Source organism: Lotus japonicus, chromosome 2 (genome assembly GCF_012489685.1).
Source record: "Lotus japonicus ecotype B-129 chromosome 2, LjGifu_v1.2".
Lineage (NCBI taxonomy): Eukaryota > Viridiplantae > Streptophyta > Magnoliopsida > Fabales > Fabaceae > Lotus > Lotus japonicus.
Window position 1 is genome coordinate 22,138,460 of NC_080042.1, and position 136,863 is coordinate 22,275,322.

A 136,863-nucleotide genomic window follows, 5' to 3' on the forward strand; every position below is an offset into this window, starting at 1 on the left:
CTTGATGAAGAAGAGTAACACCTTCTAGGTAAAGTTGATGTAATCTGGAGAGCTTCCCTTTGGCCTTTGATTTATGCAGTTTAGCAGAATCTTGTGCCAGATTCTCAATTCAGGATGAAGATTCTTGGTCTTGCAGTCATTTTTCCCTGGCTTCCATGTAGAGTAGAGAGCCATGTTGACTGCCTCTTTGGTCTTTAGTTTGACTTTTGATTCCTGCAACTGGAATTTGTAGCCTTTGCTTGTTTCTGATCCATCTTCATACTGGACAAAAGTCCATATTCATATTTTTCAGTATAAAATTAAATCTATCTTCTGCTAAGGGCTTTGTGAAGATATCTGCCCATTGATGGTCAGTATCAATAAACTTCAGAAGAAGTACGCCCTTCTGAACATAGTCTTTAATAAAATGATACTTTACCTCAATGTGTTTAGCCCTTGAGTCAGTTGAGTGTAAGATTTGATTCTTACTGAGTGAAATTGCAGCAGTGTTATCACAATAAATTGGAATGTTGCTCTCAAGGATTTGATAATCCTCTAGCTGATGTTTCATCCAGAGCATCTGAGTGCTACAAATAGCTGCTGAGATATATTCTGCCTCTGCAGTGGATAATGCAATAGTAGACTTCCTCTTGCTTGCCTATGAGACTAGGTTTCTTCCCAGAAATTGACAATTTTTAGAAGTACTCTTTCTTTCAGTTCTATCTCCTGCATAATCAGCATCACAATAACCTGAAAGCTTATACTCTAATGTTTTCTTATACATCAAGCCGAGGTTAGTGGTACCTTTCAGATATCCGAGAATTCTCTTAACAGCAGTTAAGTGAGTTTCTCTAGGATCTGATTGGAAACGAGCACATAAATGTACACTAAACAGATTATCTGGCCTAGATGCAGTTAAGTATAGAAGTGAACCTATCATTCAACGATATAGCTTCTGACATACTTTCCCACTGGCATCTTCTTTCTCCAGAATGCAAGTAGGATGCATAGGAGTCTTAGCAATTATTGATTCTTTCATATTGAACTTCTTCAGAAGTTCCTTTGTATACTTGCTCTGATGGATGTAAGTAGCTTCTGGTTTTTGATCAACTTGTATTCCCAGAAAGTACTTGAGTTCTCCCATCATACTCATTTCAAATTCAGCCTGCATCATCTCAGAAAATTCTTTGCAAAGAGATGGATTAGCTGATCCAAATATAATATCATCAACATAAATTTGCACAATTAAGATATCATCTTTGTAAGTTTTGCAAAAGAGAGTTGTATCTACTTTACCCCTTACAAACTCATTTTTCAGAAGGAATGAGCTGAGTCTCTCATACCATGCTCTGGGAGCTTGCTTCAGACCATAGAGTCATTTCATCAATTTGAAAACATGGTTAAGGTTCTTCTCATCTTCAAAACCAGGAGGTTGGTGCACATATACTTCCTCTGAGATCTATCCATTCAGGAAGGCACTCTTAACATCCATCTGATGAAGGATTATGTTGTGATTCATTGAGAAGGAGACCAGCAGTCTGATTTCTTCCAATCTTGCTATTGGACAAAATGTTTCAGTATAATCTATTCCTTCTTGCTGACTGTAGGCTTGAGCAACTAGTCTTGCTTTGTTTCTGACTACATCTCCTTTTTCATTCAGCTTGTTTCTGAATACCCATTTGGTTCCAATGATGTGAGCGCCTTGAGGTTTCTTGACAAGGTTCCAAACATCATTCTTGGAGAATTGATTAAGTTCTTCTTCCATTGCCAAAATCCAGTCTTTGTCTTGAAGAGCTTTATTAATTGATTTTGGTTCAATTAAGGAAACCAATCCCTTCAGACTAAGTAGAGTCTCTTCAGAGGGTCTGAATGCTGATCTGGTTCTGACTGGTTCATCTTTGTTTCCTAGAATCAACTCCTTAGGGTGAGAGGCAACAATTCTGCTCTTCTTCTGAGGGTGTGGATCAGAGGGACCAACTTCCTCTGGAGAGTCTTCCTCTGGTTCAGCTTCCTCTGGAGCTTTGCCTTTGTCAGAAACATTAATGCTCATATCTGCAAACTTTTCAACTAGCTTTGACTGATTAGAGTCAAGCTTATCATCAAATCTAACATGAATAGATTCTTCAATAGTTTTAGCATCAATATTATAAATTCTAAAACCTTTAGATCGTTTAGAGTAACCAAGTAATAGACATTTAGAAGATTTATAATCAAACTTATGTAATCTATCCTTAGTATTCAGAGCATAGCAAACACAACCAAAATGATGAAAGTAAGAAATGAGGGGTTTTACTTTCTTCCACAATTCATAAGGAGTCTTATTCAGAATTGGTCTGATAGAGATCCTATTCTGAATGTAACATGATGTGTTTACTGCCTCAGCCCAGAAGTGTTTTGCCATGTCAGTTTCTTGAAGCATGGTTCTTGCCATCTCTTGAAGAGTTCTATTCTTCCTCTCAACAACCCCATTTTTGTTGAGGAGTTCTATGACAAGAGAAATCATGTGCAATTCCGTAGGAATCAAACAGACTCTCAAACTTGTCATTCTCAAACTCTCCACCATGATCACTTCTGACACGCATAATCCTGCAAGCCTTCTCGTTTTGCACTTGGGCAATAAAGGTAGAGAAAACAGCATGAGACTCATCCTTGCGGGATAGAAATTTTACCCATGTCCAGCGGCTATAGTAGTCAACAATGACCATGATCACTTCTGACACGCATAATCCTGCAAGCCTTCTCGTTTTGCACTTGGGCAATAAAGGTAGAGAAAACAGCATGAGACTCATCCTTGCGGGATAGAAATTTTACCCATGTCCAGCGGCTATAGTAGTCAACAATGACCATCCCATATCTCTTGCCATCCATAGACTCAGTTTTCACTGGTCCAAAAAGGTCGATATGCAGAAGTTCCAACGGTCTTGAGGTGGAAACAACATTCTTTGCCTTGAAAGGGACTTTTGTAATTTTGTATGTATATAATTGGATCCCACGGAACTTGATTTTCAAGATTTTCAATCAATATAAGGCTAATTTTATCGTTAACACTCCTTTATTCAGGTCTCTAACCCATAATGTCTTGGTATGGAATGATAATATTGACGGGGAATACTCAGTTTGCACAGGTTATAAGTAGCCGCGCATGCAGGAGGAATACAACTTTGCATCTTCGTCAAGTGCTGGTGTAATTAATCTCTTGTAGCAGAAAATTTAGAGATCAAAAGTTGCGCCTGCTGGAACCTAGCATGGAGGTCGTACAAAGAAATCCTCCCAGACCGCCAAAAATTATTGAGAAGAGGGGTGTTACTTGACTTTACTTGTATAATGTGTGGGTAGAACAAGGAATCAATTTTGCATTCCCTAGTGGAGTGTCAAGAAACTTTTGAAGTGTGGTTTTCCTCTACACTTGTTGTTAGACCATCTCTGAGAAGATTTTGTTCTTTTAATTCCTGGTTCTCTAGCCTCATCTTTGCAGTAGATAATGCAGAACAAGGGCTCGTGATGAATGTAATGTGGGCAATATGAAAACGTAGAAATCTCTTGGTGTTTCACGAGCAGTGGCAGTGTTGAAAATCTAACAAGCGACTAATGGGGTTAGAATTTCAAAATTGTAGCAAGTGATAAGAGGTGAGGAGATCCCAGGAATTGGCGTCATTGCTGGTTGGAAGCCACCATGACAGGGTGTATAAGATGAATGTGGATGCCACTTTAAGTGTCGATCAGAGGGTGGGCATGTGGATAGTTACACGTAACAATAATGGAGCTTGTACGGGTGTGCAATGTCAAAGATCCCTAGTGAAATTTTGATTGTTTTTGTAGAAGCTTCAACACTGAGGTGGGAAATTACTATGGCTACGAGATGAGCTTTTTTTAAATTTCACATTGGACGTGGACTCTCCTATAGAAAGCAAATTAACAAGGGTTCCTACCATTTTCTCTTGAGTAATACTCAGAATTGGCCTCTTTGAAGGTTAAAATTTTGAGCTTAGTGTGCCATGTTACGATTGCTTAATCCAAGGTGTTAACCCTTCAATATTATTGCATGCATACTATCATGCTTCCAAAGTATGTATGCACTAAATTAGGGTGGTTACAACGGTGTTAGAAAGTTTAGCGAAGTTTCATGGGAGGTACTTTGTTCAAGTAAGGAGTCTGGTGGACTTGGTCTCAAGAAGCTTAATGAATTCAAGCAGGCATTGAAACTGAATTGGGGTTTTGTACATGATCCAAAAGCGCTTTGGGTGAAGATTTTGCGGAGTTAGTATGAATGTGGTAGTAGTACTATTCAAAAGGTTCAGCGAAAGAGTTCGGAATCGTGTATTTGGAAGGGGGTTCACCAATCTTGGAGTGTATTTATAAAGAGTATTCGTTGAAGGTAGGAGATGGGAAATATATTCAATTTCGGAAAGATTGTTGGCTTTGTTAAGGTAGTTTTTTGGAAGAGGTTGTTGTCCGACAGGTCCCTTTGATATGGCTGAGCATTTTGTAGCTGAGTACTTGGATTCTGTTGGGAGTTGGAGGATTCAGATTTTATGCGGTTTCTTCCACATTCTATCCATCAAGAGATTCTGAATACCATGCTTTATTTGCAACATTATACATATGTGTCAGTGTGGGCTCTCTCTCCTCAATGAACCTGTATACTAAATAAGCGTGTGAGATAATTTGGTCATTTGATGATGCTAGACCCTCTGACCGTCTTTGAAAGATCATTTAGAAGTGGTAGGGCCCACAACGTGTATGTGTGTTCCTTTGGAAGTTTTTTAATAATTGACTAATGACGAACGTGACGAGATATGCATGCAATTTCGTGGACTCTATGATATGTTCGCTTGGGATTTATTAGGAAAGTTTTCTTCATCTCTTGCGAGACTATAGCCCAACGAGGACAGTGTAGGATGATATCGTTGATGATAGGACGCAGGGGGTTCCTTCTCTACAGATTTGTGTGAATGGCTGATATAGAACCTCACATGGTTACTGGAACTGCATGGATACTCAAACTGATTGTGTCTTTTTGCTGATAATCTTTGGAGCAATTTGACGTCTAAGTAACGAAGTGGAACTTCGTGAGGAACCTTGGGACAATAGGAAGGTCCTGATCAACGCAAGTTCTTTAATGTTTGATCATGGTATTACAATAGTTGCAGAAGTGCGTGATCTCTCTCTAGTTGCGGCGCCGAGAGCTTGTGCTTGTCCTTCGCGAGATTACATTAATTTTAACATTGTCATTTGGTCCTCTAGAGAAGCTAGTTGTGGAGGTGTCCTGCGTGGGAGTGATATGAGTGGACTCCCAGCTTCTGTCATTCTTTAGGAACCTCTAATATTCTTTTAGCGGAGCTCTATGGTATTCCTATTGCTATTGAATTGACATCTAGATCTCTGAAGGTTACTTCAGAGAGTGACTCAAATTCTGCCATAAATATTCTCTACTTTGAGTTAGTGTTAATGGAGCCTCATAAGAGGTTATTGGAAATTATTAATATATATTTCTATATTAAATTATTGTTATATATTTTCATATTAAACATAGAATCGCCATTTTTATGGACCTCTCATGAATTTACAATAATGGATGAAAGAGTGTTGAGAAAAATATTGAATAATGTTTCTAGCATTATTCTTTAGGGAATTGGTTTTACTGCGAAGACTAAAAATTAAAAATGCAGAAAGATGACATGAATATATAAAGTGTCCCATTTATAGGGGGAAAACGCAACACTAACCCGTTGAATATGAGAGAGTATTGTATCCTTTAGTTCATTTTTCACCATACAAAAAACTAAATTTTAAATTTTAAAAAGTTTTTTTTCTGAAATGAAATTTAAAAAAAAAATTGAACGAAAAATTTAAAAAGTTTATCATGAAGAAAATATGATAAAAGATATAAAACATATAATTTCCTTCTTTATATTTACCCGCCAAAAGAATTACAAGCGGCAGCACCCAAATTCAAAAATTGCGGAATGATTGCTGATCCGCACACGCCCTGCAAAACGACATCTGGCCGTCCAAACTCTTCTAATCGACGTCCCATATCTTTCCATGTTACCATCCTCGGATCACGAATATAAACCATCGATTACTCTGAATCCAACGGTCCAGATCAAAATTCAAAACTCAGAAGCTATCAAAATTCAATTTCCTCACTCTCCAACAAATAAATACCCACGATCACCTCTTCCATTTCTCAAACCATCTCTAATCAAAACCCTAAATTTGCAAATTTTCTCGGGAAAATGTCAGGTCGTGGAAAGGGTGGAAAGGGGCTTGGCAAGGGCGGAGCAAAGAGGCACAGGAAGGTTCTGCGCGACAACATCCAAGGCATCACGAAGCCCGCGATTCGGAGGCTGGCGAGGAGAGGCGGCGTGAAGAGGATCAGCGGTCTCATCTACGAGGAAACCAGGGGAGTGCTCAAGTTCTTCTTGGAGAACGTGATCCGTGATGCGGTGACGTACACGGAGCACGCCAGGAGGAAGACGGTCACCGCCATGGATGTCGTTTATGCTCTCAAGAGGCAGGGCAGGACTCTCTATGGCTTCGGAGGTTAAAGAATATCACGTTTGCTTTTGGAAGTAGAACGTTTGTCCTTTTGCGTTGTGATCTTGGATTTTGTTCTTTTGTGTAATGTAAATCTTAAATGAAATGAAAGCATAACCAATTCTGTGTAGGCGGAATTGGAATCTAGAGTTTAATTTTGAGGTGAATGTGGTTACTGTGTTAAAAGTTTGACTTGGTGAACACCAGTGCATTCTCAGTTTCTACTCATTTTCTACCCATGATAACTTACAGTGAAGTAAGATAAACCAGTAGGTGCCAATTGCTGACTCTAGTATGTTTTTCATAATCTTGTTGAAGTCATAGTTCGATATAACTAAACCAATATTAATTGATTAAACGTTTAGATTGAACTACAGGAAAGCAGTGAATGAACTATTTTAATGACCACATACATCATTTATTGAATGAATCTACAAAACTAACTTTTGCTTATAATAGTGACCTGAGGGTGTATAGAGTTTATACAAGGTTAATCTCAAGCAGTATTTCCTGTGTTTACTGAAAGTAATCTGATTTTCTGCTCTTTGTGCGAATAGGATTTTCTCCAAGAGTAGTGGCTTTTGTTGGATCAAATGAGTTAAGATTCATAAGTTGTGATTGTCTAGAAGTTTGAAACAATGATTTTAGGTAGACAAAGGAAAATAGGGTACATGTCTGGCAGTCTGGGTGCTGCACGTATGGAAATCATTTGGTGACCTTTATTATAAGTTTTAGAATAATATTTTATGGAAATGATGTTTTTGTTAGGAAATAATACAGCTGAAGAAATAAACATGAGCATGAGCACAATCAATAATTGAAAAAATTTATGTGGAAAACTCGGAAAACTGGAGAAACATTAGTGCATCCTCAATTTCTTCACATGATAACTTACCAACATGTATGTGAACTAAGACCAGCCAGTAGGTGCCAGCTTAAGAGTAATTATAGGTCCAATTGCTGACTGCCTGACTCTAGCATGTTTTTGCATGTTTTTTAAAACCATGTTGAAGTCATGGTTCAATGTAATTATGTAACTAAACCTATATAAATTGAACGTTTAGATTCAACTACAGGGAAAGTAGGGAAATGTATACAGTTTATACAAATCTCATTTTATGCTCTGTGCCAATTACATGTTTGGAAGAAATGCCCAAATGAGGAGAAGCATGGGTTGATCCACCACAACCACTAGGGAGAAAGTTGATTAGCATAATGAGAAGCCACAAACAACATTGAAGCTTAATAATTGTCAAGGTTGAGAAGCCACAAGATGAGGATCCTCTTGATAAGTTTTTTAGAGAGAAAACTATAGTTGAAGTTTCTAACTCACAAACTCAATTCAAATTATGACTAAAAGTAAGTGGGTAAATACAAAATTGGGGTCATACACATAACTCTCTTCTAAGCTATGAATGCCCAGCAAATGTAATAGGCCAAGCCCATCATGGGGTGTTGGCTTCGGTAAAACTGTACCACCGTGGTTCAGTTTATTCACAACCATTGGATATATCAATTTTAAATTGACAGGTTGAGATTAAAGTTAGAAATTTGAATTTACTAAAATATCCTTGTCATCAACAAACCCTCCTCTCTCTTCTGGGCTCTCTCTCCTTGCGCGTATCTTTCTCTCTCTTCTGTGTTGATCTTCTCACTCAGCCTTAGTAAAACTCGATCTGAAAATTTGCCTAAAAAGCACTCAAACTGAATGCCAAACTAAAACAAAAATTGAAACTTTTGCTCAATTCAGCGCTTTTTTTGGATCTGATTCTTGGGACTCATGGAAGAGGATCTGGGCAGGGAGGTTTGCGGTGCTTGAAGATGTGGAGAATCAATATATTCAAAGGGTATGCAACCATTTTCTTATCTTTCTTGAAATATGGAGTCAAATTGACACCCATTTTTTCAAATCCCCTTCTTTTGCTTTATTCATGTTAAAAATCCAATCTTTTTCACTGTCGGATACTAAAAAAGTGTTCCTTTTTCTCTCATGAAACAGGGTGACCAAGCTTCAATCATTGGGGTGCAATAGATTTTATGAAGGAGTTGGAGCAGTTGGTTCAATCCCTTGAATCACAGAAAAGGATGAGAAAAAATAAAGAGGGTTGTTCTTCTTCATCTAAGTTTTCTAAGCCACCATCAGATTCATCTCCATCACCTGGTTTTGGAGAAGTCATCATCATCCACATAAGTCAGAAGGATAAGCTGTTGAGAAAAAGAAGCAGATTTTCTCAGACTTGCTAGCACAGTGCAGAAAACCAGTGAAGAAGATGAGGATAATATTGTCTAAGGAATAAATAAATTGAGGGTATTATTGTCACTACAATCTAAAATTTTATGTGTAGCACAGTGAGTCAGTTTTTAACTGACCCACCAAAGACGTCGTCCCATCATGGCCCAAATCCTACACTCTCATATGTTAATCTAGTGGGTCAAAAATGTAAATTAAGCTCAATTCCAAATCCTATATTTGCCAAAATTCAAGCCGTAAAGCCTAGATCCAAAGCTCAAATATAAATCCCAAAAAGATCTATATAAAATTAAAAAAAAAAATATAAAAAAAACTATTGAAAATAAGGAAAATTCTAGCAATAGAAAACTATATTGGAAATCAAGTTTTGAACATTGATACCAACAAGTCTTCAAACGTTATTTCCTCCGCTTTTCAGGTATGTGTCATTTTCTCATTTTCATGAGAATTCTGTTAAATTCACATCTTCATTCCTTACAATCCCTTTGTATATTTTTGATGATACAAAAACGAAATTATAAAAGTTAAGGGTTTGATGCATTAACCAAACAGTCAAACACTTTCATGAACAAACAACGATATGCATGAATCAAATTCAAAGTCATGGACAAACAAGTATGCTTCTACTAAAGATCACAAACTCTTATTCTATAAAGTTAAAAGGCTCTCAAGCTTTCAACGTTCATCATACTATATAGCCTAACAGTTCAAACAAAAAATTTACCCTCAACAAAGAAGCACAAGAGCTCATTGACTCAACCAACTGAAGAAGATATACCAAAACCACAGGAATTATTCATCAAGATTGAAATATAAAGCTATTTCAATATGATAAATCATAACGAGGAAATCATCTAAAGTAGAAGATTACAATATCGGCATATCGTCTGATGTTATTTGTAAGGCCCAAGTTTTTAAGTTTATGCTAAGTGAATAAATTTCTTATTCACGATTAGGGTTGATGTAATGTGAAGGGAAACCTGAACAAGAGTTTACCAAATGAAATAAATTTATGAAGGAGAAAGTTCAGGAAAAGTCAAAGGATTGTATCGAAGTCGATAAAAGTTATAGCACGATTGTTATACGCTTAAACCTAGGTCAGAAACCCTAGTATATAGCTAGTTTTCACTTTTAGGCACGATGGAAGTTAATTCCAAAATTTTTCAGAGAAATGTTAGAACTTCTCTTTTTCCATATATCACAATCGTTTCGAGGCGAAACTCTAGGATCTACGAACGTCCGATTCCAATCATCGGAAGTTTGCCGAAACCGAATCCCTGGTATTTCAAAACCCTAGAATTTCTCGACAATGAAGACTTTATCTATTCAGAGCTTCAAATGAATATTCTACACGCGTACACCCATTTCTCTTGATGATTTCAATCTTTCTTCAGAAGGAAGTTTTCCATTCCGACATCCGAAGCAAAAAGCAACTTATCGGGTAAAATAGTTTTGTACCGACTATGCATTAGTTGCCAAAAATACAAGGAGACATCTTTTTAGTTTTGGAATTCTTTCGCCAAAACATATCTTAGAATTCACGGAGAATGACGCCGGAAAAATCAGATTCGCGAAACTTTCATTTTACCGCGTTTTGCCAACTTTTATATATAGCAAAGAAAGGAAGAAAAACACAAATTCTCCTCCATTTTCTCTCCCAAAACCGCGGCCAAGAACAAGGAAGAAGGAAGAAGAGTTTTTCTTCATCGTTTGCTTGATCGTCGATCAATCAGTTGCTACTTCAAGGCTTCGAGGTATAGTCGCTAATCCTTACCTCTGATCGCTTTTTCCATAGCTTTTCTGTAGCCTTTTCTGAGCTGATAGTTTATGGGTTTTTGCAAAACTATCCCGAATCTTTCATTTCTGATTCTAAACCTCTTCTTTATGTGCCCAAGATCACTTCTGCCGGATTAGATTTTCCGTTATGTCGCCGGAATTCCGCCGGAATCAATTTTAGCCTAAAATACCCATTTTTGGAGTTTTTGGAGTAAAGTTTCAACCTTTAGGCTGAAAACTATCGCCTTAGCTTAGTGCTAGTAGGATTAGTTGTCATAAACGTCGTTGGTGACGTCCCTGCAAAATTTGGTTTTTGGGATTTCAGTTTTGAAATTTCTAAGTTAAAAATCATGACCAAAATACCCCAGCGACAGTTTTTGATCCGATAATTTTTCCGAGTTCAGAATACCCTTAGTTACGGCTAATGATAGCATAGGAACCAAGTTTGATCGAAGAAAAATCGAGCCCCACAATTGTGAAAAGTGGCCGAACCTATTAGGGGGGAGGAGGAAAATTTCCTTTTCCGAAAACTTGTCCTTTCGCGCTAGATTATCGTACCTTAGAGTATAGATTACTTCGTGTAACCTTAGTAAGTATTGATAGCTTAGTTTTCGATAGATTCTGATAGTATTTCTGTGGTTTTGCTTTAAAGGAACTTTTGAGGAATTTCCTGAGGAGCAACGCTTTGCTTGTGAGGAAGAGTTTGAAGTTCACCCTGGAGAATCTACAGGTGAGGGCTTCTCACTGAATCTCTAGTTAATACTTAGGGTCGATGCTTTCGACATTGTTTACTGTTTATGCACTGGATTGTGTGTGATTGAAAAATGTTTTCTGAGGCTTCGGCTGACAATGTAGATGATGAATCTACTGAATGCTTTTGAGATTGAATCTTCATGCTAAGTGCTAATTGGGTAATTTAGGATGTGTGGTGCATGCCTTATATGCTAAGTGCTATGTGGTTATTGCTTAATATATTGATATATGACATGTTGATTGGTTGTGCTGAGTTATTTATACTTATGCAATGAAATCTGAGTTTCTGAACGGTGAGAATAGCGGGCAGGTCATGCCGATTTTATTTTGAGAGTTTTGAGAAAGCTTGATAGGACGAATGAGATTCGGGCCTTGTTAGGATGTTTATGGATCGAGACATTCTCTGGAGTCATTTGGGGATTAGGAGATCCCGAGAACTTATAGGATTTGCGATAAGACTAAAAAGGTTATTATTTTGAAAAGAAAACTCATAAGCCATTAAACAACCTCTAAATCTTTAAATAAAGATAATAAACTCGAAAGGAAGCTTTGGATGCAAATCTTAGTTTTTGGAAAACGAGAAGTGTCGTCGGATCCAATCGTTGAGGAAGTTGAGAAGTGTTGAGTAGGTCGATGTTCTTGTGCTGTTGGAGCAGCTGTGTTGAGTATGTTGATGCTCTTGTGCTGTTGGAGCAGCTATATGTTGTTGGGCTATCCTGGGGATAAGTCCGGGGAACCGTTAGTTTCTGAGAGTGTGATACTCTGTGCTCGTTGAGCAGTTGTGCCATCGGATTGAGATGAGTCGGATGATTTGGAGATCATCGTGGATTATGTGTTGTTGTGAAGAAGTGTCTTTTGTCGCAGAATCGACTTTACCTTAGGGTAAGCTTTTAGAGACTTTAATTTACCTAGAACACGTGGCGACGTGTCGAGTGAGATTCGGAGACGTTGTTTGTCTAATCATCCTGCATTCATGCAACATTAATGAGGTATTAACACAGGACGTACTCTGGACCTCGTCGGATTCCAAAATGGTCATAAGACCCGGATTTCCGTGAAAGAGCGTCTGTAGACGTCTCTTGTAGCAGACCGAAATGGCAGACCTACGGGTTACGGCTGATCTGACTACCGCTGTCGTTGGAGTAAGAGGCACGCGGGCCGAAATGGTCCCACCGTGGCTGGTGCTAGGGCTGATCCGTTGATGTCCATCCGTTCCGGATTGCATATTGGTTGACTGGGTTAACCTGCATACATATCATGCAACATGCATACTAATTTAGTTGTTGAGTGTGATTGGTAATTGTTAAACCTATTTGGAACATGCTATCTGCTATTATTGCGTTTATGTTATTATGGAACATGCAACCCTAGGAATAACATCTCTAGCTATAAGCCTAAGTGGCTATCTATTACTTGTACCTATTGGGTTTATTATCTACATAGTTCTTTAGAGTTGACCCTCGCGTCTTCTCTGTGTGTTTTGGCGGACAACGCCTTTTGTCAGATGTCCATTGCGGACTGGTTCACAATGGTCCACCCTTCGGGGGGGATTAGGTACGAGATGATCGATCAGGACGACCCCGGGTCGTGGGTGGTTGACCCCGCGAGCCATCGAGCGACGTATTCGGGGCGTATCATGGAGGACCACGTGGATAGTGGAGGACTCTTGAGGTCAGGAGTGTTGAGGAGATGCTCTATCAGCTTCAACTTGCCACCGGGCGTTCACTGTGGACCAGGACTCGGAGGAGCACCGCCGCCACCGTCATCTTCAGAGGACGAGGATCCCTCAGAGGAGATTCCAGTGGGAGTGCCTTCGGCAGGGTCTAGTGCACCCACCGTTGCGATCATCGATGATCAGGGTTCGGGCCCTAAGCCCGTGAGTCCAGCATCGGAGCGCACTGCGGTTGCGAGGGGAGGACGGATAGGGTTGGTAGACTTGGTCGTTCTGGATTCTGATTCAGACGACGATCATGCTAGCACATAGTTTTGAGTGTTGGTATGAGCTCCTCGAGTTAGGATTAGTGTAGGAGTAGAGTTTAGCTCTGACAGTCTTTGCTTCATTTGTTTCTTTAGGGGACAGGGTAGTTCCGCCTATAGCTTTTTGTGTGGTTTCCTTACGGGAATCACAGAGAGTTGGTTGGACTTAGGAGGTCTTATTTTCAGGCCATTGAGTCAGCTTATTCTCAGTTTTGAGGGATAGTGTTGCGGACACTTACCTTTATATTCGGTTTGTACCTATTGCCTACGGGCGCTACTCTTCTATTACCGTCACTGGAGGTTTACTCGTGACGAGGCTGCTACTTACAACGGGGGCTGTTATATATATATTGTACATTAGTTCTGATTATTGTTATCGTTGGGTTTATTTATTTCAGTCTCGTCTAAGTTATTATTGAAAAAAAAAATATTCACGTTTTTCCGCATTAAGTTTACTTTTGGTTACTAAAGTGACGCCACCGAAATCGGGGTGTTACATTATTCGTCCGATCAGAAAGACATTTGACAACTAAGGAGTTAAAGCCATAGTTACTATTATCTTAGACCCAGATAAAATAACTTCATGTTTCAGCAGGCGATTCAATTCAAAGCATGGTTATCAAATTGAGATATGTATCATGTATCGAAAGATCATAATTTCTTAATCATGAATCATATTGTATAATGTACCGTAAGACACATACAAAATAATTTAGTCATAAATTGATATATTATTTAAATATACTTCAGAATGATTAAAGATCAAAGCCTTAAGAAGAAAATAGTTTCTAGTTACGCAAAGTTCAAGTGTCCAACCTCCTGAAGAAACAACAATAAAATGACAAAATGCAAATTACTTGGTGATCAGAATGAGGGACCGACAACCCGCACTCTGCCACTCCAATCCATAAGAGAAAAAGTTTATAAAAAACAAAGACGGGATTATGAAGTCATGAACGTGAAAAGTCGGTGTTGCCTCTTTCGAAACCAGGTTTTACATACTACACTTATACTATCTATTGAAGCGTAAAGCCTATAACTTCAGAGCAGATCGAAATAATAAATATATGTGTTAAAGAAAGTGAGTGTATTTTACTCTTTCTTAAAATGGAAAGTGTTCTAGGAAACCCTGAGTATGGACGACCAGGGCAGAAACCGAGACGAACACCGCCTGGGCGACCACCCAGGACTACGGTTAGGTCCGGGATGAGCGCCGAGAAGAGACGAGCACCCATCTAAGGCACCCCGCTACAGGACGACGATTACCTCCAGGACGATGACCCCGGGTGGGATGGTTACACACCGGGACGATCGCACCCGTTTCCGTGCTCCCAGTAGAGTCGGCGACCGAGCCCACCTCATAGTACAGAACAACTGTCGGCCCCACTATGTAGGAGTTGACCTAGGCCAACCACCCTACAGAACTAGGGTGGTTGGGTACATATCCCGAGGTATCCTGGACCGTTAGATTGCTGCTTTGCGGCAGGAGTAGCAGGGGATCCAACGACCCAGGACGAACCAAGTATGAGCCATGCATGACGTTGCATGGCTCCAACCCTAATTCCACTACGTGTATATAAGGCGGGCTTCCTCTCCATGCTAAGGTAACTTATTCTCTTCACTTCACCTCTCTGATTCTTATAACCTTTACTTACTTTAGCATCGGAGTCCCTTGCAGGAGCCCGTCCAGGGAACGTCCAGCTCGAAGCCTCACCGCATCCCTGCTTCTCTCCGTTACTCCCTCCCACCGGGTAGCTTGGTCACTCCGATCAATTGGCGCCGTCTGTGGGGATCTGGTGAAACTCTTCCCGTCACCACGTGCCATCAGGAACAAGTGCAGCTCAGTGACTCAATGGTGGAAATGCGCCAAACTTCCCGCCGCCTCAACCCAACTCCCGAGGGCCATGTGGAAACTATCATCAAATCCGCCGACCGCCGAGCCTCTCCTCAACCTCAGAGGACCACACCTCCAACTCCGTCCCGCCACAGATCCCCGGAACCCGGAATCCTCACTCCGCGAGCTGCGCACGAGGCCCTCTACAGGCTTGAGGCCCGTGTGAAGGCCATGGAGGAAGACAATCCTCAAATGCAAGGACAGGACCACCGCGACCAAGCCCGCAACATTCAGGACGAAATCCGCATGCTTTGAGCGCGCCTGCGCCAACTGGAGGAACAAGAGGAGCACTCGAGAACTAACCCGACGTTTTCCCAAGAGGGGGACACGGGCAGGAGGCCTTTCCCCTCCTCCCACTACCAAGATGACTATCACCGCGAACCGATCATGGAAAGGGCGGTTAATCAGCCCTCTCATCACCGGAGACATTACTCCCCTCAGAGGAGCTTCTCCGGAAGCAGGAGCCCCATTTCTACCAGGGAACAAGCCCGGGACCACGCGAGGACACCCAACGCTATCGTTGCCCTACCTCAAACGATCAGCGGACCTCTCTCTCTCCAGACATCATGGCATTTCCGTTCCCGCCAGGTTGGTCGAGACCCAAGATGAAACTCTACGAGGGTGACTCTGATCCAACCGAGCACATCAACTTCTTCGTGGGAGCCATGCAGTACGCAAGGGCCAGCAAACCGATCTACAGTCGTTGCTTCCCGATGAGCTTGGGGACGGGCCCAATGAACTGGTTCTAGAACCTCCCCAACAACTCCCTACACAGCTGGGAGGGGGTCATGACATGTTTCCTCTCTCAGTACTCTTCGGTGAGGAACATTCCAAAATCGGAAGAGACCCTTGCCTTAGTTAAACAGGGTGAGAAAGAGTCCCTGAAGGCTTTCCTCAATCACTTCAACAAGGAAGCAGGCGATATCCCGGACCTCCTCCCCCAGGTCCGCCCTGGTCCTTTCCTAACTTTTCTGGATGGGAAAAAAGCGAAGACCCTGGAAGAATTCCAAATCCGGTCAGAAAAATACATCAATGTGGAGGAGGCGGCGACCCTAAGGTCTTCCAACCAAACTCCGGCCCACAGGGCCCCCGAGAAAGTCAAAGACCCGGGCGAAGCAAAACGTGATCGAGAAACCCGCCGCAAGAAACCGAAGCGAAGGAAGTATGATAACTACACTCCGCTGAACTCTTCCCTATCCGTATTCTGAGGGAAAGGGCCTCCACCGATCTCAGGGACAAACCCCGTCCGTTGCTCACGCGGGGGGACAAACTGGACTCCAAGAGGCTCTGTGAGTTCCACGACAGCCCCGGCCACAACACGGACGAGTGCCTGAACCTGCAGGACAAAGTCGAAGAATTGGTCAGGACTGGAAGACTATCAAAGTATGTCGCACTTTCCTCAAGAGACCTCCCTCGCCCGCGCTCTCCTCGGAGGTCCCCGACTCCTCCAAGACACCGGGCTCGGACCCCTCCGAGGCACCGAGCACGAACTCCTCCCCGCCGTGGGAGCCCAGAGAGGCGCAGGAGCCCCGACCGTCGCAAGAGTCCCAACCGACGCAGAAGCACCGACCGGCACGATCAGGACAAAGTACGGAGGCATCACGGGGCTAATCTGGTCAGTGTTAACTCCATCGCAGGAGGTTGGGAAGCCGGAGGACCCACAAAGAACAGTCGGAAAAGGAGCACAAGAGTCATTATGTCTGCTATAGGACGACCCCGCCCAGGTTCCACCCGACCACCTCGGCAGAAGGTAGCCATCAGCTTTACCAAAGACGACTATGGTGCGGACACTGGCGAGGAAGATGACCCGATCGTGGTTGAAGCCCTCATCGGGAACGGTAAGATCAGAAGAATCCTCATCGACACAGGTAATTCCGCTGATATTATGTTTTATGATGCTTATAAGAGCTTATGCCTGTCTGTGAGGGATCTGATCCCCTACGACCACGACCTGATCGGGTTCACCGGGGACAGAGTCCTTCCTTTAGGATGTTTTGATACATGCCTCTCCCTCGGAGACCCTGACGCCCACCACCTAATGCTCAAGTACCCTCTGGGCCGGCATGGCGGTCGTCTTACGTGGAAACCTAGCCATGGCCAGGGGATGCTACAACTCCAGCTGCAGATTAGCTAGAGAAGACCGGAAGAGAAAGAAACCCGGCCATGAAAAGTGAGACGAGAACTTCCAAATCCGAGGGGGTACTCTCATGACCGATCTCGACCAACGGGTGGACCAGTCTCAGGATGATCAGCGCCTCAAGGCCAACGGGGAGTCCCGTCCCCTCCCAGAGAACGTCACGAAAGTAGATCGTGACCTCCCGAAGGACCAATTTACTCGATTGGAGAAACTACTGAAGGATAACGGAAAGTTATTTGCATGGTCGTCCGCTGATATGCCGAGCGTAGACCCAGCATTTTGTAGCCACAAGCTAGGAGTAAACAGAAAGTTCAACACGGTTGCCCAGAAGAAGAGACAGATGAGCGTTGAGAAACAAGAAGTGATCAAGCAATAGACCAGCGGGCTCCTCCAGGCCGGGATCATTCGAGAAGCCAAGTATACCACTTGGCTATCGAACGTGGTCCTGGTGAAGAAGTCGAACGGGAAGTGGCGCATGTGCGTCGACTACACTGACTTGAATAAAGCGTGCCCAAAGGACCATTCCCAGCATCGACGCCTTGGTAGACAACTCCTCGGGGTACGAGTACCTGTCCCTCAAGGACACTTACTCCGGGTACAACCAGATTCCTATGTACCGTGAAGACGAGGAGAAAACTGCTTTCATAACTGACCGGGCGACATACTGCTACACTATGCTCCCATTTGGCCTACAGAACGCAGTGGCCACTTACCAGAGGATGATGACCAAGATTTTTGGGAACCTAATAGGCAAGTCCGTTGAAGTCTACATAGACGACATCATTGTGAAAACACCTAAGGGCGGCGATCACGCCGCCGACCTTGCGATTGTCTTCGAACAGCTGAGGAAACACATCATGCGCCTTAACTCGGACAAGTGCACCTTCAGCGTCAAGAGCGGAAAATTCCTCGGATATATGCTAACGAACCGAGGAATCGAACTGAATCCGGATAAATGTAAGCCATTATGAATATGAAGAGCCCCCGAACGGTCAAAGAAGTACAACAGCTTGCGGGCCGCATGGCCGCAATCGGTAGGTTCCTCCCCAAAGCCGCCCTGCGCGCCCTGCCTCTCTACAATCTGCTAAAGATGGGAGCGAACTTCGATTGGACCGAGGAGGCCGAAAAAGCCTTCTCATGGCTGAAAGAAATCCTCACTTCCCCTCCGATCTTGTCAAGTCCAAAGCACGGGGAACCCCTATACCTGTACCTGGCGGTGAGAGGCAAAGCTGTGAGTTCTGTGTTGGTAAGAGAAAAATCCGGAGTCCAGCTACCAGTCTACTTCGTCAGCCGATTGCTGAAGGGAGCGGAGCTCCGATACCAAATGCTCGAAAAAGTGGCTTTCTCCCTTTTGACCACGGCTAGGCGACTCAGAAGGTACTTCTAGTCCCACCACATCATCGTTCGCACAGACTAGCCGGTTAGACAAGTACAACACAAACCAGACCTGGCAGGGCGCATGGTGAGCTTGTCCATCGAGCTATCCGAACACGATATCTGTTACGAACCCAGGCGCGCTATCAAGGCACAAGTCTTAGAAGATTTCCAGGTGGAACTTACGGACGAAGAGGAACCCCCTTCTGAGATCTCCTGGGTAATCCACGTGGACGTCTCGAGAAACAAGGAGGGGGGGAGCTGGAATTTTCCTTCAAAGGAATACGGGGATGGTGGTGGAATAGTCGCTTTGTTTCAATTTCCCGACCACCAACAATCAAGGCGAATACGAAGCCTGCATCACCGGCCTAGTAACTGCTCGGGACCTGGGAGCGGAAAATATACTCGTCTGCTGCGATTCCCTCTTGGTCGTCTCTTAGGCCAATGGCGAGGCCCAAGCCAAAGATCCCATTCTGGAGCAATACCTCTCACACCTTAAACGGCTCGCTACAGCCTTCAACAAGGTGGAATTCCGCCACGTCTCAAGAGCTCAGAACGACCGAGCGGACGCCTTGGCCAAGCTTGCTAGCACCGGGAAGCCAAGACGAAGATTGGAGGACTCCTATCGACAAGTACCTCACCACCGGTTGGTTGCCAGCCAGCGGACCCTAGGCCAAGAAATTAACCAGATGCGCGTCTTGGTACATCATCATCAACGGTATCCTCTTCAAAAGGGGATTCTCCACCCCACTCCTCAAATGTTTGTCCAAGGAGAGCGCGGACTATGTCCTCGCGGAAATCCGTGAAGGTAGCTGTGGGCATCACCCTGGAGGACGCTCACTGGCGAGAAAGGTGCTCCGAGCTGGATATTACTGGCCCACGATGGAGAAAGAGGCGGCCGAGCAAGTCAGACTGTGCGACCCGTGCCAAAAACACGCCGACCTCCGCCTAGCCCCCCCTTGAACGCCTCTCATCTCTAGTGTCCCCTTGGCCTTTCCATCAATGGGGGATGGATCTCCTAGGACCATTCGACACTGCCCCGGGGCAATTGAAGCACTTGGTGGTCGCGGTGGAGTACTTCACCAAGTGGATTGAGGCAGAGCCCCTTGCCACAATCACCTCTGCCCGCATTCAACGCTTCTTTTACAAGAACGCCATCAGTAGATTTGGAGTGCCTAGGGTCCTGATTACCGACAACGACACTCAGTTTACCTCCAAGGGATTCAGGTAGTTGGTGAGTGGGATGTGCATCATGCAACACTTCACTTCCGTCAAGCACCCCTAAACGAACGGACAGGCAGAATTCGCAAACCGGGTAATACTCAGGGGACTCAGGAAGAGACTGGACAGCGCTAAAGGAAACTGGGCATAGCAGCTCAATCACGTCCTATGGGCGTACCGCACCACCCCGCACTCGACTACTAGGGAGAGCCCCTTCCGCCTGACATTCGGAACGAAGGCGGTCATACCAGCGCAAATAGGGGAGCCAAGCGCCCGCACCTCGGTTTTGACCCAGAAGTGAACGATCAACTCGTAGAGGAGGACCTCGACCTCCTCGAGGAAAGGAGAGCAATTGCTAATTTCAGGGAGCTGATTGCAAAGCAGCACGCCACCATCCGCTACAACAAGAAGGTCGTCTCCTGTGCGTTCTCACCCGGGGACTTAGTCCTGCGCAAGGCTAGCATCGGAGCTCGCGCGACTGAGAGAGGCAAGCTAGCAGCCAACTGGGAAGGCCCTTACCGAGTCACTAAAGCAACGGGCACTGGAGCCTACAAGCTGGAGACACTCTCCGGGAAGGAAAACTCGTGCACTTGGAACGTCGCCAACTTGAGTCGCTACTATAGCTAGCCCCGTCCGACCGACAGAGCCCACTCAATCGAGTAGTACTTCTGAGTACCTTTTGTTGATTTTTAGTTTTTCCTTTAACTTTCCTTTAATTTCGAGTCAAGGGTTTATACCTGCTCTTCCTCTTGTACGAAAAAGAAGACCTTATGCGTTTAAATGAAGAAGCAAGAAGGAACGTTCTGTTTCAACCAAAGTTTCACTAAGTTTGAACCGTTATTGCAAGATCACGAATCGACACGAGCGACGAAAAATTAAAGACCCATCGGGCACGATAATTAAAAGACCACCGGGCGTGAAAAATTAAAGACCCATTGGGCACATTAAATTAATAGACCCACCGGGCACTGAAAATTAAATACCCATTGGGCACATTAAGTTAAAAGACCCACCAGGCACGATAATTAAAAAGACTCGACCGGGCATGGGGAATAACGAAATGAATAACGCCAATTAAAAGACCCAACCGGGCACTCGAAACAAAACCTAACTATAAAATAAACCCAACAAAAAGTTCGTGAAATAACTTGCCAGACGAAAATAGTTACACGAGTAAAGTACAATTGCTCAAAAGCTAAGCTATTACAATCGTCCAAAAAGAAACAAAACACTTAAACAAATATTACTAGAATTGGCCTCAAGGAGCTTGTTCAGGTGGGTAGGTTGGGGTAAAGGTCCCTTTGGCATAAACGGTCCCTATCTTTCCTGCTGAAACAACCTTCTTGTAACCGACGGGGCCCACATTCAAGCCCGGATTGACGACCGTGAGCTGGGTCACCGCGTTGTTGAAGGAGGCTTTGTTGATCTTCGACATGGTCACCCCTAGCTTCTTCTTGTCAGCTTCCAACGAGGCGACCTTCGCTTTAAGCTCGCTCTTCTCTTTCTTCAGAGCGGCAATCTCCTCGAGCTCCAGCAGGCGGGCAACTTTCTCTTCCGCCAGGTCTTGCTCCGTCTTCTTCAAGCGCTCGCTCCATTTCTCCACTTCCTGCTCAGCAAGTTTCAGCTTCTTCCCCAAGTCCTTGACAGTGGCCTCCTCAGTCAGCACCTTCTTCTTCAACTGCTCCTTGTCGGCTTTCGCGGCGTCCAACGCCTTGCTCAACTCCTCAATCGCCGAGACCCCGCCCTCCAGCTGATCATTCATTTTCTTGATCAGCCTGTCCGCCTCCACCTCCTTCGCCCTCAAGTCTTCAACTTCGGGCAACACCAACTGCTGAACATAGCGAACGGCAGAGGCGATCTTGAGCGAGCCCCGCAGGGCGTAGTTCAAAATGTCATAAGGGTCTTGGCCACCAAAGTACTTAAAGTCACTCTCGTTGAGCACCAAGTCATCAATCCGTTCCAGGTGCTCCTCATTGTTCGCCGCCTTTGTCCCCCACATCGAGATGACCCTCCAGGGAGCCACCACGCTCACCGGTTCCGCCCTCTCAGCATGGGGGCTCCGACCATTATCCTGAGGAGCTGGTTGGTCGGGATCAACGCGGTGCCTTTTCGCAGCAGGATCGCCGAGCTCCTTCTCCTCATGGGTCGGCCCCCCAGAAGCGAAACCCTTCGAATGGGAGGCATCACCTCGAACGAACCCCATCTGATTCTTTAGGGGCTCGCCCTCGGATCGGGGAGCCGACCCAAGCCCTTCCTTTCCGACCCCATCCTCTTGCTCAGTGTCGGGGCTTGGCTGACCCCGACCATCTTCTCCCAGCCCCTCGTCCCTAGGGGTCTCATTCCCTTGGTGGTCGTCTGTTGAGTTCTCGTCGACAATTTTCAACGCTTCTAGCAAGTCCCGATCGATATCTGCCATAGCACCTACATGAAGACAGAGAAAAAATCATAAACAAAAGAAGGGGGATAATTAACAAGTCGGGAGGCAACAGAGTAACTACTTACGCAACATTTTAGCGTTCCTCCGAACGCTAAAGGAACATAAATCAAAACAACGGAGGGGCCGAATAGGGATTTGCTTCTCGCCCTCATTGACATATCGAATCCCACCCATTAAGAGACATTAGAAGGCCACATCAGCCTCCGACAGCGCACCTTCGTTTGTAAAACTGAACGAAGTCACCTTCTCGTCATAGTGAGCAACATTCCAGGATAACGGGAAGCGGGAACGGGTTCCCAAGCTCGGTCCCATCTCAAATCACTAGTACGGGGGGAGCGTAGTCGGCGCCACCCGAAAGAACTTATCTTTGAAGTCCTTACAGGAATCCGCGAACGCCTTGAAGACCGGGAATGCCGTCCTCAAGGTGACCATCTTGTATCCCCCATGCCCCTGCGTATGGGCAACCGCAAAAAGGTGGAAGAATAAAGGGATGGAGGGAGTTCGCCGAAAGAGGGCATACGCGACCTCGTTACCGCGCACGAAGCCCCATCTGCCCGGGTGAAGCTGCGAGGGGGCCACCATCATATGGCGAAGCACGTCGACCTGAAATTCGGTTAAGGGCATCCGCACCTTCACCTTCTTCATGGTATAGATGTGCATATAGATGCCGAAGGGGGGAGTATGTGGGAGCCTCTCGGAGAGCACCGAGGCATACACGTCGTGGTCGGGCCCAATTTGTTTCTGTGAAAGGTAGTACTTGAAATTCTAGATCCCTTAGAACAAATGTCCTGCACGATGCTGGGACAATCGATTAGAACATCATATGACTGAAAGGCATGAACACAAAAAACAACTAAAAGAAACAAGACACAGGAAGTTGTTAACCCAGTTCGGTGAAACTACACCTACGTCTGGTTAGCTTTTGCCCAATGAAAAGGAATTCCACTATCTCAAGATCTAGGTATTACAGACACACATGAACACATCAAGTTCATTGTTCTTAACCTAATCTACCCAGTGGTCTTCTACTTAGAACCACAGCCTAAGTATGAGAGCCCCTCTCACTTTTCCTCAATCACTGCCACAATGATTGGTAACAACAATAACACAAGGTTTGTTTGACACTCAAACACAACACAACTCAGTCTCACTTTATAGAATCAGTGAGCAAGACTGGTTCACAACTGACAAAGACAAAGAACATCTTACACTCGTAAGAACACTTGATCTTCAAGGTAATTCTCTCGATCACATCAAGCTTCAGGTCTTTGTCTATATATATACTTCAGCAGAGACGGCTAGGGTTTGTTTGGGCTGAAGAACACTTTGATCCAACTCATATCAGTAAAGAATCTTCCAAAATCTGATATGAGTGATCAACAAATAAAATAGAAAACAAATCTTTTAATCACAGATTTTTTCCAACAATAAACAACCCGCAATCGGCTCCCAACAATCAGTTACTTGACCTTCAAGTAAGCACAAAACATACCATAAAACATAACCATAAGGGACCCACTTGCATGCCAGCAGGGGCGGATGTCCTGGCCTTCACCAAGGCAGATGTCACAACATCGGCTAGGACATCAGGTTGTTTTTAACAAAATTGATGACAACAAAGGAACAACAATCTCCCCCTTTGTCAAATTTTGTCTAAAAACAACTTCACTACCAGAGAGGGAGAAAAAATCAAAATCATCAGAGTCAGCAGCAGAAATACTCCCCCTCAAACCAATGCATCCACAACAGCCAAAACATGGAGGAACTCCCCCTCAAAAGATGCATCCAAATAAACACTGCCTGAAGTATATAGAAACCATATGCATAGCAGTACAAACTAAAACAACCACACTTGGTAACACTTGAACAGAAGCTAGCTTGAAGCACTTGAACATAGAAGATCTCCTGAACTTGTCTTCACAAAGTTTCATACTTATTACAGAACATAACCAGAATATTAAGTCTTCAAAAACACTACAACGCAGAATGAAACAAACAACACCAGAATGAAACAAACAACACACTACTACTCCCCCTTTTTAGCACAAATTTGGCAAAGGTGGAAAGAATTTAAGCACAGCCAAATAAGAGTCAACTAGTACACAGACTAGGACATGCACTAAACACCAGAAGAAGAGGAGTTTGCCTCATCATTTTCTGCAGATCCTTCCTTCTCAGCATCAGCTGCATGCTCACCTTCTTGACCAGCTTCCCCCTTGAGAGTTTGGATGAGAGCATCCACCTTAATCTTCCTAGCAGCAGCAATCCTGATGGTCTCTTGAAGTTCCTTAGAAATGGCCTCAAGTTCAGCAATGACACTGTGAGTTCTTGAGGCAGACATAGAGGCAGGAACAGATGTCCTACTGGATGGCAGATCAATGTCCAAGACATGAGGTTCCAGGAACAACCGTTGGTCCAAGGTGATGGGAGTGCCTTTGGGCACAGGAACATCATCAACAGTGAGGATATTAGGATGCTGTTTCAGAATGATAGCAGTCAGTAAAGAAGGAAAAGAGATGGAGAGTTTCACAGCACATGTCTCTGCATGCTTCAAGGTTTGGGAAAACACAAAGTTGCCAAAGTCATAAGCAATTTCAGTCCCAATGCGATAGATAAGCTTGGCAAGCATAGCAGAAACAACAGAAGTATGGTTAGAGGGAACCCAATTCACCACTCCAATCCTATTCAAAATAGCATACTTCACACTCAGAACCCCAGTTGACAGAAGCTTCTTAGCAGGCCACTTCTTTACTCTTCCAGCAGTCAATTCCTCAGCAACTGTATCCAGAGAAAGTTCTTCTTCAACAAATTCAACCACACTTCTTTCAAGAGTTTGGTTGATGATAGCAGGAGAGAAATTCACACACTTACCCCTGACAAACACTTTCCTGAATTCAGGACTGGCATAATTATTAACATCATCAGAGAGATTGACAATAAACTCCTTCACAAGCTTGTCATAGCATTTTCCTATGTTCATCACAGTCTTCCTCAACCCTGCTTTTGCAATCAAGGCAATGATCTCTTTGCAGGCTAACACATCAGAATCAATCTCCCTCTCTTTGGCAACACGCCTTTGATAGACATATTTCCATTTGAAGGCATTTTCTGGAGCATGAATAGACACATTATCTAGAGGAACATTAGGAACATCTGAGGGAATACGCTTACCAGAGAACATTTTCTTCTCGGAGGCAGTGATGTCCAGGACATCGCCTTCAACATCTGATTCATTCTCCAAATCAATTCTGGAAACTTTCTGGTTTTTCCCAGTAGTCTTCTTGGCTTTCTTCCCAGACGATTCCACAGCTTTCTGCTTGCCTTTCCTTAACACATCGGTTGCCCTTGATTTTGAAGACCCAGTAGTGATCTTGGCTTTCTTCTTCTGGACTACTGGGGTTTCTTCAACAGATGCTCTTCTTCGTTTAAGCATTCTGGCAGCAACACTCGCCAGAGGCACATCCTCTGAATCTTTATCATCAGAGACATCATGAATAATGGGAGGGGTCTTCATCGACTCCTCTGACAAAACATCCGTTGAGTTTGCAGCCTTGGAATCAGAACTCTTGGATGAAGAGGAAGAATCCTTTGAGTGTGAAACTTCCTTGGCAGGTTTATCAGACAATGTCTCATCGGAGCCATGGGAAGATGTCGCGACATCGTCTTCATCATTTGCAGAGACAGAAGTGTTTGAAACATCCTCAGGCATAGGGGCTTCAGGGTTTTGCATTGGGGTTGCACGAGACTTGTAGTGCTTCTTGGAAGGAGTTCTTGAGTTCTTCTTGGATTGAGTGGAAGAACTTGTGTGCAAACCCATAACCCTAGCACCACCAACAGTTCTCTCTATCTTTCCCTTCACAGACTCTTTCTTGCTTGAAGACATGATGAAATGGTAAAGCAAAAAGAAAAATACAAGAAATTGAGAAAAATGTAAGTGATGAGAAACAGAGATTGTTAGAGCAAGATTGGCAACTTGTTGTGAGATTGTGATGAAGCCATTGGTGATGATTATATAGCAGTTGAGTGAGAAGGAAGCAATGATGTCACAACGGCAGTTAATGGTAGTTACGAGGAAACTAGCCATTAGACAGAAAATGGGCTTTAATTGCTATGCTCCTTCGAAGAGGCAAATCCCAAGATTTCCTCTTAATTTGTCAAATGTAGCAGCATCTAAGGGCTTGGTAAAAATGTCAGCCAATTGTCTCTCTGTGGGGACATGTTCCAAAGTAACAATTTTATCCTCCAGTAATTCCCTGATGAAGTGATGTCTGATATCTATGTGTTTGGTTCTGCTATGTTGAATGGGGTTCTTGGCAATATTGATAGCACTCAAATTGTCACAGTACAATGTCATGACATCTTGCTCAACTTCATATTCCTTGAGCATCTGCTTCATCCAAATAAGTTGAGTACAACTGCTTCCAGCAGCTATATATTCAGCTTCAGCTGTGGATAAAGACACGCAGTTTTGCTTATTGCTAAACCAAGAGATTAAGTTGTTTCCAAGGAAGAAACACCCTCCAGATGTACTCTTTCTATCATCAGCACTTCCTGCCCAATCTGCATCACAATACCCTACAAGAGAAGAGTTAGTATTATTTGTATAAAGAATCCCATAGTCACAAGTACCATTTATGTACTTAATGATTCTTTTCACTTGTAAGAGATGACTGGTCTTTGGAGCAGCTTGATATCTTGCACAAGCACCAACAGCAAAGGTAATGTCAGGTCTGCTAGCAGTGAGGTACAACAGACTTCCAATCATGCTTCTATATAAGCTTTGATCAACATCCTCTCCCTGATTGTCTTTAGACAACTTGATATGTGTAGTAGCAGGAGTCCTTTTATGTCCAGATTTTTCAAGTCCAAACTTCTTGACAATGACCCTAGCATACTTACTCTGGGAAATAAACATGGAATCTTCCATTTGCTTGATCTGAAGTCCCAGAAAGTAGTTCAATTCACCAACCAAGCTCATCTCAAACTCTGACTTCATTTGTTGGACAAAATGTTCCACCATCGCGTTCGACATCCCACCAAACACAATATCATCAACATATATCTGTGCAATCATGAGTTTTCCTCTTTCATTTTTCACAAATAATGTCTTGTCTATTTCTCCCTTGCAATAGCCATTGCTCACCAGAAACTCTGTAAGACGTTCATACCAAGCTCTAGGAGCCTGTTTTAATCCATACAAGGCTTTCTTGAGTTTGTAGACATGATTAGGATGATGTGGATCTGTGAATCCCTTTGGCTGTTCAACATAAACTTCCTCATTCAGATAGCCATTTAGAAAGGCACTTTTGACATCCATTTGGAATAATCTGAACTTCAAAAGACAGGCAACACCAAGCAAAAGTCTTATGGATTCCAACCTAGCCACTGGAGCAAAGGTTTCATCAAAGTCTACTCCTTCAATCTGAGTGTATCCTTGAGCCATCAGTCTTGCTTTGTTTCTAGTTACTACACCATTCTCATCTGACTTGTTCTTGAAAATCCACTTGGTTCCTATGATGTTTACTCCCTCAGGCCTAGGAATGAGATCCCATACTTCATTTCTTCTGAATTTATCAAGTTCTTCTTGCATAGCATTTATCTAGTATTCATCTGTCAAAGCCTCCTTGACATTCTTGGGTTCTAACTTGGATAAAAAACATTCATGAGCAATATAGCTTCTAGCCCTGGTAGTAACTCCTTCTTTGAGGTCACCAATAATATTCTCTTGGGGATGATTCTTTTGAATTCTGATCGATGGAGCTTTATTTGCAGAGGTCATCTTGTGATCTTGCTCATCAGAATTGGTTTCTGATTCAATGTCGAGGTCAATAGTTGGGACATCGGCTGTTACATGTGGACCATCATCATCTTCAGTTGCACCAGTGTCTTCTCTTTCATTTTGTTGATCATCAATAGAGACATTTACAGATTCCATCATTACCTTTGTTCGAGAATTGTACACTCTGTAAGCTTTGCTGTTTGTAGAGTATCCCATGAAAATTCCTTCATCACTCTTAGGATCTAGCTTTCTTCTTTGTTCACGATCAGCCAGAATATAACATTTGCTCCCAAAGATATGAAAGTGTTTCACAGTTGGCTTCCTTCCTTTCCAGAGTTCATATAGAGTGACTGTGGTTCCAGCTCTAATGGTTACTCTATTGTGAATGTAACAGGCTGTGTTCATGGCTTCTGCCCAGAACTTGTTGGAAATCTTCCTTGCATGAAGCATAACCCTGGTGGATTCTTGGAGAGTCCTATTTTTCCTTTCAACAATTCCATTCTGCTGAGGTGTAATTGAAGCTGAGAATTCATGGCTTATTCCTTCTGAATCACAGAAGTCAGAGAATTTGGAGTTCTCAAACTCTCTTCCATGATCACTTCTGATTCTTACTATAGAGCAATTCTTCTCAGTTTGAAGTTTCAGGCATAGCTTTTTGAATATGTCAAAGGTTTCTGATTTTTCCTTCATGAAGTCAATCCAAGTGAACCTGGAATAATCATCAACACAAACATAAACATATTTCTTACCTCCTAGACTTTCTACCTGCATAGGTCCCATCAAGTCCATGTGAAGAAGTTCAAGGACTTTTGTTGTAGTTGGATGCTGAAGCCTAGCATGAGATGTTTTGGTCAGCTTTCCAATCTTGCATTCTCCACATATCTTTTCTTCATCTATTTTCAGTTTTGGTAGCCCTCGAACAACATCTTTAGAGATAACTTTCTGCATACTCTTGAGATTGATGTGACCTAGACGTTGGTGCCATAGATTCAACTCATCCACCTTTGATATCAAACACCTAGACACTTGGGCTTTCTCTTGTGGAATCCACATGTAGCAATTGTCTTTGGACCTGACACCTCTCATCACAATCTCTTGATCACTAGTGGTAACCATGCATTCAGTCTTGCTAAACATCACATTCAGCTCTTGATCACACAACTGACTTATACTGATTAGATTTGCTGCCAATCCCTTGACAAGAAGAACGTTGTTCAGATTAGGAGATCCAGAGTTTACCAATTTTCCAATGCCTTTGATATTTTTCCTTTAGCACCATCTCCAAACCCTCTCACCGGGTAGCTTGGTCACTCCGATCAGAAAGACACTTATACAACTTTAAAGCAACTGCAACGATAAACTAAAATCAAAACTCGTATATTTTCCTGAGCACAAGTATAATTAACCCTTATTCCTTAATAGGTAATTTCCACTAAAGAATAAGTGACGGGAGGCGGTTTGCAAAACCAGTGTTGAAACATCCACAAAGGTACATTTCTTCTGTTGTAGTCTTGGTTGATATTTATCGTCATCAATCTCCCTGCACCTATTATTATCCATTATTATTTTCACTCAACTCAGATTCAGAGTGAGACTAATATAATAACACCACGTCACCACCGAAAACAGGCATCACCATGACACGTGACACACTCCTACAGCATCTGTGCAATCCGGTGTCCGTCATCCTCTTCTGCTTCATAATGCATGTTATGCCAAATCCTTTCCTACAATAATGAAATAGTATTGTCTTTTTCCTGAAAAAAAGGTTAATTAGCTGACTAGTATTACTGTATTACATATTTTTCATAATTAAAATTAAATATTAAATAATGTTTAACTTTTTTTTTGAAAAAATAGTGTTTATCTTGAATATAGACAGGTAATATTTATTTTTTAACCCATATATAGATAAAGCTATTAAAAATTGTTGTAAAAAATATTAAAATTTAAGATTACTGTAAAACAATCGCCATATCCAAGAAAGCTACCCAGCAGAATGAGATCACTATTATAGCTTCCTGCTTCCCTTCTGAGAAGTTTTTTTTTTCAGTTCATGTAATTAAAAGTTTGTTTGGCTTTTAGTTTTGTTTTAATTTTTCCTACTCACTAAAAAATCTGATTTCCAATATTAAATTCAAAATATTTGTAAAATATCATTTTTTTTAAATTATAGATTCAATTTTTGGTTTAGCTGTTATAGATTTTTTGTAAAATAATTTATTCAAACAATTCCTTTCTGTGAAAAAGTATTTGTAAATTGAAAAAATTAGAAGAAAATATCAATATCTAAACACTTTGCTATCCTCTTCTAACAAATTTTTTTTCTAAACACATTTGCATATAAAATATTTATTTACTGGATTGCCCTCTATATCTGCGTATGTTTGGCAAGCATAAGTGTGATACTTCAAATTATCATAAGATGGAGACGGAATGGAACTCTTTTGCCCTTGAAGTGACATACACCGTGTTAGGATGGGTTGCTTTCGTTGTTTGGTCCTGCAGTTTCTACCCTCAGTTTATCTTGAATTTCTTAAGAAAAAGGTACGAAATAATCACTTTTTTCTTTTCTGTTGCATGTTTTCTTTAGTTGTTTTGGCTAACCCAGACTTTGATTCAAAAATTGCAGTGTGGTTGGTTTGAACTTCAATTATCTGCTATTGAACAACACTAAACACACCTTGTACTTAATCTACAACGTCTCCTTGTACTTCAGCCCTGCTATCAGGTTTCAGTATCATAAAAAATATGGCTTCGACCAGGTTTGTTTATGTTCATTTTACTTCTTTCCTCTGGCACATGTTTTATGTTTTAGTTACAGTTGCGACTTTGTTGCCGAAATTGCCAATAAATACGAGTTTATGCGGTTGCCATTACGATTATAACCATATATGAGTACCCAAAACTCGTTCTGCGGCAATTGTGGTTGTGAACAATAATTTAAAGGAATTGATTTAAATCAATCTTGGGCAAAATCGTTTTTTTTTATGCATCGGAAAATGGGCAAAATCGTTTTAACCGTGGTTGAGAAATATGTTTTTTAACATCGAAATATGTTTTTTAACATTTTTTTTTTGCTTCATCGAAAAACAAACTCAAAACATCTTATGTCAACCTATTTACACATTCTTTTATAAATAAATGCATAAATGTTTATGCTATACAATAAGCATAAATAAGCAACTTAGTAATATTTTGGCCTTTTACTACGACAGATGATACCTGTAGCTGCAAATGATGTTGCCTTCTCAACGCATGCTGTTCTCTTGACTGCAGTGTTGTTGTTTCAAGTTGCAATATATGAGGTATATATTTCATTCCCTTTATTAGCCATATTATATTAGAAGTTTAATAACTATAGTGTAAAAAGATTTGTGAGAAACGTTCTTTCAAGAAATTCACTACTCTACCATTAAATAAGAAATTTCCGAAAATAAAACCCCATATGGATTTCTATGTAAAACTCTTTATATTGTGTCAACGTATACACATGTATGTAGAGCTAATTAATGATTTTGCATTTTCCATTGCTCTTTGTGCAGCGTGGAAATCAATCTATCTCGAAAATCACCATGGGAATTGTCATTACAGTATGGACTACTGTTGCAGTTTGTTCCTTCATAGCATTTCAATCCAATTCTTGGCTTTGGTTAATCTCCATCTTTAAGTGAGATGTTCTTTCTTCCATTATCTTTCAATGAGATTAATATTCAAGTAGTCAATACTCAATTGATAAAACTAAAATTAGAGCTTCAAATTGCAAAAACATGATGAAGACAACAATAATATTTGTGTATGTAAGATTGGATACTCTCACCACAAATTGTGTGTGAAGTAGACAAATATTATTTATAATAATAAAAGGACAGAATATGCTAAGAATATTCTGAGGCATATTACAAAATAAATCAATGATTAAAGAAAGGAATATCCCGTAGGATATTACTCCGATTTATCTCAAACACCCCCGTCAAGCTTAGCGTTGGATTAAGACCAACTCGAAGCTTGGATCTAAAAAGGTCAAACAATGGACGAGGCAACGCCTTAGTGAAAATATCAGCAAGCTGGAGAGAGGTGGGCACATGACGAACGGCTAATCGACCAGAGGAAACCAGCTCACGAATGAAGTGACAATCCAAGTCAATGTGTTTGGCATGCTTATAACCAACGAGATTCTGAGCTATAAACAAAGCACTCTGGTTGTCACTAAGAAGAAGAGGAGTCGCTGATAACCGAACACGAAGCTCATGAAGATGATTAAGCAACCAAACCAGCTCAGAAGCAGTATTAGCCATAGCTCGGTACTCCGATTCACAACTAGAGCGAGCAACAGAAGGCTGTTTCTTGGCACTCCAAGACAAGAGATTATCACCAAGAAAAATAGCATAGTCGTAAGTAGAGCGACGAGTGTCCGTGCAGCAAGCCCAATGAGCATCACTATAACCAAGGACAGCGGGGGAAGAGGTACAATGAAACGTAAGACCAAAATGTTGCGTGCCATAGACATAACGAAGAATTCGTTTGACAGCATGAAAATGATCCACAGTCGGAGCCTGAAGGAACTGACTAACGGTGTTAACAGCATAGGACAAGTCAGGGCGAGTAATAGTCAAGTACTGCAAGGCCCCAACTAGAGAGCGATAATGCGTAGGATCTGAGTAGGCCTCACCAGAACTGACAAGATGAGAACCAGGAGCCAAGGGCGTAGAAACATGACTGGCCTCAAGCATCATAGCACGAGAAAGTAAATCATGTGCATATTTGGCCTGTCCCAAGAACAAACCATCAGCAATGTAAGTGATCTCAAGACCAAGGAAGTAGCCAAGCTTACCCAGATATTTAATAGCGAACTCAACATTAAGGCGAGCAATAAACTGAGTCAGAAGGGAGGGATCACTACCAGTAAGGATGATGTCATCCACATACACAAGAAGATAAAGAGTAATATTGCCTTTGTAGAAAAAGAACAAGGATGGATCAGCCCGACTACACGAAAAACCATAACGCAGGAGAAAAGAGCTCAAGCGATGAAACCAAGCACGAGGCGCTTGTTTGAGGCCGTAGAGGGCCTTGTTCAACCGACACACATGAGTCGGGAAACGAGGATCAACAAATCCAGGAGGCTGCTCCATATAAACAGTTTCAGTGAGATGACCATAAAGGAAAGCATTTTTGACATCCAACTGATGAAGCTGCCAATCATTAAGCACAGCAAGAGATGACAACAGGACTGAAAGTAAGAGAGTAATCGAACCCTGGAATCTGCGTGAAACCCTGAGCCACCAAACGCGCTTTTAAGCGCTCAACAGTGCTGTCACTATGAAATTTAGTGCGAAAAAACCCATTTACTTCCAACAACATTGGTAGTGGAAGGGCGAGGAACAAAATTCCAAGTACAATTCTTCTGAAGGGCAGAAAGTTCATCCTCCATGGTTGCCAACCACTGAGGATGCTTCATAGCAGATTTGAATCCCTTAGGCTCAGTAACAACATGTAAAGCAGTGAGAAGACCAGTAGGCTGAGCATGAACCCAGGCATATCGCAAATTTGGCTTAAAAATATCATTCTGAGAGCGAGTCCGCGGACGAGCAGCAATAGGAGCAAGGGGAACCTGAGCCACAACAGGGGAAGTAGCCGGCGGTGAAGCAGGCGGAGCCGGAGGCCCAACAGGAGGGGTGGCCGGCTGTGCTGGGGAAGTAGGAGCCGGCGAAGGTGGTGCATCGGCAGGAGGAACCGGCAAAGCAGGTAGGGCATCTGAGTCATCACAGGATGGACAAGATAGAGAACTAGTAGGCGGTGAACGCTCCGGAACGACAGGAAGAACAGGTGGTGGAGATGGAGGAGAACCTGCAGCCGGTTCATAAAACGTAGAGATCACCAACAAAATTCATCAAATTGAGCATGACGGGACACATAGGCCCGAGAAATAGCCGGATCGAAGCATTTAAATCCCTTATGGTGACTGCTATATCCCAAAAATATGCAAGGAGTACTCCGAGGGCTAAATTAATTTTTCATGTATGGACGCAAGCACGGGAACACCCGACATCCAAAAGGATGAAAATTAGCATACGTAGGCGCAACATGAAACATAAGCTGAAATGGAATCTGATTAGAGAGCACCTTAGAAGGGACACGATTAATAATATATACCGCAGTACTGAAAGCACCAATCCAATAGCTAGTAGGGACATGTGTGTGATACAACATAGCAAGACCAAGCTCAAGAATATGTATGTGTTTCCGTTCAACCCGTCCATTTTGTGCCTGAGTATGAGGGCATGAAAACCGATGAAACACACCTGAGGAAGTAAATAAAGTCTGAACTTTGTTATTAGTAAACTCGGTGCCATTATCACTTTGAAAAACTTTGATCGACCAGGAGAATTGATTTTCCACAAACGCTTTGAAGCGAACAAGAACGTCATAAAAGTCAGACTTGCGCTTCAATGGATAAAACCAAGTAAACCGGGAAAAATCATCCACAAAATAACAAAGTACAAAAATCATCAGCAGAAGCAACAGGAGATGATCCTCACAAATCACAATGGATAAGGTCTAAAACTGCAGAAGCTCTTCTATTATTATCATAAAAGACTAGACGTTTTCTTTTAGCCATCTGACAAGAAGTACAACAGATAGGCTTAGGTAAAATAGAGGAAACATTGAAACAACCAAGTTTATGCAATTGTTGAATAATGTCAAAATTAACATGTCCTAATCGTGAGTGCCACAATTCAAAGGAGGCACGAGGTAATGGAGAACTGGTAGTAAGCAGCGCCTGCGATCCTTGGTCAAGCACATAAAGTCCGTTATCACATCGGCCCCTTCCTAGAACGACACATGTCTGTCGGTTCTGAAGAACAAAAGAATCATCCAGAAAAATAGCTTTAGCATTATGGTTACGAGTCAATTTGCTAACAGAGACAAGGTTTTTAGTTAACTAAGGCAGAACCAAAACATTAGATAAAGGAACAGAGTGTGAAACAGAACGAGAACCAATATGAGTAATATGTAAACCAGCCCCATTACCAACAAGAACACGATCATTACCAACAAGAACAGACTCAGAAGAACGATCCCAGCGAACTGAACACTTATCAGCATAGTGACCCTGCTCACGACAAATTTGACAGCGAGGAGTGTAAGAGCCACGACGACCAGAGCCACCATTATTGCGACGCTGGCGAGATCCACCATTAGAGTTTCCACGATTTCCACCACGAGAACCGCCACCGGAATTTCAACGGTTGCCACTAGTGGAAGACGGAGTACCAGAAGAGCGGGGCTGATTACTCGCATGGAAGGCAGCAGGCGGAGGGGTCACTGATTCGTCAAGAGAAGCATGAAAAATAGCATGGCTCTCGACCTTACAAAGAATGTCAGTAAAGAAAGGTAGGGGTACCTGATCAAGCTGACCTGTGGAAAAATTTGCATATGACGGGCCAAGACCACGAAGGAACCAGTGAACTTTATCATCATTAGGCACAAGTGCGCCAATAGCAGCCAACTGATCACATATAGTGCGGAATTTCCGCCCGTACTCAGAAACTGATTGAGAACCACGACGCATGAGTTGAAGTTCATCACAGAGACGAAGTTCACGTGCCTTGCTGCGTGAGGCATAAGCATGGTGTAAAGCAACACAAACATCACGAGCAGTGGTTGCGCTTAGAGTCTCAGATAAGGCCTCCTCAGTGAGGGAGGAAAGAAGCAGACTGTTGACATTACGATCACGAGCCTGCCACTTCGCATAAAGAGAGTTTGGAGAAGGAGCACCATTACGTAGTGGTTGAGTAACAGTTTGTGCAAATGTCTGTTGAGTAAATTCTGGCGGAGGATCGACAGTAGGGTCAACAATATCATACAAGTTCTGATTCTGAAGAAGAGCAGTAACTTGTTTACGCCAGAGAAGAAAATTATCTGGTTTAAGTTTCACCGTAAGCATATGCACCAAAGTGTTCATGGAAAAAGTCGGAGAAATAGCATCGGAAGCCATGTGAGAAATATCAATCTGTCAAAAAAAATCAACCACTTCCAAAAGAGTCAAGTTGAACAGAACCAAAAAGAAATGAGACCGAAAAAATAATAAAATAAGGTATGGTCAAGTGCTGAATAAAGCAATGGCGCGGAATGTGAGGATGCAAAAAAAAAAAAAAAAAACGGCGGCTGCTGTTGAGGAATTTCTGTCGGCTGGAGTGATGTGAAAACAAACCAGCGTGGATCCCGATGACTGACGGCTGGCGGCTGTCTTTGGGAAACAAGCCGCACAAAGCACGAGGCTGAGCAACGTGCAGAGGGACAGAAAGACTGTCTGGCGGTGCGGAAGGAGAGGCGGGTCCCGCGTGGCTGGCGGCAAGGACACGTGGAGGCGGCTCACGCGAAGCAAGGTTGCTAACGGCGTGAAGAACGAGGCTGTCTGGCGGCGCCAACAAAGAACAGACAGCGGCAGCGCGTGGCAGGCTAAAGGACACGCGCGGACAACAAGGAGCACACGCGCAAAGGAAGAAGCTTGGCGGCGCGGGGCTCGAGGCAGCACAGGGACACGTGCAAGTGACGTCAGCGGCTGGAAAGAGAAAAGAAAAGCTGTTGCACGGAAAGCAAGGCAGCTAGAATAGGAAAAAGAGAGAAGGTGGCAACATAGGGTTGGAGGCTAGGGTTTCAACCTAAACCTGATAACATGTAAGATTGAATACTCTCACCACAAATTGTGTGTGAGGTAGACAATATTATTTATAAAAAAAAAAGGGACAGAATATGCTAAGAATATTCTGAGGCATATTACAAAATAAATCAATGATTAAAGAAAGGAATATTTGGCTACATCCTTATTTGAAATGTTTCTTTGCCCTGCGTGACGGGTTGTGCTAGCTCTAAGTTCTAAGTGATGTATCATCAAATGAAATTGAAAAACAAGATTTGGTTGTATTCCATTTCTAACTTATGAAATTATATATTTTGTGTAGCACAATGCAGGTGATTATTGCAGCTCTCAAATATATTCCACAGGTCAGAATTTTACATGACTCGTAAACTTTATATTTTTGAATAGTGGATATGCTAGTAGTTATTGGTACTTTGTCATTATTGAGAAGAGTGTTTGACATCTGGTTTTACTACCACAGGTAATTATGAACTTCATGAGGAAGAGCACAGATGGATTTAGCATTGGAAATGTGTTGCTGGATTTCGGTGGAGGCATGGCAAACTATGCCCAGATGGCTACACAGTCAATCGATCAAAGTTTGTCATCGTTTCCAAATTCACTATAGTTAGTATTTAGTAACATTCCAATTGGCTTCTTAGTAACAGTTTCTTCTGTGTTTCTTTCTAGATTCTTGGGTGAATTTCTCTGGGAACATTGGCAAAGTATTGCTATCCCTGGTATGCATCAATTAATCCCATTTTTTATCCGGTTACCTCTTCACTTGAATACCGAAAAATTGATTATTTTGGTACAAGTTAAGATGCGTAGACATATATGTCTTAGAAATTCTAGCTAGTTAATTTCCTTAGTTCCCAAATTGTGTCATTCATATGCAGACATGGAGATGTCAATCCTTAATAAGAGTAGTGCTCATGGCTGCATTAGGTTCACCAATTGCCTTAGGAAGTCGAATTCCCTAGCAGACTAATCAGCTCATGTTGGGCATAGCTTTCCTTTTGGTGTCCATTTTTTTAGGTCGGCTATGAAAGATTGTCTTAGGCTGGTTAACCAGGATTTAATGAAGGTTGCGTCCTCTGTTCCTATTTCAGCTCCTGATTAGTTGTAATTTTGTCGGGGCCTAGCGCCTCCAGTTAACAAATTAAACATTAAAAATTTATGGTTCATTTTCTTGTCCCACCAATATAATCTTAGCAGGTTAATTAGAGAAAATATGAGTGGGGGTATTACATACTATTATGGTCATTTGACATGCCAACATTTTATTGGTGGGAGAAAAATGAGATGCAAGATTTTAATTCATTTTAAGCATGTCAATTGGTTTCATCTCCTATATGAATCATTTAGGAAACTTGAAAATATGGTAAAAATTTAATAAAATTATTAATGACATCCAAAAGACATTTGTTGACTTGAAATAGTTACTCATGTATGTACACATATTTCAGGTGTGTATGTTCTTTGATCTTCTATTCATGTGTCAACATTATGTGCTGTATCCATCAAACAAGGCAGCATCAGCATCAGTCACAGAACCCCTAATCAAGTCTCCTAATCAACCAGTAGCTGCAAGTGTGCCAGTGGCTGAAAATGTTTGATGTATGATTTTAGTTTAGTTTGTACAGGAAAAAACCCAAAGAGCTAGCAAATGTTAAACAGACCCACTTTTTACCGGTCTTCAATTAGAAAAAGTGAGGGGATTGATTACTTTTTCTACAAGCATGCTTCTAAGTATATGTCAAGAAACCACTTATCCCAAAAGCTTAAGTTGTTGGGTAAGAGCCACATAAATAATTTTATATTATATTCTAACTCGCCCCTTTACGCAAGAGTCATTTGGGCTTGAAGCGTGGATAAATGCACAGGCTCACCAACCATGTGCTTAATTAAATTTCACTTTTTTAATTAGAAAGTAAGGGGAGCAAGGATCGAACTCTAGATCTCTCGGTCATAGAGGCTCTGATACCATGTAAAGTAACCACTTATCACAAAAGCTTAAGCTGTTGGATAAGAGCCACATAAATGATTTTATATTATATTCTAACCGTATAAATTCATGTGTGTCTGTATCCTAAACGCAAATAACAGTCTACTGTTTCTATATATCCAGCATAGTCATCCATAGCTGTTAACCAATTGACAAACTCAGCTAGTAACTAATAAGCCTTTAACTAACTAACTAATGTATAACAAGTAAACTAACTGACTGAATGACCAGCACTAACGAACTGAACTGATCAGAGTCACCACACAGTAACTGAGTTTTATCCAATGTCCACCCTGCAAGCAAGATAGTGGATGTTGATAACTCCCACCATAGCAAGGACCCAATGAAATGGTGAAGAATAAAGGGGCTTTGTGAAGGAGCCAGCCAACTGATCAACAGAAGAATTAATAAGCAAGAGATGGAACAGCTTGGCGAAGAGTTTTTGGCGCACCACATGACAATCAATGTCAATGTGTTTGTTGTTTTTCATGAGCTACGACATGGCGTGTGGATTTGCTATCACAATACAGAAGATTCAGAGAAATATATGGAAGTTGAAGATCAGGAAGGAAATAGGTGCGCAATTGAAGCTCACAAACTGTAGTTGCAAGAGTACCGTACTCTGTCTCGATTGAAGAACGACAAATAGTAGATTGTTTCTTCACTCTGCACGAAGCAAGAGACTTCCCTCGGAAACTACAGTAACAGGTTTCCTGGTTTCGGACGAGTTTCCTACTGTGTTTTAAATACACACAAATAAGAGTAAGCGCACTCTATTGCGAATGTAATATAGAAAATAAACTACCGGTTATCAAACTCAAGGGACCAAGTAACAACTTGTCGGGGAGACCGGGGATGCCCAAAGAATGAGACCAATGATGTCAAGGTCACGATTCAGATCTTAGAATCTTACGATTTTACGATCCCTTGGGCGCTTTACGATCTGAATCTCACGTAGGACCACATTGAAATAGCATCTGTCCAGGACACCAATCTTTAGGGGAAAGACCTAGGATCCTTATCTGATCACAACTAGTGTTTTAGATCAAAAGAGAGACTCGTCTGAGCTGTAGGACCTTCGCAACCGTTTTCCATCATCTTCTCCATTGACTTCCACCACAATCTGTGTAGTCGATCGTAACGCACGACTATTGAGTCGTCTTTCTCCAACACTCACATCCATATTTTTAAATTTAAGTACTTTCAATGAATTTTATCTTCTAAAAGTTTTTAAATAAATTTGATGATTTTTGTGCTTGTTTTACTATGCCTTTATTTATGGTGGTCTAACACCACAAAAATTGTACACCCATTTTTTTTAGCTTATTTTCACATATTTTTTTCATATAAATTTCTATTTTTTGTCATGTCACATCACACATCATATTACCTCTCATTTATCTCTTTTTATTGAGTGTGAATATATTGAGTGTGAACAAATTTTTATTGATTATTATATTGCTGGAGGCAGTTACATAATACATATACTTAATATGTTATTACTTATTAGTACATTTTATCAAATAGATCCGTAGGGTAGGGCGCAATTTATTATTCTAATGTAACAAAAAAAATCAAATAAATCCGTCCCTGCATCACACGAGTCAGTACGTTAGTAAGTATTTACTGCGAATAAATTAATTCCAATATTTCTTTCTATTAATTTCTTGGTCAAAAATTTCCCCTGTTTTGTAGTTGTACAGCTCAACAGAATAACGCATGTGCTATTATTAGAACACTTCCACTGATGACTAGGAAAGTAGGAGTACAAGGAAGTTCAGTTATTCAAATATATATACTGCACATGAAACACAATTCATGCCTTAAACTCCTAGTTTTGTGTTATTTTGAACATTATTCAATTTCACTCATCATAACAAACAATATTCGAACACTACACAGCAATAACCCACACATCAATAACTTTTGGGATTGGTGTGGGTTCCTAATTTCTTGTTCTAAAAATCAACATCAATGGCTTCTTGGCGTTCTGCTCCACTTCATGTGTCATATGATGTTGTGGGTTGGATTGCCTTCATCTGCTGGTCTGTGAGTTTTTACCCTCAGATTCTCTTGAACTATCGCAGGAAAAGGTATGTAACTCTAAAAATCATTCATTTTTATTTATTTATTTATGAAAATACATGTATATTGTGAGAGGTAATAGGAGATAATCTTACCCTTACAATCACAAAAAAATGACCGACATCATCAAGTGCAAAGATCAACTGGCACGATATTATGTTTCAAGTTCCTATAAATGTAGTTTTATTAATTGGTTAGGAGAGTTTTGATGTTCGTAGAGGTTTACAGGGTTTGAAGGTACGTTAGATCTATGTTTTAAACAAAAACAAGGACCAATTTTTTTTATTCAAATCCAAGTTTAGTATCTATCATGGTTATATGTAAAGATTAATACCACTCCTCTAGCTTATTTGATTTGAGTTTTCCTTTGTGGTTTAGCGTTGTGGGGATGAACTTTGATTACATGGTGCTAAACTTGGTGAAGCAAACATGGTATTTCGTCTACAACTTGTCTCTGTATTTCAGCTCTACTGTTCAGAAGCAATACCATGACAAATACGGTATCAAAGAGGTTAGTTCTAAATCTGAAGTTTGAAATATTCAATTCAAGTGAGAGTTCCATGAGAATTAGGAATGTTATACTCACTCTTTTGACATATTCTTCAACTTCTGTTTTATGATTTTGTATTTTCTGAAAAATTAAAATTAATTAACATTTTTAATTTTAAATTGATTACTTTAAAAAATGTATTCATTTATTAAAAAATAAATCAGTCATAAATAACATATGGAAGAATGTTTTTTTTTTTGATAAGCACATATGGAAGAATGTATTGTTTACTTCTCTTTCTCTTGAGACGTATTTTTTCTCAACAAGTCATGTCTACAAATAAATCTTTCATTAAAAAAAAAACACTTGGAAATCTGTATTTTTTTACTTGGTAGTTAGTTACTCTGTTTTTTCAAAAGGCATTGCAGGTTTTCCTCTCTTGGACAAATAACAAATTTTTTTTGAACGTGACAAATAACAAATTTGAAAGCTAGAATTGTGTATTATAAAGTGACAACTCATATCTTTTGAGCAACAATTTTTTTACTCAAACCGTATCTCATTCTCTTTTCAACTAATAAAATTTTGGCATATTAATAAAAAAACAAATGTGCAAGTTTGTAACAGCCTCGTGTCTTTTTTAATTAACACGATAATATTTCATTGGTGAAATATCAAATAAAGACTACATTTAAAGACTCAAAGATGTTTATCCCCTTTTAGGTTTTTTTGGATTGTATCCCCTTTTAATATTGCTATTAGCTTTGAGAAGAAAATGAGTTTGTATAATACTTTCATTTTACAATATATTCTACTATAATTATTTTTTTGGATTTTATATATATTTTAAAATTAATCTTCAAACATATTTTAATTAAAAATCTAGTTAGAAAAACACAAAACAAAACAATGTTTATCATGGTTTTTTTTGGGACCAATAGAATTATTGAGCTATTTGATACGTTTGATTTGATCATTAAGTGGGTCATTAATAATTTAAGTATAACATTGCGGAGAGCTAAACTTTTAATTGTTGGTCCATTTCAGATGATACCTGTGGCAGTAAATGATGTTGCCTTCTCAGCGCATGCTATTCTACTTAGTGCAGTTCCTGTATTCCAAATTGCAATCTATGAAGTACTATTTTATTCTTTTTCATTCACCTCTCACTCATTGTATTTGTACTTGCTTAGAATTCTAAACTAAAAATTGCACTAATTTTCCATGTATGTAGCGTGGAAATCAGAAAGTTTCAAAAATTGCCATTGGAATCATGGTGATTATGTGGTCAAGTATAGCAGTTTGTTTCTTCATAGCTTTGCCTAAACATCATTGGCTCTGGCTTGTCTCCATCTTGAAGTATGTTACCTCTACTCCTTTGTTTTATGGTCAATATATTAGCATTAATTAAATTCAATGTGGTTCTTAATCTGTTATTATATCAGTTGCATTCAAAACCCTGAACAATTAATTAAACAGGAGAATTCTACTGTATATTACTTGTTGAATTTGAATTTAAATTGTAATATGCACAATTAGCTAGCATGATTCTAACTTATGTTGAAATTGACTGTGTTGCAGTGTAATGCAAGTTATTTTGACAGTTATAAAATATGTTCCCCAGGTGAATGATTTATCTTAATTTGCATATTTTCTTTTTAGTTTTTAATTTCAATGTTTGCTTTTGTGGCTTTTGATATAATGATTAAGAGAAATGCTTGCAATACGCTCTTTTAAAGACACTCTTCAACACACTTCACATGATTATTAGAGGATGTATGTAACTCTTAGATAAATAGTTCAATTTTGATATCCAAATCAGATAACCTTGAGTGAACCATTCCTTCAAATCCTTCCACAAAAACAATGCTTTGCCTAATTGATCACAGAATTCATGAACCAAGAGTGCACCAAACTGTTGCACCTTTCCCAAGCATTATAGCTAGGATCGAAGCTCGTTGGGTGCTCAATGTTTCCATCAAGAAATTTGTATTTATTCTTCGAAATTATAGCACACTTCACTTCTAGCCCAAGATTAGTAGTTTCTTCCATTGAGCAGGGGATTCTTCTATGGAGCCGCATGGATCCATCATGTTTCCTATGATGGATCCATGATCGGAGAACCTCCTCTACCTGTTTGTGCAGGTCCTCCACCTCTGATTTTTCTTCAACATTGCTCTAAGCAAAAGAGACATATGTTCAATGTGACTGAAAAGTAATTTTTTATTCAACAGAACTAAATTGATTACACTGGTTCTACTTATACTCCAATATGCTATGCTAAGTACAATGATCCATTACTAACTATGGTGCCTACTAGGGTGGGCAACTTTTTTTCTGGTCCACCGGTGGACCATGGTTAACCACCATTAGATCTAAGAATCTTGAAATATTTTTTAATTGAATGGTTAGGATTGGTTGGATGATGAAGGGGCAAAAACGGTAATTGACAACCCCTCCAATTAACCATCTCCTCCATTGAAACATAGTGAGTCTTCAATCATCTTCTTCTTATGAAGCCACTATCTTAGCCACCATCAACCCTTAAATAATTTCTAGAAAACACCATAATCCTCCCCATTGATTCTTCCACCTTCTCAATACCCCACGCATCTTCTTCTTCTAAAAAAGTCACAATTTTCTTCATCCATCATGACCAATACACTAAAACACCATAACCAGTAACTTCTACCCTTCCATCTTCTTTCATCCCTCAGCCTTCACCATAACCAGTGAACCTTAGCCACCATCACTGCCTTCAACCTCGCACATTTCCATCTCCAGCACCCTCTACCTTCCCACCTTCCCACCTTCACCTCCATACCCTCATTACGAAACCCAGAAATAGAAACCAGAGAAGAAAAATTGAATCTTTCTTAGTTGAAAAACAAAAACAAGACATTCAGAAGATAGACAAAACTCAAAAACCCAGAAACAACAACAAAAGAGAAGAAAGATTGATTTTTTTTTGAAACCCACAAAAAATAATTACCAGGAAAGTTGGAACTCAAACTCGGAAACAGGAATAAGAGAGAAGCTAGATTGAATCCTTTTTAGTTAAAACCCAGAAAAAATAGAGACATGTCATGCATTGATCTGTGCTATCAAATAGAAGACGGAAGAAGAAAAAGAATCAGAAGAGAAGTTGGAAGACAGATCTGTGTGAGGTTTTGATTTTTGATTTGTGCACACTTTTAATTTTTTATTCAGACGTTGGTTGAGAACTTGGAAGAAATAGAGAAGTGAATGAGTGTTTGGCTTTTTCTTCAAGCATTGAATGGGGGTTACGGTTTTGATTAAACACTTTACTTGATTTACCATGAAGTAATGTTGTGTTGTTGCATTCATGTACTGTCCAGACGGAGAAGGACATGTGCAAGGAGAGTGAGGAAAGTGGGAGGAAGAAGGAGATGAAGGGGTAAAGTCTGAAGTACCCTTGTTAAAAAGTCAATTCTACCCCTGGTGCACCGGTGGACCAAAAAGAAAGTTGTCCACCCTAGTGGACACCACTAACTATCACCAATTCGTTATAACAGACTATAACTAGCTCTCCCGTCAAAAAGACTATAACTAGCTCGAAAACTGAAATGGAAAGTAAAACTAGCACTAACAGAATTGAACTACTATCTAACGGTTAAATGCTGTAATGATTGAATTATTATTTAAAAGTCAACACATTTTTCTCACTTTTTAAAAGAATATAATCAATATATTGACTTTGCAAAAATCCTTTGTCTGCATGGACCATGTAAAACTTTCTACACAAATTCAATTGGTTGTTTGTAAACTGATTTTAACACATATATAAGAACCATATTGTAAATCACATATGCTCTTTTATAACAACTAAAAACATGATTATGGACCAAGCTAGTTTCTAAGATGGTCAACCATAGATTTTTAATATTTTCAGAATGGACCAGGTTTATTCTTACTTTTGCAGTTAGCACAAAACAATTTGTTAGTTATTGATGTTCAATTTGTGTTATAAATATAGGCAGTGATGAACTTCTTGAGAAAAAGCACAGAAGGATGGAGTGTTGGTTTTACTCTGCTGGATTTTGCTGGATCAGTAGCAACCTATGGACAAATGGTTATGCAATCAATTGATCAAGGTCTGTTATCTCCTTTACTAGACGACCTTAATAGCTCTATCAATTTGCAGTTTGAGCTTAGAACTGATAAATTTCACAATATTTATAAATCTATTTGATTTCCAGGTTCTTGGAAAAACGTCTCTGGTAATATAGGGAAAGTGCTGGTTGCTCTGGTAAGAATAGTGAAACATTCTCTACTTCTCTGAGATATACTTTTCTTACATGTTTCCTTCCATTTTAAACATTCCCCATTTTTGCTAACTAAAGAAGCTGGCGGACACTTCTTCAATGTTGTTATTTTGATCTAAGAATTTTAACTTCTTCTTACATTCTCCATGATTGATTGTTTATGTTCAAATAAGTTGCTTTAATTTGATGGAATAATTGACCATTGCAGGTGTCTATCCTTTTTGACATCATCTTCATGTGCCAACACTATCTGCTCTATCCTGCAAAACATAACAAATCAGAGACCTCTACTGAGCTTGAAAATTCCAAGCCTGTGGATCAACCACAACCAGAGCATGTTTAAGGTGTAGATCCTCTTGGAGTGAACCCATCTAATTATTGTTGAAACAACAGAGTTATCCAAGAGAAACAGAGAAGCAAAGATCATTAAGTTGGTTCTGCTCTTCATTAGGTTGATTTGTAAGATTCGCGAGAAATTTCACCTCTTGTAAATATTTTAAATCTTTGTCTAGCTACAATGTCGTCATTTGATTATAAGATTAGGATCATGTGGTTTTGGTTTTCAGGTTTATTAGAATTCTCTATGATAACAAGATTATTTCTAGAACAAGTTGTCCTTTAGTTTTTTTAACCCTTTGGTTTCAAATTATACAATGTAAAGACCATGTCATATGCGGTTAATTTAAATTTGGCTTAATAACTCTTTTCGTCCTCATTTATCACAATTTTTCACTTTTGATCTCTAATAAAAAAGTTAGCACTTTTGGTCCTCCACATTGCTTACTTGTTAGTTAAAATGATCCCTATTTTGACTAAAACAGTAAAACAGCAAAAGTGTGTAAATGTGTGTGACTAATTTTGCTAATTTTTTCCTAAAGGGACCAAAAGTATAAAATAGTGATAAGTGAGGGACCTAAAGAGCTATTAAGCCTTTAAATTTTAGGAGTATAAAAGCATCTTCAATGTTCCACATTGGAGAAAGTGGCGCAGCTACCCCACATGATTTTGAATATAATCACTAATAATATACTCCCTCCGTTCCTAAATATAAGACCTAATACAAAAAATTGCGCTTATTAAGAAAACATTAAATGTGTTCAATTAGTGTATTGGTTTTTTAAAAATGCATACATTCCTCCATATTTACCCTTTGTCATTTTCTCTCACTAATTAATGGTAAGTGGTAATCAAAACTTGGGAATTGAAAACATATAATTAATGTGGAGGGTAAAAATGGAAGAGTACAAAACCTTTTGTTAGATTATTGTAACTAGGTCTTCTATTTAGGAACTTCAAAATTTTGAAACTAGGTCTTATATTTAGGAACGGAGGGAGTAGTTGAGTATTAAGAGCATGGGTGAGCAAAAAACTTGTACTGATCCGTACCTGAATTACCCGAATTAAGAGTATGGGTTATTTTTCTACTAGTGCCTGTTGAGATGAAAATCTAAGACCATTTACAATGGTTTTCAACTTTCAACACCACTTTTCCTCTTCCCAACACTCTGTAAGATCAAGTTTTGATCTAGTAGTACAACTCTATGTTTTGATGATTACAAGTTAACCTTTTGATATGAACAATTGTGGTACTCTAACGTGTTTTTCTGAGTGTGCTATTTACAGGCTCTGACCTCAACTCAATCTCACACAAATCAGAAGCACTGTGTATAAAGGGTAACCCAAGCAACGCTTTCGCATTCACCATGTTCAGTATGAACAGTGGAAAAGCTTCAGAAGTTCTGAAGCTATACAAACTCTGATGTGGACTCAGTCGCTAGAAGCTCTGAAGATCCAGAAGTTCTGATAACCAAGAAACACTGAAGGTTCAGATGTTCTGATGGTGTAGAAGACTCTGAAGATCCAGAAGCTGAATAGTGAAAACTCTGAAGTCCAGAAGCAAGAAACTCTGAAGGCCATGTTCTTCCCTCTGAGTTCAGAATCAGAAGATACAATGGTCAGAGGATCTGTGCTTTCCCTCTGACTCTGATCAACCGGCTTCACAAGTTCCAATATGAAGTATTCCCCTGATCAGAAGTCTCCTAGGTTAAAAGGTCAAGTCGCTATCCAAGTACAAAAGCAAGTGTACCTTCCTGACGACCTACCTAACGTTCTCAGCCACAGCAGAAGCTGGATTTTCCAGAACTGCCCTCCAACGGTAGCATTTCCCATGCAACGCTCAACCCTAATCCTTGGAGTATATATAGAGGCTGAAGATTGAAAGAAGCGGCTAGAAGAAACTACGAAGAAGCAATACACACGCGCAAGACATATTCAAAATATTCTAAGCTTTCTTTCATCTGAAATTCATTTAGTTTACACTCAGCTTATTTAGAAGCAAAACCTTTGTAAACACCAACCTCAAACAGTTGTTTGATTTTCCTTAAGGGACCGGGTAGGTCAGTATCCTTAAGAAGACTAAGAGAGTGAATCTTAGTGGTGATTCCTTTAGGAGATCAAGGTTGATCGGATCCTAGAGAAGACTAAGAGAGTGAATCTTAGTGATAGCTAAGTCAGTGTAATTGTTAGTCACTTGTAGGTTTCAAGTGCAGTTGTAACTCTTATCTGATTAGTGGATTGCCTTCATTCTAAGAAGGAAGAAATCACCTTAACGGGTGGACTGGATTAGCTTGAGGGATTTATCAAGTGAACCAGGATAAAATACTTGTGTGCTTTTCTATCTCTTATCTTTAGCACTTAAGTTCTCGAAAGATTTGCCAAAATCTTTAAGGTGGAAGTTTTGTACTGAAAACGTTATTCAAACCCCCCCTTTCTACCGTTTTTCATACCTTCAATTGGTATCAGAGCGCAAGTTCTGATTACCACACCTAACAGTGTTCAGTGATCCGGGCCGGTGTGAAAAACAATGGCTGCCCCCACCAGTGAAACTCAAAGAGATGGTTACAATGCAAAGCCTCCTATGTTCGACGGTCAAAGGTTCGAATATTGGAAAGATAGACTGGAAAGTTTCTTTCTGGGTTTCGATGCAGATCTCTGGGATATTATTGTGGATGGCTATGAGCGTCCAGTTGATGCAGATGGCAAGAAGATCCCAAGGTCAGAGATGACTGCAGATCAAAAGAAGCTGTACTCACAACATCACAAAGAAAGAGCAATTCTTCTAAGTGCTATTTCCTATGAGGAGTACCAGAAGATTACAGATCGTGAGTTTGCTAAAGGCATTTTTGACTCTCTGAAGATGTCTCATGAAGGAAACAAGAAAGTCAAAGAATCAAAGGCATTGTCTTTGATCCAAAAGTATGAATCCTTCATCATGGAGCCAAATGAGTCCATTGAAGAAATGTTCTCCAGATTTCAATTGCTTGTAGCTGGCATACGACCTCTCAACAAGAGCTACACAACAAAAGATCATGTCATAAGGGTGATCAGGTGTCTTCTTGAAAGTTGGATGCCTTTGGTGACTTCAATAGAGCTCACGAGAGACGTTGAGAATATGAGTTTAGAAGAACTCATCAGCATTTTGAAATGCCATGAGCTGAAGCGCTCAGAGATGCAAGATCTGAGGAAAAAGTCCATAGCCTTGAAATCCAAATCTGAAAAGGCTAAGGTTGAGAAGTCAAAGGCTCTTCAAGCTGAAGAAGAAGAATCTGAAGAAGCATCAGAAGATTCTGATGAAGATGAGCTGACTCTGATCTCCAAGAGACTCAACCGCATCTGGAAGCACAGGCAGAGCAAGTTCAAAGGCTCTGGAAAGGCAAAAGGAAAGTATGAGTCCTCAGGCCAGAAGAAGTCTTCAATCAAGGAAGTCACATGTTTTGAGTGCAAAGAATCTGGGCACTACAAAAATGATTGTCCAAAGTTGAAGAAAGACAAGAAGCCAAAGAAGCACTTCAAGACCAAGAAGAGTCTGATGGTGACATTCGATGAATCAGAGTCAGAGGATGTTGACTCTGATGGTGAAGTCCAAGGACTCATGGCCATTGTCAAAGACAAAGGATCAGAGTCAAAGGAAGCTGTTGACTCTGACTCAGAATCAGAAGGAGATCCTAACTCAGACGATGAAAATGAGGTATTTGCTTCTTTCTCTACCTCTGAACTGAAACATGCTTTGTCTGATATCATGGATAAGTATAACTCTTTACTGTCTAAGCATAAAAAGTTGAAAAAGAACTTATCTGCTGTCTCCAAGACTCCTTCTGAACATGAGAAAATTATTTCAGATTTGAAAAATGAAAATCATGCTTTGGTAAATTCTAACTCTGTGCTTAAGAACCAGATTGCTAAGTTAGAAGAAATTGTTGCCTGTGATGCCTCTGATTGTAGGAATGAATCTAAGTATGAAAAATCTTTTCAAAGATTCCTAGCTAAAAGCGTGGATAGAAGCTTAATGGCTTCCACGATCTATGGCGTAAGCAGAAATGGAATGCATGGCATTGGCTATTCTAAACCAATTAGAAATGAGCCTTCTGTGTCTAAAGCTAAATCCCTGTATGAATGCTTTGTTCCCTCTGGTACCATATTGCCTGATCCTGTACCTGCTAAAGTTGCTGAACATCCTCTTAAAAAGGGATCTTTCTCTATGACTAAATATCATGCAAATATTCCTTTAAAATATTATGTTGAGACACCCAAGGTGATCAGAACCTCTGGGGTAACTAACAAAAGAGGACCCAGAAAGTGGGTACCTAAGGACAAAATTATCTATGTTGCAGATATCCTTGATAGCTCCACTGAAACACCAATCATGGTATCTGGACAGTGGATGCTCGCGTCACATGACGGGAGAAAAGCGTATGTTCCGAGAGCTGAAACTTAAGCCTGGAGGCGAAGTTGGCTTCGGAGGAAATGAAAAGGGTAAAATTGTTGGTACTGGTACTATTTGTGTAGATAGTAGTCCATGCATTGATAATGTTTTATTGGTAGACGGCTTAACACATAACTTATTGTCTATAAGTCAATTAGCTGACAAGGGTTATGATGTTATATTCAATCAAAAGTCCTGCCGGGCTGTAAGTCAGATCGATGGCTCTGTTCTGTTTAACAGCAAGAGGAAGAACAACATTTATAAGATCAGATTATCTGAGTTGGAAGCTCAGAATGTGAAGTGCCTTCTGTCTGTTAATGAAGAGCAGTGGGTATGGCATAGACGGTTAGGGCATGCCAGTATTAGAAAGATTTCTCAGCTGAGCAAGCTAAACCTTGTCAGGGGCTTACCCAATCTGAAGTTCGCTTCAGACGCTCTTTGTGAAGCATGTCAGAAAGGCAAATTCACAAAAGTCCCTTTCAAGGCAAAAAATGTTGTCTCAACCTCAAGGCCGTTGGAACTTCTGCATATCGACCTTTTTGGACCAGTGAAAACTGAGTCTATAGGTGGCAAGAGATATGGGATGGTTATCGTTGATGACTATAGCCGCTGGACATGGGTAAAGTTTCTAACCCGCAAGGATGAGTCTCATGCTGTGTTCTCTACCTTCATTGCTCAAGTGCAAAACGAGAAGGCTTGTAGGATTGTGCGTGTCAGAAGTGACCATGGTGGAGAGTTTGAGAATGACAAGTTTGAGAGTCTGTTTGATTCCTATGGAATTGCACATGATTTCTCTTGTCCCAGAACTCCTCAACAAAATGGTGTTGTTGAGAGGAAGAACAGAACTCTTCAGGAGATGGCTAGAACCATGCTCCAAGAAACTGGCATGGCTAAGCACTTTTGGGCAGAGGCAGTAAATACAGCATGTTACATTCAGAACAGAATCTCTGTGAGACCAATTCTGAATAAGACTCCTTATGAATTGTGGAAGAACATAAAACCCAACATTTCTTATTTTCATCCTTTTGGCTGTGTTTGTTATGTTCTCAATACTAAGGATAGATTGCATAAATTTGATGCTAAGTCTTCTAAGTGTCTATTACTTGGTTATTCTGATAGATCTAAAGGTTTTAGATTTTATAATACTGATGCTAAGACTATTGAAGAATCTATTCATGTTAGATTTGATGATAAGCTTGACTCTGACCAGTCAAAGCTAGTTGAAAAGTTTGCAGATTTAAGCATTAATGTTTCTGACAAAGGCAAAGCTCCAGAGGAAGTTGAGCCAGAGGAAGATGAACCAGAGGAAGAAGCTGGTCCCTCTAACTCACAAACTCTGAAGAAGAGCAGAATCACTGCAGCTCACCCTAAGGAATTGATTCTGGGCAACAAAGATGAACCAGTCAGAACCAGATCTGCCTTCAGACCCTCTGAAGAGACCTTGCTGAGTCTGAAAGGATTGGTGTCCTTAATTGAACCCAAGTCCATAGATGAAGCTCTTCAGGACAAGGATTGGATTCTGGCCATGGAAGAAGAATTGAATCAATTTTCCAAGAACGATGTTTGGAGCTTAGTGAAGAAGCCTGAGAATGTTCATGTTATTGGAACGAAATGGGTATTCAAAAACAAGCTAAATGAGAAAGGAGAAGTAGTCAGAAACAAGGCAAGGCTAGTTGCTCAAGGCTACAGCCAGCAGGAAGGAATAGACTACACTGAAACATTTGCTCCGGTAGCAAGACTGGAGGCAATTAGACTGTTGATCTCCTTCTCAGTAAATCACAACATAGTTCTACATCAGATGGACGTAAAGAGTGCCTTCCTAAATGGTTATATCTCAGAGGAAGTCTATGTTCATCAACCCCCAGGTTTTGAAGATGAAAAGAAACCAGACCATGTGTTCAAATTGAAGAAATCACTCTACGGTCTGAAGCAAGCTCCCAGAGCATGGTATGAGAGACTTAGCTCATTCCTTCTGGAGAATAAGTTTGTAAGGGGTAAAGTAGATACAACTCTTTTTTGCAAGACTTATAAAGATGATATCTTAATTGTACAAATTTATGTTGATGATATTATATTTGGTTCTGCTAATCAATCTCTATGCAAAGAATTTTCTGAGATGATGCAGGCTGAATTTGAGATGAGTATGATGGGAGAATTAAAGTACTTTCTGGGAATACAAGTTGATCAAACACCAGAAGGAACATATATCCATCAGAGCAAGTACACAAAAGAACTTCTGAAGAAGTTCAATATGCTGGAATCTACAGTGGTCAAGACTCCAATGCATCCTACATGCATTCTGGAGAAAGAAGATAAAAGTGGTAAAGTATGTCAGAAGGTCTATCGTGGAATGATAGGTTCACTTCTATACTTAACTGCATCTAGGCTAGACATATTATTTAGTGTTCACTTATGTGCTCGTTTCCAATCAGATCCAAGGGAAACCCACTTAACTGTTGTTAAGAGGATCCTAAGGTATCTGAAAGGCACCACTAACCTTGGCTTGATGTATAAGAAAACATCAGAGTATAAGCTTTCAGGTTATTGTGATGCTGATTATGCTGGAGATAGAACAGAGAGAAAAAGTACTTCTGGAAATTGTCAATTTCTGGGAAGCAATCTAGTCTCATGGGCAAGCAAGAGGCAATCAACCATTGCACTATCAACTGCAGAGGCAGAATATATCTCAGCAGCAATATGCAGCACTCAGATGCTCTGGATGAAACATCAGCTGGAGGATTATCAGATCCTTGAGAGCAATATCCCAATTTTTTGTGATAACACTGCTGCAATCTCGTTGAGCAAGAATCCTATCTTGCATTCAAGGGCAAAGCACATTGAGGTAAAGTATCACTTCATTAGAGATTATGTGCAGAAGGGCGTACTTCTTCTGAAGTTTGTTGATACTGACCATCAATGGGCAGATATCTTTACAAAGCCCTTAGCAGAGGATAGATTTAATTTTATTCTGAAAAATCTAAACATGGACTTTTGTCCAGAGTGAAGATGGATCAGAACCTCTGACTATGATACTTCTTGATCAGAAGATGTCTAGTCCAGAAGGTAACTCAATCAGAGTGTGTGTTCCCACTGGTACTGACTCTGAAGCTGAGACAACAACACGTGTGTCAGAATTCCTGATGCATAATTCCTTGTGCCCGTGTGACAGTCTGTTATGATTGCGTGTAGATATGCTTATCTCCTGTGTGTGATTGTGTATTTTACTATTACTATCTATCTTTAATTTTCAACCGTTGATCTTAAAGTGCTTTTTGAATCAACAACGGTTATTTGATAAAACCCACTATACACACACGTTCTCGTTCACTTCCGGTTTTTACTCTCGCACTCTCCGCTTTTCAAAACCGCCTCTTTCTTGATTTCTCTCTCGATCTCTCTTCATCCTTCAAACTTCATCTTCTACCTCAAACCATCAACCTCTTCAAAATGGTGAGACAAACCAGAAGATCTACTGCAGATGCACCTCAGTTCCCTCACATGGAAGTTGGTTTGGCAACGGGTCAAAGGGGCTCTGAGAACCCGGCACAAGAACAAGTTCAAGCTCAAGAGCAGATTGTTCCAATTGCAGAACGGGGCTGTGCCGTTCACTGCGTATTTGCGCCTGAGGAACTCCAAGTCCTAGCAGAATGGAGATTCGACCTCGACAACCTGGCTGCAAATGGGTTTGATCTTCGTCCTGAAGTCCAAGCTCAAGGTTGGGGAAACTACTTCAATCGACTTCGAGGACCGGTATATGAGAAATTGGTAAAGGAATTCTGGAAGCACGCAGACTGCGATGATACTCAAGTGGTCTCTCACATTCTTGGCAGGAAGATCATCATCACTGAGAAGTCATTCGTGAATCTGCTAGGAGCAGAAACTGCTTATGGGTATCGGTTCCAACTAACGGAATCCAAGCTGAAACCCAGCACCAAAGACAAAGTCAACAAGGCCCTGTACACCACCTTCAAATCGGGCAAGACGAGTTACAAGGTGATGGATCTTCATCCCAAACTCAGAATATGGCACAAGATCCTGCTCAACTGCATCAATCAGAGACCGAAGGGCAGTTCCCCAGATTACATCAACTTCAACCAGAAGGCGATGCTGTTCTTCATTCAAGACAAGGAGAAGATCTGCCTTCCCTACTTCCTGTTCTCCTACTTAAAGGAATGCATCCGGAAGTCTCGCACCACCGCCTCCATCAAGTCTGCAATCAAATATATCCCTTTTGGGAGGCTGCTATCAGACTTTCTCATTGAAAGCAACTTGGTGCAAGATTTGATCAATGCTGGTTGCACAGAGGATTTGAGCACAATTGTCAGTGATGTCTTCACTGCAAACTCCTTGAAGAAGATGGGCTTAATCCAGAAGAAGATTGCTCCTGCTCGTGAAGACACATCCTCTGACATCAGAAGCAGAAGGATGCCTCTGAATGACTACCCTCTGTGGACACAAGCAGACCATCCTGAAGCCATCAGATGCTATGTTGAAGACCTCAGGGCTCAAGGTTTCGAAATTGACCTTGATGATTTCGTCAGCAGACTACCGCCAGCTCCAGAGTTTCCTTCTCCTCCCAAGAAGAAAGCTCAGAGGAAGATGGTTCTGGACGACTCTTCTGAGGAATCTGATGTCCCTCTGGTCAAGAAGACGAAGAGAAAGCCTGATGATGGTGATGACAGTGATAGTGAGGATGGTCCTCCAAAGAAGAAGCAGAAGAAGAAAGTCAGAATCGTGGTGAAGCCTACTCGGGTGGAACCAGCTGCTGCAGTGGTCAGAAGGACTGAACCTCCTGCCAGAGTGACTCGATCATCAGCACATTCAAGTAAGCCTGCACTTGCTTCTGATGATGATTTGAATTTATTTGATGCACTTCCTATTTCTGCCTTGCTTCAACACTCCTCAAATCCCCTCACTCCTATTCCTGAATCCCAACCAGCCGCACAAACCACCTCTCCACCACATTCCCCAAGATCTTCTTTCTTTCAACCTTCTCCTACTGAAGCACCACTCTGGAATTTGCTTCAGAACCCAACCTCTAGGTCAGAAGATCCAACCTCTCTCCTTACCATTCCATACGACCCATTATCTTCTGAACCAATCGTCCAAGACCAACCTGAGCCCAACCAAACAGAACCACAACCCAGAACGTCTGATCACTCTGCTCCCAGAGCATCAGCACGTCCTGCTGCCAGAACCACGGATACAGACTCATCAACAGCCTTTACACCTGTATCCTTCCCAATCAATGTTATTGACTCTCCTCCCTCCAATACCTCTGAATCAATTAGAAAATTCATGGAGGTTAGAAAAGAAAAGGTATCTGCCTTGGAAGAGTATTACCTTACCTGTCCAAGCCCTAGGAGATATCCTGGCCCTAGACCTGAACGTCTAGTTGACCCAGATGAACCTATCTTGGCTAATCCTATCCAAGAGGCAGACCCTTTAGTTCAACAAGCTCACCCTGTCCCTGATCAACATGAGCCTATTCAACCAGACCCTGAACCTGCACAATCAGTGTCTAACCAATCCTCGGTTAGATCACCTCACCCTCTGGTTGAAACTTCAGACCCTCACCTTGGAACCTCTGAACCCAATGCTCCCATGATTAACATTGGTTCTCCACAAGGTGCCTCTGAAGCTCATAGCAGCAATCACCCAGCCTCTCCTGAACCCAACCTCTCCATAATTCCCTATACTCACCTTCAACCCACATCTCTCTCTGAGTGCATCAATATCTTCTATCATGAAGCCTCTTTGAGGCTCCGCAATGTGCACGGTCAGACTGATCTTAGTGAGAATGCTGAAAATGTGGCTGATGAGTGGAACAATCTGAGCACTTGGCTAGTGGCTCAAGTTCCGATTATGATGCAGCTCCTACATGCAGAGGGCAGTCAGAGCATTGAGGCTGCAAAGCAAAGGCTTGCTAGAAGGGTGGCTCTTCACGAACTAGAACAGAGAAATAAGCTTCTTGAAGCTATTGAAGAAGCCAAGAGAAAGAAAGAACAAGCAGAAGAAGTTGCACGTCAAGCAGCAGCTCAAGCTGAACAAGCCAGACTTGAGGCAGAGCGTCTTGAAGCTGAGGCTGAGGCAGAACGACTTGCACCAGTTGTATTTACTCCTGCTGCTTCTGCTTCCATTCCAGATCCTCAAGCTGCTCAGAATGTTCCTTCCAGCTCTACTCAGACAAGCTCATCCAGACTCGACATCATGGAACAACGTCTTGATACTCATGAATCCATGCTGATTGAGATGAAGCAAATGATGATGGAACTTCTGCGACGCACTGACAAACCTTAGTTTAGGATCTCTTCTTTTTCCTTCTTTTTATTTAACGTTATTTTATTCAAACTCTGTTTCTTTTTATTTACTTATTCTACTCTATTCGTTTGTGATTATATATGCATATCTTTATATATATTTGTGTCACATATGTTTGCAAAAATCTCGTTTTATTCATAATCTTTTTGTGTTTACATCATACATCACTTCTCTAAAACGTCTAGAATGGAGGATCTCTCCTCATTCTTCTGCACTCCTGGCGCTGCTCTGACCTATCCTTCTCCAGACGCTCCAGTACATGCTGGATGTTGCTGAGCCTGATCTTTAGCTCATCCTTCTCCAGAACCTCTTCTGAAGTCTTGAGCTTCTCTTCCAAACTCTCTTTCTCTTCCAGCAGCTTGAGTTCAAGCCGGCTGAGTTCTTGCACCTCCTCCACGAAGGCAAGAAATTCCTTCAGGTCTCTCTCCAACTCTGGACGCAGGTCCTCTTCCAGCAGTGTCCTTGTCAGCTCCGCGATGGTAGTTGCACCCTCTGGATGCCTGATGTTCAGGAACAAGTCCTCTTCAAAGGCCTTCTTCCTCAGCTCTTCTAGTGCTCCGTTGTATGATGCCATTTTTTTTCTTACTGAAACTTATTCGAGGTGTGAAGCTTACCTTTCTCTCCAACGCTTTTTATAGGCTTCACTTTCTCTCTGACAGTTGATGCTATTACAGTTTCTCGAGGTTAAGTTCTTGGTAACTGACCCTTCTATTTACTCACTTGACCGGTGGTAAACGTTCCTCCCTTGCATTAACTCTTCTATTTATTTTCGCCTAACTCTGATTCTTACATCGTTTTCATTTTCTTTTAAACTTAGACCTTCTCTAAGGGGGAGTACTTTGTACTTCAAGCTAAGTTTTTCACACCCCAAGCTTTTTGCTTATGACAAAAAGGGGGAGTAAACCCAGTTTTTGGTGTGTAAGATGTGTTAGTGTGATTTATTTTTCTTTTGGAGAATTTAAGAGTTCCACCTTCATGACCATACATGTGTCACTGGGCAAATACAAGGAATACATTTCACTTCTTCTGAAGTGACTCTAAGTTGACTCTGATACCCAAGACTCTGATACCTTGTCCCTGACTCTGATCACTTATGCGCTCTGATTATTCGTTTTTCATCTATGTCATAAGCTTTTCACTCTGAACTCTTATATTTTTTAGCTCAGAATCTAGACTTTACTAACGTTTTCATCAAGTATTAGATTCAGGGGGAGCTAAGCTCAGAATCAAGCAGTGACTTGAATTCAGAATGAGCAAGATAAACTATTCACATCAGGATAAGTCTTATTCTATATCTCTAAACTCTGAGTGAATTCAGTTTAATGTTTAAGAATTGTTCATCAAAAATCTTAGTTTTGTCATCATCAAAAAGGGGGAGATTGTAAGATCAAGTTTTGATCTAGTAGTACAACTCTATGTTTTGATGATTACAAGTTAACCTTTTGATATGAACAATTGTGGTACTCTAACGTGTTTTTCTGAGTGTGCTATTTACAGGCTCTGACCTCAACTCAATCTCACACAAATCAGAAGCACTGTGTATAAAGGGTAACCCAAGCAACGCTTTCGCATTCACCATGTTCAGTATGAACAGTGGAAAAGCTTAAGAAGTTCTGAAGCTATACAAACTCTGATGTGGACTCAGTCGCTAGAAGCTCTGAAGATCCAGAAGTTCTTATAACCAAGAAACACTGAAGGTTCAGATGTTCTGATGGTGTAGAAGACTCTGAAGATCCAGAAGCTGAATAGTGAAAACTCTGAAGTCCAGAAGCAAGAAACTCTGAAGGCCATGTTCTTCCCTCTGAGTTCAGAATCAGAAGATACAATGGTCAGAGGATCTGTGCTTTCCCTCTGACTCTGATCAACCGGCTTCACAAGTTCCAATATGAAGTATTCCCCTGATCAGAAGTCTCCTAGGTTAAAAGGTCAAGTCGCTATCCAAGTACAAAAGCAAGTGTACCTTCCTGACGACCTACCTAACGTTCTCAGCCACAGTAGAAGCTGGATTTTCCAGAACTGCCCTCCAACGGTAGCATTTCCCATGCAACGCTCAACCCTAATCCTTGGAGTATATATAGAGGCTGAAGATTGAAAGAAGCGGCTAGAAGAAACTACGAAGAAGCAATACACACGCGCAAGACATATTCAAAATATTCTAAGCTTTCTTTCATCTGAAATTCATTTAGTTTACACTCAGCTTATTTAGAAGCAAAACCTTTGTAAACACCAACCTCAAACAGTTGTTTGATTTTCCTTAAGGGACCGGGTAGGTCAGTATCCTTAAGAAGACTAAGAGAGTGAATCTTAGTGGTGATTCCTTTAGGAGATCAAGGTTGATCGGATCCTAGAGAAGACTAAGAGAGTGAATCTTAGTGATAGCTAAGTCAGTGTAATTGTTAGTCACTTGTAGGTTTCAAGTGCAGTTGTAACTCTTATCTGATTAGTGGATTGCCTTCATTCTAAGAAGGAAGAAATCACCTTAACGGGTGGACTGGATTAGCTTGAGGGATTTATCAAGTGAACCAGGATAAAATACTTGTGTGCTTTTCTATCTCTTATCTTTAGCACTTAAGTTCTCGAAAGATTTGCCAAAATCTTTAAGGTGGAAGTTTTGTACTGAAAACGTTATTCAAACCCCCCCTTTCTACCGTTTTTCATACCTTCACACTCCACATCATTTTCTCTCTCCAATTCAACACTCATTCAACTTTTACCCACTCTAATGGTTTTTCATTCAACACCCTACCCCACCACTTTTTTATTTCATATTTTTATTTAATTTTATATATTTTTTTTATGATTACATAAAATTACAATTATTGATTTAAATTAAATTAAAACAATAAACACTTAACAATTTAATTTTTTTTTTTTAAATATAGACAATAATTTATTTTATTTTCTTAACCTAAAATGCAAGTTAACAAACTTAGCACACAATAATTTATTTTATTTTCTTAACTTAAAATGCAAGACAACAAACTAAGCACACAACACACAAATGACGTAATTAATACGATACAAATCATCTTCAATGAGGAAACATTCCAAACTTTGCTCAGATGTGCTTCACTAGATCTGCTTGCAGTTCGTGATGAACATTTGGATCACGCAACTCGGATCTAGCACGCACATGATTTGCAAAAGCGGGTAACACCTCGATCGAGTATGGTTGCGGTGTACTAGATCCACTTTCCCTAGAATGCTCAAAATCGGTTCAACATTGAGAATATAAATCTCGTTCGTCCTCAACAATCATATTATGTAATATGATGCATGACCCCATAATGATACCCAAATCAGCTATGTCCCACAAGTGAGCTGGTTCACGGATGATTTTAAAACGAGCTTGAAGCACTCCAAATGCACGTTCGATGTCCTTCTGACATCCCTCCTTATATTTTGCAAATAACTTATCGGGTTGACTTTGAGTAAGTCTAATCGATTTGACGAAAGTTGGATAAGAAGGGTAGATACCATCAGCTAGATAGTATGCCATATTATAGGGACGTTGATTCACAAAGAAATTCACACTTGGAGCCTTTCTCTGTTCCACGTCATCAAACACTGGTGACCGGTCTAGAACGTTTATATCGTTCAACGTTCCCGGACATCCAAAAAAGGCATGCTAGATCCATAGATTATGAGATGCAACTGCTTCAAGAATAACTGTTGTGGTTCCCTTATCCCCTCTAGCAAATTGACTTTCCCATGCTTTAGGACAATTTTTCCACTCCCAGTGCATGCAGTCAATAATCCCGATCATACCTGGGAACCCCCGCATTTCACTAACATGTAGTATTCTTTGCAGGTCAACTTGGGTTGGTGCTCTTAGGTACACTTGCTCATACAATCGTATGATTCCTTTACAAAATCTTCATAAACACTCCAATGCTGTAGTATCTCCTATTTTGATGTACTCATCGACCGCATCTGCTGCCACACCATACGCTAACATTCGCATTGCTGTGGTACATTTTGCTAAGAGGGATATACCTTCTTTATTGGCTGCATCAAATTGCTGGGTGAAGTAGTTATCACTACTTGAAAGGTCCCCAACGATTCGAAGGATGGACTGGGCAAGACTCTAGGGTCCCTCGCCCAGGAGACCTTACCGTGGGCGGGGGACGCACCATGACCTTGGGCCTCCCTTCCCGAGGCCCAACTGGCCTATTTGGACAGATTAAGAGCGCCAAAGCCCAACTCCACCTCTATAAATAGGAGGAGAATACCAATTGTAAAGGACTTTTAGCTCATTTGAGAAATAATAGCATTGAAATTCAGTTATATTCTCTCTCTCTCTAAACGGTTAAAGCTTCTCTCTCTAAGCATTCACATCACTTTGGGTACTACCTTCCCTCTCTATGTTCTAGCACGGAACATTTGGCACCGTCTGTGGGGAACGATAGATTTCTATTCCTGGACTACGTGGATCGTGATTCAAAGGAGCGAAACTCGCTTTTCTGAGCGATTTTCTGAAGTTTTCTTCGTGGACAGTGATCGGGAGGAGTGATTCCTTGATTTTAAGTTTGGAGGATCTTTCGTTGGTGCACCTAGATAAACCAGTGGAGCTCAATGGCGGAGCATCGACTATCACATGGAGAGAGGTTGGAGCGAGCACACGATCCGTCGCGACGGCACGATGAGCAAGCAAGGTCTTTGGCTTCCTTCTCGAGGGACAAAACAGGTGCGCAGCTTCAACCTCAAGAACCGAGTGATGGAGCGGGTTGGCGATGGCTGATTTGCGACGTCATTAATCGCCTATAACGACATGATGCGGAAATGAGCGTAACAGACACAGCGCCAGAGCTTGAAGCCTCATACAGACAACAATACCGAGATTCCATACAACGACTGGAATCTCCTTTCTCTCAAGGACAGGTAGAAGTAAAATGGTATGCCTATCACCGAATCTCAGGACACGATACTGGAAAGTGTCGAGCTCTACAGCACGCGGTGGTAAAGCTGATTGTGGCAGGGAAATCAGCCACGGCGCGAGGCGATGTGTTTTCGACGGCAAAAGAAGTTGGCACGATTGCTGGAGGTTTCGGCGGAGGAGGGACCACTAGTGCAGCACGGAAGCGATATGTTAGAGCGGTGAATGCAAGTACAGAGATTCCTTTTGGTTTTCAACATCCAGATATCACGTTTTCGTCTGCTGATTTTTACGGAATAAAGCCGCATTTAGATGACCCGATCGTGGTCTCCCTCCGTGTTAATCAGCTCACTGTGCAACGAGTGCTTCTAAACTAGGGAAGTTCGGCGGACATCATCTACGGCGGAGCGTTTGCTCGGCTTGGTGTGGGCGAGGGAAACCTCGCTCCCTATCAGGGAACTCTGGTGGGATTCGCGGGCGAGCAAGTATGGGTGAAGGGCGTCCTCGACCTTGACACCACGTTTAGCGAGGAGGAGCACGCTAGGACGCTCAATCAGCTTGTGCTCAAGCGGAAACTTATGAAAGCTTGTCCTCAAGCACAAAATAAATCAATTCCAAATCAATTGCCAACACTTTTAAAACACAAGATACACATCCAACAAAGAAATATTAGTTCATGCGCATACTGGCTAAGAGAAACAAGAAATTCAGTTCAGAGAAAGTGAAATCAATAGCATAATGAGACCTAGAGTTCACATCAAAACTCACAATTTTAATCATCAATCATCAATCATCAATTATTTAGTGCATCTGACAGTACAAACACTATGCTTCGGTTCTGATAATCAATCAAATCAAGATCAGACAATGTCATGCTATGCAACAAGAAAGAGATTCTCACAGGTTGTAACTTGGCCAAGGTGTAACATAGGTAGGATAAGAAAAATATATTACAAGGCTACACACATAGACAGTCAAGCGATCTATTTCTTCTTTCAATTCAGAGCATTCATTTAAAGTACTCAAGGTTCTCTCTCTCTCTTCTCCTCTTTTGATTTGCAAACTTTTTTTTTTTTTCATTCTTTTTCTTTCTTTTCATTTTTTCATTATTCTTTTTCCAAGCATTTTGCTTCATTTTAAATGCACACTAGGAGAGAGTGGGAACCTATTCACATAATTTTTTTGTTGCTCCATTCATAATTCAGATTACTTAACAGTTCACAAATATTTCCAAAGTTAGGGACCAAGAAAATTTACATTTAGTGTAACACCCCGATTTCGGTGGCGTCACTTTAGTAACCAAAAGTAAAACTTAATGCGGAAAAAGGTGAATTATTTTTTTTCCGATAATAATATAGACTAGACTGAATTAAATAAAACGCAAATGCGAAGACAACAGAACTAATATACAATATAGATTACAGCCCCCGCTGTAAGTAGCTAACCACGTCACGAGTAAACCTCCAGTGACGGGAAGTGAGAAAAGTAGCGCCCGTAGGCAAAAGGTACAGACCAAAAGAAAGGTCAAGTGTTCACAACACTATCTCTCAAAAATGAGAATAAGTTGGCCCATCGGCCTAAAACAAGACCTCCTAAGTCCAACCAACTCTCTGTGATTCCCGTAAAGAAACCACGCAAAAAGCTATAGGTGGGAAACTACCCTGTCCCAAAATAAACAAATGATGTTCAGAGCTAAGACTCTACTCCTACACTAATCCCATCTCAAGGAGCTCACACCAGCACTAAAACCTACATGCTAGTATGATCGTCGTCCGAATTCGAAATCCAGAACGACCTAGTCTATGTACACCATCCGTCCTCCTCTCGCGACCGCGATGCGCTTCTATTCCAGCATCTCAACCCTAGTTCCCCCCGAAGGGTGAACCATCGTGAATCAGCCCGCCAAAGACATCTGACAAAAGGCGTAGTCCGCCAAAGCACACACAGAAGACGCGAGGGTCAACTCCAAAGAATTACGTAAATAATAGCACCGATAGATACAGATAATAGAATAGCCACTTAGGCTTATAGCTAGGGATAACATCCTAGGGTTGCATATTCCACAATGAATGTAACGACAGTAATAACAAATAGCATGCATCAAATAGACTTAACAATTATCAATCACACTCAGCAACTAAGTCAGTATGCATGTTGCATGAAATGATATGGCGGTTAACCCAGTTAACCAAATGCATTCCGGAAAACGGATGGACATCAAACGGATCAATCCTAGCACCAGCAATGGTGGGACCATTTCTGCCCGCGTGCCTCTTACACCACACAAAGGTAGTCAGATCAGTCGTAACCCGTAGGTCTGCCATTTCAGTCTGCTACAAGAGTCGTCTACAAACGCTCTTACACGGCATTCCGGGTCTTATGACCATTTTGGAAACCGACGAGGTCCAGAGTACGTCCTGTGTTAATACCTCATTAATGTTGCATGAATGCAGGATGATTAGTCAAACAACGTTTCCGAATCTCACTCGACACGTCGCCACATGTTCTAGCTAAATAATCATAAAAATGAGTGCAACCACTCACGATAACTCTTCGAGTCATCACTGCTCTCACGAAGTCTCACGCTTCAGTGGAGTCTCACACATTCACAAAGTCTCACGCTTCAGTGAAGTTTTATGCTTTCACGGGGTCTCACGCCCCAGTGAATTTACACACTTGCACGAAGTCTCACGCTTCAGTGAAGTTCCATGCTGTTCACGAGGTCTCACGCCTCAGTGAAGATCCATGCTTCTTTTCACAAGGTCTCACGCCTTAGTGAAGTATCCCGCATTCACAAGGTCTCACGCCTCAGTGAAGCTTCATGTTGTTCACGAGGTCTCACGCCTCAGTGAAAATCCATGCTTTCCACAAGGTCTCACGCCTCAGTGGAGTATCAACATACTCGGAAACTATCAATTTCCCGGACTTATCCCCAGGATAGTCCAACAACACAGCTGCTCCAACAGCACAAGAGCATCAACATACTCAATACTTCTCAACTTCCTCAACACTTGGATCCGACGACACTTCTCGTTTTCCAAAAACTAAGATTTGCATCCTAAGCTTCCTTTCGAGTTTGTTATCATTATTTGAAGATTTAGAGGTTGTTTAATGTCTTATGAGTTTTCTTTACAAAATAATATCCTTTTAGTCTTATAGCAAAATCTTATAAGTTCTCGGGATCTCCTAATCCCCAACTGACTCCAGAGAATGTCTCGATCCATAAAACACCATAACAAGGCCCGAATCTCATTCGTCCTATCAAACTTTCTCAAAACTCTCAAAATAAAATCGGCATGACCTGCCCGCTATTCTCACTACTCAGAATCTCAGATTTCATTGCAAAAGCATAATTAACTCAGCACAATCAACCAACATGTCATATATCAACATATTAAGCAATAACCACGTAGCACTTAGCATATAAGGCATGCATCACACATCCTAAATTACCCACATAGCACATAGCATGTAATTCACTCTCAAAAACATTCAGTAGATGAATCATCTACATTGTCAGCCGAAGCCTCAGAAAACATTTTTCCAATCAAACACAAACAAGTGCATAAACAGTAAACAATGTCGAAAGCATCGACCCTAAGCATTAACTAGAGATTCAGTGAGAAGCCCTCACCTGTAGATTCTCCAGGGTTGTCCTCAAAAGTTCCTTCACAACCAGCTCCTTGTTCTTCAGAGAATTCTTCAAAAGCACCTTTAGAGCAAAACCACAGAAATACTATCAGAATCTATCGGAAACTAAGCTATCAATACTTACTAAGGTTACACGAAGTAGTACATACTCCGAGGTACGATAATCTAGCGCGAAAGGACAAGTTTTCGAAAAAGGAATTTTCCTCCCTCCCCCTTAGAGTGCTCGGCCACTTTGGTTAACTGTGGGGTTCGATTTTTCTTCGATCAAACTTGGTTCCTATGCTATCATTAGTCGTAAATAAGGATATTCTAAACTCGGAAAAATTATCGGATCAAAAACTGTCGCAGGGGTATTTTGGTCACTATTTTTAACTTAGAATTTCAAAACTGAAATCCCGAAAAGCAAATTGGATGGGGACGTCACCAACAACGTTTATGACAACTAATCCTACTAGCACTAAGCTAAGGCGATAGTTTTCAGCCCAAAAGACGAAGCTTTACTCCAAAAATGGGTATTTGAGGCATAAATTGATTCCGGCGGAATTTCGGCGACATAACGAAAAAACTAATCCGGCAGAAGTGATCTTGGGCACGTAAGGAAGATGTTTAGAATCAAAAATGAAATATTCAGGATAGTTTTGCAAAAACCTCAAAACTATCAGCTCAGAAAAGTCTAGAGAAAAGCTATGGAAAAAGCGATCAGAGGTAAGGATTAGCGACTATACCTCGAAACATTGGAGTAGCAACTGATTAATCGACGATCAAGCAAGGATCGAACAAAAGCTCTTCTTCCTTCCTTTTCAATGGAGCTCGCGGATTTGGGAGAGAAATGGAGGAGTCTTTGTGATTTTTCTCACCTTTCTTGCTATATATAGAGGTTGGCAAAACGCGGTAAAATGAAAGTTTCGCGAATCTGATTTTTCCGGCTTCATTCTCCATGAATTCTAAGATAGGTTTTGGCGACATAATACCAAAACTAAAATGAGGTCTCCTTGTATTTTTGGTAACTAATGCAAAGTCGGTGTAAAACTATTTTACCCGATAAGTTACTTTTTGCATCGATTGTCGGAATAGAAAACTTCCTTCTGAAGAAAGATTGAAATCATCAAGAGAAATGGGTGTACGCGTGTAGAATCTTCATTTGAAGCTCTGAATAGAAAAAGTCTTCATTGTCGGTTGATTCTAGGGTTTTGAAATACCAGGGTTTCGGTTTCGGCAAACTTCCGATGATTGGAATCGGACTTTCGTAGATCCTAGAGTTTCGCCTCGAAACGATTGTGATATATGGAAAAAGAGAAGTTCTAACATTTCTCTGAAGATTTTTGGAAGAAATTCCTACAGTGTTCCAAGGGTGGAACATAGTCTTATTTCCTAAAGTTCTTGTCCTAGGTTTTAAAGCGAATATTAGTCGTGCTATAACTTAAATCGACTTCGATACAATCCTTTGACTTTTCCTGAACTTTCTCCTTCATAAATTTATTTCATTTGGTAAACTCTTGTTCAGGTTTCCCTTCACGATACGTCAAGCCTAATCATAAATGGAAGTCTCTTCCACTTATTCTAAGCTTAAAAACTTGGGTCTTACATTTAGGCTCAACTTGGGCAACTAAGGAATAACTGAAAAAAGTCTGAAGGTCATCAAGAATGCCTAATAATCTCTTACCAAATTACAAGCATAACAATATCAAACCGACATGAATTTCAAAGCAGAACCAAACAAGTGCAAGCAAGTCAGGAATCATCAGAGATCACTCCTCACTCAGCAAAACCAAGAGGTAAAGAGATGAACCCCAGTGAACTCCTATCACAATATCCATTGAAAACACCACTCAGTCCTAAAATTCACTTACTTCTCTCAATAATATGTCATATCCAATACATTAACTGCACATGTGTATCACAATTTCCATAAAAATAAGACATAGATTCAGAATTGAAATCACTTGAGTAGTCAAATACAAAGGTGAAATGACTAAGGAGTAAAAGAATGTGCGAAACTAGTGTGTGCAACTAAATAACTAAATGCATAATCATGAAATTTAATGAGAGATGAGTGGTTTAGTAAAACTCCATGTACTCAATATGGGTGCAAAAAGTGATAGCACCAAGACTCAGTCAACTGGACCCTCCAGCTCATATTAATTCTTGTAAATCACTTAGTCCTTGTAAACATGAGCACACAAATTAAAACACCACAATATAACTCAAATAATTCAATGAGACACTATGACTCAAATAAAATAAAAACTCAAACTAACAAGGAAAATCTTTTTGTTTTATTTTTTGGTGTTTTTCTTTTGTTTTTCTTTTTAATAAATACACCAGCGTGGCTCATTCAATTTTGGCACCAAATCCATACCATTTTCATGCTATAAAAACCAGAATTGACGAATGTCATATTGCCGCATGAAATTTGGCACAAGATTAGCATCATTCTCATATTATTAATTCCAGAACAATGATGGTCATGTTGCAGCATGGTATTATGGCACATGATCATGCCATTCCCATGCTATGAATTCCAGAAGCAAAGTTTTCAAACTCTTAAATTCACTTTTTTATTGGAACTAAAACAAAAACAGAAATACTAACAACACTACTAATATTACTAAGATTAAAATTAAACTCAAATGTAAAAGAACACAATTAAACAAGACACACTTGGGTTGTCTCCCAAGAAGCACAATTTTATAGTCTTTGTTAGACTTTCCCAGACTCAGAAAACTATCCAGGGTCTATTGCAAATTCGATTAAATCACTTAGATCATGCAAATTTTCACATAAGTTCATCATCACAGTGCATTCACGCTCAAAGATCATGGCCAAATAAATCAACTTAAAAGTAAGGAGGTTAGGGAAGTTCTTATCAATGTATTTCCATGAGTGCTTATTTCCCTTGCCATATTCACCTTTGATCCATAGGTCATTAAGATATAGGCTTAGACTTTGAGGCTTACCTGAATTCATCATCAATTCATCTCCATACACAAAATCCACATTGAAGGTTTCTTTTGGTCTGGAGTCAATCAATGCTTCTTTCGCTTCACCCATTGTCATGTCTTTTTCTAGTTCTTGACAAACTGTGAGTTCTTCTTCAGGAAATTCTTTCTCTTCTTCCTCAATGGCTTGACGAGAGATATTTTCTTCAACTAACTCGCAATTCTCATTTTCTTCAATTGGTGCTTCCTCACATTGCTCCAAGGAATCACATCCATGACCAATAGGTGATTCATCATGACTTTGATGACCTGCTCGTGTCCGCAGAATGCAGGATACTTTTTCTCGTAGGACATTGGATTGAGCTATCCATTCGTGTTCTTGTCGATGAGATCCACTTTCACGAATACACTTCCAATTAGCATAAAATTCTTTCTCCAACTGCAATATAACACGCCTTTTTTCAGCATATTCTGCTTCAAGTTTAACTCGGAGTTTTCTCTCGAACTCCTCCTGGACATTCATAGCTTCAATCTTAGATTGCAGCTCCGCTTCATACTTTGCCCGGATTCTTGCTTCAAACTCCTCTTGTGTTTCAACCATGGTGTTCGCTTGATTGTGTAAGATCAAGTTTTGATCTAGTAGTACAACTCTATGTTTTGATTATTACAAGTTAACCTTTTGAGTATGAACAATTATGGTACTCTAACGTGTTTTTCTGAGTGTGCTATTTACAGGCTCTGACCTTGATTCAGTCTCACACAAATCAGAAGCACTGTGCATAAAGAGTGACCCAAGCAACGCTTTCGCATTCTCCATGTTCACTCTGAACAGTGGAAAAGCTTCAGAAGATCTGAAGTAAATCAAGCTCTGATAAGGACTCAGCTCACTTGAAGCTCTGATGATCCAGAAGATCTGACAACCAAAAGACTCTGAAGGCTCAGAAGCTCTGATGGTGTAGAAGACTCTGACGATCCAGACTCTGAAGAGTGAAGACTCTGAAGTCCAGAAGCAACTGGCTCTAAAGACCATGTACTGATCCTCTGAAGTGAAGATCAGAAGGTACAACGGTCAGAGGATCCAAGCTTCCCTCTGACTCTGATCAATCAGCTTCACAAGTTCCTATACGAAGCGCTCCTCTGATCAGAAGTCTACGAGGTTAAGGTCAAGTCACTATCAAAAGTACAAAAGCAAAGTGTACTATCCTGACGACCTACCTAACATCCTCAGCCACAGCAGAAGCTGGAATTTCCAGAACTGCCCTCCAACGGTAGCATTTCCATGCAACGTTCAACCCTAATCCTTGGAGTATAAATAGTGACTGAAGACTGAAAGAAGCGGCTAGAAGAATTCACACACGCGCAAGAAATATTCAAATCCTTCTAAGCTTTCTTTCATCCTGAATTTCATTGTGTTTACTATAAGCTTTTTAGAAGCACTTTCTTTGTAAACAAGAACTTCATATACAGTTGTATAGTTTGCCTTTAGGAGATCAAGGTTGATCGGATCCTAGAGAAGACTAAGAGAGTGAATCTTAGTGAGAGCTAAGTCAGTGTATTGTTAGTCACTTGTAGGTTTCAAGTGCAGTTGTAACACATACCTGATTAGTGGATTACCTTCATTCTAAGAAGGAAGAAATCACCTTAACGGGTGGACTGGATTAGCTTGAGTGATTTATCAAGTGAACCAGGATAAAACCCTTGTGTGCTTTTCTATCTCTTATCTTTTAGCACATAGTTTGTTTCGAAAGATTTGACAAAATCTTTAAGGTGGAAGTTTTATCTTGAAAACGTTATTCAAACCCCCCCTTTCTACCGTTTTTCATACCTTCAATTGGTATCAGAGCGCAAGTTCTGATTACCACACCTAACAGTGTTCAGTGATCCGGGCCGGTGTGAAAAACAATGGCTACCACCAGTGAAACACAGAAAGATGGATACAACGCAAAGCCTCCTATGTTCGACGGCCAAAGGTTCGAGTATTGGAAAGATAGACTCGAAAGTTTCTTTCTGGGTTTTGATGCAGATCTCTGGGATATTATTGTGGATGGCTATGAGCGTCCAGTTGATGAAGAAGGCAAGAAGATCCCAAGGTCAGAGATGACTGCAGATCAAAAGAAGCTGTACTCACAACATCACAAAGCAAGAGCAATTCTTCTAAGTGCTATTTCTTATGAAGAGTACCAGAAGATTACAGATCGTGAGTTTGCAAAAGGCATTTTTGAATCTCTGAAGATGTCTCATGAAGGAAACAAGAAAGTCAAAGAATCAAAGGCATTGTCTTTGATCCAAAAGTATGAATCCTTCATCATGGAGCCAAATGAGTCCATTGAAGAAATGTTTTCCAGATTTCAACTGCTTGTAGCTGGAATACGACCTCTCAACAAGAGCTACACAACAAAAGATCATGTCATAAGGATCATCAGGTGTCTTCCTGAAAGTTGGATGCCTTTAGTGACATCAATAGAGCTCACAAGAGATGTCGAGCGTATGAGTTTAGAAGAACTCATTAGCATTCTGAAATGCCATGAGCTGAAGCGTTCTGAGATGCAAGATCTGAGGAAAAAGTCTATAGCCTTGAAATCCAAATCTGAAAAGGCTAAGGCTGAGAAGTCAAAGGCTCTCCAAGCTGAAGCAGAAGAATCTGAAGAAGCATCAGAAGACTCTGATGAAGATGAGCTGACTCTGATCTCCAAGAGACTCAACCGCATCTGGAAGCACAAGCAAAGCAAGTACAGAAGCTCTGGAAAGGCCAAAGGAAAGTCTGAATCTTCAGGCCAGAAGAAGTCATCAATCAAGGAAGTCACATGTTTTGAGTGCAAAGAATCAGGGCACTACAAAAGTGATTGTCCAAGGTTGAAGAAGGACAAGAAGCCAAAGAAGCACTTCAAGACGAAGAAGAGTCTGATGGTGAAGTTCGATGAATCAGAGTCAGAGGATGTTGACTCTGATGGTGAAGTCCAAGGACTCATGGCTATCGTCAAGGACAAAGGAGCAGAGTCAAAGGAAGCTGTTGACTCTGACTCAGAATCAGAAGGAGATCCTAATTCAGACGATGAAAATGAGGTATTCGCTTCTTTCTCTACCTCTGAACTGAAACATGCTTTGTCTGATATTATGGATAAGTATAACTCCTTATTGTCTAAGCATAAAAAGTTGAAAAAGGACTTATCTGCTGCTTCAAAGACTCCTTCTGAACATGAGAAAATTATTTCTGATTTGAAAAATGATATTCATGCTTTGGTAAATTCTAACTCTGTGCTTAAGAACCAGATTGCTAAGTTAGAAGAAATAGTTGCTTGTGATGCCTCTGATTGTAGAAATGAATCTAAGTATGAAAAGTCTTTTCAAAGATTCCTGGCTAAGAGCGTAGATAGAAGCTTAATGGCTTCAATGATCTATGGCGTAAGCAGAAATGGAATGCATGGCATTGGCTATTCTAAACAAATTAGAAATGAGCCCTCTGTGTCTAAAGCTAAATCCTTGTATGAAGGCTTTGTTCCCTCTGGTACCATATTGCCTGATCCTTTACCTGCTAAAGTTGCTAAAACCCCTCTTAAAAAGGGATCTTTCTCCATGTCTAAATATCATGCAAAAATTCCTTTACATTATCATGTTGAGAAACCCAAGGTGATCAGAACCTCTGGGGTAACTAATAAGAAAGGACCCAAAAAGTGGGTACCTAAGGACAAGATTATCTATGTTGCAGATATCCTTGATAGCACCACTGAAACACCAGTCATGGTATCTGGACAGTGGATGCTCGCGTCACATGACGGGAGAAAGGCGTATGTTCCAAGAGCTAAAACTTAAGCCTGGAGGCGAAGTTGGCTTTGGAGGAAATGAAAAGGGTAAAATTGTTGGTACTGGTACTATTTGTGTAGATAGTAGTCCATGCATTGATAATGTGTTATTGGTAGACGACTTAACTCATAACTTATTGTCTATAAGTCAATTAGCTGACAAGTGTTATGATGTTATTTTCAATCAAAAGTCTTGCAGGGCTGTAAGTCAGATCGATGGCTCTGTTCTTTTTAACAGCAAGAGGAAGAACAACATTTATAAGATCAGATTATCTGAGTTGGAGGCTCAGAATGTGAAGTGCCTTCTTTCTGTTAATGAAGAGCAGTGGGTATGACATAGACGGTTAGGGCATGCAAGTTTGAGAAAGATTTCTCAGCTGAGTAAGCTAAACCTTGTCAGGGGCTTACCCAATCTGAAGTTCTCTTCAGACGCACTTTGTGAAGCATGTCAGAAAGGCAAATTTACTAAAGTCCCTTTCAAGGCAAAGAATTTTGTCTCAACCTCAAGGCCGTTGGAACTTCTGCATATCGACCTGTTTGGACCAGTGAAAACTGAGTCTATAGGTGGCAAGAGATATGGGATGGTCATTGTTGACGACTATAGCCGCTGGACATGGGTAAAGTTTCTAACCCGCAAGGATGAGTCTCATGTTGTGTTCTCTACCTTCATTGCCCAAGTGCAAAACGAGAAGGCTTGTAGGTTTGTGCGTGTCAGAAGTGACCATGGTGGAGAGTTTGAGAATGACAAGTTTGAGAGTCTATTTGATTCCTATGGAATTGCACATGATTTCTCTTGTCCCAGAACTCCTCAACAAAATGGTGTTGTTGAGAGGAAGAACATAACTCTTCAGGAGATGGCTAGAACCATGCTCCAAGAAACTGGCATGGCTAAGCACTTTTGGGCAGAGGCAGTAAATACAACATGTTACATTCAGAACAGAATCTCTGTGAGACCAATTCTGAATAAGACTCCCTATGAATTGTGGAAGAACATAAAACCCAACATTTCTTATTTTCATCCTTTTGGTTGTGTTTGTTATGTTCTTAATACTAAGGATAGATTGCATAAATTTGATGCTAAGTCTTCTAAATGTCTATTACTTGGTTATTCTGAGAGATCTAAAGGTTTTAGATTTTATAATACTGATGTTAAGACTATAGAAGAGTCCATTCATGTTAGATTTGACGATAAGCTTGACTCTGACCAGTCAAAGCTAGTTGAGAAATTTGCAGATTTAAGTATAAATGTTTCTGACAAAGGCAAAGCTCCAGAGGAAGCTGAGCCAGAGGAAGATGAACCAGAAGAAGAAGCTGGTCCCTCTGATTCACAAACTCTGAAGAAGAGCAGAATCACTGCAGCTCATCCTAAGGAATTGATTCTGGGCAACAAAGACGAACCAGTCAGAACCAGATCAGCCTTCAGGCCCTCTGAAGAGACCTTGCTTAGTCTGAAAGGATTGGTGTCCTTAATTGAACCCAAGTCAATTGATGAAGCTCTTTAGGACAAGGACTGGATTCTGGCCATGGAAGAAGAATTGAATCAATTCTCCAAGAACGATGTTTGGAGCTTAGTGAAGAAGCCTGAGAGTGTCCATGTAATTGGAACAAAATGGGTGTTCAGAAACAAGTTGAATGAGAAAGGAGATGTAGTCAGAAACAAGGCAAGGCTAGTTGCTCAAGGCTACAACCAGCAGGAAGGAATAGACTACACAGAAACATTTGCTCCAGTAGCAAGACTAGAAGCAATCAGACTGTTGATCTCTTTCTCAGTGAATCACAACATAGTTCTTCATCAGATGGATGTGAAGAGTGCTTTCCTAAATGGTTATATTTCAGAGGAAGTCTACGTTCATCAACCCCCAGGTTTTGAAGATGAGAAGAAACCAGACCATGTGTTCAAATTGAAGAAATCACTCTATGGTCTGAAGCAAGCTCCCAGAGCATGGTATGAGAGACTCAGCTCATTCCTTCTGGAGAATGAGTTTGTAAGGGGTAAAGTAGATACAACTCTCTTTTGAAAAACTTATAAAGATGATATCTTAATTGTGAAAATCTATGTTGATGATATTATATCTGGTTCTGCTAATCAATCTCTATGCAAAGAATTTTCTGAGATGATGCAGGCTGAATTTGAGATGAGTATGATGGGAGAACTTAAGTACTTTCTGGGAATACAAGTTGATCAAACACCAGAAGGAACATATATCCATCAGAGCAAGTACACTAAAGAACTTCTGAAGAAGTTCAACATGCTGGAATCTACAGTGGCCAAGACTCCAATGCATCCTACATGCATTCTGGAGAAAGAAGATGCAAGTGGTAAAGTTTGTCAGAAGCTTTATCGTGGTATGATAAGATCTCTTCTATATTTAACTGCATCTAGGCCAGATATATTATTTAGTGTTCACTTATGTGCTCGTTTCCAATCAGATCCAAGGGAAACCCACTTAACTGCTGTTAAGAGGATCCTAAGGTATCTGAAAGGCACCACTAACCTTGGCTTGATGTATAAGAAAACATCAGAGTATAAGCTTTCAGGTTATTGTGATGCTGATTATGCTGGAGATAGAACAGAGAGAAAAAGTACTTCTGAAAATTGTCAATTTCTGGGAAGTAATCTAGTCTCATGGGCAAGCAAGAGGCAATCAACCATTGCACTATCCACTGCAAAGGCAGAATATATCTCAGCAGCAATATGCAGCACTCAGATGCTCTGGATGAAACATCAGCTGGAGGATTATCAGATCCTTGAGAGCAATATCCCAATCTATTGTGATAACACTGCTGCAATATCATTGAGTAAGAATCATATCTTACATTCAAGAGCAAAGCACATTGAGGTAAAGTATCACTTTATTAGAGATTATGTACAGAAGGGCGTACTTCTTCTGAAGTTTGTTGATACTGACCATCAATGGGCAGATATCTTTACTAAGCCCTTAACAGAGGATAGATTTAATTTTATTCTGAAAAATCTGAATATGGACTTTTGTCCAGAGTGAAGATGGATCAGAACCTCTGACTATGATACTTCTTGATCAGAAGATGTCGAGTCCAGAAGGTAACTCCATCAGAGTGTATGTACCCATCGGTGCTGACTCTGAAGCTGAGACAGTAAACGTGTGTCAGTATCTCTGATGCATAGTTCCTCGTGCCCGTGTGACAGTCTGTCATAATGTGTGTAGATGTGCTTCTCTCCTGTGTGTGATACGTGTATTTACTGTTACTATGATGTCTTTAATTTTTAACCGCTGATTTTAATTTTCTTTTTGAATCAACAACGGTTATTTGTCAAAACCCACTATACACACACGATCTCCTACACTCTCGGTTTTACTCTCTCTCTCTTCAGTTTTTCAAAACCTCTCACCCACGATCTTTCTCTCTCTCTATTCATCATCTTCATCTTCTACCCAAAACCTTCAACCGCTCAAGATGGTGAGACAAACCAGAAACGAAGCTGCCGAAGCAACCAGGTTCCCTCACATGGTAGTGGGTCAAGCTACAGGCCAACTGGGTCCTGAAGCTCCTGATCAAGGTCAAGGTCAAGGGCAGATAATTCCGATTGCAGAACAGGGCTGTGTTGTTCATTGTGTGTACGCTCCTGAAGAACTTCAAGTACTGGCAGAATGGAGATTCGACCTCGACAATCTTGCTGCAAATGGGTATGATCTTCGTCCTGAAGTCCGTGTTCAAGGCTGGGAAAATTACTTCAACAGGCTTCGAGGACCGGTGTACGACAAATTGGTCAAGGAATTCTGGAAACACGCTGACTGCGATGACACTCAGGTGGTCTCCCACATTGCTGGTAGGAGGATCACAATTACTGAGAAGTCATTCGTGAATCTGCTGGGTGCAGAGACTGCACATGGGTATCGATTCCAACTCACTGAATCGAAGCTGAAACCCAAAACGAAGGATGAGACCAACAAGGCCCTGTACACCACATACAAACCGGGCAAGACTGATTACAAGGTGGTGGATCTTCATCCCAAGCTCAGAATCTGGCACAAGATTCTGCTGCACTGTATCAACCAGAGGCCAAAGGGCAGTTCCCCAGATTACATCAACTTCAGCCAGAAGGCGATGTTATTTTTCATCCAAGACAAGCAGAAGATCTGCCTTCCCTACTTCCTGTTCTCTTACTTGAAGGAGTGTATCAAGAAGTCCAGAACTACTGCCTCTATCAAGTCAGCAATCAAATATATCCCTTTTGGGAGATTGCTATCAGATCTCTTCATTGAGAGCAACCTTGTGCAAGATCTGGTCAATGCTGGATGCATAGAGGATCTGACCACCATTGTCAGTGATGTCTTCACTGCCAATTCTCTGAAGAAGATGGGTTTAGTCCAGAAGAAAATTGCCCCAGCTCATGAAGATACATCTGCTGAAATCAGACAGAGAAGGGTGCCTCTGAATGACTATCCTCTGTGGACACAGGCAGACAACCCTGAAGCTATTAGGTGCTATGTTGAAGACCTAAGGGCTCAAGGCTTTGAAATTGATTTAGATGAATTCTTCAGAAGACTGCCGCCAGCTCAAGAGTTTGACTCTCCTCCCAAGAGGAAAGCTCAGAGGAAGATGGTCTTAGAAGAATCCTCTGAGGAATCTGATGTCCCTCTGACGAAGAGGAAGAAGGCTGACCAGCCCAAGAGAAAACATGATGAAACCACCAAGCCAGATGGTGGTGATGATGGTGATAATGATGGTGGTCCCCCTCCACTAAAGAAGAAGAAGCAAGTCAGACTTGTGGTGAAGCCTACAAGGGTGGAACCAGCTGCTCAAGTGGTCAGAAGGATTGAAACTCCTTCCAGAGTGACTCGATCATCAGTGCGATCATCAAGTAAGTCTGTTGTTGATTCTGATGATGATTTGAATACATTTGATGCACTCCCCATCTCAGCTATGCTCAAACGATCCACAAACCCACTCACTCCCATTCCTGAATCCCAACCAGCTGCACAAACCACCTCTCCACCTAATTCACCCCGGTCTTCATTTTTCCAACCTTCACCAAATGAAGCACCTCTTTGGAATATGCTTCAGAACCAACCTACCGGACCCTCTGATCCAACCTCCCCTATTACCATTCAATACAATCCAGAATCTGAACCCATTATTCTTGAACCTGAACTTACAATTCCAGTCCAACCAGAACCTGAACCCAGAACTTCTGATCACTCTATCCCCAGAGCATCAGAACGTCTGGTTGCCAGAACCACTGATACAGACTCTTCTAGTGTCTATACACCTGTATCATTCCCAATCAATGTTGCTGACTCCTCCCCTTCCAACAACTCTGAATCCAATCGTAAATTTATGGAGGTCAGAAAAGAAAAGGTGTCTACCCTAGAAGAGTATTACCTCACTTGTCCAAGCCCTAGGAGATATCCTGGCCCTAGACCTGAACGTCTAGTTGACCCAGATGAACCTATCTTGGCCAATCCTTTACATGAGGTAGACACTTTAGCTCAACAAGCTCAACCTGACCTTGTCCAACAAGAGCCAGTTCAACCAGACCCAGAACAATCTGTGTCTAACCACTCTTCGGTTTAGATCACCCAATCCTCTGGTTGACACTTCTGAACCACACCTTGAGACCTCTGAACCTCACCTTGGCACCTCTGAACCAAATGCTCACATGTTCAACATTGGTTCTCCTCAAGGTGTCTCTGAGGCAAACAGCAGCAACCACCCAACCTCTCCTGAAACAAACCTATCCATTCTTCCCTACACTCACCTAAGACCAACCTCTCTCTCTGAGTGCATCAGTGTTTTTAATCATGAAGCTTCACTGATGATTCGCAACGTCAAAGGTCATACTGATCTGAGTGAGGATCCTGACTCTGTTGCTGAGGAATGGAATAATCTGAGTACTTGGTTAGTTGCTCAGGTTCCTGCTATGATGAGTCATCTTATTGCTGAAAGGGATCAGAGTATAGTAGCTGCCAAGCAGAGGTTTGCAAGAAGAGTAGCTCTTCATGAACAACAACAAAGACACAAGCTCCTTGAAGTTATTGAAGAGACCAGAAGAAAGCAAGCACAAGCAGATAAAGCAGCACGTCAAGCAGCAGCTCAAGCTGAACAAGAAAGATTAGAGGCAGAAAGACTTGAAGTTGAAGCTGAAGCCCTTAGATGCCAAGCACTTGCACCAGTGGTTTTTACTCCTGCTGCTTCTGCTTCCATTCCAGCTCATCAAGCTGCTCAGAATGTTCCTTCCAGCTCCACACAGTCAAGCTCGTCCAGACTCGACCTCATGGAACAACGTCTTGATACTCATGAGTCTATGCTACAGGACATGAAGCAAATGATGATGGAACTTCTGCGTCGCACTGATAAACCCTAGTCTTAGGATCTCTTTGCTTTCCCTCTTAACTTAGTTTTATTTTAACTTCTTTTTATTATCTTCTTTAAGTTACTTTAGTTATTCTGCTTTGTTCGTTACTGTTTCTCTTTGCATATATATATATATATATATATATATATTTGTCACATTGTGTTTGCAAAATATTTTTCTTTATTCATAATCATTTTTTTTACATCATACATTTTTTTTTCTAAAGTCTAGAATGGAGGATCCTTCCTCATTCTTCTGCACTCTTGGCGCTGCTCTGACCTCTCCCTCTCCAGACGATCCAGTGAATACTGGATGCTGTTGAGATTGACGTTTAGCTCTTTCTTCTCCAGAATCTCTTATGTTGTCTTGAGCTTCTCTTCTATGGTCTTCTTCTCTTCCAGTAGCCTCAGCTCAAGCTGGCTGAGTTCTTGAACTTCTTCCACGAAGGCCAGAAATTCCTTCAAGTCGTTCTTCAGCTCTGGACGACGGTCCTCCTCAAGCAGTGTCCTCGTTAGCTCTGATATGGTCGTTGTACCCTCTGGATGCCTTATGTTCAGGAACAAGTCCTCCTCAAAGGCCTTCCTTCTGAGCTCTTCAAGTGCTCTCTTGTATGATGCCATTCTTTTGGAATTGATCGAGTTGTGAAGCTTACCCTTTTTCTCCATCGCTTTATATAGGCTTCACTTTCTCTCTGAAAGTTAATGCTCCTACAGTTTCTCGAGGTTCAGTTCTTGGTAACTGACCCTTTTCTTTACTCCCCTGGCCGGTGGTAAATGTTCTTCTTGTGCATTTCTCTTCTCTTTATTTCGCCTAACTCTGGTTCATGCATCGTTTTATTTTTCAAACTTAGACCTTCTCTAAGGGGGAGTACCTTGTACTTCAAACTAAGTTTTTCACACCCCAAACTTTTTGCTTATGACAAAAAGGGGGAGTACAACCCAGTTTTTGATGTGTAAGATGTGTTAGTGTGATTTATTTTTCTTTTGGAGAATTTAAGAGTTCCACCTTTATGACCATAGATGTGTCACTGGGCAAATACAAGGAATACATTTCACTTCTTCTGAAGTGATTTTAGTTTTACTCTGATACCCAAGACTCTGATACCTGTCTGTTGACTCTGATTACTTATGCGCTCTGATTATTCTATTTCATCTATGTCATAAGCTTTTCATTCTGAACTCTTATTTTATTTAGCTCAGAATCTAGACTTTTCTAACGTTTTCATCAAGTATTAGATTCAGGGGGAGCTAAGCTCAGAATCAAGCGGTGACTTGAATTCAGAATGAGCAAGATAAACTATTCACATCAGGATAAGTCTTATTCTATTTCCCTAAACTCTGAGTGAATTCAGTTTAATGTTTAAGAATTGTTCATCAAAAATCTTAGTTTTGTCATCATCAAAAAGGGGGAGATTGTAAGATCAAGTTTTGATCTAGTAGTACAACTCTATGTTTTGATGATTACAAGTTAACCTTTTGAGTATGAACAATTATGGTACTCTAACGTGTTTTTCTGAGTGTGCTATTTACAGGCTCTGACTTTGATTCAGTCTCACACAAATCAGAAGCACTGTGCATAAAGAGTGACCCAAGCAACGCTTTCGCATTCTCCATGTTCACTCTGAACAGTGGAAAAGCTTCAGAAGATCTGAAGTAAATCAAGCTCTGATAAGAACTCAGCTCACTTGAAGCTCTGATGATCCAGAAGATCTGACAACCAAAAGACTCTGAAGGCTCAGAAGCTCTGATGGTGTAGAAGACTCTGACGATCCAGACTCTGAAGAGTGAAGACTCTGAAGTCCAGAAGCAACTGGCTCTGAAGACCATGTACTGATCCTCTGAAGTGAAGATCAGAAGGTACAACGGTCAGAGGATCCAAGCTTCCCTCTGACTCTGATCAATCAGCTTCACAAGTTCCTATACGAAGCGCTCCTCTGATCAGAAGTCTACGAGGTTAAGGTCAAGTCGCTATCAAAAGTACAAAAGCAAAGTGTACTATCCTGACGACCTACCTAACATCCTCAGCCACAGCAGAAGCTGGAATTTCCAGAACTGCCCTCCAACGGTAGCATTTCCATGCAACGTTCAACCCTAATCCTTGGAGTATAAATAGTGACTGAAGACTGAAAGAAGCGGTTAGAAGAATTCACACACGCGCAAGAAATATTCAAATCCTTCTAAGCTTTCTTTCATCCTGAATTTCATTGTGTTTACTATAAGCTTTTTAGAAGCACTTTCTTTGTAAACAAGAACTTCATATACAGTTGTATAGTTTGCCTTTAGGAGATCAAGGTTGATCGGATCCTAGAGAAGACTAAGAGAGTGAATCTTAGTGAGAGCTAAGTCAGTGTATTGTTAGTCACTTGTAGGTTTCAAGTGCAGTTGTAACACATACCTGATTAGTGGATTGCCTTCATTCTAAGAAGGAAGAAATCACCTTAACGGGTGGACTGGATTAGCTTGAGTGATTTATCAAGTGAACCAGGATAAAATCCTTGTGTGCTTTTCTATCTCTTATCTTTTAGCACATAGTTTGTTTCGAAAGATTTGACAAAATCTTTAAGGTGGAAGTTTTATCTTGAAAACGTTATTCAAACCCTCCCTTTCTACCATTTTTCATACCTTCAGATTGTACCTTGCATGCACTAGCAAACAACAGTCAGTAGCACCCGCACAAGAGTAATAAATTTAAAAAATAAAAGTCCTAACAATTAGATTCAGATAAAATAGAAAATAAACTAAACACAATCCCCGGCAACGACGCCAAAAACTTGATAGCGAATCTGCAAGTGTACAGATTGCTCGAAGTAATAAAAAGATTGAACCACAAGGATTGCGTAGTTTATACTCTAAATTAACTAAACTTAGAATGATAGGACGTAAAAATAAAAATAAAAATAAAGAGATGATTGATTTTTCGTAAGTAACTTAACTGCAATAAAATTAAAGAAAGCAAATAACACTGTTGAAATGAATTCAACTTAAAAGCGCGCTAGGGATCCTGATTTCATTAACCTTCTCCCTATGTATCTCCCCAATCAGTTATAATTATGTATCAAATTAAGTTTCAAGGTGCTAAGCCTAATTGTCCACTTATCAATTCCTTGCATAAGTGTCCCTTCCAATTAATTAGTGATAGCTAATTCCTTAGTACCTAATCCTAGTTAACCAGAGATAAAAGTTCAATTTAGATCAGGCAAACGCAAGCAATTTGTTACCCTTATCCCTAAGGTGTAAAGACCCTTGCTTAATTCCTCCCCAAATCCCTAAATTCTACCAATTTTCCAATTGCATAGAAAATAGTGTGACAAACTATTGGAATAGAAAGTATCAATTAAAATAGATGAGAAATTCATGAACTAAAATAGAAATCATAATCATAACTGAAACTTGGTTCAAAACATAGTTTAAAGGAAAACTAGATAAATCACCCTAACACAAAGGGAGTTTAGCCTTGACATGATCAAAAAGAAATTACAAGAAGTACAAGAAAAACCTAAAATATTGAATCCTGTGTCAGACCGTTTCTGCACTTCTCCCAATTCTTCTTCTGTTCACGTACTGGTACCATTCTTTCATTCACCCAATTCCTATATATATATTGCAGCCGCCACCCACTTTCTGTTTCTCCATCACGTGACCACAAATAAGGTTAAATAAAGCCTATCAACTGCGCCACGTGTCACGTTTCCATTGGACAAAGCTTTAAGGGGTGGAGTCTGGTGTTTTGCGTACCACGGTCTTATAGCGGACCTCCAGCGTGAATGAGCCATGTGGCAGGGACGATACAACAGCCATTGATTCCTTAGAGGTGCACCATAATTTCCATGGATCATGAGCACTGAATCAGCTTCCCTTTATTAATCCGAAAATCCTAATAAAATATAAATAAAAATTATAGAAAAATACTAAAAACACATAAAAATAATAAAATGCATGAAATAATCCTAAAGTACCCTAAAATGACTAAAATATCATAAATAATATATTAAAATGCATAAAAATAAGCTAGAAAAATAATTTAAACACCTGGGTCATCACACCACGTTTAGCGAGGAAGAGCACGCTAGGACGCTCAACGTCAAATATCTAATCCTTGAAGCAGAAGGGTCATACAACATGATCGTCGGGCGAAACACCTTAAACCGTCTGTGTGCCGTGATCTCAACAGCTCACCTGGCGGTGAAGTATCCGCTGACGAATGGGCATATTGAGGGAATTGTCGTGGATCAAAGGGTCGCAAGGGAATGCTATTGTAATGATGTGGATCGGTATGGGAAGAAAAACGCTTCAGTCGGGCACCGTTGCAGCGAAGTTGAGACGCCAGAGGAAAGTTTGGACCCGAGGGGCGAGGGACGTGTTAACAGGCCCACACCGATAGAAGAAACCAAAGAGCTGAAGTTTGGCGAGAAGATACTCAAGATAGGAACCAAGTTAAGTGAGGACCAAGAATAAAGGCTATCAAAGTTGTTAGGCGAAAATTTAGATCTTTTCGCCTGGAGTCACAAAGACATGTCGGGTATAGACCCAAACTTCATTTGCCACAGGCTGGCATTGAATCCAGGAGCCAAGCCTATAACCCAGACTCGTCGGAGAATGGGAAACGAAAAGAGGTAAACAAGTTGCTAGCTGCGGACTTCATACGAGAAATCAAGTACCCTACCTGGTTGGCAAATGTGGTGATGATCAAGAAGGCGAACGAGAAGTGGCAAATGTGCGTAGATTATACAGACTTGAACAAGGCATGCCCAAAAGATTCTTATCCCTTTTCTGAGCATAGATAAGCTGGTGGACGGAGCTTCAGGGAATGAACTTCTGAGTTTAATGGATGCTTATTCAGGATATCACCAGATTAAGATGCATCCGTCGGACGAAGACAAAACAGCTTTTATGACCGCAAGGGTAAACTACTGTTACCAGACTATGCCTTTCAGGTTAAAGAATGCGGGGGCGACATATCAGCGGTTGATGGATAGGGTGTTTCAAGGCCATGTAGGAAGGAACATGGAAGTGTACGTTGACGACATGATCGTTAAATCGGTTTTGGGATCAAACCATCATGAGGATTTGATGGAAGCCTTCGGTAGGATTCGCAAGCATAACATGAGGCTTAATCCAGAAAAGTGCTCTTTCGGCATACAGGGTGGGAAGTTTTTAGGCTTCATGATTACGTCGAGAGGAATCGAAATCAATCCCGATAAATGTAAAGCAATCCAGGAGATGAAAAGCCCGAGCAATGTGAAGGAGGTGCAAAGACTAACCGGGCGGATCGCGGCCTTATCCCGTTTCCTCCCTCACTCGGGCGACAAGTCAGCCCCGTTCTTCAAATGCCTCAAGAAGAACGCCGCATTTGAGTGGAATTTACACTCTGTTTGGTAGAGAAGAGAGAGATAGAGAAGAGAGAGTAGAGAAGAGAGAAGTTGAGTATAGAGAAATAGGTGAGAAATAGAGTAGATTTAAAGAGAAGAGAGATAGAGAAGAGAGAGACCCCAAACATAGTGTAAATCAAGCCTTCACTCATCTCTCTTCAATCTCTCTTCAATTTGGAGAGACCAAAAAAGTGGTGGGACCCACCACTTTTTCTCCCCTCTATCTCCCTCCTCTCACCTACCAAACACACATACTTCCCCCTAACTCTCTCTTCTCCATCTCTCTCTATCCAAACCTCCCTCTACCAAACAAAGTGTTAGAGTGCGAGGAGGCCTTCACCCGCCTCAAGGAGATGCTGTCCGCCCCACCAGTCCTATCAAAACCTGTCCAAGGTCTCCCTTTGCATTTATACTTCTCTGTTGGTGATCACGCAATAAGCTCGGTGATCCTTCAGGAGGTGGATGGAAAGAAAAAGATAGTCTATTTCGTAAGCCATACACTTCAGGGGGCGGAGGTCAGGTATTAGAAGATCGAAAAAGCGGCGCTCGCCGTCCTCGTCACCGCCAGATGCCTACGACCGTATTTTCAAAGCTTTCAGGTAAAAATAAGAACTAACCTTCCTTTGAGACAGGTATTGCAGAAGCCAGACTTGTCAGGAAGGCTCGTCGCGTGGTCAGTAGAGTTGTCGGAATATGGATTGCAGTATGACAAAAGGGGGAAGGACGGCGCACAGACCTTAGCGGATTTTGTGGTGGAATTGACGCCGGAAAAGGGGGAAAAGGTGAGCACGCAATGGATACTGTTTGTCGATGGGTCGTCGAACGACAACGGAAGCAGGGCTAGGGTCACGCTGCAGGGGCCCGGGGAGTTGGTGTTGGAACAGTCCCTTAGATTCCAGTTCAAAACCAGCAATAACCAAGCACAATACGAGGCTCTTATTGCGGGCTTGAAACTAGCAATTGAGGTGCAAATCGACAGTTTGCTGGTAAGGACAGACTCGCTGCTAGTGGCAAGCCAAGTCAACGGGGAGTTTCAAGTAAAGGAGCCGGCCTTGATAAAGTATGTGGAGCGTGTGCGGCTGCTCATGGGGTGTTTGAAACAGGTGGTGGTTGAATTTGTGCCGCGGGCGCAAAACCAAAGGGCGGACGCCCTAGCGAAGCTAGCGAGCACTAGGAAGCCTGGCAACAACCGGAGTGTGATTCAAGAGACGCTCGCCAATCCCAGCATAGAGGGGGATTTGGTGGCCTCGGTTGATCGCCAGGAAACTTGGATGAACCCCATCATCGATATTCTTGCGGGGGAACCGAGTGACGTGGTAAAATATTCAAAGGCGCAAAGGAGGGAGGCGGGGCACTACACGCTACTCGACGAGATACTCTTTCGGCGAGGATTTAGTTAACCCCTCCTACGATGTCTTCCACCTGAGAAGTACGAGGCTGTTATGACGGAGGTTCATGAGGAAGTTTGTGCAAGTCACATTGGAGGAAGGTCGCTGGCGAGCAAAGTCCTCAGAGCGGGTTTCTATTGGCCTACGATAAGGAAGGATTGTGCAGAGTTTTTTAGGAAATGCGAGAAGTGCCAAGTATTTGCAGACCTACCTAGAGCTCCGCCGGAGCAATTAGCCACAATCAGTTCCCCATGGCCCTTCGCCATGTGGGGAGTCGACCTCGTCGGGCCCTTCCCCACCGCTAGGTCGCAAATGAAGTTCATCCTTGTGGCAGTGGACTACTTCACCAAATGGGTGGAAGCTGAGCCTCTGGCGAGCATTACGGCGACTAAAATCATAAATTTTTACTGGAAAAGGATTGTCTGCCGGTTCGGATTACCGAGGGCGATTGTCTCGGCGACTAAAACCCATATGGCCATTGGGCACTGAGCAATTGTAAGTCCCAGGCTAATAGGGGTGGCGGGGCCACACCTGATCTTTCGGGAAATATGTGTGTGAATGAAAGCCTCGGTTCAAAAACCGAGCGACGAGTCCTAGTTGAACCCAGCACACCATCGATGTCGTCAGACGTAATTCAGAAAAAAAGAAACGATGAAGGAGGCGAGAGAGGAAATCGAAAAGCGCTAAAGCGTGCGAGAGAAATAATATAGTGAAAACTGAAATAAGTTGGCTCAAACTAAAAACACGACGAGTAAAGCAAAGGAGTACTAACATTACAATAATCCAATATTAAAATAAGAAGTAAACATTGTTTTATCTATCTCTTTATTTTTGCTCCACAGCGTCTCCAAGGTCAACATTAGCGACTCTCGGAGGATCTTCGACACCCTCAATCCCGGCGGGTGTAATCTTCTTAAAAACTCCCAAGGGACCAAGGTTGATGTTGGGATGGAGATGTTTGACTTGAGCCTTGGCGATCAGGAAGCCACGGATACGCTCATTGACCATCGCGTGAGCAGCTTCACCCCTTATCTTCTTTTCTAGGGCGAGGGCTTGGGCGTCTTTTTCGGCCAAGAGTTTGCGTTTCGACTCCAAATCAGAGCGTGCATCGGCGAGAGCTTTCCCTCTGTCCGCCAAATCTTGGCGCAACTTGGCGATTTCCTCATTCTTGGTCAAAAGGTCTCCCTTCTGAGAAGTAAGGGTAGCCTCCTGGGTACCAAGAGTTTTGCGGAGCGCTTCAATTTGGCCTTCAAGTTTATTCTTTCTTCTTGTCCGCCGCAGCTTTTGCAAGCTTCACCTCAGCGAGTTTCTTCTGCATCTTCGCCGTCTTCTCCGTTTCTGAGACCAACTGTTTGGACAACTTGGAGCAAGTTTCATTGATTTGAAGGTTGGTCGAGCGCAGTTTCTCCACCTCCTGCCGGAGTCCAGCAATCCCGGTAAGGGGGCGGGCTTCCTAAGCCACTTGGGCGAACAGACAGCCAGCTCGGAGGAGGTTGGACACAGCTTCTTGGGAAATGTCTTGCGGGTTCTGGTTGGGCGTTTCCCTCAGTTTCTCGAGGAAAGGGTGAGAAAGCAGGAAGGAGAAGGGATTGGAGCTTGATTCGCTAGAGAGGTTCTGTGGACGATTTAGAAGGGGGTATTTTTCCCCGCCAACATCCTTGGGAGAAGCAGGAGGTGGTAAGTCAGAGGCAGAAGTCGAGAGATGAACGATAGTTTGCGACTGGGCCGTCGGTGACACTTGGGGGGCGAGAAAGGCCCTCAACTAGGGCCATGCTCGCCTCGCTCTGATGAGCAGGTTTGGAAGAATCACCCACGCCAACCGCGGCGGGAAAGCCAGAGGTAGTGTCCTCCTCGCCAGGGACGGTCGAAGAAACGAAAGGTGGTTTCAGCTCCTCCAATTTTTTCTTCTTGAAAGCACCGTCGTCCGACGGCGAGCTTTGCCTCTTCTCCCCGGTATGAGCGGGGGGAGGAGTTTTAACGCCCCCGGAAAGGAAAGCCTTCAGCAGTTCGTCGAAAGAGAAATTCATTTTTCCTGAAAAGAAAAAGGGAGAGCAGTCGTTAGAGGTGAAGGGCATATAAAAAGAGGGGCGCGACAAAGGAATAAGAAAAAGGACCTAGTCGGGGAAGCAATTTGGATCTTGGGGGGGCATCAAGCAGTTCAATACAACTAAAAAGTGGGAGTTGAGATAAAACCTCAACGGCGAAGCTTTCTCTAGGGGGAAAAATATTTTTGGGAAGTCGGGTAAGGATCTGGGGGACAGCGTCCAGTAAAGAGGGAAAAGGGCTTTCCCGTCCTTTTGTGTAAATGATGAGGGGTAAGCGGGGTGGACGATGACCTAGAAATACCGGCGAGCCAAATCAGATTCCGGGCCCACTTGATAAGGGGCAAATTGTTCTCGTCCTGGCCGGGGCACCAGGGTGACCCCGCCGTGAGACCCTTGAGTTTGAGAATCTACTTCAAAGAAGAAGGAAAAAAGGGTAGCAGAGGGCGCTACGTCAACGCTATGGCAAAGAATCTCAAAACACCGTAGATAGGCCCAGGAGCAAGGATGGAGTTGACAAGGAGAAACATTCATATCGCGCAACATTTGAGTAAGAAAGGAGGAGAAAGGAAGTTTAATGCTCAGATCAAGAAACAGATATTCGTATGCAAAGAAAAAGTGGGAATTTTTGGGGTCATTTAGCCCACGATGCTGCCAGGGGCGGTCTTGTCCCCGGCATCCGGTGGTTCGAAGAAGGCCCTCCAAAAATGAAGAATGGCAAAGCCCACTGACCTTACTAGCAAGGTTAGAGACGGATTTGCTGGTTGACAGTTCCAATGGTTGATCAAGGACTCCTTGATCAGGGGCTTTTGAGATAGGGGAGAGCAGAGTGGCGAAGGTCGCCAAGCGATGGGCTTTTATCTCCTCAATGGAGGACAAGGTCCCTGTTAAAGACATTGAAGAAAGAAAAGAAGGAAAGGGGAGAAGGAAGGGACGAAAACTAACCAGGAAGGGAACTGTGAGAAGAAGAGCAAGAGCAGGAGTGGGGATTCGTGAGATCAGCAAAGGAGACTGGAGCGAGAGTCGGGAGCGAATATGGGAGCAGTTGATAGAAGATAATGAATGATGTGAGGGAAAAGAACTCATGGGTTGGGTATGATAAAGATTAGGAAGTCGTGCCTCATCATGGTAAATCATCATGGTAAAGGTGGGGCCTTCACACAAAAAGTGTGACATGGATTCCGGAGAGCAGGGGCAGCGCATTAAGTCGAAAACTGTGACGGTTGGAGCTGGTTGGTTCAAATTTAAAATTGACAAGATGTTGGCATAATTTGAGAAAACATTTCAAAGGTGGCGGTTAAGATTCTGTGGATTTACCGAGCCAAACATCGCTTCAAGGCGCGACGTGTGGAAAAGATGCAGCACGTGACAAAACGTCGCGGTTTGGGGCGCGTGCGTAACTATGCCGAGTCGGGCGGACTAGTAGCCGTTGCCACAAGCTTGCCTGTGGACTAGGTTCGCTCGGAAGAAGAGGGCGCAGTTGAAGGTCCAAAGTGTCGATTGCAAAAGGCTTTTTTTACCAATCCATGTTGGCCATTGTTCTTCACTTCTAGATTTTAAGTTTTTAAGTGTTAGTCAGTATCCTTAGGGGATCTCGCCTTATTTCTTACTTAAAGACACACTTAGCTCTCATGTTTCAAGCTCGGTGTCTTGTGGACTTGTGGACTGGGCGAGACTCCAGGGTCCCTCGCCCAGGAGACCTGACCTTGGGCGGGGGACGCGCCATGACCTTGGGCCTCCCTTCCCGAGGCCCAACTGGCCCATTTGGACAGATTAAGGGCGCCAAAGCCCAACTCCACCTCTATAAATAAGAGGGGAATACCAATTGTAAAGGACTTTTAGCTCATTTAAGAAATAATAGCATTGAAATTCAATTATATTCTCTCTCTCTCTAAACGGTTAAAGCTTCTCTCTCTAAGCATTCATATCACTTTGGGTACTATCTTCCCTCTCTATGTTCTAGCACGGAACAAAGGAAAACATGTTTTTACATCCGATACCGACGACGAAACATTGCATCGTCATATGTAGGCTCATTGGCAAAGTAGTCGTCAATTAGCCTTTGGTTTGCCGCTGCATGATCTCTACTGAGATATTTTCTACTACGAGGTGCACTATCTTCCAATATTTTGTTTCGACGCTCTCTAAATCGGTTGACTATATAAGTTTCTTCAATTTCACATTTTTGAACGTATGTTGCGATATCAAAAGGATATTCTGATGGATCCATTTGTTGTGAAATTTGAAGTAGATTGGAAGTGATTTGGGATATTGGTACATCAATGGATCTATAAGTCCATATATATAAGTACATTGAATGGTGGACACTGACGGATTCGAAATAAGTTATCAACTAGAGTTAATTATCGGATAAGGACTAGATTCGAATTGAGTGGTACATATTCAAACACAGTAACCCATATATTAAAGCCAAACGCTACAGACTTGACACCACTTGAAAATTATTAAAGCAAACACTACAGACTTGACACCACTTGAAAATTATTAAAGCAAACACTACAGACTTGACACCACTGACAAATTATTAAAGCAAACACTACAGACTTGACACCACTTGAAAATTATTAAAGCAAACAGTACAAACTTGACACCACTGACAAGTTTGACCGAATACAGACAAATACTCGATTGAAATTAATTTCCAAATAGCTCTTGGGACAACTACTTCAACAGCTCTTTCTTACGGTCATCGAGATGCTCTTCGGAACTTAGCTTTAGATACAATTTCATTTTCTTAGTATGAGTCTTGTCTTTCATCAATTGGTTAGCCTCTTGTTGCATCAAGGCTATCTTGTCCAATCGTTCAAGCTCTTTCTCCTTGAATTGTTTGTATTCAGCCCACTCTTTGTCCACCATCTCCAAGGCAGCTTCTCTGCTTTTCTTGTTACCCTTTTTTTTAGCTGCCTCCCTACCCATTGGACGAGCAATTGATCCTATAGAGTTTGAGCCACATGCATCACTCTCGTGAGATCTCTTAGATCCACTACTTCCTGAGCCACCATTTCCTCCTACTTGACTACAAAAACGTGGTTGATCACAAAGAGCGTGTCATTCTGCCATCAAAGTAAATTGAACATTCTTCCCACTTGTGTATAATTCCTGCGCTTTTGCCAAAATATCATTCTCCGACCAACCGCTTCCTTGCAAACGCTTAGCGCCATCATAAGCGTCAATCAATTTATCGAGTATTTTGTTCATATAATTAAAACGGTTTCGGCATGCAACTCCATCGCGCGGAGGATCGAATGAGCAATGCTCATTACAATACTCAGCAATTTGACCCCAATATGTTTCTCCTTTCTGGTTTCTCCCGACAACACTGCTTGTTCCATATTTAATCCACCCACTAATTAGCACCAAATTTTGTTCTGTGTTCCATGCTGGTGACTGGGTTTTCTTGCTCTTAGGAGTTGAATCCTCTTGATTTGGAGTGACTTCATTAGCAGCTGTCATGCCACCAAGAGTTATTTGTGTTGAAAATTCGGGAAATTCAGGTGCACCAACACTCGGAAAATTTTCATTCACCATTGATATATAACTATTAAACGGGGGTGTTTGAGATGGATATCTCAACATAGATCCATGATGTGGATGAAAGTTTCGAACAAAGGATGACCGGTTGAAATTTGGTGCCAAAACAACTTTATGTATGTTTTGAGGATGTTGGTTGGAAAGTTGATTTGGATCTTGATAATTGTTGGGATTTTGGTAGTTGGAAACTTGATTTGGATATTGATAATTGTTGGGATTTTGGTAGTTGGAAAATTGATTTGGATCTTGATAATTGTTGGGATTTTGGTACTCTTTTTATCAAAATCTTATTTTTTATATGTTTTACATTTTTATAACACTTGGGTAGCAGTTCACATAGAGTAAAAAAAAAAAAAGAGTACACTTACCCTCCTATATAAATTTTACCCCTCTATATAAACTTTTTTTTGAACCCCCTTAAAATTTTAAATTGTACTAGTAGTTTAAATTTTGCACATATTTGCACCAAACTCAAACTCACTTACTCCACTTTCTCACACACGCGTGTGTCTCAGTGTTTATTGCAGGAAGTGTGTTTGTTAGTACTGGGTAGTCACAACGTCAAACCCATAGCATTACAACAAAGCATCATTATCATGTTGAGTTATTTTATACCGTGATAGACATGCAACTTTAAGAACTTAATGATCGCTTTGGTGAGTTTATGTAAGACCTGGATTTGCAGAACAAGTTAATTTCCGACTCACGCGTAGAATCAGTGTAAGCGTGACAGGAGTTTGCTGTTTGAGAAAGATTAATGAAGAAGAAAGTTCAGGAATTGCTTGAGGAATGTTGCGTAGTCGCTGTGGGAATTAGTGCGAGTCGTTGCACACCTGCCTTATGGCGAGCGTGTCCAGAATATGCTAATTTCGCTTTTAGAGCAACGTATTAAGTGAGATTTCGAATCCTTGGGAAATTTAAAGGTTCTCTTTATTTTTCCTTCGACCAGCGTTTCATTTCGAAACCCTGGACTGTACGTACGATAGTATTCACTTTTCGGAAGTCCGACGACGCTAATTTCTTTGCTTCGAAACCCTAAATTCAATCGCTGGATGAAGACTTTTTCTATTCGGGACTTCTAACGAAGTTTCCGTCCACGCTGCCAAATTTGTTTCGACGTTTCCAATCTTTCTTCAGAAGGAAGTTTTGTCGTCTGACCATCACAGCAAAAAGTAGTTTTTCGGGACAGATTAACTTACACCGCTTTTGGGATTTTAGATATCGTTTTTCCCAAATGTCAGAGATTTGTTTTGAGTTCTGGAATTCTGTCGCCAGAATCTCTCTTAGAATTCATCGATGAACGTGCTGCAAAAATCGGAATCGCGAAATTTTCATTTTCCCGCGATTTCACCTGACTATAAATAGTTGAAAAAGCAAAAATATCTTCATTTTCTCCACATAGAGGCCGTGGATTTAGGAGAGGAAAGGGAGAGGGGATTTTCGCCGAAAATCGACCGATCTTCGCGCAGTTCGTTCCTACTTCAAGGTACCGAGGTAACTAGCTTGATTCTTACCTCTGATTACTGTTTCAACTGCGTTTCTGTAGTCGTTTCTGTGCTCAAAGTTTTGAGCTTTTTGTAAAACTGTCCGTTTTATCTGATTTCTTGGTTGGGGTTTGTTCCCTATGTGCCCAAGAGTCTAAAACCTCCGTCAGTAATCGCCGATTGTGATCGAGCTGTCAAGGATCTGAAAAACTGATTCAAAACCCTTTTTGCGCACATTTTGAAACTTTACTTTCGAAAAGTCGTAATCTGACTTCGTGCCTTTAGGATTTGTTGTCACGGATGTCGTTAGGATCATTGCTGTCAAATTTGTTTTCCGAACTGATAACTTTGAGGTTTTGAGCTTTTATTTTGGACCAAAATGCCCCTGAACAGCCGTATTTCGATCCGATTGTCCGAAAATTGTTCCGACAGTTTCTTTGCCTTAGTTTTACCCTAAAACTACCTTGTAAACAGATTTGATCGAAGAAAAAGAGCCGGAGCCCTTTTTCCCTTATGGCCGAGAGCTATATCAATGGGGGGGGGAGTTTTTCGTTTTCGAAAACTTGACTTTTCGTACTCGATTATTGTATTCTGAAGCTTTAATGCTTTGTCTATCGTTTATGAGTTGTATTGCGATCGAACTAATCGATTTTGTTTGGATTCTGCTTTGTTTTCTCCGAGGTTCAGTTGAAGGAACTTTGGGTTTTGCAGAGCATTCGTGTGAAGGAAGTTTTAACCACGAGACTGGAGCAGCTCGAGGTTAGGGCAACTTACTATTAGCTATGATTGCATGATAGGCGTCGATAAATTCGACTTATGCTTTATCTGATGTTGATTATGATGATGAGTTGTTGTTATGATGTTTTTCCATAACTTGTGATATTGTGATATTGTTGGATTTGTGCGCTTTGTCGCGACTTCGGAGTGGGGATTCATTGATCTGGTGATCTTTGATATTTCGGGTTGGATGTACAACCCTAGGCAAGTTCAAACTTGAGTTTTGAGACTTAGCCATTTGTTCGTATTCTTAGACTTTCCCCGGGAAATTTCTTTTGGGTGGTTGGTCTTTGGAAACTTAGAATGATTAGATTTTCGAAAAATAGATACTTTGGGGAAACTTAGACTTTGAGAAATAAACTCATAACTTGACTAATTCAATTCGAAATATTTTTATTAACGAATACGCATAGGAGAACGGAAGGGGGAAAATAATTGCGAAAGACGGGGAAAAGTCGACTTTTGCTGTGGGTTTTGGAATTGGGAAAGCCACTGAGGTGAGCTACGGTGATGATTGAAAGTCACCAAGTACGCTAGTACTCTTGTTATTCGAGTTGTGTTGTATTGACCGACACTAACTCTGGGTTTTGGGTGTTGGAGTTGTGTTGTATTGACCGACACTAACTCCGAGTCGTGTTGTATTGACCGACACTGACTCTGGTTTTGATTTTGGGTTTTGGTTGTTGGAGTTGTGTTGTATTGACCGACACTAACTCCGAGTTGTGTTGTATTGACCGACACTAACTCTTGGGTTTTTGATATTGGGTTTTGAGCTAAACACTTATGTGGCGAGGACGATTCGATGTTTGGCTAACCATATTGCATCAATCGGGTGAATAACGGGAATGGTTCACCTGTGCATCTCATGGTGAATAACGGGAATGGTTCACCACTGCATTAATGATGAATAACGGGAATGGTTCATCATACGGTGAATTTCGGGAATGGTTCATCAAGGATGAATAACGGGAATGGTTCATCCATAGTGAAGAACGGGAATGCTTCACTTGTGGCGAACGGGAACGCGTCACAATCCAGATCATATTGATTGCATTTCACACATACATTCATTCTGACTGGGATTGTGTGCTGTTTGATTTATTGAAGCATTGTTAGAGCCATAACATGCTAGGATTATCTATATGTTTATATAACAACATATATATCTATACCCCATATCACATGTTGAGTGTATATCTACTTATTTCCGTGAGTTGACCCTAACGCCTTGGCTTTGGTTTCATGTTTGTGTTTGGGCGGTCGGCCTACTGCCAGATGTCAACGGTGGATTGGGTTTCGATGGTCTCTCCCTCGGGGGGGATCAGGTTTGAGTTGGAGGACCGTACTGACGAGCGTGGACGTCTGACGGAGGGAGTTCAACGACGCATGGAGCTGAGTTTCAACTTGCCAACTTCAGTTCGTTGTGGACTTGGTACTGGGAGGGTAGGTTTAGGCCGGCGTCATGTTCTGTGTAGAGCTCTGATTCGTTTTACTTCTGGGACAGGGTAGGTTTCCGATGCATGGCTTGTCGTGTGGTTCTCTTATTGAGGGATCACAGTGAGTCAGTCGGACTGTAGGGGTCTTTGCTTAGGCCATTTTGAGGCCGACTTTCTCCTAGTGGATTGTAATTACAATTTTCTCACTCAAACTTCTGGGTCTGTATATATTTGCCTACGGGCACACTACTTTGGAGTCACTGCGAGTGCGCGTGACGTGGAAGTGCAGCTGAGGCTGTACATGTTTATATTTGATGTATATTGGTTAGTTTAGTGGTTGGGCTATGTCTTTATTTTCTATCGCTTTATTTAAAAGGAATCAAACGAAAAAAAATTACCTGTTTTCCGAGTAAAGTTGTTTTTGGTTACTAAAGTGACACCTGGAAATCGGGGTGTTACATTGTGGTATCAGAGCTTAGTCGAGTCTTTTGGGAGTCTTTGGGGAATAGGTCTTCTGTGCTAGGTTGTGTGACTCTGCAAAGAGTGAAAATTGATTGTCTGCAGAGCGATTTTCGCTCTAATTGTTTGCGTTACCACTTAACCATATTGAATGGTTGTCTAGTGCTACCTTATGGTTAGTACTAATTGGACGTTTGATGAGACAGAGGATGGTGGACCTTAACCGGATGGCGGAGGCAATAACTACACTGATCGAGGCAATGATGAACCAGGCTGCGGAAGACGCTTATATGCGCGCTGAAGAGGCTGCACGTGAGCATCACCAACGACTGATGGCGACGGCAATGTATCAACAAAGAGGAATGAACCGAACAGGAGATGGGGGACCAATGAGGTCAGGTTCCCAAGGCTACAACAGAAGAGAGAGTTACCATCAGTGGGGACCGTATCAGCGTCCCGAGGGAAGAGATCATATCTCAAGAGCGTACGAACCAACGACTGTTGATACTGGAGGGAAGCCAGTTGGTGACAAAGGTGTGACATGTTTTCGTTGTGGAAAGTTTGGGCATTTTGCTAACAAGTGCTCAGAGATTGGACGAAGATGCTTCAAGTGTAACCGAGAGGGGCATCTAGCTGTGAACTGCAAGACACTCCAGGGGGAAACGTCTGACAGAAAGATGAAAGGGAATGATGCTACCAGAGGGACAGGAAACAAGACTTCGGGAAAAGCAGTGACGTGTTTCAAGTGCAGGAAAGTGGGGCACTATGCCAGTAGGTGCAAGATCAAGGGGAGTCTATGCTTCAATTGCAACCAACTGGGACATATCCCCAGAGATTGCAAGGCACCCAAGGGCGAATCATCAGGGCATGCTGGAAAAGGAAAACAACTTGCTGCAGAGGAAGAGGTTTACACCAAGGAGGGTGCAGGAGCTGAGGAGTTGAACGAGGAAGAACGGGGGGACGACGGTAATATTTTAATTGTTCTCTTATTCTAGAATAACTTACTCCTTTATCTTCGAAACGAGTGTGACGCGCCTAACTTGTATTTAATACTTAGACTATGGTCTTATGATTATTATCCCTAGTAGGACCTTATTCGAAGTTGCTCGTGATTTAACTATAGAGGTTACACGAGGTCTAGGATAGCACGCGGAGCTAGGGGGTTGTTGTACCGATGCGTCGATAAGGAAGCTAGGATCTCAGGGAAATTCCTTATGGGTACGATACGTAGGATTTTGGGGCGTTTAGTTCTGAAGCGGAGTCGTCAAGGATCTAGAGGGTAGGAGAGACTCAGAGGTGCAGGGTATTCCAAAGATTCGAGATTTTTGCTGATGTTGTTCTGAAGACGTACCTGGACTACTGCCAGTGCGCGATGTAGAGTTTGTGATAGACATTGTACCCGGAACCGGACCGATTTCGACTGCACCTTATCGTAGGGCACCTGCAGAGTTAGTAGAGTTGAAATCTCAGTTGGAAGATCTTTCGGCAAAAGAATTCATTCGACCAAGTGTTTCACCATGTGGAGCGCCAGTGCTCTTAGTCAAGAAGGAAGACGGAAAGTCGAGATTATGTGTGGACTATCGACAACTAAACAAGGCGACGATCAAGAACAGATACCCGTTGCCAAGGATAGATGATTTGATGGATCAATTACGAGGGGCTGCCATATTTTCCAAGATAGACCTGAAGTCAGGCTACCATCAGATCCGAGTGAAGGCTGAGGATATACCGAAGACTGCTTTCAGAAACACGTTAAGGGCACTACGAGTACTTAGTGATGCGGTTTGGAGTGACGAATGTACCTGCTGTTTTCATGGATTACATGAACCGCATCTTTCATGAATTCTTAGATCGGTTTGTGGTGGTGTTTATTGATGACGTATTGATATATTCAAAGGACGCGAAGGAACATGAAGGACATTTGCGCCAAGTTTTACAAGTGTTGAGGGAGAAAAAGCTGTATGCGAACCCTTCCAAGTGTGAATTCTGGCTGGGGGGAGTCAATTTCTTAGGCCATGTCATCTCAAAGGAAGGCCTAGCTGTGGACCCAGCGAAAGTAGAGACTGTTTTGGCTTGGGAGCAACCGAAGACAGTGACAGAAATCAGAAGTTTTGTGGGTTTAGCTGGGTATTATAGACGCTTCATTGAGGGATTTGCCAAGATTGTTGGACCTTTGGCTCAACTGACGAGGAAGGATCAACCTTTTGCATGGACTGAGGCGTGTGAATCAAGTTTTCAGACACTGAAGGAACGGTTAACGACGTCACCTGTGCTTATTTTGCCACAACCAGAGGAACCTTATGAAGTTTATTGTGATGCTTCGTATCAAGACTTGGGATGTAATATCAGGATATTTGTGACTACTGGAGGATAGGAACTCATTGTCTGTTCCAGTGGGTTTTTCTAAATTTCCACCTTCGATGTATTAGGCCTGATCAACCTAATATTGAGGGGGTGATATTCGGAATCACAGCTGGTTATGGACTTTGATAGAAGGATGTGTAAGATGAATTTGAATTGATCGAGGATTAGTCGGATTTGAGAGGAAAGTTCGTGTTAAGTAATCGATTTTCTTTGGGAAGGAGTTGTAGCTTTAAGAAATGAATATTCATTTAAGAAGTGTTGGAGAGTTAAAGGATATTGGTGGTCCAAACTTCGTGAAGGTTTAGATTTTAAGCCAATTGATTTTATCCTAAACGCGTGAGACATGAAGTCTTGTCAGGTTCTGATCGAGAGGCTAAGTGTTGGATTGATTGGAGGATGATCAAGTTACAAAAAGGAGAGTGTTAGTATCAAGACGAATACTGGAGGTATCATATTCGGACGAGTTTCTTAGAGTCTAAGAGTGAAAGGAACTTTGTTATGGATTTTGATGATGCATATTACGGTTAACAAGTGAATTTTACTAAAGTTGAATGAGAATCCTAGGGCTAAGGTTGACCTAGTGAGCTGAGATTCATGTACACTTAAGAGATTTAGTGGTGTTGGCAGGTTACGATAGTAGTTAAATCTCAGAAGGTTGAAGGATCGGACGATAAAATGACTAGTTAAGACCCTTGAGGTATAGTTATGATTTGATCTTCTAGAGGATAAGTCTCGATTTATGCGAAGTGTTAGGGATTTCAGTAAGTGTAAATTGGTTGGAGTGAGGAAAGTTTTGAGGACGAAGACGATAATAATGGATTGTTAGATATTAAGAGGAGGATTATCTTATAAGTTGTTGATAAATTGATGTTGAAGGGGATAAGATTAGTGAAGGACAAGAAATAAGGACATAAGTCGAGTTGTAATTCGAATAGTGACTAAGTAGAAGTTTGATTTCTTGGTGTGTGTAAAGATAGTTACGAAGTTGGAGGTGTGTTAATGGACTAGCGGTTTCCAAGGGGATGATTCGTCTAGGAGTTATCGAACGGACAAGTGGAGTTTTGGACTGTAGATGAAGATCACGAGGACAAGTTGAGTATTTACTTTGAAATGACAGAGAGGCACCGAGTTTAAGAAGAATTTCGGACGACCGAAAGTAAAGAAGTAAGTGGCTAAGATTGTGCGACTGTACGGAGTGCCAACCGGTATCATTTCAAGCAGAGATCCGACGCAAGTGATCGAGCCAGACGACATGCAGTTGAATGATGGTTTGTCTTTTGAGACGCCGATAGTTAGCAGTGGGGATAGAAGAGTGAAAAAGTTAAGGGGAAAACAGATTGCTTAAGTAAAGGTTATGAGGAACAATGATACGAGCAATGCTACATGGGAATTGGAAGACAAGATCAAGGAACTGTACCCCGGACTTTTTGCAGAACTCTGAGTTTCGAGGACGAAACTTTTTTTTGGAGGGGAGTATTGTAAGACCTGGATTTGCAGAACAAGTTAATTTCCGACTCACGCGTAGAATCAGTGTAAGCGTGACAGGAGTTTGTTGTTTGTGTAACACCCCGATTTCGGTGGCATCACTTTAGTAACCAAAAGTAAACTTAATGCGGAAAAACGTGAATATTTTTTTTTTCGATAATAATATTAAAGACTAAAGAAATGAAACTCAACAATAAGAGATAACAGGACTAATATACAATAATAATTACAGCCCCCGCTGTAAGTAGCTAACCACGTCACGAGTAAACCTCCAGTGACGGTAATAAGAAGAGTAGCGCCCGTAGGCAATATGTACAAACCAAATATAAAGGTGAAGTGTCCGCAACACCATCCCTCAAAACTGAGAATAAGCTGGCCCAATGGCCTCAAACAAGACCTCCTAAGTCCAACCAACTCTCGGTGATTCCCGTAAAGAAACCACACAAAAAGCTATAGGCGGGAAACTACCCTGTCCCCAAAGAAACAAATGAAGCAATGACTGTCAGAGCTAAGACTCTACTCCTACACTAATCCTATCTCGAGGAGCTCACACTAACACTCAGTCCTACGTGCTAGCATGATCGTCGTCTGAATCAGAATCCAGAACGACCAAGTCTACATACACTACCCGTCCTTCTCTCGCTACAGCGATGCGCTCCGGTGCTGGTCTCACGGGCTTAGGGCCCGAACCATGATCATCAATGATCGCAACGGTGGGTGAACTGGAGTCTGAAGAAGTCACGCCCACTGGCTCCTCCTCTGAGGGGTCCTCCTCATCCGAAGATAACGGTGGTGGTGGTGGTCCTCCTACTCCTGGTCCGCAATGCACACCAGGTGGCAAGTTGAAACTGACAGTGCATCTCCGCAGCACTCCTGCCGTCAAGTGTCCTACTCTATCCACATGATCCTCCATGATCCGCCCCGTGTACGTCGCACGATGGCTAGCGGGGTCTACCACCCACGAACCGGGGTCGTCCTGGTCTATCATCTCGTATCTAATCCCCCCCGAAGGGTGGACTATTGTGAACCAGTCCGCAATGGACATCGGACAAAAGGCGTTGTCCGCCAAAACACACACAGAAGACGCGAGGGTCAACTCCAAGGAATTACGTAAATAATACCACCAATAGATACATACAAGAGATTAGCCACTTAGGCTTATAGCTAGAGGTAACATCCTAGGGTTGCATATTCCATAATGAACATAAATGACAGTAATAACAATTAACATGTTCCAAATAGGATTAACAAGTAACAATCACACTCAGCAACTAAGTTAGTATGCATGTTGCATGAAATGCAATGCAGGTTAACCCAGTCAACCAATATGCATTCCGGAACGGATGGACATCAACGGATCAGCCCTAGCACCAGCCACGGTGGGACCATTTCGGCCCGCGTGCCTCTTATACCAACAACAACGGTAGTCAGATCAGCATAAAACCCGAAGGCCTGCCATTTCGGTCTGCTACTAAGAGTCACCTAGCAGCGCTCTTACGCGGAAATCCTGGTCTTATAACCAATTTTGGAATCCGCCGTGGTCTGGCATCTCACCGTGTTTAAACCACTTAATGAGTGCATGCAATGCAGTGATTAGCCAAACAACGTCTCCGACCTCACTCGACACGTCGCCACGTGCTCTAGCTACATTAATGTTTCTAAAAGCTTACCCTAAGGTAAAGTCGATTCTGCGACAAAAGACACTTCTTCACAACAACATAGTAACTCATGATGATCTCCGAATCATCCGACTTATCTCAATCCGATGGTCACAACTGCTCAACGAGCAAAGAGTATCACATACTCGGAAACTACCTGTTTCCCGGACTTATCCCCAGGATAGCCCCACAACACAACTGCTCCCAGAGCACAAGAGTATCAACATACTCAAAACTTCTCAATAACTCAACACTTGGATCCGACGACACTTCTCGTTTTCCAAAACTAAGATTTGCTTCCTAAACTTCCTTTCGAGTTTATTATCATTATTTGAAGATTTAAAGGTTGTTTAATGTCTTATGAGTTTTCTTTACAAAATAATATCATTTTAGTCTTATCGCAAATCTTATAAGTTTTCGGGATCTCCTGATCCCCAAATAACACCAGAGAATGTCTCGATCAATGAAACACCATAACAAGGCCCGAATCTCATTCGTCCTATCAAACTTTCTCAAAACTCTCAAAATAAAATCGGCATGACCTGCCCGCTATTCTCACTACTCAGAATCACAGATATCAGCGAAAGACATAATTACATCATCATAGTCAACAAACATGTCATATATCAATACATCTCAGAATAAACACGTAGCACTTAGCATATAAAGCATGCACCACACATCCTAGATTACCCACATAGCACATAGCATGTAAGTCAATCTCAAAAACAGTCAGTAGATGAATCATCTACATTGTCAGCCGAAGCCTCAGAAAACATTTTTCCAATCAACCACAAACAAGTGCATAAATAGTAAATCAATGTCGAAAGCATCGATCCTAAGCATTAACTAGAGATTCAGTGAGTAGCCCTCACCTGAAGATTCTCCAGGGTGATCTTCTAACACTTCTTCACACTCGATGCCTTGCTCCTCAGGAAAATCCTCAAAAGCACCTTTAAAGTAAAACCACATAATTCTATCAAAATCTATCGGAAACTAAGCTATCAATACTCACTAAGGTTACACAAAGTAGTACATACTCCGAGGTACGATAATCTAGCGCGAAAGGACAAGTTTTTGAAAAAGGAATTTTCCTCCCTCCCCCTTAGGTGCTCGACCACTATTGGTAATTGTGGGGTTCGATTTTTCTTCGATCAAACTTGGTTCCTATGCTATCATTAGCCGTAACTAAGGGTATTCTAAACTCGGAAAAATTATCGGATCAAAAACTGTCGCAGGGGTATTTTGGTCAATATTTTTAGCTCAGAAATTCAAAACTGAAATTTCGAAAAGCAAATTGGATGGGGACGTCACCAACGACGTTTATGACAACTAATCCTACTAGCACTAAGTTAAGGCGATAGTTTTCAGCCCAAAGGACGAAGCTTTGCCCCAAAATGGGTATTTTCACCATAATTGAAACTCGACGGTAGTTTTTCGAGAATCGGCGGAGTATTATTAGCTAAACATACTCAGGAGAACGTAGGGAAGATGTTTAGAATAAAAAATGAAGTATTCAGGATAGTTTTGCAAAAACCTCAAAACTATGAGCACAGAAAGACATAGAGAAAAGCTATGGAAAAAGCGATCAGAGGTAAGGATTAGCGACTATACCTCGAAACCTTGAAGTAGCAACTGTTGGATCAACGATCAAGCAAGAAATGAACAAAAGCTCTTCTTCCTCCTCTCTTGGTGAAGCTCGCGGATTTGGAGAGAAAATGGTGAAGTTTTTGCCATTTTTTCTCCTTTTCTTGCTATATATAGAGGTTGGAAAAACGCGGGAAAATGAAAGTTTCGCGAATCTGATTTTTCCGGCTTCATTCTCCGTGAATTCTGAGATATGTTTTGGCGACATAAATCCAAAACTCAAAAGAGGTTTCCTTGTATTTTTGGTAACTAATGCAAAGTTGGTGTAAAACTAATTTACCCGATAAGTTACTTTTTGCATCGGATGTCGGAATAGAAAACTTCCTTCTGAAGAAAGATTGAAATCATCAAGAGAAATGGGTGTACGCGTGTAGAATCTTCATTTGAAGCTCCGAATAGAAAAAGTCTTCATTGTCGGGTGATTCTAGGGTTTTGAAATACCAGGGTTTCAGTTTCGGCAAACTTCCGAGGATTGGAATCGGACGTTCGTAGATCCTATAGTTTCGCCTCGAAACGATGGTTATATATGGAATAAGAGAAGTTCTAACATTTCTCTGAAGATTTTTGGAATAATTTCCTACAGTGTTCCAAGGGTGGAACATAGTCTTTTCCTAAGGTTCTTGTCCTAGGTTTAAGCGAATCGATCGTGCTATACCTTTTATCGATTCAAATACAATCCTTAGACTTTTCCTGAAATTTCTCCTTCATACATTTATTTCATTCAATAACCTCTTGTTCAGGTTTCCCTTCACGATACATCAACCCTAATCGTGAATAGGATTTTATTCTCTTGACATAAGTTTAAAACTTGGGTCTTACAGTTTGAGAAAGATTAATGAAGAAGAAAGTTCAGGAATTGCTTGAGGAATGTTGCGTAGTCGCTGTGGGAATTAGTGCGAGTCGTCTGCACACCTGCCTTATGGCGAGCGTGTCCAGAATAGGCTAATTTCGCTTTTAGAGCAACGTATTAAGTGAGATTTCGAATCCTTGGGAAATTTAAAGGTTCTCTTTATTTTTCCTTCGACCAGCGTTTCATTTCGAAACCCTGGAATGTACGTACGATAGTATTCACTTTTCGGAAGTCCGACGACGCTAATTTCTTTGCTTCGAAACCCTAAATTCAATCGCTGGATGAAGACTTTTTCTATTCGGGACTTCTAACGAAGTTTCCGTCCGTGCTGCCAAATTTGTTTCGACGTTTCCAATCTTTCTTCAGAAGGAAGTTTTGTCGTCTGACCATCACAGCAAAAAGTAGTTTTTCGGGACAGATTAACTTACACCGCTTTTGGGATTTTAGATATCGTTTTTCCCAAATGTCAGAGATTTGTTTTGAGTTCTGGAATTCTGTCGCCAGAATCTCTCTTAGAATTCATCGATGAACGTGCTGCAAAAATCGGAATCGCGAAATTTTCATTTTCCCGCGATTTCACCTGACTATAAATAGTTGAAAAAGCAAAAATATCTTCATTTTCTCCACATAGAGGCCGTGGATTTAGGAGAGGAAAGGGAGAGGGGATTTTCGCCGAAACTCGACCGATCTTCGCGCACTTCGTTCCTACTTCAAGGTACCGAGGTAACTAGCTTGATTCTTACCTCTGATTACTGTTTCTACTGTGTTTCTGTAGTCGTTTCTGTGCTCAAAGTTTTGAGCTTTTTGTAAAACTGTCCGTTTTCTCTGATTTCTTGGTTGGGGTTTGTTCCCTACGTGCCCAAGAGTCTAAAACCTCCGTCAGTAATCGCCGATTGTGATCGAGCTGTCAAGGATCTGAAAAACTGATTCAAAACCCTTTTTGCGCACATTTTGAAACTTTACTTTCGAAAAGTCGTAATCTGACTTCGTGCCTTTAGGATTTGTTGTCACGGATGTCGTTAGGATCATTGCTGTCAAATTTGTTTTCCGAACTGATAACTTTGAGGTTTTGAGCTTTTATTTTGGACCAAAATGCCCCTGAACAGCCGTATTTCGATCCGATTGTCCGAAAATTGTTCCGACAGTTTCTTTGCCTTAGTTTTACCCTAAAACTACCTTGTAAACAGATTTGATCGAAGAAAAAGAGCCTGAGCCCTTTTTCCCTTATGGCCGAGAGCTATATCAATTGGGGGGGGGGAGTTTTTCGTTTTCGAAAACTTGACTTTTCGTACTCGATTGTTGTATTCTGAAGCTTTAATGCTTTGTCTATCGTTTATGAGTTGTATTGCGATCGAACTAATCGATTTTGTTTGGATTCTGCTTTGTTTTCTCCGAGGTTCAGTTGAAGGAACTTTGGGTTTTGCAGAGCATTCGTGTGAAGGAAGTTTTAACCACGAGACTGGAGCAGCTCGAGGTTAGGGCAACTTACTATTAGCTATGATTGCATGATAGGCGTCGATAAATTCGACTTATGCTTTATCTGATGTTGATTATGATGATGAGTTGTTGTTATGATGTTTTTCCATAACTTGTGATATTGTGATATTGTTGGATTTGTGCGCTTTGTCGCGACTTCGGAGTGGGGATTCATTGATCTGGTGATCTTTGATATTTCGGGTTGGATGTACAACCCTAGGCAAGTTCAAACTTGAGTTTTGAGACTTAGCCATTTGTTCGTATTCTTAGACTTTCCCCGGGAAATTTCTTTTGGGTGGTTGGTCTTTGGAAACTTAGAATGATTAGATTTTCGAAAAATAGATACTTTGGGGAAACTTAGACTTTGAGAAATAAACTCATAACTTGACTAATTCAATTCGAAATATTTTTATTAACGAATACGCATAGGAGAACGGAAGGGGGAAAATAATTGCGAAAGACGGGGAAAAGTCGACTTTTGCTGTGGGTTTTGGAATTGGGAAAGCCACTGAGGTGAGCTACGGTGATGATTGAAAGTCACCAAGTACGCTAGTACTCTTGTTATTCGAGTTGTGTTGTATTGACCGACACTAACTCTGGGTTTTGGGTGTTGGAGTTGTGTTGTATTGACCGACACTAACTCCGAGTCGTGTTGTATTGACCGACACTGACTCTGGTTTTGATTTTGGGTTTTGGTTGTTGGAGTTGTGTTGTATTGACCGACACTAACTCTTGGGTTTTTGATATTGGGTTTTGAGCTAAACACTTATGTGGCGAGGACGATTTGATGTTTGGCTAACCATATTGCATCAATCGGGTGAATAACGGGAATGGTTCACCTGTGCCTCTCATGGTGAATAACGGGAATGGTTCACCACTGCATTAATGATGAATAACGGGAATGGTTCATCATACGGTGAATAACGGGAATGGTTCACCAAGGATAAATAACGGGAATGGTTCATCCATGGTGAAGAACGGGAATGCTTCACTTGTGGCGAACGGGAACGCGTCACAATCCAGATCATATTGATTGCATTTCACACATACATTCATTCTGACTGGGATTGTGTGCTGTTTGATTTATTGAAGCATTGTTAGAGCCATAACATGCTAGGATTATCTATATGTTTATATAACAACATATATATCTATACCCCATATCACATTTTGAGTGTATATCTACTTATTTCCGTGAGTTGACCCTAGCGCCTTGGCTTTGGTTTCATGTTTGTGTTTGGGCGGTCGGCCTACTGCCAGATGTCAACGGTGGATTGGGTTTCGATGGTCTCTCCCTCGGGGGGGATCAGGTTTGAGTTGGAGGACCGTACTGACGAGCGTGGACGTCTGACGGAGGGAGTTCTACGACGCATGGAGCTGAGTTTCAACTTGCCAACTTCAGTTCGCTGTGGACTTAGTACTGGGAGGGTAGGTTTAGGCCGGCGTCATGTTCTGTGTAGAGCTCTGATTCGTTTTACTTCTGGGGCAGGGTAGGTTTCCGATGCATGGCTTTTCGTGAGGTTCTCTTATTGAGGGATCACAGTGAGTCAGTCGGACTGTAGGGGTCTTTGCTTAGGCCATTTTGAGGCCGACTTTCTCCTAGTGGATTGTAATTACAATTTTCTCACTCAAACTTCTGGGTCTGTATATATTTGCCTACGGGCACACTACTTTGGAGTCACTGCGAGTGCGCGTGACGTGGAAGTGCAGCTTAGGCTGTACATGTTTATATTTGATGTATATTGGTTAGTTTAGTGGTTGGGCTATGTCTTTATTTTCTATCGCTTTATTTAAAAGGAATCAAACGAAAAAAAATTACCTGTTTTCCGAGTAAAGTTGTTTTTGGTTACTAAAGTGACACCTGGAAATCGGGGTGTTACAGATTAATACTCAATTGCTCCTTTGTTTGGCTTCTTTGGATCCATGAAATTTGTTCTCTGCTTTTGATAAGGCAAAGGTGTTGGAATTTGCAAGTTTTTATCCAAATGAGTTCACTCCATTTAATTTAGTGGTGTCTCGTGATGCACTAGATTCTTACATCATCGGCATGCGTAGGAATGATGAATTTACCTCTTTGAAAGGACTCCAACAACTTTCAGAGAAGTTGGTTGAAAAAGGAAAACATGTTGTTTATCCACAAGTTTATCTTCTTTTGAAATTTGCGCTGATTTTGCTTGTTGCTATGAATATTGTGAAGAATAGGCTGCGTAACCGAATGAGAGATACATGGATGAACGACTGTTTAGTTACTTACATTGAGAGTGATGTATTCAATACCATTGACTTCGAGCTTATTATTCAACGATTTCAGAATATGAAATCACGTAAAGGACAATTATGACTTTATACTTTATTAGTATAAACATATTAAAGTTGTTTTTAATTATATTTTTATCGATGTGTTCGTTTGAAAATTTTGAAACCCTAACCCCGGGTCTTGGATCCGCCACTACTTGTACTTCCCTTATTTCTCAAATTCCAATGTCACAAATTGCTTTATGAACAAGCTTCCATAATTAGACCTGGTGTTTACGCTAACAAAACCATTTTGTTTCCCTATTTTTTGAGCCCAAACTCAAAGATAATCACAAGATGCAAATATCTATACCAACATGAAATTTACCTAAAAACAATAGAGAATATTACAACTACAATATTGTAACAAGATAATTACCTGACCAGACATAAAAATAAGTGTTATCCACACTTATACAAGGAACTCCACATTTGGGATAAGCATCTTCTTGGCTTTTGAGTTCTTCATTTAGAAGCATGTTGACTTCATCAAACCTAACAAACTCCATATTGTTACCTTCATATAGGACAGAGGTGGCTAGGCTTTGATTTCTACTTACTAGGTTTTAGAACCCGTAACATGTGTTTAGGTATTGGGTTTTTAAACTCAGAATAGCTTTTCATAGAAAGGAGCATACCTGGAATACTTCTTCTCTAATATGAGGTGGTTCCTTCTCTATGGAGTTTTGGGTGGTGGAGGTCGTAGATTTAGGAAATCCGGGTAAAGAAGAAGAAGAAGGAGAAGGAGGATGAGGAGGATGAGGAGGAGGAGAGATGGTGAACGGCAGGGAATAATAAAAATGGACCCCTAATAATTTTAACGTTCAAAATTTCATTAGTACCATTATATTGGTTCGTTTGGCAATTGACCTCTTATAACCCGCCCAGGGGTCGCGTGTTCGAATCCAAGCAACGCGACCTTCCGCTTTAATTTTTGAATTCTTTCAATTCAAATTAATTAACAAATAACATGTCAAAAGCCAAAAGGTGGGATTCGAACCCGCTACATAAAAGTAACATACACAGTTACTAACCACTAGACCAGCTTAAATCATTAATAACATCTTAAACATTAATTATTATAACTAAATTTTATTTTAGAGGAAAGTTTAATGAGAATTTTTTTTGGGGCCCCTTCTTTTTGGAGGCCCTGAGTTGTGGGCCTGCTTGCACAGACCCAATGCCGGCCCTGGTGAACGGGATGAAGGAGAGAGCATGGGAGAGAGAGAGCTTGAAATGAAGAAGGATTTTCAATTTTTTATGTTCATAATTTTTGTATTTTAAAAAGAAAAAATAGTTTGTTTCAATCTCAAATCATCATTAGTTTTTCTTTTTTTGAGAAATAAATCATATTTAGTTGAAAAAAAGTTATTTGAATATTTTGTTCTTAATTAATTATGTTTTTCTTAATAATTTAAATAAAAAAGAAAAAATAAATTCAAAGTCAGCTCATTAATTGATGTGACCATGGCTGCTAGAGCTCCGACGTTTACCCAAAAAACTTTAGGGAGTAAAACCAACAATTTCCCCAAAACCAACAATTACGTCGATGAGGGACGAAAACCAAAACTAGCGTAAATGTTAGGGACCAAAAACTTAATTATTTTTTTAAAAGAACTTAATTAAGCCTTAAATATATGGGGGGCGGGTTAAAGCTAACCCAACGCGAGGAGGAGAGATGGTGAACGGCAGGGAATAATAAAAATGGACCCCTAATAATTTTAACGTTCAAAATTTCATTAGTACCATTATATTGGTTCGTTTGACAATTGACCTCTTATAACCCGCCCAGGAGTCGCGTGTTCGAATCCAAGCAACGCGACCTTCCGCTTTAATTTTTGAATTCTTTCAATTCAAATTAATTAACAAATAACATGTCTAGAGCTGGGCGAATTGGCCCGCGCCCGCGGGCTGGCCCGCTTAACCCGCAGCCCGCGCAGGCTGTGGCCCGGTGATTGGTTGCCCGTTTAAAAGCGGGCCTACGTGGTCTGGCCCGCTCAACCCGCGAGTTCAGGCGGGTTGAACCGCGGTTTTGCGGGTTGGACCGCATTACAAAAGAAAAAAAAAAGTCTTGGTTTGTTTTAGATTTTTAAGACATGTTTGTTCAACTTTAAGATTTGTAAGACTTGTGTGCATTACTTAAGGACTTCATGTTTGGATTTGTTAGACTTAATGTCTGGATTTGTAAGACTTTCTTTTATGTTATTTGAATTTATAGTAATACTATATGCAAGAAGTTAAGAATGGATTTGAGTTTACTAATTATGAATTATTATGTATCAACAAAGTTTGAAAACTTTGGAAAAAAAAATCCATTTATTTTTTAATTTAGTCATTTATAAGGTTTTTAATGAAAAAAATATTTTTAATTTAGTTTTATATTGTATTTTTATTATTTTTTAATTTGGCTTGTATCCCGCGGGCTAGCCCGCTAATCCGCGGGGCGGGGGCGGACTAGCGTAATAGAGGCCCGTTTAAATGCGGGCCTACGCGGGGCGGTCCTACGCGGGGCGGACTTACGCGGGGCGGGCCTACGCGGGGCGGTCTAACCGCATACCCAGCTCTAAACATGTCAAAAGCCAAAAGGTGGGATTCGAACCCGCTACATAAAAGTAACATACACAGTTACTAACCACTAGACCAACTTAAATCATTAATAACATCTTGAACATTAATTATTATAACTAAATTTTATTTTAGAGGAAAGTTTAATGAAAATTTTTTTGGGGCCCCTTCTTTTCTGAGGCCCTGAGCTGTGGGCCTGCTTGCACAGACCCAATGCCGGCCCTGGTGAACGGGATGAAGGAGAGAGCATGGGAGAGAGAGAGGTTGAAATGAAGAAGGATTTTCAATTTTTTATGTTCATAATTTTTGTATTTTAAAAAGAAAAAATAGTTTGTTTCAATCTCAAATCATCATTAGTTTTTCTTTTTTTGAGAAATAAATCATATTTAGTTGAAAAAAAGTTATTTGAATATTTTGTTCTTAATTAATTATGTTTTTCTTAATAATTTAAATAAAAAAGAAAAAAAAATTCAAAGTCAGCTCATTAATTGATGTGACCATGGCTGCTAGAGCTCCGACGTTTACCCAAAAAACTTTAGGGAGTATAAAACCAACAATTTCCCCAAAACCAACAATTACGTCGATGAGGGACGAAAACCAAAACTAGCGTAAATGTTAGGGACCAAAAACTTAATTCTTTTTTTAAAAGAACTTAATTAAGCCTTAAATATATGGGGGGCGGGTTAAAGCTAACCCAACGCGAGGAGGAGAGATGGTGAACGGCAGGGAATAATAAAAATGGACCCCTAATAATTTTAACGTTCAAAATTTCATTAGTACCATTATATTGGTTCGTTTGGCAATTGACCTCTTATAACCCGCCCAGGAGTCGCGTGTTCGAATCCAAGCAACGCGATCTTCTGCTTTAATTTTTGAATTCTTTCAATTCAAATTAATTAACAAATAACATGTCAAAAGCCAAAAGGTGGGATTCGAACCCGCTACATAAAAGTAACATACACAGTTACTAACCACTAGACCAGCTTAAATCATTAATAACATCTTGAACATTAATTATTATAACTAAATTTTATTTTAGAGGAAAGTTTAATGAGAATATTTTTTGGGGCCCCTTCTTTTTGGAGGCCCTGAGCTGTGGGCCTGCTTGCACAGACCCAATGCCGGCCATGGTGAACGGGATGAAGGAGAGAGCATGGGAGAGAGAGAGAGGTTGAAATGAAGAAGGATTTTCAATTTTTTATGTTCATAATTTTTGTATTTTAAAAAGAAAAAATAGTTTGTTTCAATCTCAAATCATCATTAGTTTTTCTTTTTTTGAGAAATAAATCATATTTAGTTGAAAAAAAGTTATTTGAATATTTTGTTCTTAATTAATTATGTTTTTCTTAATAATTTAAATAAAAAAGAAAAAATAAATTCAAAGTCAGCTCATTAATTGATGTGACCATGGCTGCTAGAGCTCCGACGTTTACCCAAAAAACTTTAGGGAGTAAAACCAACAATTTCCCCAAAACCAACAATTACGTCGATGAGGGATGAAAACCAAAACTAGCGTAAATGTTAGGGACCAAAAACTTAATTCTTTTTTTAAAAGAACTTAATTAAGCCTTAAATATATGGGGGGCGGGTTAAAGCTAACCCAACCCGATTATTTCATATCCAAAAAGTTTATTTGGTTAGTTTCCTAGCGCCAAATCTATTGTTTCATACCTTTTTATCTACCAAGCTAAAAAGATCAACATTCATTAATTCATCTTCTAACGAAAACCTCTAAAGCACGGGTACGTGAGTTTGGCCTGCGCACCGATGCTGGGTGCACACCGGGTGCGGGTACACGGCGGGTACGTTTTGGTGCGCACCGGAAAAATTGGGTACGCGGGCGGTGCGGTGTGGGTACGTAAATTGGGTACTTTGATGCAAAAATTGGGTAATTTTTTTACCAAATTAACTAATTAAAATACTATTAATATTTATTTACCCCTAAATTTCACCTCTTAGTCTCTCACGTTCGCAGTTCAGTTTCATGCCGTTTTGCTCTTCTCTCTCCTCACGTACGTGAACTGCTCTCAACCTCTCACCACCGCAAGCCATTTTTCTCACCAACGCACGTCGTTTTTCCGCCACTATACTTGAAGGTCCTCTACTGTGCTATTTTATGTTAGAGGTTTGATTATACCCGCACCGGGTACCGTGAATCCTAGACGGAAACCCAACCTTTTTTTATCTGTGTGTCTATCTACTCTAATCAGTAATCACAACACATTCTGGTTCCTCTGATTTGCAGCAATGACGGGCGGTCATGGTCATCTCTTCAACAACATCACCGTCGGAGGCCGCGGCGGCACGGTCAGTTCTCTCTCTCTTCCCGTTTACTCGAAAATACTGATTTCCGTCAAACCCCTAATTTTTTATCCTTCGATTTTGCTTTAAAAACTTCCATCAAAACCCTAATTGAAAACTTGTATGGGTTTTGTTCTTTTTATGGGGTTGCAGAATCCAGGCCAGATAAAAATACATCCTGGAGGAATTGTATGGAAAAGACAGGGGGGTGGTAAATCAATTGAGGTTGATAAAGCTGATATAATGGGGGTCACGTGGATGAAGGTTCCAAGGTCTAATCAACTTGGTGTTCAGATCAAAGATGGCTTGTTCTACAAGTTTACTGGATTTCGTGATCAGGTTAATCTTGTGCATTTACTAATTCTGTTCCTTTTATTAACTCTTCAATAGATGTTAATATTGATTAGTTGGACTTGGATTGCTATTCAATTTTATAAATATTTTGCAGGATGTTGTAAGCTTGACCGATTTCTTCCAAAACATGTTTGGAATAGCTGTAGAGGAGAAGAAGCTTTCTGTTAGTGGGCGCAATTGGGGAGAAGTTGATCTAAATGGTTGGTGATATTTCCATGAACTCACTTATGTCTTGCAATATGCAACTGATATTATCTACATGATACACTGCATATATCTCATACATCTCCCTTTGTTATTCTTACTCGCTATACTTAAAAAAAAATTTGTTTGGGGATAAGAGTTTGACATCATGTTCTGTTTGATGTATCAGCATCATGAGGATATAGTATGTAAGCAAGGGAAAGATGTTTCTTATTTTTAAAGGAAGTCAGTTGATATCATTCAGTTTGTCTTTCGAGATTTCTTGTATAATGCAGGATGGCTTTAGTATGTGAAGAAATGGGGTGAATTTGCTGTTACTTCTTTTTAACCAATTTGAAGTTTGTTCTTTTCTTTTTGGTGTACTCTAGGTCCACAATAAATCTAAGCACCAATACCTCCAATTTGGTATGTACATGAAGTGAAACCTTAAAGTGAAAAAGTTAAGATCGGAAAGCGTTTTTCGTTTTGGGGGGCGGGGGGTGGCTTCTAAAACCGGAATTTCATCTTATTCTTGTTTTCATCTTTTGCGAATTAAGTTCAGTCTTTCCCTTTGTGGTGAAACGTTGTCTTTGATTGACTTCTTTTATACAGTCATACTACCACTAGATATTCTTATGCTTCTAGTTCCATTTCAGGAAATATGCTTGGTTTCATGGTTGGTTCAAAGCAAGCTTTTGAGGTATCTTTAGCGGATGTCTCTCAAACACACCTTCAAGGGAAAAATGATGTGTTATTGGAGTTCCATGTGGATGACACAACTGGAGCTAATGAGGTATATCTGTATATTACATACACATAAAATCTTATATGTTTTAACAAATTCATACAGTTCCCTCACCCAAGCTTGGCTTGAACAGCAGGCTGCAGTTTATAGGTTCTATTTGGGTGTGCTTTTATTTATGGTCTAATATATTGTTCATGTTATGATCTCAGAAAGATTCATTGGTGGAGATAAGTTTCCACATACCAAATTCCAACACCCAGTATGTTGGTGATGAAAATCATCCTCCTGCTCAGGTGAGTTTGCTCAAAACTTTTATAAGTTTCATGTTACAGTAATTAGTAACTTCCAGACAACTGACGTTTGCACATTCTTTTTCGCTTCAGGTTTTCCGTGATAAAATAATGTCTATGGCTGATGTTGGTGCTGGGGGTGAAGATGCTGTTGTTACATTTGAGGGTATTGCAATCCTTACCCCAAGGTGATACCTTTCAAATAATTGTCTTGTATATTGATGGCTTGCTTTTCTGTCCTTCCAAGAAAAAAGATCAATCCCTATTAATGCGATTTTTTTTTTGTGCAGAGGACGTTACAGTGTTGAGCTACACCTGTCATTCTTGCGACTTCAAGGACAGGCTAATGATTTCAAAATCCAGTATAGCAGTATCGTTCGCATATTTTTACTTCCTAAGGTTTATTTGCAGATCATTTGTTTTCATTTCACTGATATTGTTTTCATATAATTTAGTGCAATCACCAAACCATGTCTTATAGTTGATGCTTTTTTCTAGACTTGTTAAGTATACTGACAACTTCTCATCTCTACTGATTGTATTTATCCGCAGTCTAATCAGCCACATACATTTGTCATTATTAGTCTTGATCCCCCTATTCGGAAAGGACAAACTTTGTACCCTCATATTGTGATGCAGGTAATTGCCTTCTGTTTAATTTTTAACAATTTCGGTGATACACTGATACGTATTTTGCTTGCTTCTGAACCTGACAATTTTTTCTCATTTTTGTATAGTTTGAAACTGATTTAGTTGAACAAAGTGAATTGGCAATAAATGAAGATCTTTATAACACCAAGTACAAGGACAAGTTGGAGCTTTCATATAAGGTATTTCTTAAACTGTTGATAACTGATTCAACGATATGCTGCTTGTGTACAAAAAAACTTACTTTAGTTGATTGATGAATAAAAAATTTCCTAACTAGGGGTCTTGCATAGAAATGCAATTGCTGATATAAATCACTTACAATTCAATAATCAGGGTCTGATCCATGAAGTGTTCACCACAATATTACGCGGCTTGTCTGGGTCCAAAGTTACCAAGCCTGGAACATTTAGGAGTTGTCTACATGGTTATGCAGTGAAATCATCTTTGAAAGCGGAAGATGGAATTCTGTATCCCCTTGAGAAGGGCTTCTTTTTTCTACCTAAACCCCCCACTCTTATTCTTCATGATGAGGTAAAATCGAATTTTTTATTACTGATGGTCAGATATCGTCTAGCTACTTTTGACGTACAAAATTACATATAATGTTATACGTTGGAGGTTTTGATTTTTTTTTTTCATCCTTTCCTACTAGATTGACTATGTGGAATTTGAGCGGGGTGGTACAAATATGCATTATTTTGACCTTCTTATCAGACTAAAATCTGAGCAAGAGCATCTCTTCCGTAATATTCAGAGAAACGAATACGACAATTTGTTAAGTTTTATAAGGTATATTAGCTCTTTGCCAAATTTTACATAGTTACAACTAATTGTTTGATTTAATTTGATGAACAATTAATTGTTGTCCTGTGCACATAGGTCAAAGAGTTTAAAAATTATGAACTTAGGAGGTGCCCAGCCAACTGTTGGTATGGCTCAGGTTCTTGAGAATGATCATGATGATGCTGTTGATCCACATCTAGAGCGCATTAAAAATGAAGCTGGTGGAGATGAAAGTGATGAGGAGGTACCCAAATCTGTATTTGATATAAATTTGTATTCTAATTTCAGTAATTGATGGGACAACGTTTATTTATATTTCCAAAAGTTTCTTAAAATATTTGGGCATGAGGAAAACATAACTTGGAATTCTCCTCACCTTACTATTGTTCCATTCTTCAACTTGCATTTATGCAGCTGAACTTTCTCCTGTTCATTGAGATATCCTCTAGTTTCTTGTATTGTTTGTTACTATCGTGTTAGTGCGCATTTACTGTATTCTGTTAATGTGGGTATGGCTCTTAAATCTTCATGTAAGTTGCCCCACCTCCCCTCTTTTTTCTATCGGTGCACCCAGTGTTGAGATTTTGAAGTCTTGGTTTGCTTCTACATTATTAATCATGGCAAATGTCTACAGGATGAAGATTTTGTTGTTGACAAGGATGATGGTGGTTCTCCAACTGATGAGTCTGGTGGGGAAGATTCTGATGCTAGTGATAGTGGTGATGAGAAAGAGGTGTATTTTGCTTTTATTTTCCTTCATTACCTTGTGATACAACCCCTGTACTCTTTAAATCATTGGTGTGCCAGCCTTACACCTTAATGACGGTCAATTTTCAGAAGCCTGCCAAAGTGGAACCAAAGAAGGTTCTGTCTTCTAAGGCATCCAACTCTAAGAGGAAATCAAAAGATGCTGATGAAGATGGAAAAAAGAAAAAACAGAAGAAAAAGGACCCAAATGCACCCAAGAGGGCAATGTCTGGTTTCATGTTCTTTTCTCAAATGGAAAGAGAGGTGCGTTCTATGTTATACATGTTGGCAATGTGATTTTGGGTTTTGTTGTGTGGGTTACTGGTGAGTGTATTCATCACTTCACTTCCGTATAGGTATAGCTATTCTATGTGGCTAGGTTTGTAGGGAAAATCTTTACGAGGCCAGGTTTTGGATAATCTGAGATCATCCGGCAAACCTTTAGCTACTTTTTTTGATTGACTTTTCAAGTAGGTGTTACATAAATTGAGTTCTCCTTACATATTATTATTATTTTTTTCAAATGACAGAATCTGAAGAAAACTAATCCTGGAATTTCATTTACGGATGTGGGGAGAGTACTTGGAGAGAAATGGAAGAAGATATCAGGTATGGTTTATTGCATGCTGTTTCATTTCATGCAGTTCCAGTGAGAGTCATTATTCTTTCATGATCAGCTCAGAGTTTATTATGTGCTGTGACTAAGTTTTGTATTTCTTTGCGTGTTGATTGCACAGCGGAGGATAAAGAGCCATATGAGGCAAAAGCCCGTGCTGATAGGAAACGTTACATGGATGAGATTAGTGGCTACAAGAATCCACAACCCATGAATGTTGATTCAGGAAATGAATCTGACAGTGCCTAAGATTTTGATCTGATATAACGTAATTACTTGATATATGCAAAAAAAAAATTGAATTTGTATCACTAGCTTCCATCTAGCGTTAGTACACTTGCAATGTAAATATTACTTTTCTAGTTTGTGAAGTTTTTGGTGATTTTACTATGTTTATAAATTCCATGCAACAACTAAGCTCCAATTTTCTGGATTTTTTTCCGTGATCTTTCGTGGAAACATTTAAAATGCAACAAAAAGCCTATTTGTTTGACAGTTGCAGTTAAAAATAGTTACACATTAAATTTTATTTTATTTAACATTAATTATGTTTGAGTAACTTTTTTCTATCAAATTTAAAAGTACATTTGCATACCTGCAGTTTCTTCCCAATATTTCTACACGACTGTATTCTGTAAGCTCTAAGAAAGCTATCAGATGCAAAGTTCTGAGAAGTTAAAACCAAATACAAACTTTAACTTGTATCTTTACCTGCAATACAAGAATCCAACATAGAAAGGAAACATTTTCAATGGGATATAAAATGATTTGAATAAACTTACTATAGGATTATCAGGTAGCCTTGGATCAGTAATGACAAAGTTTTTCTCAATAAGCGCGCTCAAGTGTGGTAGCAAGATCAACCTTTCCTCTTTTCCCTGAGCTTTTCTTTGTCATCGAATTTGAAGCTATCAGGCCTGTCATCATCCTCACGGTCAGAGATGACAACCTCAATAACTTCATTATCTATGCTTTCATCTTTGGGAGGACTTCTCTTAATGAACCTGAAGCATAGAAAGATAGCATTGTGGTATTGGATTATCATATATAATATAAATAGTAAATTTAGTAATAAAAAAATTTAGTGATAATCTTAAGAACAAAGAACAATGTGTATAAGTAAATAATGACATATACCCCATGAAAGCGATGGTTGTTTTTCTGTTTGTTTTCAGGTAGCTCACTGATTCGCTTCATTGAATTTCGATTTCTTCCGTCAAAATGAAGACACACTCTCAGATTTTCTCTTTGAAGTTTTACCTGCTTTTCTATCATCTACCTCTTTCTCTTTCTCCTCGTTAACGTTTCCGATGTCCCCAAACAATATCGACCAAGACGTAATATCCCTCTATCGTTTGGAAATCCAATTTTTAGATAGCACAATTCAATCCCCCCTTTCTTGTGTTACTCTGCGTCTTTTCAACTATAGACAACATGTCAACACCCCTTTTTCTCTTGCTTGTTTAACCTGCCCAAATGCCTTGGGCGTACCCTGCTTCATTGGAGCTTTCCCATTCTTCTTATTGACGCTTGGAGACATCTTGGTCTCTAGCATCTTTGGTTGGTCAGGGTAGGAGTTTGGATATTGATTGTAAGTTGACCTTTTTACATTGACTTTGCTGCACGTTCTTTCTAAATCGCTGCATTTATGCTAATTGCTAAGAGCATTTTTTACAATTCTCCATAATGTCACATCATCTACACCATTTACTAACTTTTTACTCCAACCTAGCAACTCTTAAAAGTTTATATAGTGGATCCTACCATCAACATCACATTTGTATATTTTATTATATATCTCCATTTTTTTAATTGTAAGTGCTTGTAATAAATACAAGCTCACTTTTCAAGTCTAGTGTAGAGTATCTATTCTCACATACTCATCTTTGCCATGTTGGAATTGAATATGTACTCCAATGGTAATTGAACATTAGATACTACCATTGGAGATGCTCTAAGTGCTCATTCTTGATGGTATAATATTACTAAAATACCCTTATTTAAATTCTACTTGAATAGAGAAGAATGTAGTTGATATAGAATAGTTGTGGTTGATTAATATGAAATGTGATAAGTGAGAGAAAATTTATTAGAAGAGGTTATGAATGAAAAAACTTAGAAAAAATGCATTGATTTTTGGCTTAATTGCAACTTTGACCCATGACGTTTGCCAGAAAAGTAATTTTGATCCCTCACCTAATTTAATTACATGGATGACCCCTGACGTTCACACTCGTTGGCAACGTTAGTCCTTCTGTCAATTTCCGTTAAAATCTAACGGTTTCTAGAAAATAAATCCAGAAATCTGTCATCTTCATCTCCTCCTCTCACGTATTGTTGCAAGCTTTCATTCAATTACTCAAAGCGTTTATGTTTTTTGGCTTCTTTTGCTAGAACTTTTTTCCCAATTCCCATCCTTGCTAATTCCTCATAACTCACAACATAATCCGTCCCTCCAAACTCTCTACAACAACAACACATTTAAATTAAACCTCAAATCCCATCCTTCTTCCCCAACCTCAAAATCCAGCCATGAATCAAGCACCGCCACCGCCACCGCCACCTCCAACCCTCTCTCCCCACAGGAGAAACCACCGCTACCTCCAACTCTCGCTCAACCACAGTCATCACCATCACCATCACCGATTCCTCTCTCCTTCGTGGAAGAACTTAAGGAAGCCATGAAAGGAACACCATGGCCTTTTCCCTCCATTTCCGATGAAACCACGAGTTCCATGAGGAAACTACCACCGCCATTTGATTCCTCGTCTCATCCGCAGAGAAACCCCTCAATAAATTTATGCTTCACCGCAAACGCCGCCGTCCTTCGTCGCGCGCCGCCACTGGTGGCGATTTCCGGCGATATCTCTGCCGTGCTCCAAACTGAAAAATGAGAGTACTTTCTGGAAGCTCTCCACGTCCTCTTTTCGAATCCGAGACTAGATCAAGGAAAGGAGGAATCTTTCTTCATTGCCTACGATCTGAAGCGTTGAAGGTGTTGGTGTCTTCTCTCGCTTTGATCTGGGTTTGGGGGTAGGAGTCAGGTGTGCGATCTGAAGTGTCGGAGTTGTGGTCTGGGTTTGGGTGGAAGAAGAAGAAGTGACTCTGATTTTTATTTTATCATTGAAGGAAGAAGAAGAGGCTCTAGTTTTTGCGTTTTGCCTGAGTTTTGTTGAATATAATGAAAAAGATGGTTAAAGATGATGAAGAAGTCTATAAATTTCTGGGTTTTTTTAATTTTTTTTTTTCAGAAACCGTTAAGTTTTGGATAGAATTGGACGGAAGGACTAACGTTGCAAACGGATGTGAACGTCAGGGATCATCCATGTAATTAAATTAGGTGAGGGGTCAAAATTACTTTTCTGGCAAACGTCAAGGGTCAAAGTTGCAATTAAGCCTTGATTTTTTTAAACAACAAACATTTTAAAATATTGAAAGAGTACCCAAAACTACTATCTTTGTGGAACGTAGGGAGTAATTTTTCAAATATCATTTTCCTCCTTGACCAGACTTACCCTGCACCTTTTATTTGCCTCTTCAATGTTTTTCTTTTTGGATCTGAAATTTTCAGTATAGAGATAGACAATTATGGTTTTACCTTTTTGTTGGCAATGATTCATGTGTAATATTAGTTGATTTTGTTTAGCTATTAGATTTAGATGGTTTAACTTTGAAAATCCAGTGATTTCACTTGGAGTCGAGTTTGTGAAATTGATTAATTGGTATATTAAATGGAGAAAGTTGAGTTGAAGGTTTCTTACAAGTTTTATAAAAATATTTTATGTTTAGTTTGCACAAGTTATTTCTTGGATTGTTTTTGAAGTGATAAGATTAAGAGCTATGAGACATGAAAATTGGGGGAATGAATGGTGAAAGGTTCAGGGTTCGAACTCTGAGAAGTAACTAATTTATTATTATTACTAACAACTGACATTCGCCTATAAAAAAATTAAAATAGGAAATATGTACTGATAGGAAGAGCTGGTAACGATGAGCGCCCCATGGCCCTTCGCCATGTGGGGGGTGGATCTAGTAGGGCCTTTTCCGATCGCCAGGTCGCAAATGAAGTTTATATTGGTAGCGGTGGATTATTTCACTAAATGGATTGAGGCCGAGCCCCTGGCCAAAATAACCTCTGCGAAGATAGTCAACTTCTACTGGAAGCGAATTGTTTGCAGGTTCGGGATCCCAAGGGCGATCGTATCCGACAACGGGACCTAGTTTTCAAGCAACCAAACTAGAGAATTTTGCAGGGAAATGGGCATACAGATGAGGTTTGCCTCTGTGGAGCATCCGCAAGCAAACGGGCAAGTGGAATCTGCAAACAGGGTAATCTTGCGTGGATTAAGGCGACGGCTCAAGGAGGCTAAGGGAGCCTGGCTGGAGGAACTCCCGGTGGTGCTATGGTCATACAACACCACTGTGCAATCCACTACAAGGGAAACCCCCTTTAGAATGACCTATGAGGTTGATGCTATGTTGCCAGTGGAGATTGACAACTTCACATGGCGAACCCAGCCAGATTTTGAAGGGGAGAATCAAGCCAATATGGCGGCGGAGTTGGACCTTTTGTCGGAAACGCGTGACGAGGCGCACATTCGGGAAACAGCGATGAAGCAGCGCGTGGCGGCAAAGTTCAACAGCAGGGTTCGCGTCCGAGATATGCAGGTCGGCGACCTGGTCCTCAAGTGGCGATCGGGAGCCCCGGGAAACAAGCTCACGCCTAACTGGGAAGGGCCCTACCGCATTATTAAAGTTCTTGGTAATGGGGCCTATCACTTAGAAGAGCTTGATGGAAGGCGGCTACCTCGGTCTTTCAATGGTTTGAGCTTGCGTTACTATTATAGTTGATCGAAGGCGAGAAAGCGAACAAGGCGGAGTCGCCGGAGCCAGATATCTTTGAAATTTTCTGAAAAAGTGTTTTCAAATTCTCCAATGTATTGCAATAACAAAGCGTGCTCTTTTTCTCCGAAAGGAGTTTTTTAATGAGGCGCTCCATCAATAAAATAAAACGAAAATTCACGAAATTCGTGTCCAAAAATTCAAGGGATTCCCTGACGATCGGAATTGCCGATCGACATAAAGAATTACGGCGATCACTAAGTGGGACAGGCTTGATCCCCAAAGGGGCCTGCTGGAACCCTGAAGGTGGCGGCGATTCCACAAATGGCCTTTGACGCCTGGGAATCACCCCCCGGAAAGTCTGACGTGATCGCCGGTCCCGTAAACGATGTGCTGGATAAGTCTCGCCAGAATACGACGAGCACCGTTAACTAGGCAAAAGTCTTGGGACTCCCAAATGGCCATTGGGATCCAAGCATTGTAAGCCCCGAGCGGGCAAAGCCCCGGGCGAAGCCCTCGAGAATGGAGGCCGTTTCTTCCTTTGGGGGAAACGTCTAAAGTCTTGGTGGTGGAATACCAAGCAACAAGTCCTAGTTAAAATTAATGCACGAAGTCGTTAGGCGTAATTCAATCATATGACGCGTGAAAAAATAGCGCAAGATATAAGGTCGGCGAATGAATAAGGTGGAAGGCGAGTGCTTGGACATTCAGGATGTTGAGTATTTTATTACTCCGGCGTGGTGGGGCGTTAAGCTATGAAATTCATTCATGGAATTCATCCTTAATTTTTTTGAGCAATAAGAAGGCGGCGACCAAAAAATGTACGGCGAAAGTATTCCAAATGATTTGCAAAATATCCAACGGCGATATGAAAAGCTATGGCGAAGGGTTGCTTAAACATAGATGAATGGCGGAAAAGTACACTACAAAGGGACAGTAAAAGCTAAATGACTTAAAAATTACATTATTCATTGTTTTCTTCTTCCTCTTCCTCTTCTTCTTCAGTCGATGTCCAGAGGTGTTGGTCAATCAGGGGAGGATCGTCAGGACCAACCAGTCCTTCAGCGGTTATCTCTTTCATTACTCCCATGGCGCTAAAGTCAAAGTTCGGGTACAAATGTTGGGCCTGATCTTTGGCGAGGTAGAAACCGCGCTCGCGGTTGTCAAGGGCAATGTCAGCAGCTTGTTCCCTCGCCTCAGTGGCTTTGGCTTTCTCCGTCGCCAGCTCGTCCTCGAGCACTTTGATTTTTGCCAGTTGGGAAGCAATCTCGGCATCTTTCGTGGCTAGGGCCTCGGCGTGAGCGCCGGTCGTTTTCTTGATTTCCTCAGATGTGGCCTGCATCACCGCCTCCATGTCAGACCTCGCCAGGGCCAGGGACTCGACAGACTTTTTCTCTTGCTCCGCCAGCGCCTTCTTCACTAACTCCAGCTCAGCGCGCAATGTTGCGAACTCCGACTCCTTAGCAACCAGCGCTTCGCCGCTGGCGATCAGGTCCTTCTCAGTTTGCTCTTTTTCCTTTTTGCAAGCTTGAAGACTTGCATCAAGGTCATCCTCTTCTTCCTTCATCAACGCCAACTGATCCTCCAGTTCGCCGATTTTGATTCCCGCCGAGCCAATCAACTTGTCGGTTAGAACTTTGTCTTTTCCTGCCTGCGTCACCAGTTTGTCGAAGCGCTTTTCCCAAGCAGCGGCGGCTTCTTGATGTTGAGCGCTCTCGGCCTTCAACCGCTCGGCTTCGGCGGTGGCGGCGTTGAACTTCTCAAACGCATGGGCAAAGATGCACCCAGCGCGCAGGAGACAAGCAAGAGTTTCCTCCTTGGTTTCATTAATGCCCCGACTCAAGACTTCTTTCTCTATGACTTCGCGGTTGAGGCCGGTAAGCAAGAATTCGGAAGGTTCAATGGCGTTGGGAAGCATGTTAAAGTAGTTGGAGTTACCAGGAGCTCGCTCGATCTGGGTAGCGGCGACATCAGAAGATCCCTCTTCGCGGCGAGGTGGAGAAGACGCGGGGCACCCATCATCTGTTGGGGGTGGGCTAGGAGGTGCGTCCTGGCGAGGGGGGGACTGGGGGGTTTTATTTTCTTTCATGTTCTCCCCGGCAGGAGCATCACACGACGCCGCGGCTGTTGTGGCATTAGTGGTGGCAGATTTCTCAACGGCTGAGGGTTGGGAGATGTTGGCGGTTGTGTCAGCAGTTGGCGACTGATCAGCAGGGGTAGTTGTAGCACCGGCAGAGGTAGTTGTAGCGCCGGTGGAGGCGGCTGTAGCGCCAATAGTAGTGGACTTGGCGGCGGCTGCGGAGGCCACGTCCGCGGTAGTAGATTTGGGGGCCGGGACAGTGATTGTCTCGGTAGCTGTGGCAGCGGAGGCTTTAGCAACACTTTTGCCTTTGGACGCAGCGGCAGTGGTGGGCTGAGCGCCAGGGTTGGAAGGGCCGGCGACGGAGGAGGCTTTGACCAATTTTCTCCTCTTAGGGGCTTTGGCACCCTCACCTTGGTTCTCGGCGCCGCCCCGCTTTTTCACGTCGCCCTCAGCGTTGAACTTTGGGGAAAAGCGAGCCATTCTCCTCTCGCGGGCTTTCAGGAGTTCGGCGTTTGTGAAGTTCATATCTTCTGCAACAATGAAAAAACATCAGTAACAACATAGGAGGCGAGAAAGAAAATGTCGATAATAGAAGTAAGCCATGGACGACCTAAGTATTTGGGAGTCCTTGAGGAGCCAGCGCCCTCAAGGACTGTTGAGCAGTCAAGGATGGGGAGTGGGGCAAGGAGATTCAGAAAAGCTTTGTCGTTGGCGGACAAGGATTCCTCGGAAGGATCAGTAATCCCATTGGGCTTTTCCGTCCAGTAAAGAGGGAAAAGGGCGCTCCCGTCCCTAAGGGTGAAGGCCTCCGGATAGGCGGGGTGAACCGCCACGCGAAAGTACTTCCGTGCGAAGGAGGTCTTCGCGTTACTTTTGTGGGGATTCAGGCACTTCCGGCCGGCCCGGGCCTTTAAGGAAATCCATCCTTTGTTTTTGATGGATTTGGGGTCAACATCGTAGAGGTAGAAGAAACTGGTGGGGGATGGGGCGATGCCAACCGCGGCGCATAAGATTTCAAAGCATCGAATGAAGGCCCAAGCGTTGGGGTGAAGTTGGCAGGGCGCCGTATTGATGTCGCGGAGGACGGTTTGGACAAAAGGCGAAAAAGGGAGCCTGATTCCAAGCTCGCTAAACATGTATTCGTACGCAAAGAAAAAGTGAGATCTCTTTACGTCGCCGTCTAGCTTGTGAGCCCAGGGGCGGTCCTCAGGAAGGCAAATCCAGATCCTGAGTTTGGCGTTAAACTCGTCATCATTGGACAAGCCAACCCAAGGAACCCACGAATTCCACAATGAGGTTGCTATCTTGGAAGATGGAAGGTTGGTCTATGGCCTCATGTTTGGGAGCTACTTGGACTGGAAGGGGCAGAGTGGCGAAGGTTTTTAGCCGGTAAGCAGGGATCTCCGGGACCTCTAAACGGAGGCCGCCGGCTGCGGTGGAATCAGGGTCGCTTTCGGAGGAGGAAGTGGAGTGATTAGGGGAGGTAGGGTTTGAAGCCATTTTAGAAACCAGCGAAGTGGAAGACAGGAGAAGATGAGTATGTATATGATGCAAAGATAAGGGCAGTAAGACTCACCGGAGTAAGATGTGAAGAGTGGGTAGCGGAAGGGGTGATAAGCGATGGCTCCGGAACGGAAGTTGGCAGAAGGAGTCTGGTAAGCGATTAGGGAGGTAAAGAGGGGTTTCGGAAAGGGATGATTGTAGGGAAGAACGGTTTTTATAGGGAAAGGGGGGAGTCTGGAAGGGTGACGCGTGTTGGACGCGTGTGGAAGGTTGGAAGTCATGATGGTTTTTGGGGAAGTGGGTTGCGTGTAATGGGGAGTTATTGCGCACGATGGGACGGTTATGAAAAGTGAAGTGACGTTTCCGGAGAAAAAGGGAAATTGATGTAATTGACGCATCACGTGGGGCAGTTGAGGATTCGAAGGGTTTTTGAAATAGGGAAAAGCGCGAAAGGCCTCGCCACTATAATAGCCAAACATCATCGCCCGATAGGTGATACCAGCAACAAAGTTTAGTCGCTCGCCGGGAATACTGCCAATCAGCGTTTGGGTGATCGGCACGTGACCAATGCCTGCCACCTTTCCCGCCGGTAGACGATCATGCACCTGTTCCAGCTGACCGCCAGTACGGAGCGATCGCTCTCGCCGCTTGTGGACTTGTGGACTTGTCGGCTCAGGTCGCTCGCCGCTTGTGGACTTGTGGACTTGTCAGCTCAGGTTGCTCGCCAAGTCAGTGGACTGGATGACTAAAGATGCTAGTTTCCTTTTGCTCACGCCATGTTGGCGACATAGTTTGCTTTTCTTTTCTTAAGCCATGTTGGCAGCTCAAATCCCAGTGTATTATAGCACATGTAAAGGCATTTAAAAGACACACTTAGCTCTCATACTTCGAGCTCGGTGTCTTGTGGACTAGTGGACTGGGCGAGCCCCTAGAGGGGCAACGCCCAGCATGTAGCCCGCCCCGAGGCGGGGCCCTGGCCTTAAATTGGGCCTTGATCTCGGAGGCCCAATTGGCCCAATGGGTAGTACCCAAGCTCTATAAATAGGAGGTAGTTATCAGTTGTAAGGGACTTTTGCTCATTTTGATGAAATAACACATAAAATTCAGCATTCTCTCTCTCATTCTCATTCCCTCTTAGCACAATCTCACTACCCCTAGGTACTATACCTCTCTTCAATGTTCATTCCCAGAACATTTGGCGCCGTCTGTGGGGACTGTAAACTTTCTACTCCCATTCACGTGGATTGATTGTGCAGGAAGTTATCCCTGTTGGTGATTAGGCAATTCTCTGGTCCTTTGACTTTGATTCTGTAACCGGTGCTCGTTTTCCGATCGAGTTTGCATCGTTCTTGGTTTGGATGGAGACTCGACGCAGGAGGCAGCATCATTCACCAGTGCGACAGCGAATTTCGCCGCCTCGGCGGCCTCATCGTGTGATCCTGGATTCTCCGGTACGAACGGCGGGAGTACAGCCACCTTCTCCTCCTCTGTCACCACCACCTCCTCCATCGCCTTCACAGGTTGGATCTCTGGAGCGCTCACCAGAGAATTCACCTGCTCCGGAGCAACAACCGGCGGTGACACAAGAGCAATGGCGCCATCTGATGCGCAGCATTGGCAACATCCAACAGAGGAATGAACATCTACAAGCTCAGTTGGATTTCTACCGTCGCGAGCAGCGGGACGATGGAAGCATAGAAGCAGATTCCGTGGCTGAGTTCCGTCCGTTCTCGGAGGATGTTGAGAGTGTGGCGATTCCGGATAATATGAAAACGTTAGTTCTGGATTCTTACAGCGGAGATTCCGATCCGAAGGATCATCTTCTGTATTTCAATACGAAGATGGTGATAATTGCGGCGTCAGATGCGGTGAAGTGTAGGATGTTTCCATCGACGTTCAAATCGACGGCGATGGCGTGGTTCACAACTTTGCCGCGCGGATCGATTTCAAATTTCAGAGACTTCTCATCCAAGTTTCTAGTGCAATTCTCGGCGAATAAGAATCAGCCGGTGACGATCAATGACCTATATAATATTCGCCAGCGAGAAGGAGAGTCACTGAAAGAGTACATGGCAAGGTACAGCGCAGCGTCGGTCAAGGTTGAGGACGAGGAGCCTCGAGCTTGTGCTCTAGCATTTAAAAACGGTTTGCTACCGGGAGGGTTGAACAGCAAATTGACACATAAGCCGGCGCGTTCGATGGAGGAGATGCGTGCTCGCGCCAACACTTATATTCTTGATGAGGAGGACGACGCTTTCAAAAGAAAGCGCGCGAAGTTGGAAAAGGGCGACACGTCGCCCAAGCGCGCGAAAAAAGATAAGAATGGTGAAGATAAGGGGGATGGCAAGCAGCAAAGGCAAGATAAAGGGAAGGCGGCATTGAGGCCGACCAAGGAGCAGTTGTATCCACGGCGTGATGATTATGAACAACGCCGGCTATGGCAATCCAAGTCCCATCGCCAGCGGGAGGAAGCTGACATGGTAATGAATACTGAGTTAACGGATATGCTCCGCAGGGCGAGGGGCGCAAATCTAGTGGATGAGCCAGAGGCCCCTAAGTATCAATCACGGGACGCCAATCCCAAGAAGTGGTGTGAATTCCATCGGTCCGCCGGGCACGGCACAGACGACTGCTGGACTTTGTAGCGGGAAATTGATAAGTTGATTCGGGCGGGATATCAAGGAAATCGCCAAGGCCAGTGGCGCAACAACGGCGATCACAACAAAACGCATAAGCGAGAAGAGGAGCGAGTGGACACTAAGGGCAAGAAAAAGCAGGAATCAGCGGCTATCGCCACAAGAGGAGCTGATGACACGTTCGCTCAACACTCAGGACCGCCCGTCGGGACCATAAACACCATCGCTGGGGGATTTGGCGGCGGTGGCGACACCCATGCGGCGCGGAAACGCCATGTTCGTGCGGTTAATTCTGTTCATGAGGTCGCTTTTGGATTCGTACACCCTGACATAACAATCTCGATGGCAGACTTTGAGGGGATAAAGCCTCATAAGGATGACCCGATCGTAGTGCAGTTAAGGATGAACAGTTTCAACGTTAGAAGGGTACTCCTGGATCAGGGTAGTTCGGCTGATATTATCTATGGTGATGCATTCGACAAGTTGGGACTAACTGACAATGATCTTACTCCATATGCGGGAACCTTGGTAGGTTTCGCGGGAGAACAAGTAATGGTGCGAGGATACATTGATCTAGACACAATATTCGGGGAAGATGAGTGTGCCAGGGTTTTGAAGGTAAGGTATCTGGTTCTCCAGGTGGTGGCATCTTACAATGTCATTATTGGGCGAAATACATTGAATCGCCTTTGTGCTGTAATTTCAACAGCCCATTTGGCGGTCAAGTATCCGTTAAGCAGTGGAAAGGTTGGAAAGCTGAAGGTGGACCAGAAGATGGCGAGGGAGTGTTACAATAACTGCCTTAACTTGTACGGCAAGAAGAGTGCGTTGGTCGGTCATAGATGTTATGAAATTGAAGCTTCGGATGAAAATCTTGACCCACGTGGCGAGGGGCGGGTAAACAGGCCCACGCCAATTGAGGACACGAAGGCGCTGAAGTTTGGCGATCGCACTTTGAAGATTGGGACCAGACTGACGGAAGAGCAGGAGACGCGCCTGACAAAGCTGCTTGGGGAGAACTTAGATTTGTTTGCTTGGAGCTGCAAAGACATGCCTGGAATTGATCCAAACTTCATCTGCCATCGATTAGCATTGAATCCAAGTGTCAAGCCAGTTTCACAACTCAGGCGGCGCTTGGGAGGAGACAAGGGAAAGGCGGTTCAACAGGAAGTTGACAAGTTGCTGGCGGCAGAGTTCATCAGGGAAGTGAAGTATCCGACGTGGTTGGCGAACGTCGTAATGGTGAAGAAGGCGAACGGGAAGTGGCGAATGTGTGTAGATTACACAGATTTAAACAAAGCATGTCCAAAAGATTCGTATCCCCTTCCCAGCATTGATAGCCTCGTTGATGGTGCCTCGGGCAACGAACTGCTTAGCTTGATGGATGCTTATTCTGGCTATCATCAAATCCGCATGCACCCGGCAGACGAGGACAAAACGGCTTTCATGACCGCCAGAGTCAATTATTGCTATCGCACCATGCCGTTTGGACTAAAGAACGCTGGGGCAACCTACCAAAGATTGATGGATAGGGTTTTTGCTGGGCAGGTGGGGAGAAACATGGAAGTTTACGTCGATGATATGATCGTTAAGTCAGTACGTGGTTTGGATCATCATCAAGATCTGGAAGAAGCATTCGGCGAGATCAGGAAGCACAATATGCGCCTTAACCCGGAGAAGTGCTCTTTTGGTGTTCAGGGTGGCAAGTTTCTGGGATTCATGATCACATCCAGGGGAATAGAGATAAACCCGGACAAATGCAAGGCGATTCAGCAGATGAAAAGTCCCTCTAATGTGAAAGAAGTCCAACGTTTAACCGGGCGAATAGCAGCTCTATCTCGTTTTCTCCCTAAGTCTGGCGGTAGATCTTTCCCATTTTTCAAGTGTCTTCGAAAAAATGCTGCATTCGAGTGGACATCGGAGTGTGAGGAAGCTTTTGTTCGCCTCAAAGAACTCCTGTCATCACCGCCGATTTTGTCAAAACCAATGCAGGGGCACCCGCTGCACTTGTATTTTGCTGTGAGTGATAGTGCTCTGAGTTCTGTGATATTGCAGGAGGTGGATGGCGAACATCGAGTTATTTATTTCGTTAGCCACACACTCCAGGGCGCAGAGGTCAGATACCAGAAAATCGAGAAGGCAGCATTGGCGGTCCTCGTCACCGCCCGGCGGTTAAGACCTTACTTTCAGAGTTTTCCAGTAAGGGTGCGAACGGATTTACCCCTGAGACAAGTGTTGCAAAAACCGGATTTGTCAGGCAGATTGGTCGCCTGGTCGGTTGAATTGTCCGAATATGGTTTGCAATATGATAAACGAGGCAAGGTTGGCGCACAGTCGCTGGCTGATTTTGTGGTGGAATTGACCCCAGATCGGTTTGAAAGAGTAGACACTCAGTGGACTCTCTTTGTAGATGGATCCTCCAATAGCAGTGGCAGTGGTGCGGGAGTAACGTTGGAAGGACCAGGAGATCTAGTACTGGAACAATCGCTGAAATTCGAGTTCAAGGCCACAAACAACCAGGCAGAGTATGAGGCTCTCATCGCCGGGTTGAAGTTGGCGCGTGAAGTAAAGATTGGAAGCTTGTTGATAAGAACGGACTCGCAGTTGGTGGAGAACCAAGTGAAGGGCACTTTCCAGGTCAAAGATCCCAATCTGATCAAGTACCTAGAGCGAGTGCGATATTTGATGACACTTTTTCAAGAGGTTGTGGTGGAATATGTTCCTCGGACTGAAAACCAGCGGGCGGACGCGTTGGCCAAATTAGCGAGCACGCGGAAGCCCGGCAACAATAGAAGTGTGATTCAGGAAACGCTGGCGTTCCCCAGCATTGAAGGCGAGCTCATGGCATGCGTGGACAGGGGAGCGACGTGGATGGGACCTATATTGTCCATCTTAGCGGGGGACCCAGCGGAAGTGGAGCAATGCACGAAGGAACAACGGCGAGAGGCGAGCCACTATACTCTCATCGACGGACATTTATATCGCCGTGGTTTTTCGGCGCCATTGTTAAAATGCGTACCGCCGGAAAAATACGAGGCGATAATGTCTGAGGTGCACGAGGGAGTGTGCGCAAGCCACATTGGGGGGAGATCTTTGGCTTGCAAGGTGTTGAGGGCGGGATTCTACTGGCCCACCCTCAGGAAAGACTGCATGGACTTTGTGAAAAAATGCAAAAAATGTCAAGTGTTTGCTGATTTATCTAAGGCACCGCCAAAGGAGCTGGTAACGATGAGCGCCCCATGGCCCTTCGCCATGTGGGGGGTTGATCTAGTAGGGCCTTTTCCGATCGCCAGGTCGCAAATGAAGTTTATATTGGTAGCGGTGGATTATTTCACTAAATGGATTGAGGCCGAGCCCCTGGCCAAAATAACCTCTGCGAAGATAGTCAACTTCTACTGGAAGCGAATTGTTTGCAGGTTCGGGATCCCAAGGGCGATCGTATCCGACAACGGGACCCAGTTTTCAAGCAACCAAACTAGAGAATTTTGCAGGGAAATGGGCATACAGATGAGGTTTGCCTCTGTGGAGCATCCGCAAGCAAACGGGCAAGTGGAATCTGCAAACAGGGTAATCTTGCGTGGATTAAGGCGACGGCTCAAGGAGGCTAAGGGAGCCTGGCTGGAGGAACTCCCGGTGGTGCTATGGTCATACAACACCACTGTGCAATCCACTACAAGGGAAACCCCCTTTAGAATGACCTATGGGGTTGATGCTATGTTGCCAGTGGAGATTGACAACTTCACATGGCGAACCCAGCCAGATTTTGAAGGGGAGAATCAAGCCAATATGGCGGCGGAGTTGGACCTTTTGTCGGAAACGCGTGACGAGGCGCACATTCGGGAAACAGCGATGAAGCAGCGCGTGGCGGCAAAGTTCAACAGCAGGGTTCGCGTCCGAGATATGCAGGTCGGCGACCTGGTTCTCAAGTGGCGATCGGGAGCCCCGGGAAACAAGCTCACGCCTAACTGGGAAGGGCCCTACCGCATTATTAAAGTTCTTGGTAATGGGGCCTATCACTTAGAAGAGCTTGATGGAAGGCGGCTACCTCGGTCGTTCAATGGTTTGAGCTTGCGTTACTATTATAGTTGATCGCAGGCGAGAAAGCGAACAAGGCGGAGTCGCCGGAGCCAGATATCTTTGAAATTTTCTGAAAAAGTGTTTTCAAATTCTCCAATGTATTGCAATAACAAAGCGTGCTCTTTTTCTCCGAAAGGAGTTTTTTAATGAGGCGCTCCATCAATAAAATAAAACGAAAATTCACGAAATTCGTGTCCAAAAATTCCAGGGATTCCCTGACGATCGGAATTGCCGATCGACATAAAGAATTACGGCGATCACTAAGTGGGACAGGCTTGATCCCCAAAGGGGCCTGCTGGAACCCTGAAGGTGGCGGCGATTCCACAAATGGTCTTTGACGCCTGGGAATCACCCCCCGGAAAGTCTGACGTGATCGCCGGTCCCGTAAACGATGTGCTGGATAAGTCTCGCCAGAATACGACGAGCACCGTTAACTAGGCAAAAGTCTTGGGACTCCCAAATGGCCATTGGGATCCAAGCATTGTAAGCCCCGAGCGGGCAAAGCCCCGGGCGAAGCCCTCGAGAATGGAGGCCGTTTCTTCCTTTGGGGGAAACGTCTAAAGTCTTGGTGGTGGAATACCAAGCAACAAGTCCTAGTTAAAATTAATGCACGAAGTCGTTAGGCGTAATTCAATCATATGACGCGTGAAAAAATAGCGCAAGATATAAGGTCGGCGAATGAATAAGGTGGAAGGCGAGTGCTTGGACATTTAGGATGTTGAGTATTTTATTACTCCGGCGTGGTGGGGCGTTAAGCTATGAAATTCATTCATGGAATTCATCCTTAAATTTTTTGAGCAATAAGAAGGCGGCGACCAAAAAATGTACGGCGAAAGTATTCCAAATGATTTGCAAAATATCCAACGGCGATATGAAAAGCTATGGCGAAGGGTTGCTTAAACATAGATGAATGGCGGAAAAGTACACTACAAAGGGACAGTAAAAGCTAAATGACTTAAAAATTACATTATTCATTGTTTTCTTCTTCTTCCTCTTCCTCTTCTTCTTCAGTCGATGTCCAGAGGTGTTGGTCAATCAGGGGAGGATCGTCAGGACCAACCAGTCCTTCAGCGGTTATCTCTTTCATTACTCCCATGGCGCTAAAGTCAAAGTTCGGGTACAAATGTTGGGCCTGATCTTTGGCGAGGTAGAAACCGCGCTCGCGGTTGTCAAGGGCAATGTCAGCAGCTTGTTCCCTCGCCTCAGTGGCTTTGGCTTTCTCCGTCGCCAGCTCGTCCTCGAGCACTTTGATTTTTGCCAGTTGGGAAGCAATCTCGGCATCTTTCGTGGCTAGGGCCTCGGCGTGAGCGCCGGTCGTTTTCTTGATTTCCTTAGATGTGGCCTGCATCACCGCCTCCATGTCAGACCTCGCCAGGGCCAGGGACTCGGCAGACTTTTTCTCTTGCTCCGCCAGCGCCTTCTTCACTAACTCCAGCTCAGCGCGCAATATTGCGAACTCCGACTCCTTAGCAACCAGCGCTTCGCCACTGGCGATCAGGTCCTTCTCAGTTTGCTCTTTTTCCTTTTTGCAAGCTTGAAGACTTGCATCAAGGTCATCCTCTTCTTCCTTCATCAACGCCAACTGATCCTCCAGTTCGCCGATTTTGATTCCCGCCGAGCCAATCAACTTGTCGGTTAGAACTTTGTCTTTTCCTGCCTGCGTCGCCAGTTTGTCGAAGCGCTTTTCCCAAGCAGCGTCGGCTTCTTGATGTTGAGCGCTCTCGGCCTTCAACCGCTCGGCTTCGGCGGTGGCGGCGTTGAACTTCTCAAACGCATGGGCAAAGATGCACCCAGCGCGCAGGAGACAAGCAAGAGTTTCCTCCTTGGTTTCATTAATGCCCCGACTCAAGACTTCTTTCTCTATGACTTCGCGGTTGAGGCCGGTAAGCAAGAATTCGGAAGGTTCAATGGCGTTGGGAAGCATGTTAAAGTAGTTGGAGTTACCAGGAGCTCGCTCGATCTGGGTAGCGGCGACATCAGAAGATCCCTCTTCGCGGCGAGGTGGAGAAGACGCGGGGCACCCATCATCTGTTGGGGGTGTGCTAGGAGGTGCGTCTTGGCGAGGGGGGGACTGGGGGGTTTTATTTTCTTTCATGTTCTCCCCGGCAGGAGCATCAGACGACGCCGCGGCTGTTGTGGCATTAGCGGTGGCAGATTTCTCAACGGCTGAGGGTTGGGAGATGTTGGCGGTTGTGTCAGCAGTTGGCGACTGATCAGCAGGGGTAGTTGTAGCACCGGCAGAGGTAGTTGTAGCGCCGGTGGAGGCGGCTGTAGCGCCAATAGTAGTGGACTTGGCGGCGGCTGCGGAGGCCACGTCCGCGGTAGTAGATTTGGGGGCCGGGACAGTGATTGTCTCGGTAGCTCTGGCGGCGGAGGCTTTAGCAACACTTTTGCCTTTGGACGCAGCGGCAGTGGTGGGCTGAGCGCCAGGGTTGGAAGGGCCGGCGACGGAGGAGGCTTTGACCAATTTTCTCCTCTTAGGGGCTTTGGCACCCTCACCTTGGTTCTCGGCGCCGCCCCGCTTTTTCACGTCGCCCTCAGCGTTGAACTTTGGAGAAAAGCGAGCCATTCTCCTCTCGCGGGCTTTCAGGAGTTCGGCGTTTGTGAAGTTCATATCTTCTGCAACAATGAAAAAACATCAGTAACAACATAGGAGGCGAGAAAGAAAATGTCGATAATAGAAGTAAGCCATGGACGACCTAAGTATTTGGGAGTCCTTGAGGAGCCAGCGCCCTCAAGGATTGTTGAGCAGTCAAGGATGGGGAGTGGGGCAAGGAGATTCAGAAAAGCTTTGTCGTTGGCGGACAAGGATTCCTCGGAAGGATCAGTAATCCCATTGGGCTTTTCCGTCCAGTAAAGAGGGAAAAGGGCGCTCCCGTCCCTAAGGGTGAAGGCCTCCGGATAGGCGGGGTGAACCGCCACTCGAAAGTACTTCCGTGCGAAGGAGGTCTTCGCGTTACTTTTGTGGGGATTCAGGCACTTCCGGCCGGCCCGGGCCTTTAAGGAAATCCATCCTTTGTTTTTGATGGATTTGGGGTCAACATCGTAGAGGTAGAAGAAACTGGTGGGGGATGGGGCGATGCCAACCGCGGCGCATAAGATTTCAAAGCATCGAATGAAGGCCCAAGCGTTGGGGTGAAGTTGGCAGGGCGCCGTATTGATGTCGCGGAGGACGGTTTGGACAAAAGGCGAAAAAGGGAGCTTGATTCCAAGCTCGCTAAACATGTATTCGTACGCAAAGAAAAAGTGAGATCTCTTTACGTCGCCGTCTAGCTTGTGAGCCCAGGGGCGGTCCTCAGGAAGGCAAATCCAGATCCTGAGTTTGGCGTTAAACTCGAAATCATTGGACAAGCCACCCAAGGAACCCACGAATTCCACAATGAGGTTGCTATCTTGGAAGATGGAAGGTTGGTCTATGGCCTCATGTTTGGGAGCTACTTGGACTGGAAGGGGCGGAGTGGCGAAGGTTTTTAGTCGGTAAGCAGGGATCTCCGGGACCTCTAAACGGAGGCCGCCGGCTGCGGCGGAATCAGGGTCGCTTTCGGAGGAGGAAGTGGAGTGATTAGGGGAGGTAGGGTTTGAAGCCATTTTAGAAACCATCGAAGTGGAAGACAGGAGAAGATGAGTATGTATATGATGCAAAGATAAGGGCAGTAAGACTCACCGGAGTAAGATGTGAAGAGTGGGTAGCGGAAGGGGTGATAAGCGATGGCTCCGGAACGGAAGTTGGCAGAAGGAGTCTGGTAAGCGATTAGGGAGGTAAAGAGGGGTTTCGGAAAGGGATGATTGTAGGGAAGAAGGGTTTTTATAGGGAAAGGGGGGGTCTGGAAGGGTGACGCGTGTTGGACGCGTGTGGAAGGTTGGAAGTCATGATGGTTTTTGGGGAAGTGGGTTGCGTGTAATGGGGAGTTATTGCGCACGATGGGACGGTTATGAAAAGTGAAGTGACGTTTCCGGAGAAAAAGGGAAATTGATGTAATTGACGCATCACGTGGGGCAGTTGAGGATTCGAAGGGTTTTTGAAATAGGGAAAAGCGCGAAAGGCCTCGCCACTATAATAGCCAAACATCATCGCCCGATAGGTGATACCAGCAACAAAGTTTAGTCGCTCGTCGGGAATACTGCCAATCAGCGTTTGGGTGATCGGCACGTGACCAATGCCTGCCACCTTTCCCGCCGGTAGACGATCATGCACCTGTTCCAGCTGACCGCCAGTACGGAGCGATCGCTCTCGCCGCTTGTGGACTTGTGGACTTGTCGGCTCAGGTCGCTCGCCGCTTGTGGACTTGTGGACTTGTCAGCTCAGGTTGCTCGCCAAGTCAGTGGACTGGATGACTAAAGATGCTAGTTTCCTTTTGCTCACGCCATATTGGCGACATAGTTTGCTTTTCTTTTCTTAAGCCATGTTGGCAGCTCAAATCCCAGTGTATTATAACACATGAAAAGGCATTTAAAAGACACACTTAGCTCTCATACTTCGAGCTCGGTGTCTTGTGGACTAGTGGACTGGGCGAGCCCCTAGAGGGGCAACGCCCAGCATGTAGCCCGCCCCGAGGCGGGGCCCTGACCTTAAATTGGGCCTTGATCTCGGAGGCCCAATTGGCCCAATGGGTAGTACCCAAGCTCTATAAATAGGAGGTAGTTATCAGTTGTAAGGGACTTTTGCTCATTTTGATGAAATAACACATAAAATTCAGCATTCTCTCTCTCATTCTCATTCCCTCTTAGCACAATCTCACTACCCCTAGGTACTATACCTCTCTTCAATGTTCATTCCCTGAACAGAAGAGTTAATGGAAAATAACGTCTATTCCCATGAAAATAATGTAAGATTCCTCTCTTCCACATGAGAATACAAATTATAGAAATCATGTGTAGGTTACATGCTTGAGAATCCTTCACACCCAGAATAAATTTTTTAAAATTTATATCAAACCTGAGAATTGAATGTTACATTCTCAACTTCACATTCTCAACTTCACACTCCCATAAATATTTTGAGATGTCACTCTAGCAATTATCATAGAGCACGAGAAATTATTATTAGAAGGAATTAGGTAACACCGGAACATGAGACCATAAAAACTGTTCCGTAAAGTTTAGGAATGATTTTCGTGTCTATGACTACACTATTGAACTTTTGTTAGAAGAAAAAATGTTGTAGTGTTTACACATCCATAAAAATGATTAGTTAATTGTGTAAAAAAAGTTACATTAGTACATGTAATTTGTTCTCTTATTTTTTATACAATACAATTAATCATTTAAATCATAGTTCATTAGTAATATTTTGCTAAATGTATGAAAAAAATAATTAGTAAAAAATATCAAATGAACTGTATGAATTTACCCACAATTCGGACTCTATTCACGGCTTTCCTAATGATCATTCAATAATACTGTTTTCAAAGTATAAATCAAACAAGGGAAATGGCTTCCTTTATTAGCTAATGGCTCCCCACATGAATCTAGTTGTTTTTTGGTCCAAGTGCAGGGAATCTAAAGACTAAGAAACTAATGAACTATGTAACTGAATAAGGAAAAAGTTGTTGACCAGAAAAAAAAAACAACAAAAGGAAAAAATTACTTATGTTATATGTTATTTCACTCCACTTATGTTATTTCATTAATTACAATATCATTTACCAAATTAATTAGAAAATCAATATTCTTGTTTTTTTACAAGTGGAAGTCTAATTACAAAATCAATATAATGAAAGGTATATATTAATAAAAGGTGATGAATATGTCAAAAGAAAAAACCGATGTATCAAATGACTTTTGTGTCCCCGAGGGTTAGCTCAAGTGGTAAGAGCTAGGGGACATAAGGGTTGGGGAGGGGAAGGTCCAGGGTTCGAATCCTGGAAGAGAAATTTGAAGGAATTT

The 136,863-nt window shown here is 42.0% G+C and overlaps 4 protein-coding genes and 1 pseudogene across 5 annotated transcripts; 4 read left to right on the plus strand and 1 right to left on the minus strand.

Annotated features, from left to right (window-relative positions):
* The first annotated feature begins 6,161 nt into the window (after positions 1 to 6,161).
* LOC130735303 (histone H4-like) lies at positions 6,162 to 6,743 on the plus strand. Its single transcript, XM_057587369.1, has one exon. It carries the CDS (start codon positions 6,219 to 6,221, stop codon positions 6,528 to 6,530), a length of 312 nt encoding a protein of 103 aa, XP_057443352.1. The 5' UTR covers positions 6,162 to 6,218; the 3' UTR covers positions 6,531 to 6,743.
* A 23,800-nt stretch (positions 6,744 to 30,543) lies between these two features.
* On the plus strand, positions 30,544 to 38,477 carry LOC130735304 (cystinosin homolog). Its single transcript, XM_057587370.1, has 8 exons — positions 30,544 to 30,665; positions 30,751 to 30,883; positions 31,337 to 31,426; positions 31,664 to 31,788; positions 37,088 to 37,130; positions 37,247 to 37,364; positions 37,456 to 37,505; positions 38,235 to 38,477. Exons 1-8 carry the CDS (start codon positions 30,544 to 30,546, stop codon positions 38,382 to 38,384), a joined length of 831 nt encoding a protein of 276 aa, XP_057443353.1. The 3' UTR covers positions 38,385 to 38,477.
* Positions 38,478 to 40,620: 2,143 nt separating this feature from the next.
* LOC130735305 (cystinosin homolog) lies at positions 40,621 to 46,194 on the plus strand. Its single transcript, XM_057587371.1, has 8 exons — positions 40,621 to 40,866; positions 41,237 to 41,369; positions 42,396 to 42,485; positions 42,583 to 42,707; positions 42,930 to 42,972; positions 45,346 to 45,463; positions 45,569 to 45,618; positions 45,843 to 46,194. Exons 1-8 carry the CDS (start codon positions 40,748 to 40,750, stop codon positions 45,975 to 45,977), a joined length of 813 nt encoding a protein of 270 aa, XP_057443354.1. The 5' UTR covers positions 40,621 to 40,747; the 3' UTR covers positions 45,978 to 46,194.
* A 13,614-nt stretch (positions 46,195 to 59,808) lies between these two features.
* On the minus strand, positions 59,809 to 90,892 carry LOC130735306 (uncharacterized; annotated as a pseudogene).
* Positions 90,893 to 111,135: 20,243 nt separating this feature from the next.
* Positions 111,136 to 116,260, plus strand: LOC130737783 (FACT complex subunit SSRP1-like). 2 transcript variants are annotated; one of them, XM_057589626.1, is made up of 17 exons: positions 111,136 to 111,262; positions 111,412 to 111,473; positions 111,621 to 111,806; positions 111,916 to 112,021; positions 112,661 to 112,797; positions 112,959 to 113,042; positions 113,133 to 113,227; positions 113,330 to 113,438; positions 113,592 to 113,678; positions 113,777 to 113,869; positions 114,024 to 114,221; positions 114,343 to 114,479; positions 114,570 to 114,717; positions 115,108 to 115,206; positions 115,311 to 115,484; positions 115,751 to 115,829; positions 115,958 to 116,260. In XM_057589626.1, exons 2-17 carry the CDS (start codon positions 111,414 to 111,416, stop codon positions 116,083 to 116,085), a joined length of 1,920 nt encoding a protein of 639 aa, XP_057445609.1. In that variant the 5' UTR covers positions 111,136 to 111,262; positions 111,412 to 111,413; the 3' UTR covers positions 116,086 to 116,260. The 2 variants fall into 2 exon arrangements, with proteins under 2 accessions (XP_057445609.1, XP_057445608.1); XM_057589625.1 differs by having other exon boundaries at positions 111,142 to 111,291.
* The last annotated feature ends 20,603 nt before the right edge of the window (positions 116,261 to 136,863 follow it).

Coding starts and splice junctions, on each gene's coding strand:
- LOC130735303 (XM_057587369.1), top strand. CDS start 6,219: ATGTCAGGTCGTGGAAAGGGTGGAAAGGGGCTTGGCAAGGGCGGAGCA.
- LOC130735304 (XM_057587370.1), top strand. CDS start 30,544: ATGGAGACGGAATGGAACTCTTTTGCCCTTGAAGTGACATACACCGTG. Junction 30,666..30,750: donor TTGAATTTCTTAAGAAAAAG/GTACGAAATAAT, acceptor CAAAAATTGCAG/TGTGGTTGGTTTGAACTTCA. Junction 37,131..37,246: donor CTCTCAAATATATTCCACAG/GTCAGAATTTTA, acceptor TTACTACCACAG/GTAATTATGAACTTCATGAG.
- LOC130735305 (XM_057587371.1), top strand. CDS start 40,748: ATGGCTTCTTGGCGTTCTGCTCCACTTCATGTGTCATATGATGTTGTG. Junction 41,370..42,395: donor ACAAATACGGTATCAAAGAG/GTTAGTTCTAAA, acceptor GGTCCATTTCAG/ATGATACCTGTGGCAGTAAA. Junction 42,708..42,929: donor TGGCTTGTCTCCATCTTGAA/GTATGTTACCTC, acceptor ACTGTGTTGCAG/TGTAATGCAAGTTATTTTGA.
- LOC130737783 (XM_057589626.1), top strand. CDS start 111,414: ATGACGGGCGGTCATGGTCATCTCTTCAACAACATCACCGTCGGAGGC. Junction 113,439..113,591: donor GCATATTTTTACTTCCTAAG/GTTTATTTGCAG, acceptor ATTTATCCGCAG/TCTAATCAGCCACATACATT. Junction 115,830..115,957: donor GAAATGGAAGAAGATATCAG/GTATGGTTTATT, acceptor TTGATTGCACAG/CGGAGGATAAAGAGCCATAT.